We start from the raw sequence: 144,179 nt of genomic DNA, 5'->3' as shown, positions 1-144,179 counted from the left end.
ATCTGCAGCCATGGCCAATAGTGTCCATCTGCAGCCATGCCCAATAGTCTCCGTCTGCAGCCATAGCCAATAGTGTCCATCTGCAGCCATACCCAATAGTGTCCATCTGCAGCCATGGCCAATAGTGTCCATCTGCAGCCATACCCAATAGTGTCCATCTGCAGCCATACCCAATAATGTCCATCTGCAGCCATGGCCAATTGCAGCATGATTTGAGCATGAGTTTTTTAAATTGTGCCGCCGAGAGACAGAGCTAGATGTCCTGTGTCCTCGGCTCCTCTTGGCTCGTTTTGCAGTCCCATCCCTTGGCCCGGCTCCTATGACTGACACAACATTGGTCCAATGGCGGGATGTAAATGTTAAGAGGCGGGACTGGGCGTGACTGGGAGCGGAGCCGAGTACACAGTACACTCGGCTTGGTCTATGTCGGCGGCGCTCCTCTTCCCCACAGACAGCGGGGGGGATCGGCATATAACACGCACCCATGATTTTCCACTGATTTTAAGGGGGAAAAGTGTGTTATATGCCGATAAATACGGTACTCACTGACCAGATCACCAGGTGAAAATAAAAGAAAAAGCCTGAAAAAGCAAGCTAATTCAGCCATTACATCTGAATTGGTTGGCTGCAATATAAACTAGTTTGGGTTTTTAATACTGTGTAATACTAAGTTGGCCTGATTGTTCATAAATGTCTGTTTAATTTAAAGCTGAAGTCTAGGCAGATATAAAACACACAAATTAAAGTGGTTGTAAACCCTTATGCAGCGTACACACGACTGGACTTTCCGGTAGACTACGTCCGACGGTCTTCCCGACGGACTTTCGGCGGAGTTCCGATAGACTTTCCAAATGAACAGACTTGGCCACACACAATCACACCAAAGTCCGACGGATTTGAACGTGATGACGTACGACCGGATTAGAATAAGGAAGTTCATAGCCAGTAGCCAATAGCTGCCCTAGGGTTGTTTTTTGTCCGTCGGACTAGCATACAGACGAATGGATTTTTATCGATAGGAACTGAGTCCGGCGGCGTTCCGGCAAAAAAATTTGAAACATGTTCTATTTCTAAAGTCCGTCAGATTTTTGGACAGCAAAGGTCCAATGGAGCCCACACACGATCGAATTGTCCGACGGATTCGTTTCGTCTGACCTTTGCTGTCACATTCTGGTCGTTTGTATGCGGCATTACATATATCCAGTGAAGTGACTGGCCTCATGTGATACACAGATATGAAATAAATCCTCCTACATAAGTTGTACATGTTTATCTGTAGTCTCCTCTTCTATACATCCTTTCAAAGTGCAGAATTTATAAAGCTTGCCTGAGAGCTGAAATTACACTTTACAGAGCTCAGTGAGGAGAGCTCCGAGAGCTGATTGGAGGAAAGGGACGCACCCTCCTTCATACAGCACACAGGAACAGAATGGGCTGTCAATCAGCTGGCGCTCCCTCCCTTGCCACCATTTTTCTCTTGGTGTCAGGAAAACTTGTCAGAAGAGATTCATGTTAATAGCAGAGGAATAGGTAATAGTTAATAGCAGACAAAAGTGACACTTAATGGTCTTAATTGAGATAGAGGGATGCGCTTTGTTCATATTTCATGTCTGAGGTTTACAACCACTTTAATACAGCTCTGTATTCATTAACCCATTCCTGCCCTGCCCCAATATTCCTTGAATTGGATTGCGCCGGGGGTGGAATAGGAAGGTCTGCTGCCCGATCACGTGACCACTGTGGTTGTCTGTCACAGTGGTCATATGGTTCCGGAGCCAGACTCATCAGTTCCTGATCATTACTCAAAGCAGTTTTTTAACAGCGCATTCTCCATAATGAGAGCAAGCAGTGAGTGCATTTTCAGCACAGAAACCTCATTGGTGCATATGTGTGGCATGCAGGCATTAAAGCCCACCCTCTTTGCCGCTGCACATATGTATTAACCACTTCCATGCCGGGCCTATTCTGGCACTCCTCTCCTACATTTTTTTGCTAGAAAATTACTCATAACCCCCAAACATTGTATATATTTTTTTAGCAGACACCCTAGGAAATAAAATGGCGATTGTTGCAACTTTATCTCGCAAGGTATTTGCGCAACAATTTTTCAAACGCTTTTTTTGATTTCATGATTTAAAAAATAGCAAAACAGTAAAGTTAGACCAATTGTTTGAAAAAAAAACACACAATATAGTAATTTTTTTTTTGTATAAACAGATACCCAACATATCACGCTTTAAAATTGCGCACACTCATGAAAAGATGCCAAACCTTGGTACTTAAAAATCCCCATATGCTACGCTTTAAAATTGTTTACAGGTTACGTGTTTAGAGTTACAGAGGAGGTCTAGTGCTAGAATTCTTGCTTGCGCTCTAACGCACGCAGGCGATACCTCACATGTGTGAACAGCGTTTACATATGTGGGCGGGACTTACATGTGCATTTGCTTCTGAGCGCAAGCTACCAGGGACAGGTGCGTTTAAAAAAATATATATATTTTACTTTATTTCTTTATTTTTTTTTACACTTTCTTTTACATTTTTTTATGATCACTTTTGTTCCTATTACAAGGAATGTAAACATTCCCTGTAATAGGAATCATTTGTGACAGGTCCTTTATATGGATAGATGTGGGGTCCATAAGACCCCCCATCTCTCCTTCAGGCTGGAAAGCATGAGATTGGGAAAAAAAATCCACGATCTCATGCTTACCAGCTGTGATCGCGGCTTTGTTTACATCTGTGGCCCGGACGTGACGTCATAACATCGCGCCCAGTCCTCCAACGGTCATAGAGATGACTGATGACCATCTGGTCACTGGAAATCTCTATGGTCATCATCCGGCGGAGGGCGATGTCCCCTCCCATCGCCTGTAAGAATGATCAAGCGGCGGAACTGCCGCTGTGATTGTTCTTATGGTGCACAGAATCGCCAGCTGAAAACAAGGATATCTGAATGATGCCTGTAGCGGCAGGCATCATTCAGATATTCCTACTGAAATTCAAAGACGTCATATGACCTCTTTGGGTGGGAAGTGGTTAACCCCATCAGCCCCGGATGAATTTACCCCCTTCCTGACCAGAGCACTTTTTGCAATTCGGCACTGCGTCCCTTTAACTGACAATTGCGTGGTCGTGCAACGTTGTACCAAAACAAAATTGACGTCTTTTTTCCCCACAAACAGAGCTTTTTTTTGGTGGTATTTGATCGCCTCTGGGGTTTTTATTTTTTGCGCTATAATCAAAAAAAGAGCGACAATTTTGAAAAAAAAAGTGTTTTTACATTTTGCTATAAATATCCCCCAAAAATATATATAAAAAAAATTTTTTTCCTCAGTTTAGGCCGATATGTATTCTTCTACATATTTTTAGTAGAAAAAATAAAAAAAAATCACAATAAGTGTATAATGATTGGTTTGCGCAAATGTTATAGCGTCTACAAAATAGGGGATAGATTTATAGCATTTTTATTATTTTTTTTTTTTTACTAGTAATGGCGGCAATCTGCGTTTTTTATTGTGACTTAATGGAGGACACATCAGACAATTTTGACACATTTTTGGAACCATTGGCATTAATACAGCATTCAGCACGATTAAAAATGCATTGATTGCTGTAAAAATGTCACTGGCAGTGAAGGGGTTAACTGTGTGCCCTGGGAGGTGATTCTAACTGAAGGGGGAGGGACTAACTACAGGAAGCGACAGATCGTAGTTCCTAGCTAATAGGAACACACGATCTGTCACTCCTGTCAGAACAGAACAGGGAAGTTGCGTGTTTTACATACACTGGTCCCTGTTCTATGTCTCCAGCTCACAATCGCTCCTGGCTGGCGGTCATCGTGACCATCGGCCACGGGCATCGGCACCCCCGCTGTGCAGCGGGCGCACGCCTGCTATCCGCACCCCGTGAGCACATGTACAGTTACCTGGTTTCGTGCAGGGGAGCCAACCTACCGCAGTAAAACTGCAGCGGCTGGTCCGGAAGCAGTTAAAGTGGTATTAAACCCAAAAGCAAATATTTATTAGATTATATTGCAGATTACCAATTCTTTTTTTTTTTACAAGAAATAGCTTACCAATTCTTAGATTTGGCTGATAGGTGTCCCTCATTCCCTTCTCAAAAAGTTGGGAGGTATGTGTATGAGAGGTATCAGAGATCGGCAAGTAAGAGGCTGGTAGATGCATTAGAGGTTGGCAGGTAAGAGGCTGGTATTGGCAGAGCTCGGCTAAGAAGCGAGGATAATAGATGGAAAGGATCGCTGCTTTGCTTGGAGGGCAAGCTGTCACAATTGTCGAAAAAGAAAACTGATGCAGCCACCACATCTAAGGATTTGTAAGCTACAATCTGTTACATTCTTGGTTTTGGTTTGATACTGCTTGCAATGCTTGTAAAATGCAGGATTCAAAAAGCATCCCAAAGCAGCAAATTGATGAGGACCATTTCTATAAGAGATATTGAGCGGAGATACTTCATTTGAGCATACCTGAGGCGACAGGAATAAGCACTTAAGAACCAGGATGAGCACAACACAGGCAGTCTAGAGTTATTTGGTGAGAAGGTTAAGAATAAACCAAGGACAGAACCAGGACCAAGAAAAGGGAACTGTTGCTGGGCTGTTAACACCTACTTCAGTCTGATACTGAATATGGTGCTTGTAGTACTGAATAATGCCCAATAGATGGAGCAGGTGCACACTTAAAGTGACACTAAACATCTGAATAAAGAAGAAGAATGTATTCTTAATTTAGAAAATGATTGCTATTGCTCTCAGCCTCCTACAAATCTCTAAATTCCTTTTTTTTTGGGCTGCTGTCATCCGACTTACTGTTAGAGGGTGGCTACTAGGGATGTCCTGATACCTATACTATTATCGGACCCGATACTGAGCATTTGCGCAAGTACTTGTACAGAGTAAGCGGGTGGAGTCAGTCGACGGAGAGGGCAGGAGGAGTCAGCAGAGTGAAGAGCGAGTCCTCACCTGCAGAGGAACAAGCTAGGTAAGCTGGCAGGGTTGCAGGGCGCAGCCGCATAAGGATCGGTGACCAGAGCCATCAAATTCGGTCGGCGGCTGAACACCCTGACACCCATCTTGGTACACCCTGCACACTCGGCTATAGTAAGCCTTATTACAACCAGTCTATATAGTTCAAGGTGGGTGTAACAAGATGTCTGCTGCTGCTTACTGCGGCAGGGTGTCCCAAGATGGGCGTCACAGCAAACCATTTCAAAATAAATCCTTTCCTCACGTCATTTATTGCTGCATTTCAGTGCCAGCCATCAGTGCCAGCTACCTGTCAGTGCCCATAAGTGCCATCTATCAGTGCCAGCCACTTGTCTGTCCCATCTATAAGTGCCCATAAGTGCCATCTATCAGTGCTAGCCATCAGTGCCACCTATCAATGGCCATAACATCTGCCTATCAGTGCCAGCCACCTGTCAGTGCCACCTATCAATGCCCATAAGTGCCGCCTATCAGTGCCAGCCACCTGTCAGTGCCACCTATCAGTCCCCATCAATCAGTGTCAGCAAGCAGTCTCCATCAGTCAGTGCCAGCCAGCAGTCTCCATCAGTCAGTGCCAGCCAGCAGTCTTCATCAGTCAGTGCCAGCCAGCAGTCTTCATCAGTCAGTGCCCATCAGTCAAACTGTCAGATGACATTAAAAAAAGTATTGGTAATCTGTATCGGCGAGTACTTAAGAAAGTGGTATCGGGACAACCCTAGTGGCTACACACCCTCTCCACAGTCCCAATGTACATATGAACGTAGCCACCCTCTCTTGCTTCTGAGATGTACTGATGCATTGATTACTGTAAAAATAATTCCTGTATTATTACTAATAATATATATATTTTTTGGGGGGGTGTTTATTATTTTTTTATTATTAACCACTTCAATACCGGGCACTTAAACACCTTCCTGCCCAGACCAATTTTGAGCTTTCAGCGCTGTCGCACTTTGAATGACAATTGCGCGGTCGTGCTACACTGTACCCAAATAAAATTTTTATCATTTTTTTCCCACAAATGGAGCTTTCTTTTGGTGGTATTTGATCACCTCTACGGTTTTTATTTTTTGCGTTACAAATAAAAAAATACCGAAAATGTTGAAAAAATATATGTTTTTTTTTTGTTTCAGATTCAAAACTTTGTAAATAAGTACGTTTTCTCCTTCACTGATGGGCACTGATGGGGCTACACTGATGGGCACTGATAAGGCGACACTGATGGGCACCAATGATGTGGCACCAATGAAGTGGCACTGATGAGGTGGCATTGATGGACTCTGATATGTGGCACTGATAGGTGGCACTGATGGGCACTGATAGGCGGCACTGATGGGCGACACGGATGGGCACTGATAGGTGGCACAAATTGGCACTGATAGCTGGCACGGATTGTCATGGATGGGCGGCACAGATGGGCATGGATAGGCGACACAGATGGGCATGGGTGGGCACTGATAGGTGGCACGGATGGGCACTGATAGGTGGCACAGGTGGGCACTGACAAGCAGCACAGGTGGGCACTGATAGGCGGCATTGGTGTTATACTGTACTAATGGATGCCAATCAGTGCCAAACAATAATGCATGCCAATCAGTGATGCCCATTGTGGGCACTGATTGGCATCCATTATGGGCACTGATTGGCATCCATTGTGGCACTGACTGGCATCCCTGGTGGTCTATGGAGGATTACCTTTTGCTGGGCAGCCCTGGTGGTATGGTGGCGTCCCTGGTGGTCCAGTGTGGGCATCCTCGGGGGGGCTGTGCTGATAATTGATCAGCACAGACCCCCCTGTCAGAGGAGCAGCCGATCGGCTCTACTCGCGTCTGGCAGACGCGAGTGAGGAAAAGCCGATCCCCGGCTCTTCCTATTTACACTGTGATCAGCCGTGTCCATCGGAGACTCTTTACCGAGATCGTAGTTGCCGGGTGCCAGACTGACACCCCGCAACAATGATCGCCGCGATGCGTGCCCCTGGGGGTGCGCAGCGGCTCATAATCCTTATCACGTCATATGACGTCCGATCAGGATTATGCAACCACTTTGCCACCGTCAATTGCCTATAGGGCAGGCAGCAAGTGGTTAAAGCATTTATAGTGTGCATAGAGCAGCGTACATTACCAAAACTAACTTGCACTGCTCCTCCCAAACAAATGAAGTGAGGGGAAAAGGAAAGGTTTGGGAGCTCACAGAGGACAAAAAAACAAAAGACTAAAAAAAAAACTATTTAATGAAAAAGAGATAACAGGACTATTAAGTAGTGGATGTGTATAGAATAGTTTGGCAGTATAAGGATTTTGTTAAGGCTGCATTCACACCTAGCGTCTTTGAGCTTTTTTTTTTTCATGTTTTTATGTGCGATTTGTGCGTTTTTATACAGTGTTTTTGAGCTTTGGCATTTTTTTGTTAGCTAATAGAGAAAACTATTATCTGCTGCATAATTTTTTGCTAGGTTTTTCAGCTTTTTTAGCTTCTTCATCAGATTTAAATTTTTTTATTTTTTTTTTATTATTCTTTCCTATTTTTTTGTATGGTAAAGGGTTAGAGTTAAAGTGGTATTGCCACCAAAAAATAAAAAAGTGCTTAAAATTCTTTTAAAAAAATAAATAAAAATAATTGGAATTTTTTTTTTTTACTCACCTCTAAATACCTGTTGCTAGGGGGTCCCTCGTAGTCTGCCTTTTTCCTTGCCCGGGCTGGTGACATCACTTCCCCTCGCGCCGCACAGTCATCTGGGACCTGTGGCGTGTCCCAGATAACTGTGCGGCATATCACGGCGCCCTGCACCACTCGCGCATGCGCAGCGGGTGCCCACAGCACGAATGATGGCGTGCGGAACAAGAGGGGGCTTCGTTCCCCCGCATCGCTGGACCCTGGGACAGGTAAGTGTCCGATTATTAAAAGTCAGCAGCTGCAGTATTTGTAGCTGCTGACTTTTATTTTTTTATTTTTTTAGGGGCACCCCACTTTAAGGTTATATATTATTTATTTTATTAGGCTACTACTACTACTACTACTACTACTACTACTACATGAATGCAAAATAAATAGAGAAACTAGATTGTAAGCTCTAACGAGCAGGGCCCTCTGATTCCCCCTGTCTTGAAATGTATTGTATTGTAATGTCTGCCCTAATGTTGTAAAGCACTGTGTAAACTGTCAGCGCTATATAAATCCTGTATAATAATAATAATAATAATACAGAAACAAATAAAAATAATCATAAATAAATACGATAAATGATGGCCCCTTGGCAGGCTGATAGCTGTGAAACCTGGGTGCGATTAAAAATGCATTGATTACTGTAAAAATGATCCCTGTATTATTACTAATAATATATATATATTTTTTGGGGGGTGTTTATTTTTTTTTTTATTAATAATAATAATTTATTTAATTTGTTTTAGGGTTAGAAGTTAATTATTATATATTTAAGTATTATTACATATTATTAATTTATTTTTATTTTATGATTTTTTTTGTTATTTGTGTATTTATTTTACATATATTTATTGATATATTACTACTATTTTTATTTTTTTATTTTGAGCAGGAAATTGCACAAAAATGAGCATCAAAACACGCAACTGTGCACAAAATGCACAATTGGTGCGTTTCCATTCTTTTCTATGGTAAAAAAAAGTGCAAATCTGCACAATTTGAGCTACAAAAAAATATCTCCAGACCTTTTTTGAGCTTCAGGCCAATTGGAGTGGAGATGTAAACCAACTCCATAGAGAATAATTTATTTCTTTTTTTCTCCTCCGGGGTTTTGGATCTTCCAGGTGTGAATGGGGCCAGTCACTTTAAAAGGATAACCATCGCTTACACGTCAGTGGCTTTTTCTCCATATAAAGCCCCATACACACTATCAGATTTTCTGCTCGGTTTTTTCTTCAGATTTACCAAAACCATATAATATGAGGTCAAACCTTAGGAGTTTCAATTTGTATGCAATCAGGCAGGCCCTTGCACTACATGGTTTTGGTAAATCTGAAGACAAAAACCAGCAGAAAATCTGATAGTGTGTATGGGGCTTTATGGTACATTAGCTGAATCAAAACCAAATGAGACACATTTCATAGTCAGATGAGACCAGCTTGATAAAAGCCGATTTCTGAATTAGCTGCACTACGGCAGTGAAGGGCTTCAAATCAAGTCCAGCTTGGCTGGGTGGATGGGGAGTGAGCATTAAAGGGGTTGTAAAGGGTAACAGTTTTATATCTCAATGCATCCTATGTAATAAGGTAATAAAACCTTTAGGCTGGGATCACACTGATACAGCCACGGGTCCCAGCTTGGGGTCCGGTGCACCCCTGTACAGGTAGGAGTCGGGTCCGATTTTTTTTTTTTGCTTTCGCACCTGAAACCAAAGACACACAGGACCTTTTTCCAATGCGGACCTCAACCGCACCAGAGCAGTGTAAACTGGTTCCATTGAGAGCCAGTCACAGTCTCCAGTCATGGGAATTGGATGGCCCTTTACCATGTGATCAGTTGTGTACAATCACAGCTGATCACATTGTAAACAGACTTGCTGGGTATGGACAGTTCTTTCCCTGTGCGCTGCCACACCATAAGGAAAGGAGAGCCACTAACCACCAATTTTGACAGCCACATTTACACTGATAATCAGTGCAGCCTATTAGTGCCACCCAACAATTCCCCCTCATATGTGTCCATCAGTGCCACCCATCAGCTCCTCCTCTTCAGTTCCTCCTCATATGTCTCCATCAATGGCACCTATCAGCTCCTCCTCTTCAGTTCCTCCTCATCAGTGCCACCCATCAGTTCCTCCTGATCAGTGCCACCCATCAGTTCCTCCTCATCGGTGCCCATCAGTGCCTCCTCATCAGTACCATCTATCAGTACCACCCATCAGTTCCTCCTCATCGGTGCCCATCAGTTCCGCCCATTAGTTCCTCCTCATAAGTGCCGCCTGACAGTGCCGCCCATCAGTTCCTCTCCATCAGTGCCGCCCAGCAGTGCCCATCAGTTCCTCCTCATCAGTGCTGCCTGTCAGTGCCTCATCATCAGTACCGCCCATCAATGCAGCCCATCAGTTCCTCCTCATCAGTGCAGCCTATCAGTACACTATAGAGGGATATGCTTTGGTCATATTTCATGTCTGGAGGTTACAAGCACTTTAGTGCCTACTCGCTTCAGTCCTTCAGTGTCCTCACAATACTCCCAGTGGGGGGGGCAATCAATGCTCTGAAAGGTGGGAGAGGGGGAAAATAGGGCTCAGTGGGGTTAGGAGGGACATTATAGCTCAGTGAAATTAGAGGGGGGACAGTAGTGCTGAGGGGGGCATTGGTGCTAGGTGTGGGTAGAGGGGGGGCACTGGTGATCAGTGGAAGGGGGGCATTGGTGCTAGGTGTGGGCAGAGGAGGGGCACTGGTGATCAATGGGGGGGAATTGATGCTAATAAGGGGAAACTGGTCCTAGGTGTGGGCGGGGGGCACTGGTGATCAGTGGAAGGGGGGCATTGGTGCTAGAAGGGGGACACTGGTGCTAGGTGTGGGCGGGGGGGCACTGGTGATCAGTGGAAGGGGGGCATTGGTGCTAGAAGGGGGACACTGGTGATCAATGGAGGGGGGGCATTGTTGCTGGCAGGGGAGGAAGAGGGGGACATTGCTGATAGGTGGATAGAGGGGGGACATTGGTACTCAGGGGAGGAGGGATAGGGGTATGGGTGGACGGAGAGGGAGGTGTCTTGGGACACAACCAATAGGAGGCCAGTAAAGTTTGCTTGCCCCTCCTATGAGGAGAAGGGCCCGGCTCCCAGCCCTGTGTGTACATAGCACAGCACGTCACTCTGCTTTAGACAGTGTAGGGAAAGGTTCCTGTCTGCTGTTAGGGAAAGTATAACATAGGAGTCCTGATTCTGAAATCTATTGTAATTAGTCAGCGATTTTACACTGCACTGAGAGAAAAGATAGTATAGGGCAAGGTTCCTGTTGGTGCTTTTGAGGAAGAGAGAATTATCTAGCAGTCCAGATTCAGAAATCTATTCTAATAACTCAGCGATCTACACAGATTTACCTGGTTGGGTTGCAGTGCACGGTCTTTTTACACTGCCATGAGCCCAGTGCCAGAGAAAATCTAACTTTTATCTGCAAGCTCAGTGCACCAGCACTGCATATGTTACTGTGACATACACCCTGTACATACTGTGGGTGTATCCTGCTATTGCAAAAACACACCCCCAAAAAAGTGTAGTGCAGTGTTTTCTGCATATATGGAGGTGTGTGTTACACAAATTATATATTTTTCTTCTATTGTGCTATTCTAAAAAAAAAATTTAGGGCAAAAAACTTTTTTTTTCCATAGCATTTTCGCCATTTCTGCAGCTCTAAGATACACGTTTACATACTCTGGGTGTATTCTGCTATTGCAAAAACACCCATTTAGTGCAAAAAAAATAAAACTTTGCAGTGTTTTCTGCATATGTGGAGGTGCGTGTTACACAATTTATATATTTTTCTTCTATTGTGCTATTCCAAAAAAAAATTTAGGGCAAAAATCTTTTTTTGGAATAGCATTTTCGCCATTTCTGCAGCTCTAAGATACACATTTACATACTCTGGGTGTATTCTGCTATTGCAAAAACACCCATTTAGGGCAAGATCCTAAATTTGGAAAATATGAGGAGAATGTCAAAGAAGGGACGTGGCTCTGGTCGTGGTGCTGCTGGTGGAGCTGCTGTTGCAGGGAGAGGACCTGGTCGATCTGTGTCAGCTACACGCACAAGTGAAACACCTTCCTCAGGTGCGAGTAGACGACAGAGCCTGCAGCGGTATTTGGTCGGGTCTAATGCGGCTGTACGAATGTTGAGGCCAGGACAAGGCGATAGTAGATTGGGTTGCTGACAGTGCCTCCGGTTCCTTGACATTGTCTCCCACCCAGTCTCCTGATGAAAGATCAGAGTTGGCACCTGCAGCCGATGTCCATCAGTCTTTCACATCACCCCCTTGCAAATCAGCCAAGCAGTCTGAGCCCCAAATCACGCAGCAGTCTCTTCTGCATTCTGATGACTCTGTTAGCAGGGTTTCCCAGGGACATCCACTTAGCACTGACCCAGAAGTGGAAGAGATTGTGTGCACTGATGCCCAACCACTTATGTTTGAAGTTTAGTACATGGGAGGACCATCGCAGCATGTCTTTGATACTGAGGAAACACAGGTGCCAACTGCTGCAATTGTGCAGACTGACAAGGAGGGCAGGGGTGAAGACTGGGTGGAAGATGATGTGGAGGATGATGAGGTCCTGGACCCCACATGGAATCAATATCATGCAGGTGACCAGTGTAGTTCGGAGGAAGAGGCGGTGGTCGCACAGAGCCACCAACACAGCAGAAGAGGGAGCAGGGTGCAAAAACGGAGCGTCCGTCCCCTAAACAGTACGCCTGCTACTGCTCAACACAGCAAGGGACTGAGCACACCAAAGCCAGGTCCAAGGAGTTCTCTAGCATGGCAGTTCTTCAGACAATGTGCTGATGACAAGACACGAGGCAGCACGAGCTGCAGTGGAGTAGACACCTCAAAAACCAAGAAAGGTCTCTGACTCCTCCTGCTACCTCTTCTGCTGCAGTCTCGGCCTCTTCATCCACTTCTGTAACAATGGCACCTGCCAACCCACAAACAGAGGATCTGCCAGCAACACTACCACCTGGGTCACCAACCATCTCCACAATGTCCCATGGAAGCGTTCAGCTCTCTATCTCCCAAACACTGGAGCGGAAGAGAAAGTACCCCCCTAGCCACCCGCAATCCCTGGCCCTTAATGCCAGCATTTCAAAATTCCTCACCTTTGAAATGCTGTCATTTCGTCTGATGGAGACGCAGAGTTTTAAAAGCCTGATGGCATTGGCTGTCCCACAGTACGTCGTGCCTAGCCGCCACTTCTTTTCCAGGCGAGCCATCCCTTCCCTGCACAACCAAGTGGGGGACAAAATCAGGTGTGCACTGTGGCAAGGTCCACCTAACTACGGATGCGTGGACCAGTAAACACGGTCACGGACGTCATATCTCCCTAACAGCACACTGGGTAAATGCAGTGGCGGCTGGGCCTGAGGCGGATAAGAGTTTGGCGCATGTCCTTCCACCACCGAGGATTGCAGGGCGCTTCAGTTTGCTTCCTGTTGCTAACTCCTCATATTCCGCTTCCACATCCTCTACCGCCTCCTCATCCAGTCAGCGTAACACCTTCACCACCAACTTCAGCACAGCCAGGGGTAAACGACAGCAGGCAGTTTTAAAACTTTCCTGTTTGGGGGAAAAAACACACACCGCGCAGGAGTCATGGAGGGACATGGAACAACAGACCAATGAGTGGTTGGTGGCAGTGAGCCTCAAGCCCGGCCTGGTGGTGTGCAATAATGGCCGAAATCTCATAGCAGCTCTGGGCCTAGCTGGTTTGACACACGTCCCTTGCCTGGCGCATGTGCTGAACTTGCCCCCATATGCCAGAGCTGCTGCAGAAAGTGCGGGCCGTCTGTGCGCACTTTAGGCGTTCTCACCCTGCTGCTGCTCACCTGTCAGCGCTGCAGCGTAACTTTGGCCTTCCCACTCACCACCTCATATGTGACGTGCCCACAAGGTGGAACTCCACCTTGCACATGCTGGCCAGACTGTGCGAGCAGCAGCAGGCGATAGTGGAGTTTCAGCTGCAGCACGCACGCGTGAGTCACTCTGCGGAACAGCACCACTTTACCACCAATAACTGGGCCTCCATGCAAGACCTGTGTGCCTTGCTGTGCTGTTTTGAGTACTCCACCAACATGGCCAGTGCCGATGACGCCGCTCTCAGCATTACTATCCCAGTTCTATGCCTCCTTGAAAAACCGCTTTGGGCGATGATGGAAGAGGATGTGGCACGGTAGGAGGAGGAAGAGGGATCATTTGCAAGGCTTTCAGGGCAGACATTGACAAGTGGCTATGAGGGTGGGTTCCTGCACCAACAAACACCAGGTACACAATTGTCCGGCAGCAAGGGCACAGTTCTGGAGGACGACGAGGTGGAGGATGAGGAGGAGGAGATGGAGGAGGAGGATCCATGTTCACAGCAGGGTGGCACCCAGACCAGCTTATGGTGATCACTAATGCGTGGCTGGGGGGATACAGAGGACACAGACGATACACCTCCCACAGAGGACAGCTTTTCGTTGTCTCTGGGCAGCCTGGCACACATGAGCGATTACATGCTGCAGTGTCTCCGTTACATGCTGCAGCGCCGTTTGTCTTTGGAGATTTTCGAAATCCCCTTATCCTACATACTGAGAAAACGCAGTACAGGGCGGACACTATCCAACGGGGGACAGAATTCGACACATCACGGCCTTACCCAGCCATTGTTGTATTTTTGAAACAGTGTTGGCTACCTCGTCCTCCTCCACCGCCGCTTCCACCTACACTGCCACATCCACCGCCACCTCAACCTTCTACTCCATATGTTCCTCGACCTCCTAGGTCAAGATTATAATTTTTTATTTTTTTTATCTCAAAGTATTTTATTTTCCCACTAGCTTATCCATTAAATTGAATCATTTTTTCCAGAAAGGGCGTATTCTGGGTCATTTCCACCATATGTGTGGCATTGTGCCGTTGAGTTTCTGAGGTTTCCTAATCACTTACTGTACCTCTTCTTCTGAGAAGGGGGCCTCCAGCATATATACTTTATTTATTTATTTTTTTTTATGTTATTTTAAGTAATTTCCCTATCCACATTTGTTTGCAGAGCACTTGCCATGCTCTTAACAAGATTTTGTTGCCATTTTCAGCCCTCTAGCCCTTTCCATTACTTTCTTAGAGCCATTTTAGTCCTCAAAAGTTCGGGTCCCCATTGATTTCAATGGGGTTTGGGTTCGGGGTCAAGTTCGGGTCAAGTTCGGTCCCGAACCCAAACTTTTTTCTGAAGTTCGGCTGAACCCGTCGAACCCGAACATCCAGGTGTCCGCTCAACCCTAGCTGTTTCTTATATTCATAATAGTATCGTTTTAGGCAGGGGTCTTTCTAAACAAACGGGCAATTTACTGTCCATTGAACTTTAGGGGGGCCAGACTTCATTACCAAGAAATAATGCTCCATCGTTGATGTCAGTGGGAGGAATTGTGTCCCATTGTTGGTGTCAATGGGAGGAATTGTGTACCCTCATTGGTGTCAGTGGGGGGGAATTGTGCCCTATTGTTGGTATCTATGACAGGGGTGGATCCAGAGTCTAGCCTCAGGAGGGGCAGGGCCAAAAAATAAGGTGTTGCTTACAGAACTGTATTTAACCACTTACAGACCACCCCGCCACAGTTTTATGTTGGCTGTTTGAAGAGGAATATCGTTGTTATGGCAGTAGCTAGCTGCCATAACCCCCGGTATCCTCTTCTTCAGCATGCGGTCCGCTGCAAGATAAAAGTGGTCTCTGCGGCAGATTCCGCGAGATCACTTTTATCAGTGGAGAGGGGCCGCGTCTTGTCTCCTGTCTCCCCACCCATCTCCATACAAATGCTGGGCGGAAGCGACGTCAAAACGTCACTTATGTCCAAAGCTCTTAAAGGGCCATTTTTTAAATTTATTTTTTTAAATTACAAATTTTTTTTATTGCATTTTAGTGTAAATATGAGATCTGAGGTCTTTTTGACCCCAGATCTTATATGTAAGAGGTCCTGTCATGCAATGCATTACAAGGGATGTTTACATTCCTTGTATTAGGAATAAACGTGACAATTTTTATTTTTATTTTTTTAAAACAGTGTAAAAATATAATATAAAAGGTAAAAAAAAATTTTTTAAACACGCCCCGTCCAGACGAGCTCACGTGCAGACTCATACGTGAATCGTGACAAACTCATCCGTGAGTTCGGGACTAGGGAGATCCTGTCGGTGGAATTCACTCCACCTGACAGGGAAGTAAGTGCTTAGAAAGGCAGGAGTATGCTGGGCACACTCACATCGCTGTTCTGCTGCTCTGCCAGTAATACTAGTACACAGTTTGTAGCAGGGGCCCCGGTATCACCATGGTCTGTACCCCCAAAGCGACCATAAAGACATAGAAGAGCCAGTTTGGGGTGGAGGAACTTGAATGGACAGTCAACCCGATAAAACACATTTGGGATGAATTAGAGCAGAGACTGCAAGCCAGGCCTTCTCATCCAACACCAGTGCCTGACTCTCACAAATGCGTTTCTGGATTTTTTTTTTCAAAATTTTTTTTTACCTAATTTTTTTCCCATGGGGTGATCATAATATTTTGGCTATTAATGGGGGGTCATAATGTTTTGGCTGATCATGTTGTAGACATAATGTTTTTTTTTATTATTTTTTATAATGATTTTTTTTTAAATGTCTTTATTTTTTTATTTATTTTTTTTAATTTTCAAATCATTTTTTTATTTTTTTTAATTATTATTTTTTATCACTTTTTTATTTTTATTTTTAAATTTATTTTTTAAATGATTATTTTTTTTAATTATTATTTTTTTCCATGGGGTGGTCATAATGTTTTTGCTGATAATGGGGTGGTCATAATATTTTGTCTGATGATGTTGTAGACATAATGTTTTGGCTGATCATGGGGGACATAATGTTCTGGCTGGTCATGGGGTTGTCAGCTTTTGTCACTTCCCACTCTAGTTTTGAACATTTTGCCATTCATTCCTATGAGACCAATTTTGCCGCAAAAATTATGATTTTTCGTGGACCATTCGGTGAAACGTTCCACAAAGTAATATAGCACACCAATCGGGAACAATCCGCACGTTTCGGTATATTACTGTGTATGTAGTGTAAAAGCTGTGGGAGGAGTTAGGGTGGTAAATTTGGCTATAATAATAATAATATATATATGTGAGATAACAGTAAGTGGTCTTGCTATACAAGAACACTTAACAAGCAGAATATTGCAGCGTGTATCTGTCAGTAATGTTAAGTAATGGGTGCTTATGTTATGTATTGGTCTGTTTTCAATCATTTGACAGTTATTTTCAAAGCTCGGCTTTTCAATATTTTTATATTTTACCACTTATACCTAACATAAGCTCCCATTACAAAACATGATGTGTTGTTTAAATGTTTGTTACTGAACATACACTGCATAACGTTTTTTTGAAAAAAAAAAAAAAACGTTTTTTTTCTGTTGCCATGACGACACTTGTCGGGGCAACAGAAAAAAAAACGTTTTTTTTTTCTGTTGCCATGACGACACTTGTCAGTTGGTCAGTTGGTCAGGGACTATATAAGGCTGCTAAGGCCCCTGTTGGTGGTCATTTGTTGGTTGACTATCGAAGTGGTAAGATCATATAAAATTCTCTCCTGGATACTGGGGACAGATCTAACTGCCAGCACTTGTCCTGCTGGGTGTCATGTGACCAATATTTTCAAATCTCAGCTTCAAAATATAACATGCTATTTAAAAAAAAAATTCAAAACATATTTTTTAACCAAAAATTATTTTTAAAAAAAAATGGTTTTTTTCTCAACAAAATTTTTTTTTTTTCAAAATTTTTTTTTCTCCATATATAACATGCTATTTAAAAAAAAAATGCTGATTACATTTTTTTAAATGATAAAGCCTTTATTTAGAGTTCTGCAGTACAAAGACAATATGAGCCAATAAATTGCAGCCAGCCATATTGAATATGTACATAGAGAAGTCATTGTACTACATAGGGCAATGGGTATTAACAAGGACGTGGCTGTGCCATATATATGATTCTGATATCCATCTATTTACCAACCATTCAGCATTGCATAACATAAGCACCCATTACATAACAGACCACTTACAGACCACCCCGCCACAGTTTTATGTTGGCTGTTTGAAGAGGAATATCGTTGTTATGGCAGTAGCTAGCTGCCATAACCCCCGGTATCCTCTTCTTCAGCATGCGGTCCGCTACAAGATAAAAGTGGTCTCTGCGGCAGATTCCGCAAGATCACTTTTATCAGTGGAGAGGGGCCGCGTCTTGTCTCCTGTCTCCCCACCCATCTCCATAGAAAATGCTGGGCGGAAGCAACGTCAAAACGTCACTTATGTCCAAAGCTCTTAAAGGGCCATTTTTTAAAATTATTTTTTTAAATTACAATTTTTTTTTTGTTGCATTTTAGTGTAAATATGAGATCTGAGGCCTTTTTGACCCCAGATCTTATATTTAAGAGGTCCTGTCATGCAATGCATTACAAGGGATGTTTACATTCCTTGTATTAGGAATAAACGTGACAATTTTTATTTTTATTTTTTTAAAACAGTGTAAAAATATAATATAAAAGGTAAAAAAAATTTTTTTAAACACGCCCCGTCCCGACGAGCTCGCGTGCAGACTCATACGTGAATCGTGACAAACTCATCCGTGACCTCGGGACTAGGGAGATCCTGTCGGTGGAATTCACTCCACCTGACAGGGAAGTAAGTGCTTAGAAAGGCAGGAGTAGGCTGGGCACACTCACATCGCTGTTCTGCTGCTCTGCCAGTAATACTAGTACACAGTTTGTAGCAGGGGCCCCGGTATCACCATGGTCTGTACCCCCAAAGCGACGCCGCTACCTGGGCCCCTCTAAATAAGCTGATGGGACCCGTTGATTATATCTTAGGCCACCTGGGAGCAGTGAGTAGCGGGGGAAGCAAAAATAAAGTCCCTGCCTCTCCAAACTTAAATATGGTGAGGGCTTGGGTTTGGCCACTTAGTTCCAGTGAATGGAACTCTTAAGGCATCAGCATACTAAGATATTTTGAACAATTTCATGCTCCCAACTTTGTGGGAACAGTGTGAGGATGGCCTCATCCTGTTCCAACATGACTGTGAACCAGTGCACAGAGCAAGGTCCATAAAGACATAGAAGAGCCAGTTTGGGGTGGAGGAACTTGAATGGACAGTCAACCCGATAAAACACATTTGGGATGAATTAGAGCAGAGACTGCAAGCCAGGCCTTCTCATCCAACACCAGTGCCTGACAAATGCGTTTCTGGATTTTTTTTTCAAAATTTTTTTTTACCTAATATTTTTCCCATGGGGTGATCATAATATTTTGGCTGATAATGGGGTGGTCATAATGTTTTGGCTGATAATGGGGGGTCATAATGTTTTGGCTGATCATGTTGTAGACATAATGTTTTGGCTGATCATGATTTTTTTTATGTTTTTTTTTATTATTTTTTATAATGATTTTTTTTTAAATGTCTTTATTTTTTTATTTTTTTTTTAAATTTTCAAATAATTTTTTTATTTTTTTTAATTATTATTTTTATCACTTTTTTATTTTTATTTTTAAATTTATTTTTTAAATGATTATTTTTTTTAATTATTATTTTTTTCCATGGGGTGGTCATAATGTTTTTGCTGATAATGGGGTGGTCATAATATTTTGTCTGATGATGTTGTAGACATAATGTTTTGGCTGATCATGGGGGACATAATGTTCTGGCTGGTCATGGGGTTGTCAGCTTTTGTCACTCCCCACTCTAGTTTTGAACATTTCGCCATTCATTCCTATGAGACCAATTTTGCCGCAAAAATTATGATATTTCGTGGACCATTCGGTGAAACGTTCCACAAAGTAATATAGCACACCAATCGGGAACAATCCGCACGTTTCGGTATATTACTGTGTATGTAGTGTAAAAGCTGTGGGAGGAGTTAGGGTGGTAAATTTGGCTATAATAATAATAATATATATATGTGAGATAACAGTAAGTGGTCTTGCTATACAAGAACACTTAACAAGCAGAATATTGCAGCGTGTATCTGTCAGTAATGTTATGTAATGGGTGCTTATGTTATGTATTGGTCTGTTTTCAATCATTTGACAGTTATTTTCAAAGCTCGGCTTTTCAATATTTTTATATTTTACCACTAATACCTAACATAAGCTCCCATTACAAAACATGATGTGTTGTTTAAATGTTTGTTACTGAACATACACTGCATAACGTTTTTTTGAAAAAAAAAAAAAAAAACGTTTTTTTTTTCTGTTGCCATGACGACACTTGTCAGTTGGTCAGTTGGTCAGTTGGTCAGGGACTATATAAGGCTGCTCAGCCCGCTGTTGGTGGTCATTTGTTGGTTGACTGTCGAAGTGGTAAGACCATATAAAATTCTCTCCTGGATACTGGGGACAGATCTAACTGCCAGCACTTGTCCTGCTGGGTGTCATGTGACCAATATTTTCAAATCTCAGCTTCAAAATATAACATGCTATTTAAAAAAAAATTCAAAACATATTTTTTAACCAAAAATTATTTTAAAAAAAAATGTTTTTTTTTTTCAACAAAATTTTTTTTTTTTTCAAAATTTTTTTTTCTCCATATATAACATGCTATTTAAAAAAAAAATGCTGATTACATTTTTTTAAATGATAAAGCCTTTATTTAGAGTTCTGCAGTACAAAGACAATATGAGCCAATAAATTGCAGCCAGCCATATTGAATATGTACATAGAGAAGTCATTGTACTACATAGGGCAATGGGTATTAACAAGGACGTGGCTGTGCCATATATATGATTCTGATATCCATCTATTTACCAACCATTCAGCATTGCATAACATAAGCACCCATTACATAACATTACATGTTCATTACATAGCATACAGTATGTTGAATAAAGTTTAAAAAACAAAAATCAAGACATCACATGACCGTTGGCCAGAAGGGTTAGCAAAAAATGAATCCAGCAGAGGGCAGTATGAGGCAGTGCTGCCCTCCGCTGGATTTAATTTTTTGCTAACCCTCCTGAAGGTAGATTCCTCTCCAAAATTCTCTTTCATTTTCAATATGATTTATAAAGAATTTGTGTCTCCCCCCATGTCTTCCTCCATATTTATCATTATTTTTTCTCTCTTCTTTCCTGCAGATTGCTGATCTTTAGCGGTTTTAGCGAATACAGCGATTACATCGATTACGACAACAATTTTTTTCTTCCTGAAAGATGAGTAGTTACCCCATTTCGGTAACTGGAGAGACATTCCATCAGTCCTCCCAGGGACCCTGCTATTCCATCGCAGGTCTCCACTCAATTTCGGAAGAAGGAGTGGCTTACCATCAGCCCTCACAGGGATCTTGCTATACAATGGCAGGTCCCTATACTACTATTATAAACGGAGAGACGTTCTATCATTCCTCCGATGTGCTCTGCTATACCACCGCAGAGCCTTACACCAGTCCCATAAGCGGAGAGACCTTCTATCAGTCCTCCCAGGGACCCTGCCATACCACCGCAGGTCACTATACCAGTCCCATAAGCGGAGAGACTTTCTATCAGTCCTCCCAGGGACCCTGCCATACCAACGCAGGTCACTATACCAGTGTTGTAAACGGAGAGACTTTCTATCAGTCCTCCCAGGGACCCTGCAATACCATCGCAGGTCCCTACAACACTCCAATAACTGGAGAGACTTTCTATCAGTCCTCCCAGGGACCCTGCTATACCATCGCAGGTCCCGACACCACTCCAGTGACCAGAGGGACTTTTCATCATTCCTCTGAGGGACCCTGCCATACCATCGCAGGTCCTGACACTGCTTCAGTGCCTAGAGGGACTTTCCATCAGCCCTCTGAGGGACCCTGCCATACCATCGCAGGTCCCAACACCACTCAAATAACCGGAGGGCCTTTCCATCAGCCCTCCGAGGGACCCTGCCATACCATCGCAGGTCCTGACAGCACTCCAGTGACCAGAGGGACTTTCCATCATTCCTCTGAGGGACCCTGCCATACCATCGCAGGTCCTGACACTGCTTCAGTGCCTAGAGGGACTTTCCATCAGCCCTCTGAGGGACCCTGCCATACCATTGCAGGTCCCAACACCACTCAAATAACCGGAGGGCCTTTCCATCAGCCCTCCGAGGGACCCTGCCATACCATCGCAGGTCCTGACAGCACTCCAGTGACCAGAGGGACTTTCCATCATTCCTCTGAGGGACCCTGCCATACCATCGCAGGTCCTGACACTGCTTCAGTGCCTAGAGGGACTTTCCATCAGCCCTCTGAGGGACCCTGCCATACCATCGCAGGTCCCAACACCACTCAAATAACCGGAGGGCCTTTCCATCAGCCCTCCGAGGGACCCTGCCATACCATCGCAGGTCCTGACACCACTCCAGTGACCAGAGGGACTTTCCATCATTCCTCTGAGGGACCCTGCCATACCATCGCAGGTCCTGACACCACTCTAGAAACCGGAGGGACATACCATCACACCTCCGAGGGACCCTGCCATACCATCGCAGGTCCTGACACCACTCCAGTGACCAGAGGGACTCTCTATAAGAAACTGGCAGGACCCTGTCATACCACCGCAGATTATCAAGCAAGAGCAAGATCAAAATTGCTCTTCCAGAGAAGAGGTCTCATACCACGACAGGTCCTGGCACAGGTTGGGGATGCCACGCCAGTAGCCCAAGAGAAGATCTTTGGGACACCAATGCCATCTGAGGTAAGTACAAGCCAATTATAAATACAAGTTTCTTATATAAAAAGTATGTAGGTGATACATACACAGGAGAAAACATAGAGATCTCACCATCACACATATACAGGAGAACACGTAGAGATCTCACCATCACACATACACAGGAGAACACGTAGAGATCCCATCATCACACATACACAGGAGAACACGTAGAGATCTCACCATCACACATACACAGGAGAACATGTAGAGATCCCATCATCACACATACACAGAAAAACACGTAGAGATCTCACCATCACACATACACAGGAGAACACGTAGAGATCCCATCATCACACATACACAAGAGAACACGTAGAGATCTCACCATAACACATACACAGGAGAACACGTAGAGATCTCACCATCACACATACACAGGAGAACACGTAGAGATCTCACCATCACACATACACAGGAGAACACGTAGAGATCTCACCATCACGCATACACAGGAGAACATGTAGAGATCTCACCATCACACATACATAGGAGAACATGTAGAGATCTAAACGTCACACATACATAGGAAAACACCTAGAGGACTCCCTCGCTAATGTTATTTTTTCTTTGTTTCAGCCCTCTGAGGGAACCTGTCATAACACCGCAGGTCCTGACACCAAGCGCCAGCGTAAGATGATGAGATCGAGGACCACTCCATATGGTAAGTGTAAGCCCCCATACACATGATCGGACATTCCGACAACAAAATCCGTCTGATTTTTTCCAACGGATTTTATCCGAAACTGGTGTTGTATACACACAGTCGGACAAAGTTGTCGGAAAATCCGATCGTTCAGAACGTGATGACGTTTGTTCGTTGCGACTGGACTATGTTGCGGCTAGTAGCCAATAGCTTTGGTCTCGTAATTTGATCTGAGCATGCGTGTCACTTTGTACGATCGGAATTCTCTAGAAACGATCGGAAAAAGTCTGATCGGATTTTGTTGTCAGAAAATTTGAGGTCCTGCTCTCAAATTTTTTTCCGTCAGAAAATCCTATAGAGCCCACACACGATCGGATTTTCCAACAATATAATCTGATCGGACCTTTTCCGTCGGAATTTCCGACCGTGTGTACAGGGCATTAGTGTCTCAGCAGAAAAAAACTGTCAGGCATTGACTTTCTAAGAAATGTATGCACCCGCCATGTCTCGCTCTACATTTCTCCTTATTTTTTCTTTTCTGCAGATTATCAGTCAAGAGCCAGATCATATGTTCTCTTCCAGAGAAGAGGACTATTACCACGCCAGGTCCAGGCACAGGTGGGGGATGCTACGTCAGTAGCCCAAAGGAAGATCACACCAATATCATTTGAGGTAAGTACAAGCCAATTATAAATACAAGTTTCTTATATAAAAAGTATGTAGGTGATACATACACAGGAGAAAACATAGAGATCTCACCATCACACATATACAGGAGAACACGTAGAGATCTCACCATCACACATACACTGAAGAACACATAGATATCTCACCATCACACATACACAGGAGAACATGTAGAGATCTCACCATCACACATACACAGGAGAACACGTAGAGATCTCACCATCACACATACACAGGAGAACACGTAGAGATCTCACCATCACACATACATAGCAGAACACGTAGAGATCTCACCATCACACATACACTGAAGAACACATAGATATCTCACCATCACACATACACAGGAGAACATGTAGAGATCTCACCATCACACATACACAGGAGAACACGTAGAGATCTCACCATCACACATACACAGGAGAACACGTAGAGATCTCACCATCACACATATACAGGAGAACATGTAGAGATCTCACCATCACACATACACAGGAGAACACGTAGAGATCTCACCATCACACATATACAGGAGAACATGTAGAGATCTCACCATCACACATACACAGGAGAACACGTAGAGATCTCACCATCACACATATACAGGAGAACATGTAGAGATCTCACCATCACACATATACAGGAGAACATGTAGAGATCTCACCATCACACATATACAGGAGAACACGTAGAGAGCTCACCATCACACATACACAGGAGAACACGTAGAGATCTCACCATCACACATACACAGGAGAACACTTATATCTATGTATCTCCGCAATGCCCCAATAAGCCAGAAAGTCTTTGTAAGTTAGTTGTCTTTTATTCTATAAATTCATACAAGTATGGTCCATACCATAACACTGAAATTTATTATAAAAGCTATATGGAAAAAAGTAAATATGCTTACTCTACCTTTGACTTCCGCACTGCGGGGGATGACGTTACGCTCCTTCCGGCAATATTGCAGAGAATGCTGAGGATTCAAAATGTCACAAGAAGCTCCTCCAGCGCAGCGCAGGAGAGTTTTTTCATGAGATTTGGACACTCGGTATTCCCTAGGATCTCGCCAGGGGAACTGTACCTAGGCCCCACATGGAAGTCGGGAGTTTGACCCCATACACACTATTACATATTCTGCAGATCTTTGTCTTCAGATTTAGCAAAACCATATAATATGAGGTCAAACCTTAAGAGTTTCAATTTGTATGCAATCCGGCAGGCCCTTGCACTACATGGTTTTGGTAAATCTGAAAACGAAAATATGCAGAAAATCTAATAGTGTATGGGGTCTAAGGTAAGTATAGATAAATTCTTTGTAAAGTCTTCTTTTTAAAAAACAAAACAAAAAAAAAGCGTTATAATTACCTGTGCTGTGCAGTTGGTTTTGCATAGAGTGGCCCGGATCCTCCTCTTTACGGGTCTCTTTTCTGTGATCCTGGCCCCTCCCTCCTGTTGAGTACCCTCACAGCAAGCAGCCTGCTATGTGGCACCTGAGCCGAGTCACCGCTCTCTGTATCCATTCAGACACAGAGCCGTGACCCGGTCCCGCCCCTCTCTCTCTCCTGATTGGCTGACTGAATTTGATTGACAGCAATGAGAGCCAATCGCGCCATGCTGCTGTCTTAGCCAATGAGGAGGGGAGTCCTGAGCAGCTGAGAGAACACGTGCAGAATGAAAAAATTGGTTTCGCTTCGATTCGTTATTTACATAAATGTATTTAGTTCAACGAATTTCATTCGTTTTGTTTGTTTTTGGAATTTGTTTTGTTTATTCGTTTTCAAATCGATTTTCGAATTTGCAAAACCATTCAATTCGATTTCCAAAAGTAATAAAATAGAATAGAAATTAAGAAATAGAATCGAAAAAAATAATATTTCTATCCTATTCCTTTATTTTTTATTCTATTTTATTCTCTTTGGAAATTGGCAAACTATTTGCATTAAAAAAATATTCAAAAAGTTTTCGTTATTTCGGATTCGTTTAACTTCAGTACTTTTCTAATTCGGATATTTGAATAACGAAAATTTATCCGAATTTTATTTCGGAATGAAACGAATCGCACGTGTCTACAGCTGAGACACTCCTGCAACATTGCTGGATAAAGATGGGCTCAGCTAAGTATTGGGGGGCTGAGGGGGCTGCTACACACAGAAGGTTGTTTTATCTTAATGTATAGAATGCATCAAGATTAAAAAAAAAAAAGCCTTCTGACTTTACAACTCTTTTAATAACTTCTCCCCGGCATTTTTTTATATTGCAGTATTGTGGGGGAGGGGGAGCAAAATAGCGAAATGGACTTTGCATAATGCTGAAAATAACACCAATTTTAGTGATCATAATAAAATCACCTTTTAAGATATGTGGAAGGGAACTAATTTTTACCTCTTTTTATAGGATGTGAGATGTGAAGACATGATAGCAGCAAGCAGGAGACAAGTCCCGGAACCAGTGGTGGCTGCGAGCTCGTGTCCTGCACCAGTGGTAGCTGCGAGTTCTTTTCCCACACGCATATGTGTTCAGTCCACCCAGGGACGAGGGAAAAAGAGGCCCAACATCGCCGACCATCCATGTAGGAAAAGGATAAAGAGATCTCATGGAATGGTTAAAGTGAGTATAGTCCCTGACTTTCATTTTATCAATAGATGGACTAGAAGTATATTCCATAACATAACATAGCTCCCAACTGTCCCTGATTTCAAGGGACTGTCCCTGATTTGGAAGAAAGTCCTTCAGTCCCTCTTTCCTCTGTACTTTTCCAATTCAGAAATGTGGATACATCCAAATTTCTGAATAACAAAAGTTTTTCCAAATTTTATTTTGAAACAAATTGAACTGCACATGTGTCTACAGCTGAGACACTCCTGCAACATCGCTGGATAATGATGGGCTCAGGTAAGTATTGGGGGGGAGGGGCTGAGAGGGGGGGGCTACACACAAAAGGTTTTTTTTTATCCAAAAAAAACCTTCTGACTTTACAATTCCTTTAACAATGTCTCCCTTGCTTTTTTATATTGCAGTATTATGGGGGAGGGGGAGCAAAATAAAGAAATGGACCTTACGTTATGCTGAAAATAACAACAATTTTAGTGATCACAATACACACACCTTTTAAGATATGTGGAAGAGAACTAATTTTTACCTCTTTTTATAGGAACTGAGATGTGAAGACATCATAGCAGCAAGCAGGAGACAAGTCTCGGCACCAGTGGCGGCTGCGAGATCGTGTCCTGCACCAGTGTCGGCTGCGAGCTCGTGTCCTGCACCAGTGTCGGCTGCGAGCTCGTGTCCTGCACCAGTGTCGGCTGCGAGCTCGTGTCCTGCACCAGTGTCGGCTGCGAGCTCGTGTCCTGCACCAGTGTCGGCTGCGAGCTCGTGTCCTGCACCAGTGTGCAGGAACAGGATAAATCGATCTTATAGTATGGCTGAAGTGAGCAGCATCATAGCAGCAATCCGGAGACAAGTGTCGGCTGCGAGCTCGTGTCCTGCACCAGTGTCGGCTGCGAGCTCGTGTCCCGCACCAGAAGTAGACACGTCTGACCAGTCCTCCCAGGGACCAGGTGCGGCTGCAAGTCAGATGCCCGCACCAGTGGAGGCTGCCACCACAAGTCCCAGGTTTTACAGACTAAAGAGGAACAACGACGTCGCCAATCCATGCAGCAGTAGGAAAAAGCGTTCTTGGCGTGGAATGTCTTCTAAAGTGAGTATAGTCCCAGACTCTAATTTTTTGAATAGATGGACTACAAGTATATTCCGTAACATAACATAGCACCCAACTGTTCCTGATTTCAAGGGACTGTCCCTGATTTGGAAAAAAAGTCCCTCTGTCCCTCTTTCCTCCTCATATTGGTCCAATCTATATAGTTGTACATAAAATACACTATTTATCTTTCAAAAGGTATTCCCAGTGCTAAACCTTTCATCCACTTTATAATTTGCTGCGTTTGTAAATTCCAAAGGCCAATATAAGTATAGTAATGGTAAAAAAGCACTTGTGGGTTTAACCAATCATTTTTAGATTTTTAGATTACATTTAGGGCGTTTTTATTTTATTTTAATTTTTTTTTACTAGTAATATCTGCGATTTTTATCGGGACTGCAACATTATGGCAGACAAATCGGACACTTTTGACACATTTGACATATTTTTGAAACCATTGACAATTATACAGTGTAATGGAAATTTGTAGGTTCTGTATATAATTGTATTCTATTTTATATGTATTGCACAATGCCCTCACTGTGCACACGGCACTAACAATGTTTTCAGTACATGTTTTGCATTCTTTCGAGTTCTGATTAGAATAAGCCTGCCTATGTAACGCCCCTTGTTACCATAAACGTACAATTGTAATATTAATGTGATACCTACGTAATCATGTGTATAAAAACCTTCACATGCGCCATAATAAAGGAGAACGGTTATTTGGAAAGATGCTGAGCGTATCTTTTGTGTCTGTTCCCTACTGCAGTAGTTATTAATTTGGAACCACTAATCAATATGAGGATAGGAGTTGCCTATCATCAAAATATCCATTTCAGGTGGCGAAGCCAGCCCAGCAGGGGTTATCAGGTGACCCTGAGTATCCGAAACGAGGAGCTTGAGACGATCCGGGAATTTCTGATAATCAGCCGGCTGAGGTAAGCCTTTTGCTTACATTTGAGTTATCAGACTTCCTTGATCGGTAAGGCATTTTCGGAACAAAGGGTACCTATTTTACTCCCCTTAATCGAACTGTATTGATTAGTGGTTATATGTTATGTTGTCACTGTCTACTGTCCATCAGAGTGTTATAGAGAAAGGGAAGAATAGTGCTGTTCACAGAGTATAATGTAGTACATCTGCTAGTTAAAGTAGTTTAGAGGCAAGAGGGTATAGGCACACGTAGAGAAGACTGGCCAGTCATTATGGGCATTAAATTAAGTAAGGGAATGATGGGTAAGAGACCCTCAAAAATGCCCAGCGCAAGAGGAGCGCTATATATGAACCGAAGGTGCGGTTCCGCCTATACTGAGCCCCTAGATTAATGGTTAAAGTGGACAGGGATCCACAAAGGGTAACTGGGTTACCACCAAAGTCCACAGGGACAAAGAATCATGCAGAGTATACAGCTAGAGAAACAGCTATTTATGTGAGCAGGATGGATCAAGAGTGACATTAACACTAGACGGAAAGGGACTTTTTGATGTTAAGTTGTGGGATGAATTTGGGGTCAGGCACTACAACTAGTAAAGTCAAGAAACAGTAATGAGAGTTAAAACAGAATGCTTTATATGTTGTCAGAGAGGGAAGATGGGATGAGCACTATAGCTGCCCGTCTGATCATAGAAGGTACAGTATGTGAAGTATGGTATTACAATACATTGGATGCAAAGGATATCAGAACAAAATAAAGAAAGCAGAAATTTAAGCAAGAAAGTATTAAAAAGCGTTAAAAGAAAGTGAGAGAATGATAGGCATGTGTTGTGTACAAATGGGAATAATGTAAGCAATTTTAGAGATATATTTGAGTATGTTTGTGAATGCTGGAACCTTTAGTTCGCTCGCTTGTGTCATGTACGCAGATGTGACCCCCTCCTTTGTGCTCTCCTCAAAGAATGTAGCTGAAATTGGCATGGTGTCCTCCCAGCTTATCACCAACTCTCATCCCAGCTACATTCTTTGAGGAGAGCACAAAGGAGGGGGTCACATCTGCGTACATGACACAAGCAAGCGCCACCTGAAATGGATATTTTGATGATAGGCAACTCCTATCCTCATATTGATTAGTGGTTCCAAATTAATAACTACTGCAGTAGGGAACAGACACAAAAGATACGCTCAGCATCTTTCCAAATAACCGTTCTCCTTTATTATGGCGCATGTGAAGGTTTTTATACACATGATTACGTAGGTATCACATTAATATTACAATTGTATGTTTATGGTAACAAGGGGCGTTACATAGGCAGGCTTATTCTAATCAGAACTCGAAAGAATGCAAAACATGTACTGAAAACATTGTTAGTGCCGTGTGCACAGTGAGGGCATTGTGCAATACATATAAAATAGAATACAATTATATACAGAACCAGTGCTATCAGTGCTATAAAAATGCACTGATTACAGTGTAAATGTCACTGGCAGGGAAGGGGTTAACACTAGGGGACAATCAAGGAGTTAGCTGTGTTCCCTGTGTGTTCTAACTGTAGGGAGGGGGGGACTGACTATAGGAGATGACAGATCGTGGTTCCTAGTTATTAGGAACTCACAATCTGTCTCTCCTTGCCTCACAGAACCGGGATTTCAAGTGATCGTGCAGACCTGCCGCTGTATAATGACAGCAGCTGGTTGGCAAGCGGTTAAGGTAAAAAAATTTTTTTTTTTTAAGATAAGTGGATCAGAACTAATTTTCTCTTCTTTTTTTATAGGACATGAAATGCTGAACTACTCTGCATTTTTAACCACCATCTGGTTGGTGAGCACTTGAATGGTACACCAGCGCTTCCTCTATTGTGCTCACCTAAAAGGCATCTCTACTTCTGCAGAACTGTGCAGGGAAGCTGCTCTCACAGATCTCACCTATTGGTACTTCACCTGCTGCCCAGCCAGATTCCACTGATCCTTCACCCGCTGACCAGCCTGACTTCATGGATACGCCACCAGCTATCAAATCTGATGCCACTGATCTTCTACCTACTGTTCAGGCTGATACTACTAATCTTTTGCCCTCTATCTAGTTTTACTCCATTGGTACTTCACCTGCTGCCCAGAAAGATTCCACTGATTCTTTATCCACTGACCAGTCTGATACGCCACCAGCTATCCAGTCTGATGCCACTGATTCTCTACCTACTGTCCACTCTGACTACTAATCCTTTACTTGCTATCCAGCTTGAATCCATTGGTATTTCACCTGTTGCCCAGCCATATGCCACTAAACCTTTATTTGCTGACAAGCCTGATGTTGCTTATATACCACCTACTGCCCAGCCTGCTTCTGTTAGTTTTGTGCCTGCTGCCCAGTCAGTCTCTTTTACTAGGGTCAAAATATCACCAGCTCCATAGTTCTAATACCTCTGCATCTCCATGCTTGTTGCATGCCTGGCATGGGTTACCCGTTTGGTCTAAGGTTCCTGTAGACAAATTTCATGAGCCATTTGCTTAGGTTGTGTCAAAGCCTGGTGGTCCAGATCTCTGCTTTTTATTTACAGCTCCAGTAGTAGAGGTGTTCTGAGTGAGGGCAGATTTCCATCTGAATTTTGTCCTGATCCAGTTGTAATGTGTGCCTCTGCGATTCCAAGGGTGTTAGGGGACCTTTGCTTGGGAACCAATGTCTTGGTAAGACCAGGGTGACTGTTAAAATACAGTTACACTTACAGCTCCAGTAGTAGAGGTGTTCTGGGTGAGGGCAGATTTCCATCTGACGTTTGTCCTGATCCAGTTGTAATGTGTGCCTCTGCGATTCCAAGGGCGTTAGGGGACCTTTTCCGGGGAACCAATGTCTTGGTAAGACCAGGGTGACTGTTAAAATACAGTTACACTTACAGCTCCAGTAGTAGAGGTGTTCTGGGTGAGGGCAGATTTCCATCTGACGTTTGTGCAGATTCCAAGGGCGTTAGGGGACCTTTGCTGGGGAACCAATTCCTTGGTAAGACCTTGGAGACTGGTAAAATGAAAAGCAGTATGGGTTAAGGGACTCTATGTTAAGCCTGCAGATAGTCCATGGGATCCCAGCATTGGGATATTTTCTCCCTTGTGGAGCTGCAAGTTCCAAGTCTTCTTCTTCTTAAAGGATCTGATCTGCGGGTAACTCAGCCAGCTTCCAGGCCCCAGCAGCAGGGCACTCAGCGAGCTTCCAGACCCAGGTGGCAAGGCACCTAGCCAGTTGACAGAACCTGGTGGCAGGGTATCTAACAGACTGAAGGACTATCATTTTTCAAATGTACATTTTTTAATATTATAGGGTACTTTTAAAGCAGAACATGTTGTTTTCAACCAAACTATAAACACATCATATGGCTGGTGTCATGACTTAGCACCTATACAACACCATGAGAACTGCAGATCAAACATGAAATTAAGATGGAAGCTTCCTTGCTTGTAAAGGATAAGAGGTCAGTGGATAAGAGGTCAGTGGACGCAATAATAACCACTGACAATGGTTTCAGTGGGTGCAAAAATCCCTAGCATTGGTGTCTGTAGAAGCAATATTAACACCCAAGCATTGATGTCAGTGGACACTATAATGCCTGAAACCTAGGTAATATTAAGCCTATTTGGATGTACTGTGCCCGCACGGGTGTGCTAGAGATCCACAACCTGGGAGCTGCCTTGCAGTGCAACATCCGCACCTCCAGTGGCTCTGGTGAAGTCCAGGTGGCTCCTTAGACTCTGGGACTCTGGCACACCTCCATTTGCATATGGTCACACTGCTCCAACAAATAGCCACAAAAATAGCTGAATTAAAAGAAAGATGGCGTCCATTCAAAGACACATTAGCATACAAAGAAATATCTGCTCAAATACAAAAGTTTTTAGCTAAAGCTGATGAAGACATCAAACCAGGGCCGTCTTTAAGGCAGGGCAAAAGGGGCAGCTGCCCAGGGCCCTGTCATTGTTGTGGGGCCCAAAGTAGCTGCCTCATACTTGCCAACTATCCCAGTTTACATTCCCTTGTCCCTTGAAGTTTTAGTCCTGTGCTGCTACGAATGCTGCCCAGCTCTGCCCTATTGTTGTGTACAGATGACTCACCTGCAGACCTGTGTTTACATGTAAATACTGGCATTCATATGTAAATAGCAGTCACATGCATATGTAAATAGCTGAGGCCAACGGCATTGATATGTAAATAAAGGCAGCATTCATAGGTATATCATGCCCCCCCTGCAGTGAGGAGAAGATGTGCTGTAACCTATCGCAACCAGTGAGCAGTATTACTGTACAGTAATCTCTAGCAGCCAATCAACAAGCAGAAATGTGCTGTAACCTCTAGCAGCTAATCAGTGAGCCTTAAGGAGTGCTGTAACCTCTAGCAACCAGTCAGTAAGCAGTAATGATATACTGTAACCTCTGGCAACCAATCGCAATTGCTGCCTGATCTGATACAGTAAACTGATTTTAAGTCTAGCTGCTATTTATTGTATGTCTCAGAGAAAGTGGAGAGCGAAATTGCATGGGGGGGGGGGGTGGCTAAGAAAATTTTTGCTCAGGGTCCAATCAATATTAAAGACGGCCCTGCATCAAACATAAAAAAACTAAAAATACCAAAGGAATTGGAACAACTATAGAGAAAACAAAGTATATAAGTGGCAGGAATTAAACATCAATGAGGTTATTGACTCCAGGGAGCCATCACCAAATAGAGAGGCTCGGTCAGAGGCCATAGGAGGGGATGTGGTGGAAACACCTACCCACCCTTGTGATCTAGTTCCTTTCAAGAGAAGATATTGTGATTCTATGGCGAGGAAGTGGCGACACGCTGGCATTTTTTTTGGAGTTGGAATACATAAACAACAATGAGTTGGTGTTCACTGGTAATTGGGATAAGCTATCTATCAATTTTTAGGATCTGGTTTCTCTTCAAACAGGATGGCTGTGTAAACACGAAAACCTTCTTAAAGCGGTGGTATAGGTTTAGGGCGGCACAGTGGTGTAGTGGTTAGCACTTTCACCTGGCAGTAAAAAGGGTCGATAGTTCAAATCCCCACCACGACACTACCTGCCTGGAGTTTGCATGTTCTCCCTGTGCCTGCGTGGGTTTCCTCCGGGTACTCCGGTTTCCTCCCACACTCCAAAGACATGTAGGTAGGTTAATTGGCTCAATTTTGTAACTTTGCATTTAATTATATCTCATAATATCCCCAATCTATTGCAGTTATTTATTTTTTGCTTAGCTGCATACATATTCCAATGTAATGGAAAGTTTATTAATTTGTGTACAATGTAAATGTTTTTTTCATATCATTTTATTAATAAATCTTTATTTTTAGAATTTTGTATTCCTTGTGTCAATTATTTAATTATTTAAAAATAACAAAGTTAATATATTAAATTCAAAATGATCACTGGATCTATACATCTATTCTGACTCTGATTGTTGTGAAGACCTCTATGCCTGGCTATAAGATATAATCACTGAAGACTATCCTCATCAGATAGCTTGAACTCACCAATATCGATTCTACCCACAGAGGTGCTTTTATTCTAAACAGCAGGATACAGCAGATGACAGGATACAGATGAATAGGTTATGGTATTGTGCGGTTAAAAGATGATATTGTCTGCAGCTTACAATGCAGAATACATGTGCCCTGCTACATGAGGCTTGATAGTTGCATTGATGACATAGGAAGTACAAAAGCACAGGAAGAAGGGTGGAACGTTACATACAAAGGAAGTTTGTCATACATAAGGGAAAATAAACTTGAGAACACAAGTGCATTACCACAAAGGGTCACTAGATGGCAGCATGTGAACTAAATATAAACGCCCATAGAAAATGCCCGTTGGGGCAGCACACTCCCCGCCTGGCATGGTAAATGCCACTATATACATCAGAATGGTAGTGATGCAACTGCAAATAACAATACAATGTAATTTTCTGGATGTCTTGAAGACCTGAAAAACATAAAAGAACATGCATATAATGCAATAACAATAACTCTTAGTTTAAGGCTTCAAGACATGTCAACTAAAGTTCACGGTTGCTGACATAGAATTAGAAACGTTTAGTCTGGTTGTAGATGTAGCGCAGAACAACTTTGCTGTCTGTGTAGAATGTGACGTCATCTATCTGAATGTCTAGCTCACGCAGTATGAAATCTGCTATTTCTACAGCTAGCACAGTTCCACAAAGTTCAAGCCTGGGAATCGTGTGTTCAGGCTTAGGTGCTAACTTAGCTTTCCCAAACAGAAACCCTATGTGGGCTTGTTTAGAAGAAACTCTTAGCTTGAGGTAAGAGACAGCTGTGATGGCCTCAGTGGATGCATCTGAGAAGATGTGAAGCTCTTTCCTCTGACTTGTGGCAAGGGAGGCAGAAGTGTAGCAGTGTGGTATACGGATTCCATCTAAAGCCGCGTACACACGGGCGGACTGTCTGGCCAACTTAGTCCGTCAGACAATCCGCCGTACTATCCGCCCCTACTTTTGAAATGAACGGACTCGCCCACACACGCGGAGGAAAGTCCGCTCATTTTGAGCGCGTCTCCAGGTAGGCGGAGCCCGCGAGGGAGACGTCGCTGGCTCCGCCGCCTGGTATGGACTTAAAAGGGAACCCCAACGCCGAAAAAAATCGGCGTGGGGGTCCCCCCCAAAGTCCACAACAGACCCCTGTCCGAGCACGCTACCCGGCCGGCCAGGAAAGGGGGGCGAGTGAGCGCCCCCCCTCCTGAGCCGTACCAGGCTGCGTGCCCTCAACATGGGGGGGTGCCTTGGGGAAGGGGGGGCCACACGGCCCCCCCACCCCAAAGCACCTTGTCCCCATGTTGATGAGGACAAGGGCCTCTTCCCGACAACCCTGGCCGTTGGTTGTCGGGGTCTGCGGGCGGGGGGCTTATCGGAATCCGGGAGCCCCCTTTAATAAGGGGGCCCCCGGATACCGGCCCCCCATCCTATGTGAATGAGTATGGGGTACAATGTACCCCTACCCATTCACCTGTAAAATAAAAGTACAAAAAAAAGACAACACACACGAGATAAAATACTTTATTGCACAGCTCCGGGGGTCTTCCGTCTTCGGGGGTCTTCTCGCCGGACTCCTCCGCTATCTTCTTGTAGCTCTTTTGCTAGCGGAGGAGTCCGGCTTTCTTCCTCGCTGCCGGCCTCTTCTCCCGACTTCGGGGGTCTTGTCCCCCTCTTCGGTTCTTCTGCCGGGCCACCGCGCCTTCTTCTAGCTCTTTTACAGGCGGTGGCCCGGTCTTCTGTCGCCGCCGCCGCCGCCGCCCGTTCTTCTTCTGCTTCTCCTGGAGATGTTGCCTCGACGATCTCTCCGGCCGGAATGCCAGGGACGTGCTCCGCTGCCACTTATATAGGGACAAGGGGCGGTGTCACATGGCTTTATGTCACATGGGTTGGTGTCACATGGTGACCCCGCCCCCTTACGATGTCATAGTCCCCATGTGACATCAACCCATGTGACCAACCCATGTGACATAAAGCCATGTGACACCGCCCCTTGTCCCTATATAAGTGGCCGCGCAGCGCGTCCCTGGCATTGTGGCCGGAGAGAGCGTCGTGTCAACATCTCCTGGAGAAGAAGAAGGAGAAGAAGAAGAAAAACGGGCGGTGGCGGCGGCGACAGAAGACCGGGCCACCGCCTGTAAAAGAGCTAGAAGAAGGCGCGGTGGCCCAGCAGAAGAACCGAAGAGGGGGACAAGACCCCCGAAGTCGGGAGAAGAGGCCGGCGGCGAGGAAGAAAGCCGGACTCCTCCGCTAGCAAAAGAGCTACAAGAAGATAGCGGAGGAGTCCGGCGAGAAGACCCCCGAAGACAGAAGACCCCCGGAGCTGTGCAATAAAGTATTTTATCTCGTGTGTTGTGTTTTTTTTTGTACTTTTATTTTACAGGTGAATGGGTAGGGGTACATTGTACCCCATACTCATTCACATAGGGTGGGGGGCCGGTATCTGGGGGCCCCCTTATTAAAGGGGGCTCCCGGATTCCGATAAGCCCCCCGCCCGCAGACCCCGACAACCAACGGCCAGGGTTGTCGGGAAGAGGCCCTTGTCCTCATCAACATGGGGACAAAGTGCTTTGGGGTGGGGGGGCCGCGCAGCCCCCCCTTTCCCCAAGCCACCCCCCCATGTTGAGGGCACGCGGCCTGGTACGGCTCAGGAGGGGGGCGCTCGCTCGCCCCCCCTTTCCTGGCCGGCCGAGTAGCGTGCTCGGACAAGGGTCTGTTGTGGACTTGGGGGGGACCCCCACACCGATTTTTTTCGGCGTTGGGGTTCCCCTTTAAGTCCATACCATGCGGCGGGGCCAGCGACGTCTCCTTCGCGGGCCCCGCCTACCTGGAGACCCGCTCGAAATGAGCGGACTTTTCTCCGGGCGGGAAAAGTCCGCTCATTTCAAAAGTACGGCGGACTGGCATACACACGGGCGGATTGTCCGCCAAAATGTGAGTCCAGCGGACAGTATTTCGAACATTCCGAAATACTTAGTCCGCCAGACTGCACGCTGAAAAAGTCAGCTGAAGCCAATCTTTAATAGTCTCTGAGAACTGTCTAAGTAAGGATTTACCTTGTATGGTGATGGGAGCTACGAATCTCAATGGATCGTATAGGCTGTTCACTGACAGAACACCACTTTTCGTAAATGGCTTGTCTGCAGAGCTGACTTGAAAGCTGAAGGTGTCTTTTAATAAGTGTCTTTTAATTTAGTGTTAGGACCACAGATACCAGGGTGCCATGACGTGGCTCTGTGGCTCAGGCATGCCTTTGCAAATGCGTACAGTCTAAACTCCTGTTTTTAACACATACTGTTAGACAGGTTTATTTGGTTGTCTGCGAGCTGGTGGTAAGCAGGCTTTTTTTTTCCTGTGCATTCCCCAGGCTTTTGTTGTTGTCTATTAATAAATCCCACCATAGGTCCAGACTTCTCTGTACAGGTGGTATGTCCATTCCCATATTCAAGTCTTTAAACCCTGTGGCTTGATCGCCAGGTTGAAAGGCTTTCATAACAGCAACACTATTTGAAGCAATCTTGTGTAGTCTGAGGTTAGCCTCAGAAAGCATACCTTGTGTCCTTTGGAGCAGGTTTATGGCTTCTTCGCCTGTAGGTAAAAATTTAAGTCCATCGTCCACATAGAAGTCTCTCTCAATGAAGTGTCGAGCATCCATGCCATACTCCTTTTCACCATCAAGGGCAGTCCTTCATAAACCGTATGTTGCAACAGCGGGTGAGGGACTATTTCTGAAAAACATGTACCTTCATGCGGTATTCAATCATCTCATTGTCCATGTTGTTGTCATGGTGCCACAGAAAACTTAGGCAGTTCTTATGGTCTTAACATACAATGGAGCAATGAAACATTTGTTCAATGTCAGCAGTTATGGCAACTGGCTCTCTTCTAAACCTCATATGTACACCTACAAGGTTGTTGGTTAGGTTTGGACAAGTGAGATGAACGTCGTTCAGGGATACGCCTTGATGCTTGGCACCGGAGTCAAATACTACCCTGATTTGCTTTGGCTTACGTGGATAATACACTCCGAAGAAAGGCAGGTACCAGCACTCATTGTGTCATTGAAGTGGTGGGGCTGGTTTGGCGTGATCATTGTCAAAGATCCTTTTCATAAAAGAGATGAAATGGTCCTTCATTTCAGGCCTGTTCTTTAGTGTTTGTTGAAGTGAGTTGAATCTGGATAGAGCCTGTTCATGATTGGTTGGGAGTTTAACCCTTGCAGCACGAAGCAGTAATGGTGCAACCCAGCTGTTAGACTCATCCTGGAAGAATTCGTTGTCCATTATTTTGATGAACTCTCTGTCTTCGACTGACAAGGCTATTTTGTTGTCATCGTTTGTAGTAGAAAACACTGTGGTACCTAGGTTGTCACCACAAAGGTCAGGCGTGACATCAGGCACTTGGATGATGTCAAGAGATTTCTGTTTAACTTCATAATGGCAAGGGCACTGTTTGAAGTTCTGTTTCCTAACATGTAAGTTTGTGTAAACAAGGCCAGGACAAGAAAATATACATTTAAAACAAGCCGAGATGTTAAAAGGCCAATATAAGTTACAGGTAATAGATCTCTACATGTTTCGCCAAAACATTTGCTTCTTCAGGGGAAATTATGTTATTAACCTGTGCAAAAATGTGGATTCTGAATAAAAAACAGAAAAAGCACACAAAAAATTGCTTATTAATAATTGATATATATAGAGAAACAAACATATTTTATAAATGCTGGAAGCATGGCATGGCCATAAATGGCTCGCCATGGCTGGTAAACCCACACATCCCAATACCTACCCTGATATCCCCAAACGCGAATATGGCACTGTGACTTTAATATCATGTAATTGTGAGTAATGAGGCTATGTTAGCCCTTTTGTCTGGTATACAATTTATCCCGATGGTGTTCATGTGTTATACTGATACAAGTTTTTATTTTTACATGCTAGGTCTCTGTTAGCCCCCTGCAGCCACATTAAGTTGGGGTGCATTTCTGTTGATTCCCCTGGGAGGGTCTCAATGCCATCTTTGCCTTTGGGGATAACAGGGTAGGTATTGGGATGTGTGGGTTTACCAGCCATGGAGAGCCATTTATAGCCATGCCATGCTTCCAGCATTTATAAAATATGTTTATTTCTCTTTGTAGCACTGACCCCCGGAGGAGCTGCTGGTTTTTATTGGGCTTACCGTTACCTCACCTGCTCGCTTCACCATCTCAGGGGTCCCGTTGTAAAGTGAATCAAAGAATGTCAGCTCCAACACTTAGTCCTTTTTCCAAGATTTATTTGAGATAAACCAACCGATTTGCAATAGAGGGATAGAGGGTTAAGGGGAGTTCAGGTACTTGGTAATTGTGGGTTAGAGGTATTTCCTTGATCCAGAGGACAAACAGCTTCCACAAGCTGGATCCAGCAATCACCGGATAGGCCTCTCACTGACCTAGCAGCTGGATCGATTGCGCAAACAAAGTCTCTGCCACAGGCTTTTAATTTAAATGAACGTCATTAAATTCATTAAAGAACTGTCACACAGTACCAGTTTCCTTCGGCCGATCCGGCGATACTGTGTGGTTAGTGACCCGGGTTGGGTCCTCCAACTGAATCTCCAGGCTCCTCCAGAGATACCAGCCTTGTTGCTCAGTCCTCTCATGGAAAAGTCCTCCCCTGGATCCTCCAGTTGCTTGGCTTCTCCCCGCAGGCAAGACAGCACAGGACCACCCCTGGATCAGTAGGCCCCAAGACTTTTGGGACTACCCTTTCAGTTGCAAAGCCTCGGGCCAGCCGGCCCTCAGACATAGGAACAGGCAGCACACACCCCAGGTCAGGAGGGCCATGAAGTCGGGATAGCAAACCCCACAAAAGAGACCTTTCAAAATGGCATCAGTACCTTAAATACCCCCACCCAGAATGCACAGCGGGTGAACCACTCCCACTGGGCTATTTCCAAGTAAAAGGGGTATTCAGTACATTCAGCCTGTTGCATTTCCAACACTTACCGGTGGCGACAGCGACACCTACGGCCAAGTGGAACTAGCACAACCCAGCTGAACTGGTACAGAAACCAGAACTTTGAAATAATTAGCCTGAGCCAAACTGCAGCTTCAGACAACTTCATTTTGGAAAAACAATAGCGTCTGCTCATTAGGAACAGGGCGCTACATCTTTATATATCAATGATTAATATGCAATTTTTTATTATTATTATTATTATATTGGCCTTTTAGCTAGACGGTCATATGCCCCCCATCGAATAGTGCCTGGGCTGGAGGGCGCATGCACAATGCATGCGCTGTACGTAATATCACAACAGCTGATTTTACCATCAGCTGTTCAGATCTGCCCCACGCTCCCCACTGCAAATTCATGTCCATGATGGGGGGATATATGGCCACTTGGAGGAATTAGATGGCCAGTGCAGCACAAAAAATAAAACTTTGTGATGGGCGGATTTTTATATTTCTTGTCGGTGGATTTATGGGTGGAATATCACAAAGTTTTATTTTTTTGCAGCACGGGCCATCTAATTCCGCCCCAAAGTGCTTAAATTTCTTGGCTCTGTGTACTGTTGGCCATTTTAGAGCCTTCCACATGGTGAACACATTCTCAGTCTCCATCCTGAAGACACAGCCACCGTAGGAGTTCTTCTGCCTCCAACTACACAGGATTCATCCGTGGGTAAACCCTGAACCTCGTCCTAAAAAAAGAAGATTGGTGTGGATTTCCTGATTTGCTGCAGTAGCTGGAGAAGCCAGTGAGAGGGGCTACCGGTGTGTGGCTGGATAAGTCACCAGGAAAAATCATCCACGGCTATCTATATACGCCTACAACCCCTGCAGGGGTAATAGGAGCTGGTGAGTGGGGACCCTTGAGGGGAAGCACAAGCGTCACCTGATCTGCTGAGCACAAGCGTCACCTTATCTTACTTTGTGAACACAACTTTTGGTCACATTTTTTGCAACACTTAGTTATTTTGGATCTTCAATATAATTTTTTATATATATTTCTATACAGACTTTAATGTTTACTGGTTTTTGGACTTTTTTGTGGACTCAATTAGTGTCACTTAACCTCTTGTCCTTTTGTAGAAGACATATTGCTCGGCAGGTGGTTCATTTATCACTTAATTTTTCACATACTTTCATTAATTTGGTTGGATATTTAAGTGGTATCACATACTGGTTTGGAATTTTTAATTCTATGGTATTTACACTTTAACCCAGTTTTGGTATATGTGGTGACTAGGGATGAGCCGAACACCCCCCGGTTCAGTTCGCATCAGAACTTTCGAATGGACCGCAAATTCGTACGAACTTTAGAACCCCATTGAAGTCTATGGGACTCGAAGGTTCGAAATAAAAAGTGCTAATTTTAATGGCTAGTATGCAAGATACTGTCCTAAAAAGGGTTTGGGGACCTGGCTCTTGCCCCAGGGGACATGGTTCAATGCCTAAAATGTTTTTAAAAATGGCCGTTTTGGCGGGAGCACTGATTTTAATGACGATTAAAGTAAAAAAAAAAGTGAAATATTCCTTTAAATATCATGCCTGGGGTGTCTATAGTATGCCTGTGAAGTGCCACATGTTTCCCATGTTTAGAACAGTCCCTGCACAAAATGACATTTAACGGAAAAAAAGTCATTTAAAACTGCTTGCGTTTTTAATGTAATATCTGGTTCTGGCAATATGGATGAAAATCATTGAGAAAAATGGCATGGGTAGCCCATTACCAGCCCCTTTGGGTCTTGTACGGATATTAAGGGGAGCCCCTTACCCATATTAAAAAAAGGAAAGACGTGGGGCCCCCAAGCCCTATATACTCAGAACAGCAGTATACAGGTGGTGCAAACAAGACAGGGACTGTGTAGATTTGTTGTGTTAAGTAGAATCTGTTTGTAATTTTGAACTGGTACATTTTTAAAGTGTAGCTCCAGTCAAAAAATCTATTTTTAAGCTTTTTGGAAAACATAGGGGAGGATTATCACCCCTGTATAATTTGTTTTGCCGTCTGTCTTTTTTCATCTCACTCCCCGTTGTCTCCTTCCATTTGCAAGTAGGAGACATTTGTAAGTTGGATGTTTGAAAGTAGGGGCCTGTCCTATATGCTCTGCAGAAATGGCGGAACAAGGTGTTGGTGTTGCCACAACATTGTAAGCCCTCAAAGTGACTCTTGGTGGGCGCTGGAGCGCCCTGCTGTGAACGATTATATCAAGAATTGTAATTACATGCCATTGTTGAACAGTGGTAGAAAAATTGGGCCTTTGGTGGTTGTGGTGCTGGTGCTGGTGCCACAACACTATAAGTCCTCAAAGTTATTCTCGGTGGGCAAAGGAACGGGCCCTGCTGTGAAATATTATATCAAGAATTGTAATTGCCTGCCCCGTTAAACAGGGGCTGAAAAATTGGGCCTTAGGCACTAGTGCTGGTACCACGACACTGCAACCTCTCCCATATACTCTAGTTGTAGTGCAGGAATGAGCCCTGCTGCAAAACATTGCATCAAAAATTGTAATTAAATGCCCCTGTTAAACAGGGGCTGAAAATTGGGCTGGTGGCACTGGTGCTGGTGCCACTACACTGCAACCTCTCCAATATACTCTAGTTGTAGTGCAGGAATGAGCCCTGCTGCAAAGCATTGCATCAAAAATTGTAATTAAATGCCCCTGGCTGAAAACTTGGGCTGGTGGCACTGGTGCTGGTGCCACGACACTGCAACCTCTCCCATATACTCTAGTTGTACTAAAAAGGGGGAAATTTGGGACTTTAAATGAGGCACATATATGATGTGCCTCCATCCCTGTTACAAAAAGTAGAAAAGGGAATTTTGGGACTTTGAGTGAGGTTGTAGACATAGTGAAGGTAAACTGGATGGAAATACATATTTATTAGTCATAAAAAATGCACAATACATCTCAAAAATAGAACCACATATAAGGAATAACATTATAGTGAATGTGATCCTAAAAATATCCATATTTACATAAGTATGCGCACATGCGATACAGGCATCAAGGGTACGACAGTGCATAACAACCAAGCGCCACATAGTGGTCTAAAATGATAAGTAATTACATTTGATGAATTAATCTATGTACATAAGTCATCTGAACAACATTGCGAAAGAAATATAAATTTATAAAACCATTGAGACCATGATGGTTAAAATTGGATGTTTGAAAATTGATGTTGGAATCGGTGCTTATATCTGCATCCCTATTGCCCGACGCGTTTCGTGTATGGAACACTCATCAGGGGCGGATGCTCTAGGATATCTACAAGATATAAGGAGGTGTAATTAGTCTGGTTATATTGAAGTGTATAGGGGATGAGACAATGAAGCTCACCTCGAGTACTTACATAGAATCCATGCGATGAAGTGTGGCAAGTGTGGAACCAGGGCCAAAAATTAGTCCGTCATGGGAGCTGAGGTAGCGTACAGCTGCACGCCAGCGGGGCGCAAAACACACAGCCCCCCCAGAACACCAGAGACACATGATACCAATTGTTGATGTTCTAAATGGAACCAGATACTGGACCAATGGGGACAGCCAGAGGAATTCTAAAAAAGACAATATCATAGTGTCATGTATGTTGTTTCCCATAAAGAAATGAGGGCAAAGAACTGGTAATCAAATTAATGGATATAATAACCTAAGGTGGCATCCTGGAGTCCCATAGTGGTGTGATGTGAAATCTACAGATTGGAGCGTCAAAACTGGGTCAGGGGAGGCCAGATATAGCCGCCCAGCACACGTGCAAGCAATCCACCACCAGCGTCACGCAGGTCTGGCACAGACGGGGAGGCGTTCCGACGCGGACGGTCTGTGCCGCCCACAGAGGACACCCATATTCCCCAGCTGTACCAACCAGATGGAACGACTCACGCTCCACGTCAGGACGCCAACGTGTGACGTCACACGTGAAGCGGGAAGCGTGGCGCCGATGCGCTGTGTGCACCAAACCCCCCCACCCACATCCGTCTGCCCAAAAAGGGGCGGAGACAGGGGCAGTAGGGAGGGGGCACGCAGAGCGCATCGCAGCTCCCAGAGACAGACAGATAAAGGCCCCGGGTCACACAGCAAAACACCACACAAATACATCACAGGACTATGTCATAACGCATATATGTTGGACAGTCTCCTGGACCTAAAATAATTAAGTCCAGGATGGACAGAGACCGGACCTGGTGCATGGCCAACCAGGGCTCTAACAACCTAACACATGGGTGGCAGGGGAACACTGCTCACCCTGTCAAAACAAACCTCCATCCCTATTGCGAATACTAAAAAGGGGGAAATTTTGGACTTTAAAGCGGAGGTCCACCCTAAAATGGACCTTCCGCTCATCGGATTCCTCCCCCCCCTCCGGCGCCACAATTGGCACCTTTCAGGGGGGAGGGGGGTGCAGTTACCTGGATAATCCAGGTAACTGCACCCACTTCCGGGCTAGCTCTCTGCGGAAAGGGGCGTACATTACGCCCCTTTCCGCAAGTGTCCCCGCCCCCTTCCGCAAGTGCCCCGCTGCCTGCTGGGAAACACACAGATCCCAGAGGCAGCGGGGACCGTCCTCATTGCGCAGCGCAGCTCGCGCATGCGCAGTAGGGAACCGGGAAATGAAGCCGAAAGGCTCCATTTCCTGATTCCCATACCCAAGATGGCGGCGGCAGCACTCGAGTGTCGATCTAGAGATCGGCTTCGGGTGCCGACATCGCGGGCGCGCTGGACAGGTAAGTGTCACTATTTTAAAAGTCAGCAGCTGCAGTATTTGTAGCTGCTGACTTTTAAAACAAAAAAAAACGCGGAGTCCCGGCGGACTCCCGCTTTAAATGAGGCACATATATGATGTGCCTCCATCCCTGTTACAAAAAGTAGAAAAGGGAATTTGGGGACTTTGAGTGAGGTTGTAGACATAGTGAAGGTAAACTGGATGGAAATACATATTTATTAGTCATAAAAAATGCACAATACATCTCAAAAATAGAACCACATATAAGGAATAACATTATAGTGAATGTGATCCTAAAAATATCCATATGCACATAAGTATGCGCACATGCGATACAGGCCTCAAGGGTACGACAGTGCATAATAACCAAGCGCCACATAGTGGTCTAAAATGATAAGTAATTACATTTGATGAATTAATCTATGTACATAAGTCATCTGAACAACATTGCGAAAGAAATATAAATTTATAAAACCATTGAGACCATGATGGTTAAAATTGGATGTTTGAAAATTGATGTTGGAATCGGTGCTTATATCTGCATCCCTATTGCCCGACGCGTTTCGTGTATGGAACACTCATCAGGGGCGGATGCTCTAGGATATCTACAAGATATAAGGAGGTGTAATTAGTCTGGTTATATTGAAGTGTATAGGGGATGAGACAATGAAGCTCACCCCGAGTACTTACATAGAATCCATGAGATGAAGTGTGGCAAGTGTGGAACCAGGGCCAAAAATTAGTCCGTCATGGGAGCTGAGGTAGCGTACAGCTGCACGCCAGCGGGGCGCAAAACACACAGCCCCCCCAGAACACCAGAGACACATGATACCAATTGTTGATGTTCTAAATGGAACCAGATACTGGACCAATGGGGACAGCCAGAGGAATTCTAAAAAAGACAATATCATAGTGTCATGTATGTTGTTTCCCATAAAGAAATGAGGGCAAAGAACTGGTAATCAAATTAATGGATATAATAACCTAAGGTGGCATCCTGGAGTCCCATAGTGGTGTGATGTGAAATCTACAGATTGGAGCGTCAAAACTGGGTCAGGGGAGGCCAGATATAGCCGCCCAGCACACGTGCAAGGAATCCACCACCAGCGTCACGCAGGTCTGGCACAGACGGGGAGGCGTTCCGACGCGGACGGTCTGTGCCGCCCACAGAGGACGCCCATATTCCCCAGCTGTACCAACCAGATGGAACGACTCACGCTCCACGTCACGACGCCAAAGTGTGACGTCACACGTGAAGCGGGAAGCGTGGCGCCGATGCGCTGTGTGCACCAAACCCCCCCACCCACATCCGTCCGCCCAAAAAGGGGCGGAGAGAGGGGCGGTAGGGAGGGGGCACGCAGAGCGCATCGCAGCTCCCAGAGACAGACAGATTAAGGCCCCGGGTCACACAGCAAAACACCACACAAATACATCACAGGACTATGTCATAACGCATATATGTTGGACAGTCTCCTGGACCTAAAATAATTAAGTCCAGGATGGACAGAGCCCGGACCTGGTGCATGGCCAACCAGGGCTCTAACAACCTAACACATGGGTGGCAGGGGAACACGGACTAATTTTTGGCCCTGGTTCCACACTTGCCACACTTCATCGCATGGATTCTATGTAAGTACTCGGGGTGAGCTTCATTGTCTCATCCCCTATACACTTCAATATAACCAGACTAATTACACCTCCTTATATCTTGTAGATATCCTAGAGCATCCGCCCCTGATGAGTGTTCCATACACGAAACACGTCGGGCAATAGGGATGCAGATATAAGCACCGATTCCAACATCAATTTTCAAACATCCAATTTTAACCATCATGGTCTCAATGGTTTTATAAATTTATATTTCTTTCGCAATGTTGTTCAGATGACTTATGTACATAGATTAATTCATCAAATGTAATTACTTATCATTTTAGACCACTATGTGGCACTTGGTTGTTATGCACTGTCGTACCCTTGATGCCTGTATCGCATGTGCGCATACTTATGTGCATATGGATATTTTTAGGATCACATTCACTATAATGTTATTCCTTATATGTGGTTCTATTTTTGAGATGTATTGTGCATTTTTTATGACTAATAAATATGTATTTCCATCCAGTTTACCTTCACTATGTCTACAACCTCACTCAAAGTCCCAAAATTCCCTTTTCTACTCTTTATATACTCTAGTTGTGGTGCAGGAATGAGCCCTGCTGCAAAGCATTGCATCAAAAATTGTAATTAAACGCCCCTGTTAAACAGGGGCTGAAAAATTGGGCTGGTGGCATCACCCAGAACCAAAAATGTTCTTCCAACATATCAGCGGAGGAGGAAGAGGATAAACAATCAACATAACAGGACAGTCACTCAGCATCAGCATAGGCAATCTTGAAGGGATGTGATATTTAAAAAAAAAATTATTCGGTTACATCAGCTTCAGGTGCTTGGTAGCTGTGGGTGATCCAAGACTGATTCATCTTTATGAAGGTCAGTCGATCACCGAGTCGGTGGACAGGCACACCCTGTGATCAGTAACAAAGCCACCAGCAGCACTGAAGGTGCGTTCCGAAAGAACGCTGGATGCAGGACAGGCCAGTAGCTCAATTGCATACTGTGCAAGCTCTGGCCAGTGATCCATCCTCAAGACCCAGTAAGCCAGAGGATTTTGGTGGGAAAGGTGTCCAAGTCTGACCTTGCCCCTAGGTATTACTGCACCATGTAAATCAGACGCTGGCGATGGTTGCTGGAACCGATCATACCTTGGGGCTGCGGACTAAAAAATTGTCTGAACGCATTGGTCAGACGGCCACCTTCTCCACCACTCCTTCTGACCAATGCCTTAGTAACACGTTGTCCAGGACCAGGAGTTTGTAACCTCCCAGTCTCTGGGAACGCGTTGCACAGACCTTTCTGCAAGGCCTCCCAGAGATGTCTCATCCTCTGCTCCCTCTGCGATGGGCAGTTAAGGTCGGCAACCTTACCCTTGTACCGTGGATCAAGGAGAGTGGCCAGCCAGTAATGGTCCCTCTCCTTGATCCGAAGAATACGAGGATCCTTCCGTAGGCTTTGCAGGATCAGGGAGGATCAGGGAGGCCATGCAGCGTAGGTTAGCTGAGGCATTCAGTCCAGAGTCCTCTGGGTCACAAAGGACAACATGATCCGCTGCTACCTCATCCCAGCCACGTACAAGTCCACGGGTTTCTTGGGACTGTAAATCATCCCTACAAGACTGCTGCTGCTGCTGAGTGCCAGCCTCCACCTCCATGCTGACACAATCATCCTCCTCCTCCTCCTCGTCCTCTTCCTGTGTGATGGGTGGGACAGCAGGAACACTGTCTGGATAAAGGGGGCCCTGTCCATTATTCCACGCAGCGTGTGCTCCAACAGGTGGACAAGAGGTACAGTGTCACTGATGCATGCACTGTCACTGCTCACCATCCTTGTGGCCTCCTCAAACAGTGACAGGACAGTGCATGCATCCCTGATCATGCCCCACTGGAGTGGTGAAAAAAAAACGAGCTCCCCTAACCCTGTCCTAGTGCCGTAGTCACACAGGTACTCATTGATGGCCCTCTGCTGTGTGTGCAGCCGCTGCAGCATGGCCAACGTTGAGTTCCACCTGGTGGACATGTCACATATAAGGCGGTTCTTGGGCAGGTTCAACTCCTTTTGGAGCTCAGCCAGCCAAGCACAGGCATTAAATGATCGGCGGAAATGCACACAGACTTTCCTGGCCTGCTTCAGGACATCCTGTAAGCCCGGGTACCTGCCCAAGAACCGCTGCACCACCAGGTTAAGGACGTGAGCCACACAGGGCACATGGGTCAGTTGTCCCTGTCGGAGGGCGGAGAGGAGGTTGGTGCCATTGTCGCAAACCACCATTCCTGGCTTAAGCTGGCGTGGTGTCAACCACCTCTCGGCCTGCCCCTGCAGAGCTGACAAAATATCTGCCCCAGTGTGGCTGATGTTTTGGCCACGCGAGATACGCTTGAGACATATGTTGCAAATAGCAGCGGTGCGATCTGATGCGCTCGTCTCAAAAAAGGCCCACACCAAAGAACTTTTAGAATAACGCGCAGAGGCAGCGCCCTGCACAGGCGGAGCTCTGCGGTGTGATTCAGTCGGTGTGCTGCCCCCTAAGCTGGCCCCCAGAGGGCATCCTGCCTCGTTGGACATGTGCCTCCTCCTCCTCTCTCCTACCAGGCACCCATGTGGAATCAGTGCCCTCATCATCCCCTCCCTCTTCATCGCTGGAGTAAACCTGGCAGTATGCTGCAGCTTGTGGACTATGACTGCCAGATTGCTGTCCTTCTTGAGCATCCCCTCTCTCTGCGTTTACGCTACTGCCTTCCTCTAGCTGAGTATCATCATCAGAGCCTACAAAACACTGGGCATCCTCCTGGAGCATATACCCAACACTGTGCTCAAAGAGTTCAGGGGACTTGAGACGAGGGAAGACAATGCATTGACAGCTGCTTTGCTAGTACCCTGAGCCTGGGTGACAGAGGATGAGGAGGATGAAGAGGGCTTGGTCATCCACTCTACCAAGTCTTCGGCATGATGCGGCTCAACACGTCCAGCTGCCGAAAATAAGGACAAGCGTGTCCCATGGCCAGGTGCTGATGATGACGATGCACCGCGTCCATGACCAGCACTGTTGTCTCTAGACACAGAGCCTGCTTTCCCTCTTTTATCGGCTCGTGCCTGTCTGCCTCTCCTTGTTGGCCTTTCAGACATGGTAATGGCCTGAAGGGAGATGGGAAAACCAGCAATTGGGTAGTGTATATTGTGCTGGATGCACAAAACATCCACTAACTCCTGCAGATGCCTTTATTATAGAACAGGAATTAAAGGGGAGATGCTGGTGTATAGTGGACGAACTTCCGACGGGAAGTTTCGCGAACGCGGACCACGAACGCGGCCGATAGTTTGCGAACCGGAACATTCGCGGTGGGCCCCATTGACTTCAATGGGAGGCGAACTTCTCAAATCTACAGGTCAAATTTGCAGCCACAAAATAATTAATAGCTGTGCAAACATAGTCCCACCACATGGCCAATGACATAACACATGTATGAGGTGAATCTGGGATCGACAACTACAAGCATTCTTTTTTTATATGGGAAATTGTTGTGACAATTCAGGACTGTGGAGCGCATGAAGGCAATGGAGGAGAGGGAAGGTCAGGGACCAGGGTAGACAAAGAAGAGGGTGCAGGAGATGATCACCAGCAGCGTGACATACAGCAATGACACCTGCACCGTGATAGAGTCATCTGACACCAGCACCGTGATAGAGAGCACTGACATCAGCAGCGTGACATACAGCAATGACACCTGCACCGTGATAGAGTCATCTGACAACAGCACCGTGATAGAGAGCACTGACATCAGCAGCGTGACATAAAGCACTCACACCAGCAGCGTGATATACAGCACTGACAGCAGCACCGTGATAGAGAGCACTGACATCAGCAGCGTGACATAAAGCACTCACACCAGCACCGTGATATACAGTACTGACAGCAGCACTGTGATAGAGAGCACTGACATCAGCAGTGTGACATAAAGCACTCACACCAGCACCGTGATATACAGCACTGACAGCAGCACCGTGATAGAGAGCACTGACATCAGCACCATGATATACAGCACTGACATCTGCACCGTAAGCAGCCCCAGGAGGAAGTCAGCATAGCACAGGGATGGTGGGAGCCCCTCATAATGAGCATAGCACAGGGATGGTGGGAGCCCCTCATAATAAGCAGCCCCAGGAGGATGTCAGCATAGCACAGGGATGGTGGGAGCCCCTCATAATAAGCAGCCCTAGGGGTAAGTCAGCACAGCACAGGGATGGTGGGAGCCCCTCATAATGAGCATAGCACAGGGATGGTGGGAGCACCTCAAAATATGCACAGCAGAGGTACAGCCAAAGGAGGTAGTTAGCACAGCACAGGGAGGGTGGGAGCCAATCATAATATGCACAGCAGAGGTACAGCCCCAGGAGGATGTCAGCACAGCACAGGGATGGTGGGAGCCCCTCATAATAAGCAGCCCCAGTAGAAATATGACACCACTCAACCTCTTCAAAGAGGAGAGTACGGGCATATAGTACGGTGTGCTTTTTTTGGACAAGGAAGTGAGCCATATGAAAAAAGAAGGTCTCTGTGCTCGATTAAAAAAATTGTTTATAGACATATACATGGTCTATTGGTCACATGTGTTGAATTCCTCCGAGATCCATGCCTCATTCATTTTTTGAAATGTAAGGTAGTTAACACTGTCGTGAGCTAGGCGAGTACGCTTATCGGTCACGATCCCCCCTGCTGTGCTGAACGTCCTTTCGGACATGACACTAGATGAGGGGCAAGCCAACAGTTCGATTGCAAACTGGGCAAGCTCTGGCCAGAGGTCAAGCCTGCCCACCCAGTAGTCCAGGGGTTCATCACTCCTCAGAGCGTCCAAATCGGCCGTTAACCCGATGTAGTCGGACACCTGGCGGTCTAGGCGTTCCCTGATGCTGGATCTGGATGACACCTGTCGATGGGTCGGCTGAAAGAATGACCTCATATCCGAAGTCACCAACACATCTTCAAACCGGCCTCTTCTTGCAGGCGCTGTTGGATTGGTACCCGCTCCTTCTTTGGGAGTGGGAATTGCTCCTCTGCCAGCGCACGCAAAAGCAGAATGCAGCATTTCTCGAAGCAAGGCCTGGAAGTGCTGCATTTTGACAGCCCTCTGTGACGGCGGTAACATTTCTGCCATTTTGTGTTTGTAAGTACGTTGCCACCCAGTACTGGTCCTTGACCCTTATGCTTTTTATACGGGGGTCCCTATGAAAACACTGGAGCATGAAGGCCCCCATTTGCACTAAAGTGGAAGCGGTGTGGTGGCCTGGCTCCTGCTCATCATCCAGGATAATGTCGTCCTCTTCATTCTCCTCTCCCCATCCACGCACAACAGGGATCCCAGAAAGGTTTAAAGCATGCTCTTCTTGCTCCTCCTCATCCGCCCCGGCACCATCCTCCTCTGACTCCTCTTCAGACTCCTGTTGTTGACTTGTCTCAGATAGAGTAGCCCCCCCCTGGGAATTCATCCAGCATTGCGACTTCCTCATCTTCCCGCTCCTGCTCCTCCACAGCTTGATCAATGACACGACACAATGCACACTCCATAAAGAAGGCATAAGGTACCATGTCACTGATGGCGCCATGGCTGCGACTGACCAGTTTGGTGATCTCCTCAAATGGGCGCAGAAGTCTGCATGCGTCGCGTATGAGCAGCCACTGGCGCGGTGAAAGAACCCCCAGCTCCCCAGAATCGGTTCTGCCGCTCAGTTCATACAGGTAGACGTTAACTGCACGTTTCTGCTGGAGCAGCCTATCAAGCATATAGAAGGTGGAGTTCCATCGCGTCGGGCAATCGCAAATAAGACGTCTGACCGGCAGATTGTGTCGCCACTGAATGTCAGCAAGGCGAGCCATGGCCATGTGAGATCTTCTGAAATGGGCCGAGATTTTCCTTGCCTGCCGCAAGATGTCCTGGACCCCAGGGTATTTGACAAGGAATCGCTGCACGACCAAGTTTAAGACGTGTGCCATGCATGGCACGTGCGTGATTTTGCCCTGTTTCAATGCGCTAAGCAGATTGGCACCGTTGTCACACACCACTTTACCAACTGTCAAATTGAGCGGTGTTAGCCACTGATCTGCCTGTGAACGCAAAGCTGAAAGGAGTGCCGGGCCAGTGTGGCTCTTGGCTTCCAGGCACAACAGACGCAGCACGGCATGGCAACGTCTCACCTGGCATGTGGAATAGGTTCTGGGGAGCTTGGGCGGCGCAGCGGAAGAGACGCTAGCAGCGGAAAAGGAGGAGTCAGCTGAAGAGGAGAGGGAGGAGGATGGAGTAGGAGGAGGAGGAGAAGAAAAGTCAGGCCTGCATGCAATCCATGGCGGTAAAACCAAATCTACACGGGTGCCACGGGTTACATGCTTGACGGCCGTCAGAAGGTTCACCCAGTGGGCAGTAAAAGTGATATACCTTCCCTGCCCATGCGCAGTACACAGCAACACAGATTCCGAAAATCACAGAGGATGAACGGCGCCTGCGCCGTGAGTCCAGGTTCTACCCCCACCATCCAAGTGGACGTAGAGTAGGAATATAAAAGAGCCGAGCGAACCGGTGTTCTGGCAGATAGTGTCCTGCCATCATATAGCATCCGCCCCGTACTGCGCATGAGCAGACGAAGCTTCGGAAAATCTCTGAAGATGAACGGCGCCTGCGCCCTGAGTGGAGGCGGTAGCCCCACCATCCAAGCGGACAGGGTTGTGAATATTAGAGGGCCCCTCGCGGGCGCGCTTCGCTCGCCACGCTTCGGGCTCGGCCTTGCTGCGCTCGGCTCTTTTATATTGCTACTCTATGTCCACTTGGATGGTGGGGATAGAACCTGGACTCACAGCGCAGGCGCCGTTCATCATTGGCAATTTTCGGAATCTGTGTTGCTGTGTACAGCGGACACTATCCGATGGGGGACCTTATATGATAGGACACCGGTGTTCTGCCGTATAGTGTCCGGCCATTAAATAGTGTCCGCTCCGTACTGCGCATGCGCAGTACGGAGCAGACGCAGCTTCGGAAAATCTCCGAAGCTGAACGGCGCCTGCGCCATGAGTGGAGGTGGTAGCCCCACCATCCAAGCGAACATAGGGTTGTGAATTTTAGCGGGCCCCTCGCGGGCGAGCTTTGCTCGCCACACTTCGGGCTCGGCCTCGCTGCGCTCGGCTCTTTTTTATTCCTACTCTATGTCCACTTGGATAGTGGGGCCAGAACCTGGACTCACGGCGCAGGCGCCGTTCGTCCTCGGCAATTTTCGGAATCTGTGTTGCTGTGTACAGCGGACACTATCCGATGGGGGACCTTATATGATAGGACACCGGTGTTCTGCCATATAGTGTCCGGCCATCAAATAGTGTCCGTGAGTGGAGGTGGTAGCCCCACCATCCAAGCGGACATAGGGTTGTGAATTTTAGCAGGCCCCTCGCGGGTGAGCTTTGCTGCGCTCGGCTCTTTTTTATCCTACTCTATGTCCACTTGGATAGTGGGGCCAGAACCTGGACTCAGGGCGCAGGCGCCGTTCATCCTTGGCAATTTTCGGAATCTGTGTTGCTGTGTACTGCGCATGTGCAGTACGCAGCGGACACTATCCGATGCAGTACGTTATTTGACAAGACACCGGCACGCCTCATGTTGTGAGAACATATAATGAGGACACATCTCTGCGGGTTGTTTAGTCAGCCGTCTCCTAGCAGCAGATTGTATGGTGCCCAGCGCCACCTAGCGAACAAGTGTTGAAGTGCAGGAAGGCGGAGCGCTGTCTGTGTCGGGGAACATGCAGCCTGCTAGCCCTCCGCTGAGGGGCCCCTCATCATCCGGGCACTGCACCACAGGACTGGGCGATCCATACCACCTGGACAGCTCAATACATTTAACCCCTTAAACGCCCCCAAGTGTTAACCACTTGACTGCCTGTGACATTTATACAGTAATCAGTTGCTATTTTTAGCATTGATCGCTGTATAAATGTCACTGGTCTCAAAAAAGTGTCAAAAGTGTCCGATCTATCTACTGCAATGTCGCAGTCCTGCTAATAATTGCTGATCACCACATTACTAGTAAAAAAAAATTAAAATAATAATAAAAATGCCATAAATCTATCCCCTATTTTGTGCAAACCAATCAATATACACTTATTGCGATTGTTTTTTTTTTTTGTTTTTTTTACCAAAGATATGTAGAAGAATACATATTGACCTAAACTGAGGAAGAATTTTTTCTTTTTTGGGGGGGATATTTATTATAGCAAAAAGTAACAAATTAGGGCTGTTACTGATTAAAATTTCAATTAATTATAAACACACATACAGATCCAACTACTTTTAGTTGATCTCCTTGCATTGCAACTCTGCATTAGTCAGTGGTAAATGTATATTGTGTATACCACAATCACACGACACTAGTTAGTTTCCACAATCCATGACTTAACTTCACAGTTCACACAAATAAGTTTTAAATTCAAACTGTAGCACTGACATAAGTAGTTTTTTTTCCCCAGTAGCGTGACAATCCCTCCACCTCCGGTCTAACTAATCACTTTCACCTTATGGCATGGACCCCTGTGCATCATCAGGTGGTCATGCAAGTGGGTATCAAAAGGTTTAAGATCCGTGACGTCACCGGATCTCCGACGGAACTCCCTGAAGACCTGGAAGCCGGCGGAGAGGTGAGAATTTTGATTGATCAAAAAAATTAATGTGATTAATCAAGGAATTTAATTTTCACAGCCCTATAAAAAATATTGTTTTTTTTTCAAAATTAACGCTCTTTTCTTGTTTATAGCGCAAAAAATCAAAACCGCAGAGGTGATCAAATACCACCAAAAGAAAGCTCTATTTGTGGGGGGAAAAAGATGTCAATTTTGTTTGGATACAACGTCACACAACCAAGCAATTGTCAGTTAAAGCGACACAGTGCCGTATCGCAAAAAAATCACCTGGACATAAAGGGGGAAAATCTTCCCGGTGCTGAATCGGTTAAACAATATTTCCTGCAACACCTGTGGCTAGGTGTAATACACAAAGCAAATGAAGTTATTAACCGAGCGTGCATACCATTAGAGTAGCTGTTATAACATCATTCCTTATGGAATAATTACTTACCTGTAATCTGGATGAAGAATGTAGCAGTGTATGCATAAGGCAAGGTGCAATAACAGAAGGTAAATGGATCTGGCCATCGTGCTGGGAGATAAAAGTAAAAAAAAAAAAAAAAAGTAACAGTTATCCCGCCAACAATGCAGAATCCTAATTATATATATTTATACCTCCAGTGACCAGAGAAATGAATAGACAATTCCTGACAAAGAAGTACAAAGTCCTGACAAAGAAGTACTTGTGCATAGCTGAGGGATTGACTCTGCAAATCTGGGTCACCTTGGATCTCTGTCCCAATGATGCTGTGTCCTGGGATCACCCATAACGGTTACTGTGCAGCCAAGGAGCAGGATTGGTGTTGGTAAGTATGCTTATGATAGATGATATATATCAATGGCATTTGAAAAGGTAAACTAGAATTGATTAAAAAAAACGAACTTTCTACAATCCAATAAAACTCTGTAAACTGAATAATTCCAATCATTTTTTAATTTATCGTTATTGTCACATAACCTATTGTTTAGCATAGCAGGCTCAGGCCAGTATTCTGAAATGAGGACTACTTCCCTTGTTTTCTGGATCTGTGATGGAAGTGAGACATACAAATACACTATATTATCAAAAGCATTGGGACGCCTGCTTTTACACGCCCATGAACTTTAGCGGCATCCCAGTCTTATTTTGTAGGGTTCCGTATTGAGTTAGGCCACCCTTTATAACAGCTTCAACTCCTCTGGGAAGGCTGTCCACAAGGTTTAGGAGTGTGTCTATGGGAATGTTTCACCATTCTTCCAGAAGCGCATTTTAGTATAAACTATAGGATTGTAAAAGACCTGTGATACCTTTGGGCACTCCAAAGAGAATAGTAATGCGGGGCACATAGTGCCCCCTCACCCTCCCGTCAGGCCCCGTTCCGAATCCCATTCCTGTCTGAATAATATGATTCAAAACCCGGACTGTCTAGGTGAATCCCTACTTCAAAGACATGCTGGTAAATTATTGGCTTCTGTCTAAATTTGTCCTGGTATGTGTATATGTGAATGCGAGTTGGGAAATTTAGATTGTAAATGCCTCAAGGGCAGGAAACTGATGTGAATGTACAATATACAGTATATGTAAAGCGCTGCGTAAATTGACGGTGCTATATAAGTACTTGTAATAAATAAATTTAAAACATTAACTAAAGCACAAAAGAGCAAATCTGCTTGGGAGTTGTCCCATTGCAACAGAACCAGCAAAATAAAGCTGTGGACTTCCATGTACAAGGATCCCAACCAGTACTTTCTGCTCTGTAGCAAGTATGCATCAAATCAGAATTCCTGATCTGCACCCATGTGCCAGATCAGGAACTCAGAAAAGAAGATGACATTAGATCAGCATGACAGCCAGGCAAGAAATATTTTTCTGAAGAATTTTTCTGAGAGCCTGCGTAATTCTGACATAAAAGCTCTTCTCCGATTCTTGCCCTGGTACAGCACTAGTTTCTGCCTAGGAGGTCCGAGCTAGAAATGGACAGGATGTCAGACAAATGAAGAGTGACTTTTGTCAGGTTGAAGAACCTCACTAGAAATGGAGAAGATGTCAGACAAACGAAGAGTGACTGAAGAACCAGGTTGAAGAACCACCCACGGATCCTAAAAGAATTGAACTCTGTAATTCCAAAGCCATTGTATCTAATTTTTAGGGACTCATTAATGACAGGAATAGTACCACTGGATTGGCGCAGGGCCAATGTGGTGCCAATATTTAAAAAGGGAACAAAGTCTTTACCAAGTAACTATAGACCTGTTAGTTTAACTTCTATAGTTGAGAAGATACTGGAGGGATTAATAAAAGATCACATAGATGAGTTCTTGCAGGAAAAAAATATTTTAAGCAACAGACAACATGGATTCATGAAAGACAGAAGTTGTCAGACAAACCTGATTTCTTTTTATGAGGAGGTAAGTAATACCTTGGACAGAGGGGTGGCGGTGGACGTGATATACTTGGATTTTGCAAAAGCGTTCGATACAGTTCCCCACACACGGCTCATGTGTAAGGTAAAGTCTACAGGTTTGGGAATATCAGTTTGTAAATGAATAGAAAACTGGCTAAAAGACAGAATTCAGAGAGTAGTGGTCAATGATTCTTACTCTGAATGGTCTAAGGTAGGTCCAGTGTTGGGACCCTTACTTTTTTTTTTTCAAGTAACGTTTTATTCACCATCAGTGAAAACAGAGGCATAGAAACAGTACAGTAGTGCAATAAGAGACAATCACATATAGGGCTATACAGAAGTAAATATAGGTATGTGACAGGCAGCAGCGGAGCACAAACATGTGCCATAGAGTCCAGTGTTTCGGGCGATGGAGTGTCACGGGGCGGGGGGCACCAAAAATCAGCCATCCGCCCCATAGCCCCCATGACCCAGTACGTGCTGCCCAGTGGCCTAAACCAAACATAAAATGCATAGCAAGTGAGAATCGCTATAAAAACTATAGAGATGAGAAAGAAAAACAGAGAAAGGGGAAAGAAAAGAAAGAAAAGAAAGAGGAGAAAGTGCCAGAAATCCAGGTCGTCATGCCTCACCCATTTCGCCCCTAGTCTTCCCGCAGTCGCCATCTCTCCCATATTCGGTCGAATTCCTCCAGCCTGTCCCTCAATCTGGCCGTCATCTTCTCCATTAATTCTACGTCCTTAATCCTGGAGTAGAGGGCCTCCATAGATGGGGCCAGTCTACTCTTCCAGTTAAGGGCTATTAGACAACGAGCTGCAGTAAGGATATGCCGCAGAAGCTGCCGAGACGGCTTAGCCATCCGCGGTTGGGACAGGCCAAAAAGATAGAACTTGGGCGTAAACGGGATAGGCACCTCAAATACCCGGCCAAGGAGCTGTTGGGTTGATGTCCAGAATGGGGCTATCAAAGGGCAGGCCCAATATATGTGAAGTAGGGTGCCTCTGTCCTGAAGGCAGCGCCAGCATCGATCAGAGGCAGAGGGGTCGATTTTGTGGAGCACGGCTGGGGTCTGGTACCAGTGATAGAGAATTTTGTAAAAATTTTCCTTGTAAAGTGTGCACAAGGAGGATTTGGCCGCTTGCCTCCACACCCCCTGCCAAGCTTCGAGGGGGAGTTCCTCACCCAGCTCTCTTTCCCATCTCAGCATATACTTGTGCTTGCCCTTTGTGGGAAAGTGGTGCGCGTTAAGGATGCGGTATATGTCTGATATCATGCCCCGACGGTTCCGCCCCTCAAGTATGAGTAGTTCAAAGGGGGTGGGCGGGGAAAATTGGAGTCTCGGAGCTATTGTTTGCGCAAAATGTCTGATCTGTAGGTAACTGTAGAACGTCCGTTGGGGGAGGTCGTGTTTAGTCTGTAGGTCCGAGAAAGACAGCAGTTTTCTCGATCTGGGGTCCACTAGGTGTCCCAGATGAAATAGCCCCCGGGACGCCCAGGGCCAAGACATCTGGTGAGTAAGGCCGTCCGGGAGTTTAGGGTTACAAAGAAACGAGGTTAGCAAGGATGCCTCCGAGTGGAGCCTGTGTTCCCGGGAGATTTTCCTCCAGAGCTGATTAAGCTGGACCATCGGCCCCAGTAGGCGATTCGTATCAACCTGTGTGTCCGTGCCCCAGAGGAGGCTATTCGGGTGCATCGGGGCTAACCATAGCTTCTCTATCTCCGACCATTTGTTGTATGACCACTGCGTGTACCATGAAACTATAGCCCGTAATTGCGTTGCTTGGTAGTACCTAACCAGGTCGGGGAACGCCAGACCCCCAGGGACCCTTACTTTTTAATATCTTTATAAATGATATTGGGTCTGGGATCAAAAGTAACATCTTTGCAGATGACACCAAGCTATGCAGTGGAATAACGTCCTTACAGGATGTCTCCAATTTACAAGCCGTCCTCAATGCTCTGTCTAATTGGGCGACTATGTGGCAGATGAGGTTTAATGTTGAGAAATGTAAAGTTATGCACTTGGGGGCGAAGAATATGCATATCATACATACTAGGGGGAGTACAACTGGGGGGATCCATGGTGGAGAAGGATCTGGGGGTTTTGGTAGATCATAAGCTCAATAACAACATGCAATGCCAAGCTGCGGTTTCCAAAGCGAGCAAAGTCCTTTCCAGTATTAATAGAGGTATGGACTCCAGAGAGAGAGATATAATTTTGCCCCTGTACAAATCATTAGTAAGACCTCATCTGGAATATGCCGTTCAGTTTTGGGCACCAGTTCTCAAAAAGGATATCGGGGAACTGGAGAAAGTGCAGAGAAGGGCAACCAAACTGATAAGAGGCATGGAGGAGCTCAGCTATGAGGAAAGATTAGAGGAACTGAATTTATTCACTCTTGATAAGAGGAGATTAAGGGGGGATATGATCACCATGTACAAATATATAAGGGGTCCATATAGGGAACTTGGTGTCGAGTTATTCACTTTACAGTCAACAAAGAGGACAAGGGGGCACTCTTTACGTCTAGAGGAAAAGAGATTTCATCTCCAAATACGGAAAGGATTCTTCACAGTAAGAGCTGTAAAATTGTGGAATAGACTCCCTGCAGAGGTGGTTCTGGCCAGCTCAGTGGATTGCTTAAAGAAGGGCCTGGATTCTTTCCTAAATGTACATAATATAACTGGGTACTGACATTTATAGGTAAAGTTGATCTGGGGAAAATCCGATTGCCTCTCGGGGGATCAGGAAGGAATTTTTTCCCCTGCTTTAGCAAATTGGATCATGCTCTGCTGTTTTTTTTTTGCCTTCCTCTGGATCAACTGTGGGTATAGAATTGGGCATATGGGATTGTATGATATTATTTTTTTTTATTTTCTTATTATTTTTTTTGTGGTTGAACTGGATGGACTTGGGTCTTTTTTCCACCTGACTAACTATGTAACTATGTAACCTCACCTGAAATGGACAGGGTGTCAGACAAATGAAGAGTGACTTTTGTCAGATTGAAGAACCTCACCAGAAATGGATTGGATGTCAGACAAATGAAGAGTGAGGCCGCGTACACACGGGCGGACTGTTCGCTCAACTTTGTCCGCTGAACAGTGTTTCAGCAGACAGTCCGCTCGTGTGTGGGGCTTCAGCGGACAGTTTCAGCGGACAGTTTGACGAACAAAGTTTTTCGGAAATTCCGAAAAACTGTCCGCTGAAACTTGGTTTGAGCGGACAGTCCGCCCGTGTGTAGGCCACTTTCGAAATGAGCAAACTGTTCCCGCTCGGAGGACAGTCCGCTCATTTCGAGCGCGAGGTAGGCGGGGCCCGCGAAGGAGACGTCGCGGGCCCCGCCGCCTGGTATGGACTTAAAGGGGAACCCCAACGCCGAAAAAAATCGGCGTGGGGGTCCCCCCAAAGTCCACAACAGACCCTTGTCCGAGCACGCTACCCGGTCGGCCAGGAAAGGGGGGCGAGCGAGCGCGCCCCCCCTCCCGAGCCGTTCCAGGCCGCGTGCCCTCAACATGGGGGGTGCCTTGGGGAAGGGGGGCCGCGCTGCCCCCCCACCCCAAAGCACCTTGTCCCCATGTTGATGAGGACAAGGGCCTCTTCCCGACAACCCTGGCCGTTGGTTGTCGGGGTCTGCGGGCGGGGGGCTTATCGGAATCCGGGAGCCCCCTTTAATAAGGGGGCCCCCGGATACCGGCAACCCACCCTATGTGAATGAGTATGGGGTACAATGTACCCCTACCCATTCACCTGTAAAATAAAAGTACCCAAAAAAAAAACACAACACACGAGATAAAATATTTTATTGCACAGCTCCGGGGGTCTTCCGTCTTCGGGGGTCTTCTCGCCGGACTCCTCCGCTATCTTCTTGTAGCTCTTTTGCTAGCGGAGGAGTCCGGCTTTCTTCCTCCCCGCCGCCGGCCTCTTCTCCCAACTTCGGGGGTCTTGTCCCCCTCTTTGGTTCTTCTGCCGGGCCACCGCGCCTTCTTATAGCTCTTTTAGAGGCGGTGGCCCGGTCTTCTGTCGCAAAAGAGCTAGCAAAAGAGCTACAAGAAGATAGCGGAGGAGTCCGGCGAGAAGACCCCCGAAGACGGAAGACCCCCGGAGCTGTGCAATAAAATATTTTATCTCGTGTGTTGTGGTTTTTTTTTGGGTACTTTTATTTTACAGGTGAATGGGTAGGGGTACATTGTACCCCATACTCATTCACATAGGGTGGGGGGCCGGTATCCGGGGGCCCCCTTATTAAAGGGGGCTCCCGGATTCCGATAAGCCCCCCGCCCGCAGACCCCGACAACCAACGGCCAGGGTTGTCGGGAAGAGGCCCTTGTCCTCATCAACATGGGGACAAGGTGCTTTGGGGTGGGGGGGGCCGCGTTGCCCCCCCTTCCCCAAGGCACCCCCCATGTTGAGGGCACGCGGCCTGGTACGGCTCGGGAGGGGGGGGCGCTCGCTCGCCCCCCTTTCCTGGCCGGCCGGGTAGCGTGCTCGGACAAGGGTCTGTTGTGGACTTTGGGGGGACCCCCAAGCCGATTTTTTTCGGCGTTGGGGTTCCCCTTTAAGTACATTCCAGGCGGCGGAGCCCGCGACGGAGACGCCTACCTGCACACGCGCTCGAAATGAGCGGACTGTTGCCTCGTGTGTGGGCGAGTCCGTTCATTTCAAAAGTTGCGCGGACTTAGTACGACGAACAAAGTTTGCCGTATTTGTCCGCTCAAAAAGTGCCGTGTGTGGGCGTGTTCGTTCATTCAAAAGTTTGAGCGGACTGTTTGACGAACTTAGTTTCGGCAGACAGTCCCCGCGTGTGTACGCGGCCTCACTTTTGTCAGGTTGAAAAATCTCACCTAGCAGTGGCCCAATTAGAATTCCCCAGAAGCAGCAGTAATGTAAATGTCAAAATGACCACCCATGACAGCGAGTCATACAGTACATAGAAATCATATAGAAAAGTGCCTATGACCCTCGTAGCAGTGCAAAGCTGTATAAAGTGTTGCATTAACTTACATCCTCTGCAGCTCCAGTCTTCTCTCTTCCTCTCCTTAGATTTCTGATGCTCAGTAATTCCCCGCACTGGGACTGTGAGATGGTAGTTGTGTCGGGAAGTTGAAGCCCACATTCTTATATACCTGAACTCCCTGAGTGGGAGGAGAACGGGGTGCTGGGGAGACACAGATCAAACAGAAAGGGTGACGTCTGCATGGCTATTATCCACTTGCACATACATCTCTGTCCAACCTGATGTGACAATGAAGAGCTCAGCCTGCTCAATAAGACTCCAGCACATACTCTTATTTAGTGATGGCCGAACGGTTCGCCCGGCGGTCGTTTCGCGGCGAATTTCCGACATTCGCGGTCCGCACGTTCGAACGCCTTTTTCCGTCGTTCGCCGCGGCGGACTTACGTGTTTAATGTATACAAGAACTTTAACCTTTGGTGACACGTTTATCATGTGATACAGGACAGCCAATTGAGACATGACAGCACATGGACACTTGGACATTCCCCCTAACCTATAAATACACCCGATCCGGTGGCCATTTTACATTCTTTCTTCTGTTACGATAGGGACAGGTTCCTGTGTGGAGTAGGGAGAGATAAACCACTAGCTATTTGGTACACAAAAGTTCTTTTCAGGACTGGTATAGGTGTTAGGTGTTGATAGGTTTGCTGTGCTGCTGATTCTTGCAGCAGCCTGAGTGTCTTTTGTTAGTTTAGAGAAAGGGAAAGGACGGTGTATGCTACAGGGACAGCCAGATTAGTCTTTCATCATCATCATCATCATCATTAGCTGTTACTATCAAGGTCCACAAAAGAGCTGTTCCAGTAACCACTAATCGTTCTCTTTTTTTGCCAATTTGTATAGGGACAGGAAGGAAGCAGTGTTGTCAGGCAGTGAGGGTAATTTTAAAGACTTGCTGTTATTATTAGTTCCACAAAGGTTCTTTTCAGGACTGGTATCAGTGGTACAGTAATAGGCTTGTACATGTATAATATTCTTTCTTCCAAATATAGAAAGGATATTATACTTGACTGCTGCCCTTCTGCTGCAGTCTGCTAAACATTCACAACTCACTTGTTCCACAAAAGTTCTTATAAGGACTGGTAACTTGGTATAGGGTGCTACGGTACATAGGCTTGAGTGCGGTACAGTCTGCTGTTCTGTAAGGACCGCTATCGGTCCACAATAGATAGGGTTGACGTGCACCACTGCTGACCGCTGCCCTATACTGCAGCAGTCCTTCAGCGGTATAGGGACTGACGTACAGTCTGCTAAACACTAATACACAACCTGCTTGGTCCACAAAAGTTCTTATAAGGACTGGTAACTTGGTATAGGGTGCTACGGTACATAGGCTTGAGTGCGGTACAGTCTGCTGTTCTGTAAGGACCGCTATCGGTCCACAATAGATAGGGTTGACGTGCACCACTGCTGACCGCTCACCTATACTGCAGCAGTCCTTCAGCGGTATAGGGACTGACGTACAGTCTGCTAATCACTAACACACAACCTGCTTGTTCCACAAAAGTTCTTATAAGGACTGGTAACTTGGTATAGGGTGCTACGGTACATAGGCTTGAGTGCGGTACAGTCTGCTGTTCTGTAAGGACCGCTATCGGTCCACAATAGATAGGGTTGACGTGCACCACTGCTGACCGCTGCCCTATACTGCAGCAGTCCTTCAGCGGTATAGGGACTGACGTACAGTCTGCTAAACACTAATACACAACCTGCTTGGTCCACAAAAGTTCTTATAAGGACTGGTAACTTGGTATAGGGTGCTACGGTACATAGGCTTGAGTGCGGTACAGTCTGCTGTTCTGTAAGGACCGCTATCGGTCCACAATAGATAGGGTTGACGTGCACCACTGCTGACCGCTCACCTATACTGCAGCAGTCCTTCAGCGGTATAGGGACTGACGTACAGTCTGCTAATCACTAACACACAACCTGCTTGTTCCACAAAAGTTCTTATAAGGACTGGTAACTTGGTATAGGGTGCTACGGTACATAGGCTTGAGTGCGGTACAGTCTGCTGTTCTGTAAGGACCGCTATCGGTCCACAATAGATAGGGTTGACGTGCACCACTGCTGACCGCTGCCCTATACTGCAGCAGTCCTTCAGCGGTATAGGGACTGACGTACAGTCTGCTAAACACTAATACACAACCTGCTTGGTCCACAAAAGTTCTTATAAGGACTGGTAACTTGGTATAGGGTGCTACGGTACATAGGCTTGAGTGCGGTACAGTCTGCTGTTCTGTAAGGACCGCTATCGGTCCACAATAGATAGGGTTGACGTGCACCACTGCTGACCGCTCACCTATACTGCAGCAGTCCTTCAGCGGTATAGGGACTGACGTACAGTCTGCTAATCACTAACACACAACCTGCTTGTTCCACAAAAGTTCTTATAAGGACTGGTAACTTGGTATAGGGTGCTACGGTACATAGGCTTGAGTGCGGTACAGTCTGCTGTTCTGTAAGGACCGCTATCGGTCCACAATAGATAGGGTTGACGTGCACCACTGCTGACCGCTGCCCTATACTGCAGCAGTCCTTCAGCGGTATAGGGACTGACGTACAGTCTGCTAAACACTAATACACAACCTGCTTGGTCCACAAAAGTTCTTATAAGGACTGGTAACTTGGTATAGGGTGCTACGGTACATAGGCTTGAGTGCGGTACAGTCTGCTGTTCTGTAAGGACCGCTATCGGTCCACAATAGATAGGGTTGACGTGCACCACTGCTGACCGCTGCCCTATACTGCAGCAGTCCTTCAGCGGTATAGGGACTGACGTACAGTCTGCTAAACACTAATACACAACCTGCTTGGTCCACAAAAGTTCTTATAAGGACTGGTAACTTGGTATAGGGTGCTACGGTACATAGGCTTGAGTGCGGTACAGTCTGCTGTTCTGTAAGGACCGCTATCGGTCCACAATAGATAGGGTTGACGTGCACCACTGCTGACCGCTCACCTATACTGCAGCAGTCCTTCAGCGGTATAGGGACTGACGTACAGTCTGCTAATCACTAACACACAACCTGCTTGTTCCACAAAAGTTCTTATAAGGACTGGTAACTTGGTATAGGGTGCTACGGTACATAGGCTTGAGTGCGGTACAGTCTGCTGTTCTGTAAGGACCGCTATCGGTCCACAATAGATAGGGTTGACGTGCACCACTGCTGACCGCTGCCCTATACTGCAGCAGTCCTTCAGCGGTATAGGGACTGACGTACAGTCTGCTAAACACTAATACACAACCTGCTTGGTCCACAAAAGTTCTTATAAGGACTGGTAACTTGGTATAGGGTGCTACGGTACATAGGCTTGAGTGCGGTACAGTCTGCTGTTCTGTAAGGACCGCTATCGGTCCACAATAGATAGGGTTGACGTGCACCACTGCTGACCGCTCACCTATACTGCAGCAGTCCTTCAGCGGTATAGGGACTGACGTACAGTCTGCTAATCACTAACACACAACCTGCTTGTTCCACAAAAGTTCTTATAAGGACTGGTAACTTGGTATAGGGTGCTACGGTACATAGGCTTGAGTGCGGTACAGTCTGCTGTTCTGTAAGGACCGCTATCGGTCCACAATAGATAGGGTTGACGTGCACCACTGCTGACCGCTGCCCTATACTGCAGCAGTCCTTCAGCGGTATAGGGACTGACGTACAGTCTGCTAAACACTAATACACAACCTGCTTGGTCCACAAAAGTTCTTATAAGGACTGGTAACTTGGTATAGGGTGCTACGGTACATAGGCTTGAGTGCGGTACAGTCTGCTGTTCTGTAAGGACCGCTATCGGTCCACAATAGATAGGGTTGACGTGCACCACTGCTGACCGCTCACCTATACTGCAGCAGTCCTTCAGCGGTATAGGGACTGACGTACAGTCTGCTAAACACTAATACACAACCTGCTTGGTCCACAAAAGTTCTTATAAGGACTGGTAACTTGGTATAGGGTGCTACGGTACATAGGCTTGAGTGCGGTACAGTCTGCTGTTCTGTAAGGACCGCTATCGGTCCACAATAGATAGGGTTGACGTGCACCACTGCTGACCGCTGCCCTATACTGCAGCAGTCCTTCATCGGTATAGGGACTAAGAGTTTTGTCACAGGGTCATTTAAAAAATGACAGGCAGAGGAAGAGGCAGGCCCTTCCGCAGGGGTGGTAGGGGTAGGGCAGGAGCAACAGGCTTGAGCCAAAGTGGGAAGTTGCAGAAGGTGCGTTCAATTACTTTAAAGGATGCACCAGACTTGGTTGAGTGGCTCGCTCAGCCTTACTCTTCTGCACCCTCCTCATCCTCTCGATCTGCACCCTCTTCTTCACTCTCTGCTATGTGCACCCCCAAAGACACTACCACCAACAACACGACCACCACCACCACCACCACATACCTTCCGCTTGAGTCACTGGAATTATTTTCCGATCCATATCAAGAGGACATTTCTGATGCGCAGCCACTCTTGGTATTGGATCAGGAAGAGGAGGTAGCAACAAGCGCTACTCAGCAGTCTGACGCCAGTACCCAGATCAGCCCAAGGAGGAGGTTGGTCCCCGGTGTTGCTGCCTACTCCGAGATCTCTACTTATAGCGGTGGGGAAGGTGACGTTGATGATGACGTGTCTAGTGATGTCACGTGGGTGCCCACAAGAGAGGAAGAGGAGGGGAGTTCAGAGGGAGATATGGACCAGCAGATAGGGAGGAGAAGCAGCAATGACTTACATTGCACAGCAGGGACAAAGCAGACTGCAAATGTATCAGGAGCGAGTCATCGACCATGTACGGTCACATCTGGCGCTCCCAGGACACCGGCACATGGCTCCGCAGTGTGGGCTTTTTTTAACGTGTCCGCTGCTGACAATAGCGTTGCCATCTGCAATCTTTGCAGTCAACGCGTTAGTCGCGGTAAGCCCAATACTCACCTAGGGACGACCGCCTTAAGAAGGCACATGAGCAGCCATCACCGAGCCCAGTGGGAGCAACGGAACACACAAAGCCACACTGCAGGCTCTCACCGTCCAGCCTCGTCTTCTACTTCTCCTTCTCCTCTCTCCTCACAATTGTCCTCCACTCCACCTTCCATCACGCCAAGCTCACATTTTTCTGCAAAAAGGCAGGCTTCCGTGGGCCTAATGTTTGAGCGTAAAAAAATGATGACGCCGGATAACCCTCTTGCCCAACGGTTGGCGGCTGGCTTGTCAGAACTCATAGCCCGCCAACTACTGCCATATAAACTGGTGGACTCGGAGGCCTTTCGCAAATTTGTGGCCATTGGAACACCACAATGGAAGGTCCCAGGAAGGAAGTATTTCTCAGAGAAGGGCATCCCAGAGCTATATGGCCATGTTCAGCGGCAAGTGAATGTATCTCTGGCACACAGTGTCGGTGCCAAGATACATCTGACCACAGACACGTGGTCTAGCAAACACGGGCAGGGAAGGTATATCAGTTTTACTGCCCACTGGGTGAACCTTCTGACGGCCGTCAAGCATGTAACCCGTGGCACCCGTGTAGATTTGGTTTTACCGCCACGGATTGCATGCAGGCCTGACTCTTCTTCTCCTCCTCCTACTCCATCCTCCTCCCTCTCCTCCTCAGCTGCCTCCTCCTTTTCCGCTGCTAGCGTCTCTTCCACTGCACCGCCCAAGCTCCCCAGAACCTATTCCACATGCCAGGTGAGACGTTGCCATGCCGTGCTGCGTCTGTTGTGCCTGGAAGCAAAGAGCCACACTGGCCCGGCACTCCTTTCAGCTTTGCGTTCACAGGCAGATGAGTGGCTAACACCGCTCAATTTGACAGTTGGTAAAGTGGTGTGTGACAACGGTGCCAATCTGCTTAGCGCATTGAAACAGGGCAAAATCACGCACGTGCCGTGCATGGCACACGTCTTAAACTTGGTCGTGCAGCGATTCCTTGTCAAATACCCTGGGGTCCAGGACATCTTGCGGCAGGCAAGGAAAATCTCGGCCCATTTCAGAAGATCTTACACGGCCATGGCTCGCCTTGCTGACATTCAGCGGCGACACCATCTGCCGGTCAGACGTCTTATTTGCGATTGCCCGACGCGATGGAACTCAACCTTCTATATGCTTGATAGGCTGCTCCAGCAGAAACGTGCAGTTAACGTCTACCTGTATGAACTCTGCGAAAGAAACGGTTCTGGGGAGCTGGGTTTTTTTTCACCGCGCCAGTGGCTGCTCATGCGCGACACATGCAGACTTCTGCGGCCATTTGAGGAGATCACCAAACTGGTCAGTCGCAGCCATGGCGCCATCAGTGACATGGTACCTTATGCCTTCTTTCTGGAGCGTGCATTGCGTCGTGTCATTGATCAGGCTGTGGAGGAGCAGGAGCGGGAAGATGAGGAAGTCGCAATGCTGGATGAATTCCCAGGGGGGGCTACTCTATCTGAGACAAGTCAACAACAGGAGTCTGATGAGGAGTCAGAGGAGGATGGTGCCGGGGCGGATGAGCAGGAGCAAGAAGAGCATGCTTTAAACCTTTCTGGGATCCCTGTTGTGCGAGGATGGGGAGAGGAGAATGAAGAGGACGACATTATCCTGGATGATGAGCAGGAGCCAGGCCACCACACCGCTTCCACTTTAGTGCAAATGGGGGCCTTCATGCTCCAGTGTTTTAATAGGGACCCCCGTATAAAAAGCATGAGGGTCAAGGACCAGTACTGGGTGGCAACGTACTTAGACCCCCCGGTACAAACACAAAATGGCGGAAATGTTACCGCCGTCGCAGAGGGCTGTCAGAATGCAGCACTTCCAGGCCTTGCTTCGAGAAATGCTGCATTCTGCTTTTGCGTGCGCTGGCAGAGGAGCAATTCCCACTCCCAGAGAAGGATTTGCGGGTACCAATCCAACAGCGCCTGCAAGAAGAGGCCGGTTTGAAGATGTGTTGGTGACTTCGGATATGAGGTCATTCTTTCAGCCGACCCATCGACAGGTGTCATCCGGATCCAGCATCAGGGAACGCCTAGACCGTCAGGTGTCCGACTACATTGGGTTAACGGCCGATGTGGACGCTCTGAGGAGTGATGAACCCCTAGACTACTGGGTGGGCAGGCTTGACCTCTGGCCAGAGCTTGCCCAATTTGCAATCGAACTGTTGGCTTGCCCCTCATCCAGTGTCCTGTCCGAAAGGACGTTCAGCGCAGCAGGGGGGATTGTGACCGATAAGCGTACTCGCCTAGCTCACCACAGTGTTAACTACCTCACATTTCTAAAAATGAATGAGGCATGGATCTCGGAGGAATTCAACACATGTGACCAGTAGACCATGTATATGTCTATAAACTATTTTTTTAATCAAGCACACAGACCTTCTTAATTCATTTGGCTCACTTCCTTGACCCAAAAAAGCACACCGTACTATATGCCCCTACCCTCCTCTTTGAAGAGGTTGAGCGGTGTCATATTTCTACTGGGGCTGCTTATGATATCCCTGTGCTGTGCTGACTTCCTCCTGGGGGTTCTTATTATGAAGGGATCACACTATCCCTGTGCTGTGCTGACTTCCTCCTGGGGGTTCTTATTATGAGGGGATCACACCATCCCTGTGCTGTGCTGACTTCCTCCTGGGGCTGCTTACGGTGCTGCTGTCAGTGCTGTATGTCACGGTGCTGCTGTCAGCGCTGTATGTCACGGTGCTGCTGTCAGCGCTGTATGTCACGGTGCTGCTGTCAGCGCTGTATGTCACGGTGCTGCTGTCAGCGCTGTATGTCACGGTGCTGCTGTCAGCGCTGTATGTCACGGTGCTGCTGTCAGCGCTGTATGTCACGGTGCTGCTGTCAGCGCTGTATGTCACGGTGCTGCTGTCAGCGCTGTATGTCACGGTGCTGCTGTCAGCGCTGTATGTCACGGTGCTGCTGTCAGTGCTCTGTATTACGGTGCTGCTGTCAGATGCCTCTATCACGGTGCATGTGTCATTCCGGTATGTCACGCTGCTGGTGATCATCTCCTGCACCCTCTTCTTTGCCTACCCTGGTCCCTGACCTTCCCTCTCCTCCATTGCCTTCATTAGCTCCATAGTCCTGAATTGTTAGAACAATTTCCCAAATAAAATAAAAATGCTTGTAGTTATCGATCCCAAATTCACCTCATACATGTATTATGTCATTGTCCAGATGGTGGGACTACGTTTTACCCCCTAATAATTACCACGTGGCCGCAAATTCGACATGAAGGTTTGCAAAGTTCGCCTCCCATTGAAGTCAATGGGGCCCGCGGCGAACGTTCGGTTTCGCGAACGTTTGGGTCCGTTCGCATTTCGCGTTCGCGAAACGTCCCGTCGGAAGTTCGTCCATCACTACTCTTATTATACTATACAGAGTATTCATGACCAAAGGAAAAAATACTCATTAACACTTTATACTACATGGTGCACAATAGAATACATTGTGACTTCAGCATGCTGAGAGTTCTATGTCTGATCTCAGTTTATTCAGTGCATATAATACTAACAACAATAAATAATAATAATAATAGAACTAATAATAATAGAGATAATAATAGAGATAATAATAATAATTCATAATATACCTAATAATATTAATAATAAAATTATTAATAATAATAATAATAATAATAATAGAGATGATGGTAATAATAAAAATAAAACTAATAATAATAGAACTAATAATAATAGTATTAATAATAATAGAGATAATAATACTTATTAATAGACCTAATAATAGTAATAATAATAAAACTAATAATAATAATATAACTAATAATAATAATAATAGGGATAATAATAATAATTAATAATAGACGTAATAATAAAACTAATAATAATAATAGAGATAATAATAATTAATAACATACCTAATAATATTAATAATAAAACGAATAATAATAATAATAATAATAATAATAGAGATGATGATAATAATAATACTAATAATAATAGAACTAATAATAATATTAATAATAATAGAGATAATAATACTTATTAATAGACCTAATAATAATAATAATAATAATAAAACTAATAATAATAATAATAGGGATAATAATAATTAATAATAGACCTAATAATAGTAATAATAAAACTAATAATAATAATAATAATAGAGATAATAATAATAAAACTAATAATAATAATAGAACTAATATTACTAATAGTAATAATATAAATAATAATAATTATAGAACTAATAGTCATTATTATTATTAGTTCTATTATTATTATCATCATGTTAAAGTGGTATTAAACCCCAAAACAAAAATGTAATATTTTACAATTATACCAATCATTAGAAGTTTTCTTTTTTAGACTTTTTCCCTCTGTTTACTCCGAATGATCTGTAACACAGCTCCTGTTCTAGAGTGTCCCCCCTCCTCCCTCTGGATGAAAGAGCACAGGGAGCACATTTGAACAGCAACATTGTCAATCTGAGGAGAGGAGAGTGTTAAATGTACTAGCCGATTTAGACAAATGAAAGCCGAACTCCAGCTAATGCTTAAAGAGGAACTGCAGTCTGCTCACATGATTTGTAATACAAAAAATAATCTTTGCCATTCTGAAGCTTCCCTCCAACCACTTTGCATATTATTTTATATATACTGTGATGTTGTACTTGCCAAATATGCTGCAGAAATCTCCCTCCGCTGAGTCTGGCTGCATCCATTTTAACTGTGAGAAGCTGAAGCTGCTGCCTGTTCACTTCTTGGATTTACACAGAGGCACACCTCCAGCTCTCATTGGCTCTCTTTTGACTCATCCCCTCTCCCTTCCTGGCAAACACTCAGAGAGAGAGAGAGAGAGAGGAAGAGATGGATGGATGTGAATGATGTCATAAGCCTTGGCGTTTCACCAGACAAGAAACAGGAAGTGGGCTGTATAAGGTATTTACTGGCAGAAAAAAAATGTTTTACTATCCAAGTTAAAACAACAAGGGCAGAAGATATAATAGATGGAAAGATGAAAAAAATGACTGAAGGTCCACTTTAATAAGCCGTTACCACAAACTTTTTTTTTTCTTTTGGTTTTACATGAATAAATAAAAGCTCATCATTGTAAGCACCCCTGTCAGTAGTAAATGGTTTGTCTCAACATTCTTGTTGTTACATCTGTAGGACAGCTGTTCTGTAGAAAAACAAAATACAGTATTTATCTACGTTTAATGGGCGCCCCAAGTTTAGGAGGGAAGTTTAAGGAAAAAACTTTTAGGAGGGAAGTTTATGGAAAACTTACATTTAAATGCCCATCAATGCAGCCTTATAATTGTCCATCTGCTGCATTGCCCATCATTGCAGAATGATCAGTGTCCATCTGCAGCCATGCTCAATAGTGTCCATCTGCAGCCATTCCCAATAGTGTCCATCTGCAGCCATGGCCAATAGTCTCCATCTGCAGCCATACCCAATAGTCTCCATCTGCAGCCATACCCAATAGTGTCCACTGCAGCCATACCCAATAGTGTCCATCTGCAGCCATGGCCAATAGTGTCCATCTGCAGCCATGCCCAATAGTCTCCGTCTGCAGCCATAGCCAATAGTGTCCATCTGCAGCCATACCCAATAGTGTCCATCTGCAGCCATGGCCAATAGTGTCCACCTGCAGCCATACCCAATAGTGTCCATCTGCAGCCATACCCAATAATGTCCATCTGCAGCCATGGCCAATTGCAGCATGATTTGAGCATGAGTTTTTTAAATTGTGCCGCCGAGAGACAGAGCTGGATGTCCTGTGTCCTCGGCTCCTCTTGGCTCGTTTTGCAGTCCCATCCCTTGGCCCGGCTCCTATGACTGACACAACATTGGTCCAATGGCGGGATGTAAATGTTAAGAGGCGGGACTGGGCGTGACTGGGAGCGGAGCCGAGTACACAGTACACTCGGCTTGGTCTATGTCGGCGGCGCTCCTCTTCCCCACAGACAGCGGGGGGGATCGGCATATAACACGCACCCATGATTTTCCACTGATTTTAAGGGGGAAAAGTGTGTTATATGCCGATAAATACGGTACTCACTGACCAGATCACCAGGTGAAAATAAAGGAAAAAGCCTGAAAAAGCAAGCTAATTCAGCCATTACATCTGAATTGGTTGGCTGCAATATAAACTAGTTTGGGTTTTTAATACTGCGTAATACTAAGTTGGCCTGATTGTTCATAAATGTCTGTTTAATTTAAAGCTGAAATCTAGGCAGATATAAAACACACAAATTAAAGTGGTTGTAAACCCTTATGCAGCGTACACACGACTGGACTTTCCGGTAGACTACGTCCGACGGACTTTCGGCGGAGTTCCGATAGACTTTCCAAATGAACAGACTTGGCCACACACAATCACACCAAAGTCCGACGGATTTGAACGTGATGACGTACGACCAGACTAGAATAAGGAAGTTCATAGCCAGTAGCCAATAGCTGCCCTAGGGTTGTTTTTTGTCCGTCAGACTAGCATACAGACGAATGGATATCTCGATAGGAACCGAGTCCGGCAGCGTTCCGGCAAAAAAATTTGAAACATGTTCTATTTCTAAAGTCCGTCAGATTTTTGGACAGCAAAGGTCCGATGGAGCCTACACATGATCGAACTGTCCGACGGATTCGTTTCGTCTGACCTTTGCTGTCACATTCTGGTCGTTTGTGTGCGGCATTACATATATCCAGTGAAGTGACTGGCCTCATGTGATACACAGATATCAAATAAATCCTCCTACATAAGTTGTACATGTTTATCTGTAGTCTCCTCTTCTATACATCCTTTCAAAGTGCAGAATTTATAAAGCTTGCCTGAGAGCTGAAATTATACTTTACAGAGCTCAGTGAGGAGAGCTCCGAGAGCTGATTGGCGGAAAGGGACGCACCCTCCTTCATACAGCACACAGGAACAGAATGGGCTGTCAATCAGCTGGCGCTCCCTCCCTTGCCACCATTTTTCTCTTGGTGTCAGGAAAACTTCTGAAGAGATTCATGTTAATAGCAGAGGAATAGGTAATAGTTAATAGGAGACAAAAGTGACACTTAATGGTCTTAATTGAGATAGAGGGATGCGCTTTGTTCAAATTTCATGTCAGAGGTTTACAACCACTTTAATACAGCTCTGTATTCATTAACCCATTCCTGCCCTGCACCAATATTCCTTGAATTGGATTGCACCGGGGGTGGAATAGGAAAGTCTGCTGCCCGATCACGTGACCACTGTGGTTGTCTGTCACAGTGGTCATATGGTTCCGGAGCCAGACTCATCAGTTCCTGATCATTACTCAAAGCAGTTTTTTAACAGCGCATTCTCCATACTGAGAGCAAGCAGTGAGTGCATTTTCAGCACAGAAACCTCATTGGTGCATATGTGTGGCATGCAGGCATTAAAGCCCACCTTCTTTGCCGCTACACATATGTATTTTTTTTTTTTTTTTTTAATCTTTATTTAAATTTTTTCCATACAAAAAGTATAAAACATAGTATACATATACATATGCATCCTACTACCCCCCCCCCCCCCTATAGCCCTACTACCTCTTCATATTTCTTCGTTGATTTAAACAGTTTCCATTGCTTCCATTTCTTTCGAAATTTCTTTTCCCCGCTCTCCTCATCCTCTTCCCATCCCTCCATTCTATACATGTCCTCTACTTTACCTATCCATTCCCTCAATTTTGGGGCTTCCGCCTGTCTCCAGTTTTTTGGTATCAAGCTCTTTGTTACGTTTATTAGGTTTCCTATGAGGCCTTCTTTGTACTTTTGAGTTGGGGTGTCTGTACCATGGAAAAGACATGTCCATGGGTTTTCTAGTACCTGAGTTCCTGTTATTATTTTTATTAAAGTTAATGTTTCTCTCCAGTAATTTCTAATTTTTGGGCATTCCCACCAGATATGTGCCGCAGTCCCTTGCTGTCCACACCCTCTCCAGCACATCCCGAGTTGCTCTTCCTGATATCTCCTCATCTTGTCTGGTGTCCTATACCATCTAGCAAGGCTTTTATAATTCATTTCTATTGTATTGAGATTTTTCGATGTCCCGTGTGTTAAGTGTAAGATTTTTTCTAAATTCTGTTTCTCCCCTCGTGGCCCTATTTCTTCTTCCCACTTTTTTATATATATAGGTACCTCCGTCTCGTCCACTTCTCCCAGCATCTTGTATATCTGTGAGATATTTACTCTTATTATTTTCCCCTCACATATCCGCTCTAAGGCGTTAAGGTCTGTTCCACTTCTCAGTGGTTGTGGCAATGATGAGACAAAATGTCTGAGCTGGAGGTACCTCCATCCATCTATATCCATGTACTCCTGTAGTGTTTCTAACGTGTTTATTTTACCCGCATTTATTATGTGTCTCAATTGAATATCTTCTCTTCTAATCCAGTGTCCTCCCATAGTGCTCTTCCCCGGTGAGAATAAATTATTTTCTTTTAATGCCATTAGTGGAGAGTTGTATTTCCACTTATTATGCTTGTGAATTCCATCCCATATTCTAAAAACGTTTTTTGTGAGTGCAAGTGTTGTTGGTCCGAGTGATCTGTGTTTTGGGGGTATCCAAATTTCCTTTCCTAATCGTGTCTCTGCAGCGCTGTGTTCTATTGCCACCCATCTTTTTTCATTATCTAATTTTGTCCACTCCACCACCCGTGTTAATACTATAGATTCGTAATATTTCTTAAAATCCGGTACTTTTAGACCTCCCCTCTCTTTTCCCAGTTGTAATACCTTTAAGGCTATTCTAGGCTTCTTATTTTTCCAGATGAGCTTGGTTATTAGACGTTTAATAGTATTAAAGTAGACTGGGGGAATATATATCGGTAACATCTGTAACTTATATAATATTTTTGGTTGTATGATCATCTTAAGGGCATTTATCCGGCCAAACCAGGACAATGGTTTCATCATTATTTTTTTTGTATCTTCTCTTACTTCGTCCAGTAGGGGGATATAGTTTATCTCATAGATTTCCTTTAATGAGGCTGCCAGCTTTATACCTAAATATTTAATTTCCTTTTTCCATAGGAAGGGAAATTTGCCCTTGATATCCTGTTCTTCCCCACTGCTCGTGCTGACACTTAAAACCTCTGTTTTTTTTAAATTTATTTTAAAATTTGATAGATCTCCATATTGCTCGATACTCTTTACCAAATTTGGCATGGAGATTCTAGGTTTTGTCACATAAAATAGGACATCGTCCGCAAATGCGGCTACTTTATGAACCTCTTCCCCCAGCTCAATTCCTCCTATATCGGGATTTTTCCTCACTGTCTCCAGCAGTGGTTCCAAAGTCAACACGAACAGTATGGGTGACAGTGGGCAACCCTGTCTAGTCCCATTGTACATTCTAAAGGGGTCAGACAAGTTGCCGTTTACCCTTACCACTGCCATTGGGCACTCATAGAGTGTCTTTATCCAACTCAGGATTCGGATACCAAATCCCATTTCTTTCAACGTGCCCAGCATAAATCCCCAGTCTACTCGGTCAAATGCTTTTTCTGCATCTATTGACAAGAGAAGACTGGGGATTTTGCTCTCTTGGGCTTTCTGGAGAAGCAATAGGGTCCTCACTCCATTATCCCTTCCCTCTCGGCCCCCCACGAACCCCACTTGATCTGGGTGGACCAAGTTCGGAACTATTTTTTTCATTCTAGTAGCTAGTATTTTTGCGAATAATTTTATGTCGGTATTTAATAATGAGATTGGTCTATAGTTTGAACATATCATACCTTCCTTCCCTTCTTTCAATATTGTGGAGATAATTGCTAGAGAGGCTTCCTTACCCAGTCCGTATTTTATATCTAGGCCGTTAAAATATGCACATAACCTTGGTGACAAAATTTCCCCAAATTTTTTATAATATTCTATTATATAGCCGTCCGGGCCCGGGCTTTTCCCTCCTGTTGTTTCTTTTATTGCTTGGTTTACTTCGGATGTTGTTATAGGAGAATCCAATTCCTGTACTATTTCCTGTGATAGTGTAGGGACCTTAGCGTTTATTATATATTCTTTGATTTTCCTCTTTCTAATATTCTCTTGCTGCTCTGTCTCCTTTTTTCTCACCCAATATAATTGCTCGTAGTATTCTCTAAATACCTCCGCTATATCTTCAGTCTTATATTTGATCTCGTTTTTTTTATCTATTATTTTCTCAATATAATTTTTTGCTTTCTTTTTCCTCAATATCCTAGCTAAACTCTTGCCATTCTTGTTTCCCAAGAAATATCGCTCTTTCGTTATTTTATGATATTCTCTCCTTACTTCTTGCTCTATTGTTTCCTCCAGCTCTAGTTTTTTTATAGCTAGATTCCGTTGTAGCCCCTGTATCTGTCCCTTTCCATTTTGTTTCTCTATTTTGTGTTTTAATTCTAATCTCCTAATTTCTTCTCTTAATTCCTTTACCTTTTTATTCCTTTCTTTTTTTCTTTTTGCCCCAAGTGAGATATATATTCCTCTTATGTAAGCCTTATGGGCCTCCCATAGTATGTTCTCCGCCATCTCGTCCTTCCCATTTGAGGCAAAAAAAAATTGCAGCTCCTTTCTTATTGTTTCCTCTCCTTCTACGTCTAATAGATCTTTATTTAGTTTCCAGGTAAACGGGGGTTTCTTTACCTCTGGGATTTTAATTCTCATGGTTACAGGCGCGTGGTCCGACAGAGTCCTAGTTCCGATGTCCGTATCTACCACTTCCTCCAATAGCTGATGTTCCACCAGCCAATAATCTATCCTGGTGTACGTCCCATGCACGGGGGAGTAGAACGAATAATCTCGTTTCTTCGGATGTTGTATTCTCCACACATCTATCAGCTGTAATTCGGTCATCCATTGTTTAATTACATTTCGCTGCATGTTCGCCGTCTCCCGTGCATGGGACGAACTATCCAGTCTCGGATTTATCGGAAAATTCAGGTCTCCTGCCACAATCACCCTCCCCTCCTTAAATTCCCAAAGTTTTCCCAGTATCTTTCTCAGATAAGTTATTGGATTCTTATTCGGGCTATATATATTTGCCAAGGTATATTTTATTCCCCATAGTTTTCCTTTTAGAAACAGGAACCTCCCTTCCGGGTCTCCCATCCTGCCCTCTACTATAAATTGGATATCCCGGCCTATCCCCACTGCTACCCCCCTTGTTCTACTTGAGACTGAGTCTCCATAGAACCAGGTCGGGTATCTTGGGGAGTACAGTCTAATTTTACTTTCATGGGTTAAGTGCGTTTCCTGTAAGAACACGATCTCTGCATTAAGTTGCTCCAATTCTCTTAGTATCTTAAACCGTTTGTTAGCTACATTTAGACCTCTCACATTATACGACACACAGTTTACCATTGTCATGTTGGAATCTAGGCAGATATAAAACACACAAATTAAAGTGGTTGTAAACCCTTATGCAGCGTACACACGACTGGACTTTCCGGTAGACTACGTCCGACGGTCTTCCCGACGAACTTTCGGCGGAGTTCCGATAGACTTTCCAAATGAACAGACTTGGCCACACACAATCACACCAAAGTCCGACGGATTTGAACGTGATGACGTACGACCAGACTAGAATAAGGAAGTTCATAGCCAGTAGCCAATAGCTGCCCTAGGGTTGTTTTTTGTCCGTCAGACTAGCATACAGACGAATGGATATCTCGATAGGAACCGAGTCCGGCAGCGTTCCGGCAAAAAAATTTGAAACATGTTCTATTTCTAAAGTCCGTCAGATTTTTGGACAGCAAAGGTCCGATGGAGCCTACACATGATCGAATTGTCCGACGGATTCGTTTCGTCGGACCTTTGCTGTCACATTCCGGTCGTTTGTGTGCGGCATTACATATATCCAGTGAAGTGACTGGCCTCATGTGATACACAGATATCAAATAAATCCTCCTACATAAGTTGTACATGTTTATCTGTAGTCTCCTCTTCTATACATCCTTTCAAAGTGCAGAATTTATAAAGCTTGCCTGAGAGCTGAAATTATACTTTACAGAGCTCAGTGAGGAGAGCTCCGAGAGCTGATTGGCGGAAAGGGACGCACCCTCCTTCATACAGCACACAGGAACAGAATGGGCTGTCAATCAGCTGGCGCTCCCTCCCTTGCCACCATTTTTCTCTTGGTGTCAGGAAAACTTGTCAGAAGAGATTCATGTTAATAGCAGAGGAATAGGTAATAGTTAATAGGAGACAAAAGTGACACTTAATGGTCTTAATTGAGATAGAGGGATGCGCTTTGTTCAAATTTCATGTCAGAGGTTTACAACCACTTTAATACAGCTCTGTATTCATTAACCCATTCCTGCCCTGCACCAATATTCCTTGAATTGGATTGCACCGGGGGTGGAATAGGAAAGTCTGCTGCCCGATCACGTGACCACTGTGGTTGTCTGTCACAGTGGTCATATGGTTCCGGAGCCAGACTCATCAGTTCCTGATCATTACTCAAAGCAGTTTTTTAACAGCGCATTCTCCATAATGAGAGCAAGCAGTGAGTGCATTTTCAGCACAGAAACCTCATTGGTGCATATGTGTGGCATGCAGGCATTAAAGCCCACCTTCTTTGCCGCTACACATATGTATTAACCACTTCCATGCCGGGCCTATTCTGGCACTCCTCTCCTACATTTTTTTGCTAGAAAATTACTCATAAACCCCAAACATTGTATATATTTTTTTAGCAGACACCCTAGGAAATAAAATGGCGATTGTTGCAACTTTATCTCGCAAGGTATTTGCACAACAATTTTTCAAGCGCTTTTTTTGATTTCATGATTTAAAAAATAGCAAAACAGTAAAGTTAGACCAATTGTTTGAAAAAAAACACACGATATAGTCATTTTTTTTGTATAATGTGAAGCATGATGTTACTCCGAGTAAACAGATTCCCAACATGTCACGCTTTAAAATTGTGCACACTCATGAAAAGATGCCAAACTTCGGTACTTAAAAATCCCTATATGCCCATATTTTTTTTTTTACTAGTAATGGCGGCAATCTGCGATTTTTATTGTGACTTAATGGAGGACACATCAGATAATTTTGACACATTTTTGGAACCATTGACATTAATACAGCGTTCAGCACGATTAAAAATGCATTGATTGCTGTAAAAATGTCACTGGCGGTGAAGGGGTTAACTGTGTGCCCTGGGAGGTGATTCTAACTGAAGGGGGAGGGACTAACTACAGGAAGCGACAGATCGTGGTTCCTAGCTAATAGGAACACACGATCTGTCACTCCTGTCAGAACAGAACAGGGAAGTTGCGTGTTTGCATACACTGGTCCCTGTTCTATGTCTCCAGCTCACAATCGCTCCTGGCTGGCGGTCATCGTGACCGTCGGCCACGGGCATCGGCACCCCCGCTGTGCAGCGGGCGCACGCCTGCTATCCGCACCCCGTGAGCACATGTACAGTTACCTGGTTTCGTGCAGGGGAGCCAACCTACCGCAGTAAAACTGCGGCGGTTGGTCCGGAAGCAGTTAAAGTGGTATTAAGCCCAAAAGCAAATATTTATTAGATTATATTGCAGCTTACCAATTCTTTTTTTTTTTACAAGAAACAGCTTACCAATTCTTAGATTTGGCTGATAGGTGTCCCTCATTCCCTTCTCAAAAAGTTGGGAGGTATGTGTATGAGAGGTATCAGAGATCGGCAAGTAAGAGGCTGGTAGATGCATTAGAGGTTGGCAGGTAAGAGGCTGGTATTGGCAGAGCTCGGCTAAGAAGCGAGGATAATAGATGGAAAGGATCGCTGCTTTGTTTGGAGGGCAAGCTGTCACAATTGTCGAAAAAGAAAACTGATGCAGCCGCCACATCTAAGGATTTGTAAGCTACAATCTGTTACATTCTTGGTTTTGGTTTGATACTGCTTGCAATGCTTGTAAAATGCAGGATTCAAAAAGCATCCCAAAGCAGCAAATTGATGAGGACCATTTCTATAAGAGATATTGAGCGGAGATACTTCATTTGAGCATACCTGAGGCGACAGGAATAAGCACTTAAGAACCAGGATGAGCACAACACAGGCAGTCTAGAGTTATTTGGTGAGAAGGTTAAGAATAAACCAAGGACAGAACCAGGACCAAGAAAAGGGAACTGTTGCTGGGCTGTTAACACCTACTTCAGTCTGATACTGAATATGGTGCTTGTAGTACTGAATAATGCCCAATAGATGAAGCAGGTGCACACTTAAAGTGACACTAAACATCTGAATAAAGAAGAAGAATGTATTCTTAATTTAGAAAATGATTGCTATTGCTCTCAGCCTCCTACAAATCTCAAAATTCCTTTTTTTTTGGGCTGCTGTCATCCGACTTACTGTTAGAGGGTGGCTACTAGGGATGTCCTGATACCTATACTATTATCGGACCCGATACTGAGCATTTGCGCAAGTACTTGTACAGAGTAAGCGGGTGGAGTCAGTCGACGGAGAGGGCAGGAGGAGTCAGCAGAATGAAGAGCGAGTCCTCACCTGCAGAGGAACAAGCTAGGTAAGCTGGCAGGGTTGCAGGGCGCAGCCGCATAAGGATCGGTGACCAGAGCCATCAAATTCGGTCGGCGGCTGAACACCCTGACACCCATCTTGGTACACCCTGCACACTCGGCTATAGTAAGCCTTATTACAACCAGTCTATATAGTTCAAGGTGGGTGTAACAAGATGTCTGCTGCTGCTTACTGCGGCAGGGTGTCCCAAGATGGGCGTCACAGCAAACCATTTCAAAATAAATCCTTTCCTCACGTCATTTATTGCTGCATTTCAGTGCCAGCCATCAGTGCCAGCTACCTGTCAGTGCCCATAAGTGCCATCTATCAGTGCCAGCCACTTGTCTGTCCCATCTATAAGTGCCCATAAGTGCCATCTATCAGTGCTAGCCATCAGTGCCACCTATCAATGGCCATAACATCTGCCTATCAGTGCCAGCCACCTGTCAGTGCCACCTATCAATGCCCATAAGTGCCGCCTATCAGTGCCAGCCACCTGTCAGTGCCACCTATCAGTCCCCATCAATCAGTGTCAGCAAGCAGTCTCCATCAGTCAGTGCCAGCCAGCAGTCTCCATCAGTCAGTGCCAGCCAGCAGTCTTCATCAGTCAGTGCCAGCCAGCAGTCTTCATCAGTCAGTGCCCATCAGTCAAACTGTCAGATGACATTAAAAAAAGTATTGGTAATCTGTATTGGCGAGTACTTAAGAAAGTGGTATCGGGACAACCCTAGTGGCTACACACCCTCTCCACAGTCCCAATGTACATATGAACGTAGCCACCCTCTCTTGCTTCTGAGATGTACTGATGCATTGATTACTGTAAAAATAATTCCTGTATTATTACTAATAATATATATATATTTTTTGGGGGGGTGTTTATTATTTTTTTATTATTAACCACTTCAATACCGGGCACTTAAACACCTTCCTGCCCAGACCAATTTTGAGCTTTCAGCGCTGTTGCACTTTGAATGACAATTGCGCGGTCGTGCTACACTGTACCCAAATAAAATTTTTATCATTTTTTTCCCACAAATGGAGCTTTCTTTTGGTGGTATTTGATCACCTCTACGGTTTTTATTTTTTGCGTTACAAATAAAAAAATACCGAAAATGTTGAAAAAATATATGTTTTTTTTTGTTTCAGATTCAAAACTTTGTAAATAAGTACGTTTTCTCCTTCACTGATGGGCACTGATGGGGCTACACTGATGGGCACTGATAAGGCGACACTGATGGGCACCAATGATGTGGTACCAATGAAGTGGCACTGATGAGGTGGCATTGATGGACTCTGATATGTGGCACTGATGGGCACTGATAGGCGGCACTGATGGGCGACACGGATGGGCACTGATAGGTGGCACAAATTGGCACTGATAGCTGGCACGGATTGTCATGGATGGGCGGCACAGATGGGCATGGATAGGCGACACAGATGGGCATGGGTGGGCACTGATAGGTGGCACGGATGGGCACTGATAGGTGGCACAGGTGGGCACTGACAGGCAGCACAGGTGGGCACTGATAGGCGGCATTGGTGTTATACTGTACTAATGGATGCCAATCAGTGCCAAACAATAATGCATGCCAATCAGTGATGCCCATTGTGGGCACTGATTGGCATCCATTATGGGCACTGATTGGCATCCATTGTGGCACTGACTGGCATCCCTGGTGGTCTATGGAGGATTACCTTTTGCTGGGCAGCCCTGGTGGTATGGTGGCGTCCCTGGTGGTCCAGTGTGGGCATCCTCGGGGGGGCTGTGCTGATAATCGATCAGCACAGACCCCCCTGTCAGAGGAGCAGCCGATCGGCTCTACTCACGTCTGACAGACGCGAGTGAGGAAAAGCCGATCCCCGGCTCTTCCTATTTACACTGTGATCAGCCGTGTCCATCGGAGACTCTTTACCGAGATCGTAGTTGCCGGGTGCCAGACTGACACCCCGCAACAATGATCGCCGCGATGCGTGCCCCTGGGGGCGCGCAGCGGCTCATAATCCTGATCACGTCATATGACGTCCGATCAGGATTATGCAACCACTTTGCCACCGTCAATTGCCTATAGGGCAGGCAGCAAGTGGTTAAAGCATTTATAGTGTGCATAGAGCAGCGTACATTACCAAAACTAAGGTGCACTGCTCCTCCCAAACAAATGAAGTGAGGGGAAAAGGAAAGGTTTGGGAGCTCACAGAGGACAAAAAAACAAAAAACTAAAAAAAAAACTATTTAATGAAAAAGAGATAACAGGACTATTAAGTAGTGGATGTGTATAGAATAGTTTGGCAGTATAAGGATTTTGTTAAGGCTGCATTCACACCTAGCGTCTTTGAGCTTTTTTTTTTTCATGTTTTTATGTGCGATTTGTGCGTTTTTATACAGTGTTTTTGAGCTTTGGCATTTTTTTGTTAGCTAATAGAGAAAACTATTATCTGCTGCATAATTTTTTGCTAGGTTTTTCAGCTTTTTTAGCTTCTTCATCAGATTTAAATTTTTTATTTTTTTTTTATTATTCTTTCCTATTTTTTTGTATGGTAAAGGGTTAGAGTTAAAGTGGTATTGCCACCAAAAATGAAAAAGTGCTTAAAATTCTTTTAAAAAAATAAATAAAAATAATTGGAATTTTTTTTTTTTTACTCACCTCTAAATACCTGTTGCTAGGGGGTCCCTCGTAGTCTGCCTTTTTCCTTGCCCGGGCTGGTGACATCACTTCCCCTCGCGCCGCACAGTCATCTGGGACCTGTGGCGTGTCCCAGATAACTGTGCGGCATATCACGGCGCCCTGCACCACTCGCGCATGCGCAGCGGGTGCCCACAGCACGAATGATGGCGTGCGGAACAAGAGGGGGCTTCGTTCCCCCGCATCGCTGGACCCTGGGACAGGTAAGTGTCCGATTATTAAAAGTCAGCAGCTGCAGTATTTGTAGCTGCTGACTTTTATTTTTTTATTTTTTTAGGGGCACCCCACTTTAAGGATATATATTATTTATTTTATTAGGCTACTACTACTACTACTACTACTACTACTACTACTACATGAATGCAAAATAAATAGAGAAACTAGATTGTAAGCTCTAACGAGCAGGGCCCTCTGATTCCCCCTGTCTTGAAATGTATTGTATTGTAATGTCTGCCCTAATGTTGTAAAGCACTGTGTAAACTGTCAGCGCTATATAAATCCTGTATAATAATAATAATAATAATAATACAGAAACAAATAAAAATAATCATAAATAAATACGATAAATGATGGCCCCTTGGCAGGCTGATAGCAGTGAAACCTGGGTGCGATTAAAAATGCATTGATTACTGTAAAAATGATCCCTGTATTATTACTAATAATATATATATATATTTTGGGGGGTGTTTATTATTTTTTTTATTAATAATAATAATTTATTTAATTTGTTTTAGGGTTAGAAGTTAATTATTATATATTTAAGTATTATTACATATTATTAATTTATTTTTATTTTATGATGATTTTTTTGTTATTTGTGTATTTATTTTACATATATTTATTGATATATTACTACTATTTTTATTTTTTTTATTTTGAGCAGGAAATTGCACAAAAATGAGCATCAAAACACGCAACTGTGCACAAAATGCACAATTGGTGCGTTTCCATTCTTTTCTATGGTAAAAAAAAGTGCAAATCTGCACAATTTGAGCTACAAAAAAATATCTCCAGACCTTTTTTGAGCTTCAGGCCAATTGGAGTGGAGATGTAAACCAACTCCATAGAGAATAATTTATTTCTTTTTTTCTCCTCCGGGGTTTTGGATCTTCCAGGTGTGAATGGGGCCTGAGAGTCACTTTAAAAGGATAACCATCGCTTACACGTCAGTGGCTTTTTCTCCATATAAAGCCCCATACACACTATCAGATTTTCTGCTCGGTTTTTTCTTCAGATTTACCAAAACCATATAATATGAGGTCAAACCTTAGGAGATTAAATTTGTATGCAATCAGGCAGGCCCTTGCACTACATGGTTTTGGTAAATCTGAAGACAAAAACCAGCAGAAAATCTGATAGTGTGTATGGGGCTTTATGGTACATTAGCTGAACCAAAACCAAATGAGACACATTTCATAGTCAGATGAGACCAGCTTGATAAAAGCCGATTTCTGAATTAGCTGCACTACGGCAGTGAAGGGCTTCAAATCAAGTCCAGCTTGGCTGGGTGGATGGGGAGTGAGCATTAAAGGGGTTGTAAAGGGTAACAGTTTTATATCTCAATGCATCCTATGTAATAAGGTAATAAAACCTTTAGGCTGGGATCACACTGATACAGCCACGGGTCCCAGCTTGGGGTCCGGTGCACCCCTGTACACCGATCCAGGTACGAGTCGGGTCCGATTTTTTTTTTTTTTGCTTTCGCACCTGAAACCAAAGACACACAGGACCTTTTTCCAATGCGGACCTCAACCGCACCAGAGCTGTGTAAACTGGTTCCATTGAGAGCCAGTCACAGTCTCCTGTCATGGGAATTGGATGGCCCTTTACCATGTGATCAGTTGTGTACAATCACAGCTGATCACATTGTAAACAGACTTGCTGGGTATGGACAGTTCTTTCCCTGTGCGCTGCCACACCATAAGGAAAGGAGAGCCACTAACCACCAATTTTGACAGCCACATTTACACTGATAATCAGTGCAGCCTATTAGTGCCACCCAACAATTCCCTCTCATATGTGTCCATCAGTGCCACCCATCAGCTCCTCCTCTTCAGTTCCTCCTCATATGTCTCCATCAGTGCCACCTATCAGCTCCTCCTCTTCAGTTCCTCCTCATCAGTGCCACCCATCAGTTCCTCTTGATCAGTGCCACCCATCAGTTCCTCCTCATCGGTGCCCATCAGTGCCTCCTCATCAGTACCATCTATCAGTACCACCCATCAATTCCTCCTCATCGGTGCCCATCAGTTCCGCCCAATAGTTCCTCCTCATAAGTGCCGCCTAAAGGTGCCGCCCATCAGTTCCTCTCCATCAGTGCCGCCCAGCAGTGCCCATCAGTTCCTCCTCATCAGTGCTGCCTGTCAGTGCCTCATCATCAGTACCGCCCATCAATGCAGCCCATCAGTTCCTCCTCATCAGTGCAGCCTATCAGTACACTATAGAGGGATATGCTTTGTTCATATTTCATGTCTGGAGGTTACAAGCACTTTATTGCCTACTCGCTGTACACAAGACAAACGTACAACAGTCCTTCAGTGTCCTCACAATACTCCCAGTGGGGGGGGGGGGGGGGGCAATCAATGCTCTGAAAGGTGGGAGAGGGGGAAAATAGGGCTCAGTGGGGTTAGGAGGGACATTATAGCTCAGTGAAATTAGAGGGGGGACAGTAGTGCTGAGGGGGGCATTGGTGCTAGGTGTGGGCAGGGGGGGCACTGGTGATCAATGGAAATGGGGGCATTGGTGCCATGTGTGGGTAGAGGGGGGGCACTGGTGATCAGTGGAAGGGGGGGGCATTGGTGCTAGGTGTGGGCAGAGGAGGGGCACTGGTGATCAATGGGGGGCATTGGTGCTAAGTGTAGGCAGAGGGGGGGCACTGGTGATCAATGGGGGGGAATTGATGCTAGAAGGGGGAAACTGGTGCTAGGTGTGGGCGGGGGGCACTGGTGATCAGTGGAAGGGGGGGCATTGGTGCTAGAAGGGGGACACTGGTGCTAGGTGTGGGCGGGGGGGGCACTGGTGATCAGTGGAAGGAGGGGCATTGGTGCTAGAAGGGGGACACTGGTGATCAATGGTGATCAATGGAGGGGGGGGCATTGTTGCTGGCAGGGGAGGAAGAGGGGGACATTGCTGATAGGTGGATAGAGGGGGGGCATTGGTACTCAGGGGAGGAGGGATAGGGGTATGGGTGGACGGAGAGGGAGGTGTCTTGGGACACAACCAATAGGAGGCCAGTAAAGTTTGCTTGCCCCTCCTATGAGGAGAAGGGCCCGGCTCCCAGCCCTGTGTGTACATAGCACAGCACGTCACTCTGCTTTAGACAGTGTAGGGAAAGGTTCCTGTCTGCTGTTAGGGAAAGTATAACATAGGAGTCCTGATTCTGAAATCTATTGTAATTAGTCAGTGATTTTACACTGCACTGAGAGAAAAGATAGTGTAGGGCAAGGTTCCTGTTTACACTGCCATGAGCCCAGTGCCAGAGAAAATCTAACTTTTATCTGCAAGCTCAGTGCACCAGCACTGCATATGTTACTGTGACATACACCCTGTACATACTGTGGGTGTATCCTGCTATTGCAAAAACACACCCCCAAAAAAGTGTAGTGCAGTGTTTTCTGCATATGTGGAGGTGTGTGTTACACAAATTATATATTTTTCTTCTATTGTGCTATTCTAAAAAAAATTTTTAGGGCAAAAAAATTTTTTTTTTCCATAGCATTTTCGCCATTTCTGCAGCTCTAAGATACATGTTTACATACTCTGGGTGTATTCTGCTATTGCAAAAACACCCATTTAGTGCCAAAAAATAAAACTTTGCAGTGTTTTCTGCATATGTGGAGGTGCGTGTTACACAATTTATATATTTTTCTTCTATTGTGCTATTCCAAAAATTTTTTTAGGGCAAAAACATTTTTTTGGAATAGCATTTTTGCCATTTCTGCAGCTCGAAGATACACATTTACATACTCCGGGTGTATTCTGCTATTGCAAAAACACCCATTTAGGGCAAGATCCTAAATTTGGAAAATATGAGGAGAATGTCAAAGAAGGGATGTGGCTCCGGTCGTGGTGCTGCTGGTAGAGCTCCTGTTGCAGGGAAAGGACCTGGTCGATCTGTGCCAGCTACACGCACAAGTGAAACACCTTCCTCAGGTGCGAGTAGACGACAGAGCCTGCAGCGGTATTTGGTCGGGTCTAATGCGGCTGTACGAATGTTGAGGCCAGGACAAGTACAGGCGATAGTAGATTGGGTTGCTGACAGTGCCTCCGGTTCCTTGACATTGTCTCCCACCCAGTCTCCTGATGAAAGATCAGAGTTGGCACCTGCAGCCGATGTCCATCAGTCTTTCACATCACCCCCTTGCAAATCAGCCAAGCAGTCTGAGCCCCAAATCACGCAGCAGTCTCTTCTGCATTCTGATGACTCTGTTAGCAGGGTTTCCCAGGGACATCCACTTAGCACTGACCCAGAAGTGGAAGAGATTGTGTGCACTGATGCCCAACCACTTATGTTTGAAGTTTAGTACATGGGAGGACCATCGCAGCATGTCTCTGATACTGAGGAAACACAGGTGCCAACTGCTGCTGCTTTCGCAATTGTGCAGACTGACAAGGAGGGCAGGGGTGAAGACTGGGTGGAAGATGATGTGGAGGATGATGAGGTCCTGGACCCCACATGGAATCAATATCATGCAGGTGACCAGTGTAGTTCGGAGGAAGAGGCGGTGGTCGCACAGAGCCACCAACACAGCAGAAGAGGGAGCAGGGTGCAAAAACGGAGCGTCCGTCCCCCAAAACAGTACGCCTGCTACTGCTCAACACAGCAAGGGACTGAGCACACCAAAGCCAGGTCCAAGGAGTTCTCTAGCATGGCAGTTCTTCAGACAATGTGCTGATGACAAGACACGAGGCAGCACGAGCTGCAGTGGAGTAGACACCTCAAAAACCAAGAAAGGTCTCTGACTCCTCCTGCTACCTCTTCTGCTGCAGTCTCGGCCTCTTCATCCACTTCTGTGACAATGGCACCTGCCAACCCACAAACAGAGGATCTGCCAGCAACACTACCACCTGGGTCACCAACCATCTCCACAATGTCCCATGGAAGCGTTCAGCTCTCTATCTCCCAAACACTGGAGCGGAAGAGAAAGTACCCCCCTAGCCACCCGCAATCCCTGGCCCTTAATGCCAGCATTTCAAAATTCCTCACCTTTGAAATGCTGTCATTCCGTCTGATGGAGACGCAGAGTTTTAAAAGCCTGATGGCATTGGCCGTCCCACAGTACGTCGTGCCTAGCCGCCACTTCTTTTCCAGGCGAGCCATCCCTTCCCTGCACAACCAAGTGGGGGACAAAATCAGGTGTGCACTGTGGCAAGGTCCACCTAACTACGGATGCGTGGACCAGTAAACACGGTCACGGACGTCATATCTCCCTAACAGCACACTGGGTAAATGCAGTGGCGGCTGGGCCTGAGGCGGATAAGAGTTTGGCGCATGTCCTTCCACCACCGAGGATTGTAGGGCGCTTCAGTTTGCCTCCTGTTGCTAACTCCTCCTATTCCGCTTCCACATCCTCTACCGCCTCCTCATCCAGTCAGCGTAACACCTTCACCACCAACTTCAGCACAGCCAGGGGTAAACGACAGCAGGCAGTTTTAAAACTTTCCTGTTTGGGGAAAAAACACACACCACGCAGGAGTCATGGAGGGACATGGAACAACAGACCGATGAGTGGTTGGTGGCAGTGAGCCTCAAGCCCGGCCTGGTGGTGTGCAATAATGGCCGAAATCTCATAGCAGCTCTGGGCCTAGCTGGTTTGACACACATCCCTTGCCTGGCGCATGTGCTGAACTTGGTGGTCCAGAGGTTCCTTAAAAATTACCCCCATATGCCAGAGCTGCTGCAGAAAGTGCGGGCCGTCTGTGCGCACTTTAGGCGTTCTCACCCTGCTGCTGCTCACCTGTCAGCGCTGCAGCGTAACTTTGGCCTTCCCACTCACCACCTCATATGTGACGTGCCCACAAGGTGGAACTCCACCTTGCACATGCTGGCCAGACTGTGCGAGCAGCAGCAGGCGATAGTGGAGTTTCAGCTGCAGCACGCACGCGTGAGTCACTCTGCGGAACAGCACCACTTTACCACCAATAACTGGGCCTCCATGCAAGACCTGTGTGCCTTGCTGTGCTGTTTTGAGTACTCCACCAACATGGCCAGTGCCGATGACGCCGCTCTCAGCGTTACTATCCCAGTTCTATGCCTCCTTGAAAAACCGCTTTGGGCGATGATGGAAGAGGATGTGGCACGGTAGGAGGAGGAAGAGGGATCATTTGCAAGGCTTTCAGGGCAGACATTGACAAGTGGCTATGAGGGTGGGTTCCTGCACCAACAAACACCAGGTACACAATTGTCCGGCAGCAAGGGCACAGTTCTGGAGGACGACGAGGTGGAGGATGAGGAGGAGGAGATGGAGGAGGAGGATCCATGTTCACAGCAGGGTGGCACCCAGACCAGCTTATGGCGATCACTAATGCATGGCTGGGGGGATACAGAGGACACAGACGATACACCTCCCACAGAGGACAGCTTTTCGTTGTCTCTGGGCAGCCTGGCACACATGAGCGATTACATGCTGCAGTGTCTCCGTTACATGCTGCAGCGCCGTTCGTCTTTGGAGATTTTTTAAATCCCCTTATCCTACATACTGAGAAAACGCAGTACAGGGCGGACACTATCCAACGGGGGACAGAATTCGACACATCACGGCCTTACCCAGCCATTGTTGTATTTTTGAAACAGTGTTGGCTACCTCGTCCTCCTCCACCGCCGCTTCCACCTACACTGCCACATCCACCGCCACCTCAACCTTCTACTCCATATGATCCTCGACCTCCTAGGTCAAGATTATAATTTTTTATTTTTTTTATTTCAAAGTATTTTATTTTCCCACTAGCTTATCCATTAAATTGAATAATTTTTTCCACAAAGGGCGTACTCTGGGTCATTTCCACCATATGTGTGGCATTGTGCCGTTGAGTTTCTGAGGTTCTTAATCACTTCCTGTACCTCTTCTTCTGAGAAAGGGGACTCCAGCATATATACTTTATTTTTTATTTTTTTTTATGTTATTTTAAGTAATTTCCCTATCCACATTTGTTTGCAGAGCACTTGCCATGCTCTTAACAAGATTTTGTTGCCATTTTCAGCCCTCTAGCCCTTTCCAATACTTTCTTAGAGCCATTTTAGTCCTCAAAAGTTCGGGTCCCCATTGATTTCAATGGGGTTTGGGTTCGGGGTCAAGTTCGGGTCAAGTTCGGTCCCGAACCCACACTTTTTTCTGAAGTTCGTATGAACCTGTCGAACCCGAACATCCAGGTGTCCGCTCAACCCTAGCTGTTTCTTATATTCATAATAGTATCGTTTTAGGCAGGGGTCTTTCTAAACAAACGGGCAATTTACTGTCCATTGAACTTTAGGGGGGCCAGACTTCATTACCAAGAAATAATGCTCCATCGTTGATGTCAGTGGGAGGAATTGTGTCCCATTGTTGGTGTCAATGGGAGGAATTGTGTACCCTCATTGGTGTCAGTGGGGGGGAATTGTGCCCTATTGTTGGTATCTATGACAGGGGTGGATCCAGAGTCTAGCCTCAGGAGGGGCAGGGCCAAAAAATAAGGTGTTGCTTACAGAACTGTATTTAACCACTTACAGACCACCCCGCCACAGTTTTATGTTGGCTGTTTGAAGAGGAATATCGTTGTTATGGCAGTAGCTAGCTGCCATAACCCCCGATATCCTCTTCTTCAGCATGCGGTCCGCTACAAGATAAAAGTGGTCTCTGCGGCAGATTCCGCGAGATCACTTTTATCAGTGGAGAGGGGCCGCGTCTTGTCTCCTGTCTCCCCACCCATCTCCATAGAAAATGCTGGGCGGAAGCAACGTCAAAACGTCACTTATGTCCAAAGCTCTTAAAGGGCCATTTTTTAAAATTATTTTTTTAAATTACAATTTTTTTTTTATTGCATTTTAGTGTAAATATGAGATCTGAGGCCTTTTTGACCCCAGATCTTATATTTAAGAGGTCCTGTCATGCAATGCATTACAAGGGATGTTTACATTCCTTGTATTAGGAATAAACGTGACAATTTTTATTTTTATTTTTTTAAAACAGTGTAAAAATATAATATAAAAGGTAAAAAAAAATTTTTTAAACATGCCCCGTCCCGACGAGCTCACGTGCAGACTCATACATGAATCGTGACAAACTCATCCGTGACTTCGGGACTAGGGAGATCCTGTCGGTGGAATTCACTCCACCTGACAGGGAAGTAAGTGCTTAGAAAGGCAGGAGTACGCTGGGTACACTCACATCGCTGTTCTGCTGCTCTGCCAGTAATACTAGTACACAGTTTGTAGCAGGGGCCCCGGTATCACCATGGTCTGTACCCCCAAAGCGACGCCGCTACCTGGGCCCCTCTAAATAAGCTGATGGGACCCGTTGATTATATCTTAGGCCACCTGGGAGCAGTGAGTAGCGGGGGAAGCAAAAATAAAGTCCCTGCCTCTCCAAACTTAAATATGGTGAGGGCTTGGGTTTGGCCACTTAGTTCCAGTGAATGGAACTCTTAAGGCATCAGCATACTAAGACATTTTGAACAATTTCATGCTCCCAACTTTGTGGGAACAGTGTGAGGATGGCCTCATCCTGTTCCAACATGACTGTGAACCAGTGCACAGAGCAAGGTCCATAAAGACATAGAAGAGCCAGTTTGGGGTGGAGGAACTTGAATGGACAGTCAACCCGATAAAACACATTTGGGATGAATTAGAGCAGAGACTGCAAGCCAGGCCTTCTCATCCAACACCAGTGCCTGACTCTCACAAATGCGTTTCTGGATTTTTTTTTCAAAATTTTTTTTTACCTAATATTTTTCCCATGGGGTGATCATAATATTTTGGCTGATAATGGGGTGGTCATAATGTTTTGGCTGATAATGGGGGGTCATAATGTTTTGGCTGATCATGTTGTAGACATAATGTTTTGGCTGATCATGATTTTTTTTATGTTTTTTTTTATTATTTTTTATAATGATTTTTTTTTAAATGTCTTTATTTTTTTATTTATTTTTTTAAATTTTCAAATAATTTTTTTATTTTTTTTAATTATTATTTTTATCACTTTTTTATTTTTATTTTTAAATTTATTTTTTAAATGATTATTTTTTTTAATTATTATTTTTTTCCATGGGGTGGTCATAATTTTTTTGCTGATAATGGGGTGGTCATAATATTTTGTCTGATGATGTTGTAGGCATAATGTTTTGGCTGATCATGGGGGACATAATGTTCTGGCTGGTCATGGGGTTGTCAGCTTTTGTCACTCCCCACTCTAGTTTTGAACATTTCGCCATTCATTCCTATGAGACCAATTTTGCCGCAAAAATTATGATATTTCATGGACCATTCGGTGAAACGTTCCACAAAGTAATATAGCACACCAATCGGGAACAATCCGCACGTTTCGGTATATTACTGTGTATGTAGTGTAAAAGCTGTGGGAGGAGTTAGGGTGGTAAATTTGGCTATAATAATAATAATATATATATGTGAGATAACAGTAAGTGGTCTTGCTATACAAGAACACTTAACAAGCAGAATATTGCAGCGTGTATCTGTCAGTAATGTTATGTAATGGGTGCTTATGTTATGTATTGGTCTGTTTTCAATCATTTGACAGTTATTTTCAAAGCTCGGCTTTTCAATATTTTTATATTTTACCACTAATACCTAACATAAGCTCCCATTACAAAACATGATGTGTTGTTTAAATGTTTGTTACTGAACATACACTGCATAACGTTTTTTGAAAAAAAAAAAAAAAACGTTTTTTTTTTCTGTTGCCATGACGACACTTGTCAGTTGGTCAGTTGGTCAGTTGGTCAGGGACTATATAAGGCTGCTCAGCCCGCTGTTGGTGGTCATTTGTTGGTTGACTGTCGAAGTGGTAAGACCATATAAAATTCTCTCCTGGATACTGGGGACAGATCTAACTGCCAGCACTTGTCCTGCTGGGTGTCATGTGACCAATATTTTCAAATCTCAGCTTCAAAATATAACATGCTATTTAAAAAAAAATTCAAAACATATTTTTTAACCAAAAATTATTTAAAAAAAAATTTTTTTGCCAGAAGGGTTAGCAAAAAATGAATCCAGCAGAGGGCAGTATGAGGCAGTGCTGCCCTCCGCTGGATTTAATTTTTTGCTAACCCTCCTGAAGGTAGATTCCTCTCCAAAATTCTCTTTCATTTTCAATATGATTTATAAAGAATTTGTGTCTCCCCCCATGTCTTCCTCCATATTTATCATTATTTTTTCTCTCTTCTTTCCTGCAGATTGCTGATCTTTAGCGGTTTTAGCGAATACAGCGATTACATCGATTACGACAACAATTTTTTTCTTCCTGAAAGATGAGTAGTTACCCCATTTCGGTAACTGGAGAGACATTCCATCAGTCCTCCCAGGGACCCTGCTATTCCACCGCAGGTCTCCACTCAATTTCGGAAGAAGGAGTGGCTTACCATCAGCCCTCACAGGGATCTTGCTATACAATGGCAGGTCCCTATACTACTATTATAAACGGAGAGACGTTCTATCATTCCTCCGATGTGCTCTGCTATACCACCGCAGAGCCTTACACCAGTCCCATAAGCGGAGAGACTTTCTATCAGTCCTCCCAGGGACCCTGCCATACCAACGCAGGTCACTATACCAGTGTTGTAAACGGAGAGACTTTCTATCAGTCCTCCCAGGGACCCTGCAATACCATCGCAGGTCCCTACAACACTCCAATAACTGGAGAGACTTTCTATCAGTCCTCCCAGGGACCCTGCTATACCATCGCAGGTCCCGACACCACTCCAGTGACCAGAGGGACTTTTCATCATTCCTCTGAGGGACCCTGCCATACCATCGCAGGTCCTGACACTGCTTCAGTGCCTAGAGGGACTTTCCATCAGCCCTCTGAGGGACCCTGCCATACCATCGCAGGTCCCAACACCACTCAAATAACCGGAGGGCCTTTCCATCAGCCCTCCGAGGGACCCTGCCATACCATCGCAGGTCCTGACACCACTCCAGTGACCAGAGGGACTTTCCATCATTCCTCTGAGGGACCCTGCCATACCATCGCAGGTCCTGACACTGCTTCAGTGCCTAGAGGGACTTTCCATCAGCCCTCTGAGGGACCCTGCCATACCATCGCAGGTCCCAACACCACTCAAATAACCGGAGGGCCTTTCCATCAGCCCTCCGAGGGACCCTGCCATACCATCGCAGGTCCTGACACCACTCCAGTGACCAGAGGGACTTTCCATCATTCCTCTGAGGGACCCTGCCATACCATCGCAGGTCCTGACACCACTCTAGAAACCGGAGGGACATACCATCACACCTCCGAGGGACCCTGCCATACCATCGCAGGTCCTGACACCACTCCAGTGACCAGAGGGACTCTCTATAAGAAACTGGCAGGACCCTGTCATACCACCGCAGATTATCAAGCAAGAGCAAGATCAAAATTGCTCTTCCAGAGAAGAGGTCTCATACCACGACAGGTCCTGGCACAGGTTGGGGATGCCACGCCAGTAGCCCAAGAGAAGATCTTTGGGACACCAATGCCATCTGAGGTAAGTACAAGCCAATTATAAATACAAGTTTCTTATATAAAAAGTATGTAGGTGATACATACACAGGAGAAAACATAGAGATCTCACCATCACACATATACAGGAGAACACGTAGAGATCTCACCATCACACATACACAGGAGAACACGTAGAGATCTTACCATCACACATACACAGGAGAACACGTAGAGATCCCATCATCACACATACACAGGAGAACACGTAGAGATCTCACCATCACACATACACAGGAGAACATGTAGAGATCCCATCATCACACATACACAGGAAAACACGTAGAGATCTCACCATCACACATACACAGGAGAACACGTAGAGATCCCATCATCACACATACACAAGAGAACACGTAGAGATCTCACCATCACACATACACAGGAGAACACGTAGAGATCTCACCATAACACATACACAGGAGAACACGTAGAGATCTCACCATCACGCATACACAGGAGAACATGTAGAGATCTCACCATCACACATACATAGGAGAACATGTAGAGATCTAAACATCACACATACATAGGAAAACACCTAGAGGACTCCCTCGCTAATGTTATTTTTTCTTTGTTTCAGCCCTCTGAGGGAACCTGTCATAACACCGCAGGTCCTGACACCAAGCGCCAGCGTAAGATGATGAGATCGAGGACCACTCCATATGGTAAGTGTAAGCCCCCATACACATGATCGGACATTCCGACAACAAAATCCGTCTGATTTTTTCCAACGGATTTTATCCGAAACTGGTGTTGTATACACACAGTCGGACAAAGTTGTCGGAAAATCCGATCGTTCAGAACGTGATGACGTTTGTTCGTTGCGACTGGACTATGTTGCGGCTAGTAGCCAATAGCTTTGGTCTCGTAATTTGATCTGAGCATGCGTGTCACTTTGTACGATCGGAATTCTCTAGAAACGATCGGAAAAAGTCTGATCGGATTTTGTTGTCGGACAATTTGAGGTCCTGCTCTCAAATTTTTTCCGTCAGAAAATCCTATAGAGCCCACACACGATCGGATTTTCCAACAATATAATCTGATCGGACCTTTTCCGTCGGAATTTCCGACCGTGTGTACAGGGCATTAGTGTCTCAGCAGAAAAAAACTGTCAGGCATTGACTTTCTAAGAAATGTATGCACCCGCCATGTCTCGCTCTACATTTCTCCTTATTTTTTCTTTTCTGCAGATTATCAGTCAAGAGCCAGATCATATGTTCTCTTCCAGAGAAGAGGACTATTACCACGCCAGGTCCAGGCACAGGTGGGGGATGCTACGTCAGTAGCCCAAAGGAAGATCACACCAATATCATTTGAGGTAAGTACAAGCCAATTATAAATACAAGTTTCTTATATAAAAAGTATGTAGGTGATACATACACAGGAGAAAACATAGAGATCTCACCATCACACATATACAGGAGAACACGTAGAGATCTCACCATCACACATACACAGGAGAACACGTAGAGATCCCATCATCACACATACACAGGAGAACACGTAGAGAGCTCACCATCACACATACATAGCAGAACACGTAGAGATCTCACCATCACACATACACTGAAGAACACATAGATATCTCACCATCACACATACACAGGAGAACACGTAGAGATCTCACCATCACACATACACAGGAGAACATGTAGAGATCTCACCATCACACATACACAGGAGAACACGTAGAGATCTCACCATCACACATACACAGGAGAACATGTAGATATCTCACCATCACACATACACAGGAGAACACGTAGAGATCTCACCATCACACATATACAGGAGAACATGTAGAGATCTCACCATCACACATATACAGGAGAACACGTACAGAGCTCACCATCACACATACACAGGAGAACACGTAGAGATCTCACCATCACACATACACAGGAGAACACGTAGAGATCTCACCATCACACATACACAGGAGAACACGTAGAGATCTCACCATCACACATATACAGGAGAACACGTAGAGAGCTCACCATCACACATACACAGGAGAACACGTAGAGAGCTCACCATCACACATACACAGGAGAACACGTAGAGATCTCACCATCACACATACACAGGAGAACACTTATATCTATGTATCTCCGCAATGCCCCAATAAGCCAGAAAGTCTTTGTAAGTTAGTTGTCTTTTATTCTATAAATTCATACAAGTATGGTCCATACCATAACACTGAAATTTATTATAAAAGCTATATGGAAAAAAGTAAATATGCTTACTCTACCTTTGACTTCCGCACTGCGGGGGGTGACGTTACGCTCCTTCCGGCAATATTGCAGAGAATGCTGAGGATTCAAAATGTCACAAGAAGCTCCTCCAGCGCAGCGCAGGAGAGTTTTTTCATGAGATTTGGACACTCGGTATTCCCTAGGATCTCGCCAGGGGAACTGTACCTAGGCCCCATATGGAAGTCGGGAGTTTGACCCCATACACACTATTACATATTCTGCAGATCTTTGTCTTCAGATTTAGCAAAACCATATAATATGAGGTCGAACCTTAAGAGTTTCAATTTGTATGCAATCCGGCAGGCCCTTGCACTACATGGTTTTGGTAAATCTGAAAACGAAAATATGCAGAAAATCTAATAGTGTATGGGGTCTAAGGTAAGTATAGATAAATTCTTTGTAAAGTCTTCTTTTTAAAAAAAAAACAAAAAAAAAGCGTTATAATTACCTGTGCTGTGCAGTTGGTTTTGCATAGAGTGGCCCGGATCCTCCTCTTCACGGGTCTCTTTTCTGTGATCCTGGCCCCTCCCTCCTGTTGAGTACCCTCACAGCAAGCAGCCTGCTATGTGGCACCTGAGCCGAGTCACCGCTCTCTGTATCCATTCAGACACAGAGCCGTGACCCGGTCCCGCCCCTCTCTCTCTCCTGATTGGCTGACTGAATTTGATTGACAGCAATGAGAGCCAATCGCGCCATGCTGCTGTCTTAGCCAATGAGGAGGGGAGTCCTGAGCAGCTGAGAGAACACGTGCAGAATGAAAAAATTGGTTTCGCTTCGATTCGTTATTTACATAAATGTATTTAGTTCAACGAATTTCATTCGTTTTGTTTGTTTTTGGAATTTGTTTTGTTTATTCGTTTTCAAATCGATTTTCGAATTTGCAAAACCATTCAATTCGATTTCCAAAAGTAATAAAATAGAATAGAAATTAAGAAATAGAATCGAAAAAAATAATATTTCTATCCTATTCCTTTATTTTTTATTCTATTTTATTCTCTTTGGAAATTGGCAAACTATTTGCATTAAAAAAATATTCAAAAAGTTTTCGTTATTTCGGATTCGTTTAACTTCAGTACTTTTCTAATTCGGATATTTGAATAACGAAAATGTATCCGAATTTTATTTCGGAATGAAACGAATCGCACGTGTCTACAGCTGAGACACTCCTGCAACATTGCTGGATAAAGATGGGCTCAGCTAAGTATTGGGGGGCTGAGGGGGCTGCTACACACAGAAGGTTGTTTTATCTTAATGTATAGAATGCATCAAGATTAAAAAAAAAAAGCCTTCTGACTTTACAACTCTTTTAATAACTTCTCCCCGGCATTTTTTTATATTGCAGTATTGTGGGGGAGGGGGAGCAAAATAGCGAAATGGACTTTGCATAATGCTGAAAATAACACCAATTTTAGTGATCATAATAAAATCACCTTTTAAGATATGTGGAAGGGAACTAATTTTTACCTCTTTTTATAGGATGTGAGATGTGAAGACATGATAGCAGCAAGCAGGAGACAAGTCCCGGAACCAGTGGTGGCTGCGAGCTCGTGTCCTGCACCAGTGGTAGCTGCGAGTTCTTTTCCCACACGCATATGTGTTCAGTCCACCCAGGGACGAGGGAAAAAGAGGCCCAACATCGCCGACCATCCATGTAGGAAAAGGATAAAGAGATCTCATGGAATGGTTAAAGTGAGTATAGTCCCTGACTTTCATTTTATCAATAGATGGACTAGAAGTATATTCCATAACATAACATAGCTCCCAACTGTCCCTGATTTCAAGGGACTGTCCCTGATTTGGAAGAAAGTCCTTCAGTCCCTCTTTCCTCTGTACTTTTCCAATTCAGAAATGTGGATACATCCAAATTTCTGAATAACAAAAGTTTTTCCAAATTTTATTTTGAAACAAATTGAACTGCACATGTGTCTACAGCTGAGACACTCCTGCAACATCGCTGGATAATTATGGGCTCAGGTAAGTATTGGGGGGGAGGGGCTGAGAGGGGGGGGCTACACACAAAAGGTTTTTTTTTATCCAAAAAAAACCTTCTGACTTTACAATTCCTTTAACAATGTCTCCCTTGCTTTTTTATATTGCAGTATTATGGGGGAGGGGGAGCAAAATAAAGAAATGGACCTTGCGTTATGCTGAAAATAACAACAATTTTAGTGATCACAATACACACACCTTTTAAGATATGTGGAAGAGAACTAATTTTTACCTCTTTTTATAGGAACTGAGATGTGAAGACATCATAGCAGCAAGCAGGAGACAAGTCTCGGCACCAGTGGCGGCTGCGAGATCGTGTCCTGCACCAGTGTCGGCTGCGAGCTCGTGTCCTGCACCAGTGTCGGCTGCGAGCTCGTGTCCTGCACCAGTGTCGGCTGCGAGCTCGTGTCCTGCACCAGTGTCGGCTGCGAGCTCGTGTCCTGCACCAGTGTGCAGGAACAGGATAAATCGATCTTATAGTATGGCTGAAGTGAGCAGCATCATAGCAGCAATCCGGAGACAAGTGTCGGCTGCGAGCTCGTGTCCTGCACCAGTGTCGGCTGCGAGCTCGTGTCCCGCACCAGAAGTAGACACGTCTGACCAGTCCTCCCAGGGACCAGGTGCGGCTGCAAGTCAGATGCCCGCACCAGTGGAGGCTGCCACCACAAGTCCCAGGTTTTACAGACTAAAGAGGAACAACGACGTCGCCAATCCATGCAGCAGTAGGAAAAAGCGTTCTTGGCGTGGAATGTCTTCTAAAGTGAGTATAGTCCCAGACTCTAATTTTTTGAATAGATGGACTACAAGTATATTCCGTAACATAACATAGCACCCAACTGTTCCTGATTTCAAGGGACTGTCCCTGATTTGGAAAAAAAGTCCCTCTGTCCCTCTTTCCTCCTCATATTGGTCCAATCTATATAGTTGTACATAAAATACACTATTTATCTTTCAAAAGGTATTCCCAGTGCTAAACCTTTCATCCACTTTATAATTTGCTGCGTTTGTAAATTCCAAAGGTATAGTAATGGTAAAAAAGCACTTGTGGGTTTAACCAATCATTTTTAGATTTTTAGATTACATTTAGGGCGTTTTTATTTTATTTTAATTTTTTTTTACTAGTAATATCTGCGATTTTTATCGGGACTGCAACATTATGGCAGACAAATCGGACACTTTTGACACATTTGACACATTTTTGAAACCATTGACAATTATACAGTGTAATGGAAATTTGTAGGTTCTGTATATAATTGTATTCTATTTTATATGTATTGCACAATGCCCTCACTGTGCACACGGCACTAACAATGTTTTCAGTACATGTTTTGCATTCTTTCGAGTTCTGATTAGAATAAGCCTGCCTATGTAACGCCCCTTGTTACCATAAACGTACAATTGTAATATTAATGTGATACCTACGTAATCATGTGTATAAAAACCTTCACATGCGCCATAATAAAGGAGAACGGTTATTTGGAAAGATGCTGAGCGTATCTTTTGTGTCTGTTCCCTACTGCAGTAGTTATTAATTTGGAACCACTAATCAATATGAGGATAGGAGTTGCCTATCATCAAAATATCCATTTCAGGTGGCGAAGCCAGCCCAGCAGGGGTTATCAGGTGACCCTGAGTATCCGAAACGAGGAGCTTGAGACGATCCGGGAATTTCTGATAATCAGCCGGCTGAGGTAAGCCTTTTGCTTACATTTGAGTTATCAGACTTCCTTGATCGGTAAGGCATTTTCGGAACAAAGGGTACCTATTTTACTCCCCTTAATCGAACTGTATTGATTAGTGGTTATATGTTATGTTGTCACTGTCTACTGTCCATCAGAGTGTTATAGAGAAAGGGAAGAATAGTGCTGTTCACAGAGTATAATGTAGTACATCTGCTAGTTAAAGTAGTTTAGAGGCAAGAGGGTATAGGCACACGTAGAGAAGACTGGCCAGTCATTATGGGCATTAAATTAAGTAAGGGAATGATGGGTAAGAGACCCTCAAAAATGCCCAGCGCAAGAGGAGCGCTATATATGAACCGAAGGTGCGGTTCCGCCTATACTGAGCCCCTAGATTAATGGTTAAAGTGGACAGGGATCCACAAAGGGTAACTGGGTTACCACCAAAGTCCACAGGGACAAAGAATCATGCAGAGTATACAGCTAGAGAAACAGCTATTTATGTGAGCAGGATGGATCAAGAGTGACATTAACACTAGACGGAAAGGGACTTTTTGATGTTAAGTTGTGGGATGAATTTGGGGTCAGGCACTACAACTAGTAAAGTCAAGAAACAGTAATGAGAGTTAAAACAGAATGCTTTATATGTTGTCAGAGAGGGAAGATGGGATGAGCACTATAGCTGCCCGTCTGATCATAGAAGGTACAGTATGTGAAGTATGGTATTACAATACATTGGATGCAAAGGATATCAGAACAAAATAAAGAAAGCAGAAATTTAAGCAAGAAAGTATTAAAAAGCGTTAAAAGAAAGTGAGAGAATGATAGGCATGTGTTGTGTACAAATGGGAATAATGTAAGCAATTTTAGAGATATATTTGAGTATGTTTGTGAATGCTGGAACCTTTAGTTCGCTCGCTTGTGTCATGTACGCAGATGTGACCCCCTCCTTTGTGCTCTCCTCAAAGAATGTAGCTGAAATTGGCATGGTGTCCTCCCAGCTTATCACCAACTCTCATCCCAGCTACATTCTTTGAGGAGAGCACAAAGGAGGGGGTCACATCTGCGTACATGACACAAGCGAGCGAACTAAAGGTTCCAGCATTCACAAACATACTCAAATATATCTCTAAAATTGCTTACATTATTCCCATTTGTACACAACACATGCCTATCATTCTCTCACTTTCTTTTAACGCTTTTTAATACTTTCTTGCTTAAATTTCTGCTTTCTTTATTTTGTTCTGATATCCTTTGCATCCAATGTATTGTAATACCATACTTCACATACTGTACCTTCTATGATCAGACGGGCAGCTATAGTGCTCATCCCATCTTCCCTCTCTGACAACATATAAAGCATTCTGTTTTAACTCTCATTACTGTTTCTTGACTTTACTAGTTGTAGTGCCTGACCCCAAATTCATCCCACAACTTAACATCAAAAAGTCCCTTTCCGTCTAGTGTTAATGTCACTCTTGATCCATCCTGCTCACATAAATAGCTGTTTCTCTAGCTGTATACTCTGCATGATTCTTTGTCCCTGTGGACTTTGGTGGTAACCCAGTTACCCTTTGTGGATCCCTGTCCACTTTAACCATTAATCTAGGGGCTCAGTATAGGCGGAACCGCACCTTCGGTTCATATATAGCGCTCCTCTTGCGCTGGGCATTTTTGAGGGTCTCTTACCCATCATTCCCTTACTTAATTTAATGCCCATAATGACTGGCCAGTCTTCTCTACGTGTGCCTATACCCTCTTGCCTCTAAACTACTTTAACTAGCAGATGTACTACATTATACTCTGTGAACAGCACTATTCTTCCCTTTCTCTATAACACTCTGATGGACAGTAGACAGTGACAACATAACATATAACCACTAATCAATACAGTTCGATTAAGGGGAGTAAAATAGGTACCCTTTGTCCCGAAAATGCCTTACCGTTTAAGGAAGTCTGATAACTCAAATGTAAGCAAAAGGCTTACCTCAGCCGGCTGATTATCAGAAATTCCCGGATCGTCTCAAGCTCCTCGTTTCGGATACTCAGGGTCACCTGATAACCCCTCCTGGCTGGCTCGCCACCTGAAATGGATATTTTGATGATAGGCAACTCCTATCCTCATATTGATTAGTGGTTCCAAATTAATAACTACTGCAGTAGGGAACAGACACAAAAGATACGCTCAGCATCTTTCCAAATAACCGTTCTCCTTTATTATGGCGCATGTGAAGGTTTTTATACACATGATTACGTAGGTATCACATTAATATTACAATTGTACGTTTATGGTAACAAGGGGCGTTACATAGGCAGGCTTATTCTAATCAGAACTCGAAAGAATGCAAAACATGTACTGAAAACATTGTTAGTGCCGTGTGCACAGTGAGGGCATTGTGCAATACATATAAAATAGAATACAATTATATACAGAACCAGTGCTATCAGTGCTATAAAAATGCACTGATTACAGTGTAAATGTCACTGGCAGGGAAGGGGTTAACACTAGGGGACAATCAAGGAGTTAGCTGTGTTCCCTGTGTGTTCTAACTGTAGGGGGGGGGGACTGACTATAGGAGATGACAGATCGTGGTTCCTAGTTATTAGGAACTCACAATCTGTCTCTCCTTGCCTCACAGAACCGGGATTTCAAGTGATCGTGCAGACCTGCCGCTGTATAATGACAGCAGCTGGTTGGCAAGCGGTTAAGGTAAAAAAAATTTTTTTTTTAAGATAAGTGGATCAGAACTAATTTTCTCTTCTTTTTTTATAGGACATGAAATGCTGAACTACTCTGCATTTTTAACCACCATCTGGTTGGTGAGCACTTGAATGGTACACCAGCGCTTCCTCTATTGTGCTCACCTAAAAGGCATCTCTACTTCTGCAGAACTGTGCAGGGAAGCTGCTCTCACAGATCTCACCTATTGGTACTTCACCTGCTGCCCAGCCAGATTCCACTGATCCTTCACCCGCTGACCAGCCTGACTTCATGGATACGCCACCAGCTATCAAATCTGATGCCACTGATCTTCTACCTACTGTTCAGGCTGATACTACTAATCTTTTGCCCTCTATCTAGTTTTACTCCATTGGTACTTCACCTGCTGCCCAGAAAGATTCCACTGATTCTTTATCCACTGACCAGTCTGATACGCCACCAGCTATCCAGTCTGATGCCACTGATTCTCTACCTACTGTCCACTCTGACTACTAATCCTTTACTTGCTATCCAGCTTGAATCCATTGGTATTTCACCTGTTGCCCAGCCATATGCCACTAAACCTTTATTTGCTGACAAGCCTGATGTTGCTTATATACCACCTACTGCCCAGCCTGCTTCTGTTAGTTTTGTGCCTGCTGCCCAGTCAGTCTCTTTTACTAGGGTCAAAATATCACCAGCTCCATAGTTCTAATACCTCTGCATCTCCATGCTTGTTGCATGCCTGGCATGGGTTACCCGTTTGGTCTAAGGTTCCTGTAGACAAATTTCATGAGCCATTTGCTTAGGTTGTGTCAAAGCCTGGTGGTCCAGATCTCTGCTTTTTATTTACAGCTCCAGTAGTAGAGGTGTTCTGAGTGAGGGCAGATTTCCATCTGAATTTTGTCCTGATCCAGTTGTAATGTGTGCCTCTGCGATTCCAAGGGTGTTAGGGGACCTTTGCTTGGGAACCAATGTCTTGGTAAGACCAGGGTGACTGTTAAAATACAGTTACACTTACAGCTCCAGTAGTAGAGGTGTTCTGGGTGAGGGCAGATTTCCATCTGACGTTTGTCCTGATCCAGTTGTAATGTGTGCCTCTGCGATTCCAAGGGCGTTAGGGGACCTTTTCCGGGGAACCAATGTCTTGGTAAGACCAGGGTGACTGTTAAAATACAGTTACACTTACAGCTCCAGTAGTAGAGGTGTTCTGGGTGAGGGCAGATTTCCATCTGACGTTTGTGCAGATTCCAAGGGCGTTAGGGGACCTTTGCTGGGGAACCAATTCCTTGGTAAGACCTTGGAGACTGGTAAAATGAAAAGCAGTATGGGTTAAGGGACTCTATGTTAAGCCTGCAGATAGTCCATGGGATCCCAGCATTGGGATATTTTCTCCCTTGTGGAGCTGCAAGTTCCAAGTCTTCTTCTTCTTCTTAAAGGATCTGATCTGCGGGTAACTCAGCCAGCTTCCAGGCCCCAGCAGCAGGGCACTCAGCGAGCTTCCAGACCCAGGTGGCAAGGCACCTAGCCAGTTGACAGAACCTGGTGGCAGGGTATCTAACAGACTTAAGGACTATCATTTTTCAAATGTACATTTTTTAATATTATAGGGTACTTTTAAAGCAGAACATGTTGTTTTCAACCAAACTATAAACACATCATATGGCTGGTGTCATGACTTAGCACCTATACAACACCATGAGAACTGCAGATCAAACATGAAATTAAGATGGAAGCTTGCTTGCTTGTAAAGGATAAGAGGTCAGTGGATAAGAGGTCAGTGGACGCAATAATAACCACTGACAATGGTTTCAGTGGGTGCAAAAATCCCTAGCATTGGTGTCTGTAGAAGCAATATTAACACCCAAGCATTGATGTCAGTGGACACTATAATGCCTGAAACCTAGGTAATATTAAGCCTATTTGGATGTACTGTGCCCGCACGGGTGTGCTAGAGATCCACAACCTGGGAGCTGCCTTGCAGTGCAACATCCGCACCTCCAGTGGCTCTGGTGAAGTCCAGGTGGCTCCTTAGACTCTGGGACTCTGGCACACCTCCATTTGCATATGGTCACACTGCTCCAACAAATAGCCACAAAAATAGCTGAATTAAAAGAAAGATGGCGTCCATTCAAAGACACATCAGCATACAAAGAAATATCTGCTCAAATACAAAAGTTTTTAGCTAAAGCTGATGAAGACATCAAACCAGGGCCGTCTTTAAGGCAGGGCAAAAGGGGCAGCTGCCCAGGGCCATGTCATTGTTGTGGGGCCCAAAGTAGCTGCCTCATACTTGCCAACTATCCCAGTTTACATTCCCTTGTCCCTTGAAGTTTTAGTCCTGTGCTGCTACGAATGCTGCCCAGCTCTGCCCTATTGTTGTGTACAGATGACTCACCTGCAGACCTGTGTTTACATGTAAATACTGGCATTCATATGTAAATAGCAGTCACATGCATATGTAAATAGCTGAGGCCAACGGCATTGATATGTAAATAAAGGCAGCATTCATAGGTATATCATGCCCCCCCTGCAGTGAGGAGAAGATGTGCTGTAACCTATCGCAACCAGTGAGCAGTATTACTGTACAGTAATCTCTAGCAGCCAATCAACAAGCAGAAATGTGCTGTAACCTCTAGCAGCTAATCAGTGAGCCTTAAGGAGTGCTGTAACCTCTAGCAACCAGTCAGTAAGCAGTAATGATATACTGTAACCTCTGGCAACCAATCGCAATTGCTGCCTGATCTGATACAGTAAACTGATTTTAAGTCTAGCTGCTATTTATTGTATGTCTCAGAGAAAGTGGAGAGCGAAATTGCATGGGGGGGGGGGGGGTGGCTAAGAAATTTTTTGCTCAGGGTCCAATCAATATTAAAGACGGCCCTGCATCAAACATAAAAAAACTAAAAATACCAAAGGAATTGGAACAACTATAGAGAAAACAAAGTATATAAGTGGCAGGAATTAAACATCAATGAGGTTATTGACTCCAGGGAGCCATCACCAAATAGAGAGGCTCGGTCAGAGGCCATAGGAGGGGATGTGGTGGAAACACCTACCCACCCTTGTGATCTAGTTCCTTTCAAGAGAAGATATTGTGATTCTATGGCGAGGAAGTGGCGACACGCTGGCATTTTTTTTGGAGTTGGAATACATAAACAACAATGAGTTGGTGTTCACTGGTAATTGGGATAAGCTTTCTATCAATTTTTAGGATCTGGTTTCTCTTCAAACAGGATGGCTGTGTAAACACGAAAACCTTCTTAAAGCGGTGGTATAGGTTTAGGGCGGCACAGTGGTGTAGTGGTTAGCACTTTCACCTGGCAGTAAAAAGGGTCGATAGTTCAAATCCCCACCACGACACTACCTGCCTGGAGTTTGCATGTTCTCCCTGTGCCTGCGTGGGTTTCCTCCGGGTACTCCGGTTTCCTCCCACACTCCAAAGACATGTAGGTAGGTTAATTGGCTCAAATTTGTAACTTTGCATTTAATTATATCTCATAATATCCCCAATCTATTGCAGTTATTTATTTTTTGCTTAGCTGCATACATATTCCAATGTAATGGAAAGTTTATTAATTTGTGTACAATGTAAATGTTTTTTTCATATCATTTTATTAATAAATCTTTATTTTTAGAATTTTGTATTCCTTGTGTCAATTATTTAATTATTTAAAAATAACAAAGTTAATATATTAAATTCAAAATGATCACTGGATCTATACATCTATTCTGACTCTGATTGTTGTGAAGACCTCTATGCCTGGCTATAAGATATAATCACTGAAGACTATCCTCATCAGATAGCTTGAACTCACCAATATCGATTCTACCCACAGAGGTGCTTTTATTCTAAACAGCAGGATACAGCAGATGACAGGATACAGATGAATAGGTTATGGTATTGTGCGGTTAAAAGATGATATTGTCTGCAGCTTACAATGCAGAATACATGTGCCCTGCTACATGAGGCTTGATAGTTGCATTGATGACATAGGAAGTACAAAAGCACAGGAAGAAGGGTGGAACGTTACATACAAAGGAAGTTTGTCATACATAAGGGAAAATAAACTTGAGAACACAAGTGCATTACCACAAAGGGTCACTAGATGGCAGCATGTGAACTAAATATAAACGCCCATAGAAAATGCCCGTTGGGGCAGCACACTCCCCGCCTGGCATGGTAAATGCCACTATATACATCAGAATGGTAGTGATGCAACTGCAAATAACAATACAATGTAATTTTCTGGATGTCTTGAAGACCTGAAAAACATAAAAGAACATGCATATAATGCAATAACAATAACTCTTAGTTTAAGGCTTCAAGACATGTCAACTAAAGTTCACGGTTGCTGACATAGACATAGAAACGTTTAGTCTGGTTGTAGATGTAGCGCAGAACAACTTTGCTGTCTGTGTAGAATGTGACGTCATCTATCTGAATGTCTAGCTCACGCAGTATGAAATCTGCTATTTCTACAGCTAGCACAGTTCCACAAAGTTCAAGCCTGGGAATCGTGTGTTCAGGCTTAGGTGCTAACTTAGCTTTCCCAAACAGAAACCCTATGTGGGCTTGTTTAGAAGAAACTCTTAGCTTGAGGTAAGAGACAGCTGTGATGGCCTCAGTGGATGCATCTGAGAAGATGTGAAGCTCTTTCCTCTGACTTGTGGCAAGGGAGGCAGAAGTGTAGCAGTGTGGTATACGGATTCCATCTAAAGCCGCGTACACACGGGCGGACTGTCTGGCCAACTTAGTCCGTCAGACAATCCGCCGTACTATCCGCCCCTACTTTTGAAATGAACGGACTCGCCCACACACGCGGAGGAAAGTCCGCTCATTTTGAGCGTGTCTCCAGGTAGGCGGAGCCCGCGAGGGAGACGTCGCTGGCTCCGCCGCCTGGTATGGACTTAAAAGGGAACCCCAACGCCGAAAAAAATCGGCGTGGGGGTCCCCCCCAAAGTCCACAACAGACCCCTGTCCGAGCACGCTACCCGGCCGGCCAGGAAAGGGGGGCGAGTGAGCGCCCCCCCTTCTGAGCCGTACCAGGCTGCGTGCCCTCAACATGGGGGGGTGCCTTGGGGAAGGGGGGGCCGCACGGCCCCCCCACCCCAAAGCACCTTGTCCCCATGTTGATGAGGACAAGGGCCTCTTCCCGACAACCCTGGCCGTTGGTTGTCGGGGTCTGCGGGCGGGGGGCTTATCGGAATCCGGGAGCCCCCTTTAATAAGGGGGCCCCCGGATACCGGCCCCCCATCCTATGTGAATGAGTATGGGGTACAATGTACCCCTACCCATTCACCTGTAAAATAAAAGTACAAAAAAAAAACAACACACACGAGATAAAATACTTTATTGCACAGCTCCGGGGGTCTTCCGTCTTCGGGGGTCTTCTCGCCGGACTCCTCCGCTATCTTCTTGTAGCTCTTTTGCTAGCGGAGGAGTCCGGCTTTCTTCCTCGCTGCCGGCCTCTTCTCCCGACTTCGGGGGTCTTGTCCCCCTCTTCGGTTCTTCTGCCGGGCCACCGCGCCTTCTTCTAGCTCTTTTACAGGCGGTGGCCCGGTCTTCTGTCGCCGCCGCCGCCGCCGCCCGTTCTTCTTCTGCTTCTCCTGGAGATGTTGCCTCGACGATCTCTCCGGCCGGAATGCCAGGGACGTGCTCCGCTGCCACTTATATAGGGACAAGGGGCGGTGTCACATGGCTTTATGTCACATGGGTTGGTGTCACATGGTGACCCCGCCCCCTTACGATGTCATAGTCCCCATGTGACATCAACCCATGTGACCAACCCATGTGACATAAAGCCATGTGACACCGCCCCTTGTCCCTATATAAGTGGCCGCGCAGCGCGTCCCTGGCATTGTGGCCGGAGAGAGCGTCGTGTCAACATCTCCTGGAGAAGAAGAAGGAGAAGAAGAAGAAGAAGAAAAACGGGCGGCGGCGGCGGCGACAGAAGACCGGGCCACCGCCTGTAAAAGAGCTAGAAGAAGGCGCGGTGGCCCAGCAGAAGAACCGAAGAGGGGGACAAGACCCCCGAAGTCGGGAGAAGAGGCCGGCGGCGAGGAAGAAAGCCGGACTTCTCCGCTAGCAAAAGAGCTACAAGAAGATAGCGGAGGAGTCCGGCGAGAAGACCCCCGAAGACAGAAGACCCCCGGAGCTGTGCAATAAAGTATTTTATCTCGTGTGTTGTGTTTTTTTTTTGTACTTTTATTTTACAGGTGAATGGGTAGGGGTACATTGTACCCCATACTCATTCACATAGGGTGGGGGGCCGGTATCTGGGGGTCCCCTTATTAAAGGGGGCTCCCGGATTCCGATAAGCCCCCCGCCCGCAGACCCCGACAACCAACGGCCAGGGTTGTCGGGAAGAGGCCCTTGTCCTCATCAACATGGGGACAAAGTGCTTTGGGGTGGGGGGGCCGCGCAGCCCCCCCTTTCCCCAAGCCACCCCCCCATGTTGAGGGCACGCGGCCTGGTACGGCTCAGGAGGGGGGCGCTCGCTCGCCCCCCCTTTCCTGGCCGGCCGAGTAGCGTGCTCGGACAAGGGTCTGTTGTGGACTTGGGGGGGACCCCCACACCGATTTTTTTCGGCGTTGGGGTTCCCCTTTAAGTCCATACCATGCGGCGGGGCCAGCGACGTCTCCTTCGCGGGCCCCGCCTACCTGGAGACCCGCTCGAAATGAGCGGACTTTTCTCCGGGCGGAAAAAGTCCGCTCATTTCAAAAGTACGGCGGACTGGCATACACACGGGCGGATTGTCCGCCAAAATGTGAGTCCAGCGGACAGTATTTCGAACATTCCGAAATACTTAGTCCGCCAGACTGCACGCTGAAAAAGTCAGCTGAAGCCAATCTTTAATAGTCTCTGAGAACTGTCTAAGTAAGGATTTACCTTGTATGGTGATGGGAGCTACGAATCTCAATGGATCGTGTAGGCTGTTCACTGACAGAACACCACTTTTCGTAAATGGCTTGTCTGCAGAGCTGACTTGAAAGCTGAAGGTGTCTTTTAATAAGTGTCTTTTAATTTAGTGTTAGGACCACAGATACCAGGGTGCCATGACGTGGCTCTGTGGCTCAGGCATGCCTTTGCAAATGCGTACAGTCTAAACTCCTGTTTTTAACACATACTGTTAGACAGGTTTATTTGGTTGTCTGCGAGCTGGTGGTAAGCAGGCTTTTTTTTTCCTGTGCATTCCCCAGGCTTTTGTTGTTGTCTATTAATAAATCCCACCATAGGTCCAGACTTCTCTGTACAGGTGGTATGTCCATTCCCATATTCAAGTCTTTAAACCCTGTGGCTTGATCGCCAGGTTGAAAGGCTTTCATAACAGCAACACTATTTGAAGCAATCTTGTGTAGTCTGAGGTTAGCCTCAGAAAGCATACCTTGTGTCCTTTGGAGCAGGTTTATGGCTTCTTCGCCTGTAGGTAAAAATTTAAGTCCATCGTCCACATAGAAGTCTCTCTCAATGAAGTGTCGAGCATCCATGCCATACTCCTTTTCACCATCAAGGGCAGTCCTTCATAAACCGTATGTTGCAACAGCGGGTGAGGGACTATTTCTGAAAAACATGTACCTTCATGCGGTATTCAATCATCTCATTGTCCATGTTGTTGTCATGGTGCCACAGAAAACTTAGGCAGTTCTTATGGTCTTAACATACAATGGAGCAATGAAACATTTGTTCAATGTCAGCAGTTATGGCAACTGGCTCTCTTCTAAACCTCATATGTACACCTACAAGGTTGTTGGTTAGGTTTGGACAAGTGAGATGAACGTCGTTCAGGGATACGCCTTGATGCTTGGCACCGGAGTCAAATACTACCCTGATTTGCTTTGGCTTACGTGGATAATACACTCCGAAGAAAGGCAGGTACCAGCACTCATTGTGTCATTGAAGTGGTGGGGCTGGTTTGGCGTGATCATTGTCAAAGATCCTTTTCATAAAAGAGATGAAATGGTCCTTCATTTCAGGCCTGTTCTTTAGTGTTTGTTGAAGTGAGTTGAATCTGGATAGAGCCTGTTCATGATTGGTTGGGAGTTTAACCCTTGCAGCACGAAGCAGTAATGGTGCAACCCAGCTGTTAGACTCATCCTGGAAGAATTCGTTGTCCATTATTTTGATGAACTCTCTGTCTTCGACTGACAAGGCTATTTTGTTGTCATCGTTTGTAGTAGAAAACACTGTGGTACCTAGGTTGTCACCACAAAGGTCAGGCGTGACATCAGGCACTTGGATGATGTCAAGAGATTTCTGTTTAACTTCATAATGGCAAGGGCACTGTTTGAAGTTCTGTTTCCTAACATGTAAGTTTGTGTAAACAAGGCCAGGACAAGAAAATATACATTTAAAACAAGCCGAGATGTTAAAAGGCCAATATAAGTTACAGGTAATAGATCTCTACATGTTTCGCCAAAACATTTGCTTCTTCAGGGGAAATTATGTTATTAACCTGTGCAAAAATGTGGATTCTGAATAAAAAACAGAAAAAGCACACAAAAAATTGCTTATTAATAATTGATATATATAGAGAAACAAACATATTTTATAAATGCTGGAAGCATGGCATGGCCATAAATGGCTCGCCATGGCTGGTAAACCCACACATCCCAATACCTACCCTGATATCCCCAAACGCGAATATGGCACTGTGACTTTAATATCATGTAATTGTGAGTAATGAGGCTATGTTAGCCCTTTTGTCTGGTATACAATTTATCCCGATGGTGTTCATGTGTTATACTGATACAAGTTTTTATTTTTACATGCTAGGTCTCTGTTAGCCCCCTGCAGCCACATTAAGTTGGGGTGCATTTCTGTTGATTCCCCTGGGAGGGTCTCAATGCCATCTTTGCCTTTGGGGATAACAGGGTAGGTATTGGGATGTGTGGGTTTACCAGCCATGGAGAGCCATTTATAGCCATGCCATGCTTCCAGCATTTATAAAATATGTTTATTTCTCTTTGTAGCACTGACCCCCGGAGGAGCTGCTGGTTTTTATTGGGCTTACCGTTACCTCACCTGCTCGCTTCACCATCTCAGGGGTCCCGTTGTAAAGTGAATCAAAGAATGTCAGCTCCAACACTTAGTCCTTTTTCCAAGATTTATTTGAGATAAACCAACCGATTTGCAATAGAGGGATAGAGGGTTAAGGGGAGTTCAGGTACTTGGTAATTGTGGGTTAGAGGTATTTCCTTGATCCAGAGGACAAACAGCTTCCACAAGCTGGATCCAGCAATCACCGGATAGGCCTCTCACTGACCTAGCAGCTGGATCGATTGCGCAAACAAAGTCTCTGCCACAGGCTTTTAATTTAAATGAACGTCATTAAATTCATTAAAGAACTGTCACACAGTACCAGTTTCCTTCGGCCGATCCGGCGATACTGTGTGGTTAGTGACCCGGGTTGGGTCCTCCAACTGAATCTCCAGGCTCCTCCAGAGATACCAGCCTTGTTGCTCAGTCCTCTCATGGAAAAGTCCTCCCCTGGATCCTCCAGTTGCTTGGCTTCTCCCCGCAGGCAAGACAGCACAGGACCACCCCTGGATCAGTAGGCCCCAAGACTTTTGGGACTACCCTTTCAGTTGCAAAGCCTCGGGCCAGCCGGCCCTCAGACATAGGAACAGGCAGCACACACCCCAGGTCAGGAGGGCCATGAAGTCGGGATAGCAAACCCCACAAAAGAGACCTTTCAAAATGGCATCAGTACCTTAAATACCCCCACCCAGAATGCACAGCGGGTGAACCACTCCCACTGGGCTATTTCCGAGTAAAAGGGGTATTCAGTACATTCAGCCTGTTGCATTTCCAACACTTACCGGTGGCGACAGCGACACCTACGGCCAAGTGGAACTAGCACAACCCAGCTGAACTGGTACAGAAACCAGAACTTTGAAATAATTAGCCTGAGCCAAACTGCAGCTTCAGACAACTTCATTTTGGAAAAACAATAGCGTCTGCTCATTAGGAACAGGGCGCTACATCTTTATATATCAATGATTAATATGCAATTTTTTATTATTATTATTATTATATTGGCCTTTTAGCTAGACGGTCATATGCCCCCCATCGAATAGTGCCTGGGCTGGAGGGCGCATGCACAATGCATGCGCTGTACGTAATATCACAACAGCTGATTTTACCATCAGCTGTTCAGATCTGCCCCACGCTCCCCACTGCAAATTCATGTCCATGATGGGGGGGATATATGGCCACTTGGAGGAATTAGATGGCCAGTGCAGCACAAAAAATAAAACTTTGTGATGGGCGGATTTTTATATTTCTTGTCGGTGGATTTATGGGTGGAATATCACAAAGTTTTATTTTTTTGCAGCACGGGCCATCTAATTCCGCCCCAAAGTGCTTAAATTTCTTGGCTCTGTGTACTGTTGGCCATTTTAGAGCCTTCCACATGGTGAACACATTCTCAGTCTCCATCCTGAAGACACAGCCACCGTAGGAGTTCTTCTGCCTCCAACTACACAGGATTCATCCGTGGGTAAACCCTGAACCTCGTCCTAAAAAAAGAAGATTGGTGTGGATTTCCTGATTTGCTGCAGTAGCTGGAGAAGCCAGTGAGAGGGGCTACCGGTGTGTGGCTGGATAAGTCACCAGGAAAAATCATCCACGGCTATCTATATACGCCTACAACCCCTGCAGGGGTAATAGGAGCTGGTGAGTGGGGACCCTTGAGGGGAAGCACAAGCGTCACCTGATCTGCTGAGCACAAGCGTCACCTTATCTTACTTTGTGAACACAACTTTTGGTCACATTTTTTGCAACACTTAGTTATTTTGGATCTTCAATATAATTTTTTATATATATTTCTATACAGACTTTAATGTTTACTGGTTTTTGGACTTTTTTGTGGACTCAATTAGTGTCACTTAACCTCTTGTCCTTTTGTAGAAGACATATTGCTCGGCAGGTGGTTCATTTATCACTTAATTTTTCACATACTTTCATTAATTTGGTTGGATATTTAAGTGGTATCACATACTGGTTTGGAATTTTTAATTCTATGGTATTTACACTTTAACCCAGTTTTGGTATATGTGGTGACTAGGGATGAGCCGAACACCCCCCGGTTCAGTTCGCATCAGAACTTTCGAATGGACCGCAAATTCGTACGAACTTTAGAACCCCATTGAAGTCTATGGGACTTGAAGGTTCGAAATAAAAAGTGCTAATTTTAATGGCTAGTATGCAAGATACTGTCCTAAAAAGGGTTTGGGGACCTGGCTCTTGCCCCAGGGGACATGGATCAATGCCTAAAATGTTTTTAAAAATGGCCGTTTTGGCGGGAGCACTGATTTTAATGACGATTAAAGTAAAAAAAAAAGTGAAATATTCCTTTAAATATCATGCCTGGGGTGTCTATAGTATGCCTGTGAAGTGCCACATGTTTCCCATGTTTAGAACAGTCCCTGCACAAAATGACATTTAACGGAAAAAAAGTCATTTAAAACTGCTTGCGTTTTTAATGTAATATCTGGTTCTGGCAATATGGATGAAAATCATTGAGAAAAATGGCATGGGTAGCCCATTACCAGCCCCTTTGGGTCTTGTACGGATATTAAGGGGAGCCCCTTACCCATATTAAAAAAAGGAAAGACGTGGGGCCCCCAAGCCCTATATACTCAGAACAGCAGTATACAGGTGGTGCAAACAAGACAGGGACTGTGTAGATTTGTTGTGTTAAGTAGAATCTGTTTGTAATTTTGAACTGGTACATTTTTAAAGTGTAGCTCCAGTCAAAAAATCTATTTTTAAGCTTTTTGGAAAACATAGGGGAGGATTATCACCCCTGTATAATTTGTTTTGCCGTCTGTCTTTTTTCATCTCACTCCCCGTTGTCTCCTTCCATTTGCAAGTAGGAGACATTTGTAAGTTGGATGTTTGAAAGTAGGGGCCTGTCCTATATGCTCTGCAGAAATGGCGGAACAAGGTGTTGGTGTTGCCACAACATTGTAAGCCCTCAAAGTGACTCTTGGTGGGCGCTGGAGCGCCCTGCTGTGAACGATTATATCAAGAATTGTAATTACATGCCATTGTTGAACAGTGGTAGAAAAATTGGGCCTTTGGTGGTTGTGGTGCTGGTGCTGGTGCCACAACACTATAAGTCCTCAAAGTTATTCTCGGTGGGCAAAGGAACGGGCCCTGCTGTGAAATATTATATCAAGAATTGTAATTGCCTGCCCCGTTAAACAGGGGCTGAAAAATTGGGCCTTAGGCACTAGTGCTGGTACCACGACACTGCAACCTCTCCCATATACTCTAGTTGTAGTGCAGGAATGAGCCCTGCTGCAAAACATTGCATCAAAAATTGTAATTAAATGCCCCTGTTAAACAGGGGCTGAAAATTGGGCTGGTGGCACTGGTGCTGGTGCCACTACACTGCAACCTCTCCAATATACTCTAGTTGTAGTGCAGGAATGAGCCCTGCTGCAAAGCATTGCATCAAAAATTGTAATTAAATGCCCCTGGCTGAAAACTTGGGCTGGTGGCACTGGTGCTGGTGCCACGACACTGCAACCTCTCCCATATACTCTAGTTGTACTAAAAAGGGGGAAATTTGGGACTTTAAATGAGGCACATATATGATGTGCCTCCATCCCTGTTACAAAAAGTAGAAAAGGGAATTTTGGGACTTTGAGTGAGGTTGTAGACATAGTGAAGGTAAACTGGATGGAAATACATATTTATTAGTCATAAAAAATGCACAATACATCTCAAAAATAGAACCACATATAAGGAATAACATTATAGTGAATGTGATCCTAAAAATATCCATATTTACATAAGTATGCGCACATGCGATACAGGCATCAAGGGTACGACAGTGCATAACAACCAAGCGCCACATAGTGGTCTAAAATGATAAGTAATTACATTTGATGAATTAATCTATGTACATAAGTCATCTGAACAACATTGCGAAAGAAATATAAATTTATAAAACCATTGAGACCATGATGGTTAAAATTGGATGTTTGAAAATTGATGTTGGAATCGGTGCTTATATCTGCATCCCTATTGCCCGACGCGTTTCGTGTATGGAACACTCATCAGGGGCGGATGCTCTAGGATATCTACAAGATATAAGGAGGTGTAATTAGTCTGGTTATATTGAAGTGTATAGGGGATGAGACAATGAAGCTCACCTCGAGTACTTACATAGAATCCATGCGATGAAGTGTGGCAAGTGTGGAACCAGGGCCAAAAATTAGTCCGTCATGGGAGCTGAGGTAGCGTACAGCTGCACGCCAGCGGGGCGCAAAACACACAGCCTCCCCAGAACACCAGAGACACATGATACCAATTGTTGATGTTCTAAATGGAACCAGATACTGGACCAATGGGGACAGCCAGAGGAATTCTAAAAAAGACAATATCATAGTGTCATGTATGTTGTTTCCCATAAAGAAATGAGGGCAAAGAACTGGTAATCAAATTAATGGATATAATAACCTAAGGTGGCATCCTGGAGTCCCATAGTGGTGTGATGTGAAATCTACAGATTGGAGCGTCAAAACTGGGTCAGGGGAGGCCAGATATAGCCGCCCAGCACACGTGCAAGCAATCCACCACCAGCGTCACGCAGGTCTGGCACAGACGGGGAGGCGTTCCGACGCGGACGGTCTGTGCCGCCCACAGAGGACACCCATATTCCCCAGCTGTACCAACCAGATGGAACGACTCACGCTCCACGTCACGACGCCAACGTGTGACGTCACACGTGAAGCGGGAAGCGTGGCGCCGATGCGCTGTGTGCACCAAACCCCCCCACCCACATCCGTCTGCCCAAAAAGGGGCGGAGAGAGGGGCGGTAGGGAGGGGGCACGCAGAGCGCATCGCAGCTCCCAGAGACAGACAGATAAAGGCCCCGGGTCACACAGCAAAACACCACACAAATACATCACAGGACTATGTCATAACGCATATATGTTGGACAGTCTCCTGGACCTAAAATAATTAAGTCCAGGATGGACAGAGACCGGACCTGGTGCATGGCCAACCAGGGCTCTAACAACCTAACACATGGGTGGCAGGGGAACACTGCTCACCCTGTCAAAACAAACCTCCATCCCTATTGCGAATACTAAAAAGGGGGAAATTTTGGACTTTAAAGCGGAGGTCCACCCTAAAATGGACCTTCCGCTCATCGGATTCCTCCCCCCCCTCCGGCGCCACAATTGGCACCTTTCTGGGGGGAGGGGGGTGCAGTTACCTGGATAATCCAGGTAACTGCACCCACTTCCGGGCTAGCTCTCTGCGGAAAGGGGCGTACATTACGCCCCTTTCCGCAAGTGTCCCCGCCCCCTTCCGCAAGTGCCCCGCTGCCTGCTGGGAAACACACAGATCCCAGAGGCAGCGGGGACCGTCCTCATTGCGCAGCGCAGCTCGCGCATGCGCAGTAGGGAACCGGGAAATGAAGCCGAAAGGCTCCATTTCCTGATTCCCATACCCAAGATGGCGGCGGCAGCACTCGAGTGTCGATCTAGAGATCGGCTTCGGGTGCCGACATCGCGGGCGCGCTGGACAGGTAAGTGTCACTATTTTAAAAGTCAGCAGCTGCAGTATTTGTAGCTGCTGACTTTTAAAACAAAAAAAAACGCGGAGTCCCGGCGGACTCCCGCTTTAAATGAGGCACATATATGATGTGCCTCCATCCTTGTTACAAAAAGTAGAAAAGGGAATTTGGGGACTTTGAGTGAGGTTGTAGACATAGTGAAGGTAAACTGGATGGAAATACATATTTATTAGTCATAAAAAATGCACAATACATCTTAAAAATAGAACCACATATAAGGAATAACATTATAGTGAATGTGATCCTAAAAATATCCATATGCACATAAGTATGCGCACATGCGATACAGGCATCAAGGGTACGACAGTGCATAATAACCAAGCGCCACATAGTGGTCTAAAATGATAAGTAATTACATTTGATGAATTAATCTATGTACATAAGTCATCTGAACAACATTGCGAAAGAAATATAAATTTATAAAACCATTGAGACCATGATGGTTAAAATTGGATGTTTGAAAATTGATGTTGGAATCGGTGCTTATATCTGCATCCCTATTGCCCGACGCGTTTCGTGTATGGAACACTCATCAGGGGCGGATGCTCTAGGATATCTACAAGATATAAGGAGGTGTAATTAGTCTGGTTATATTGAAGTGTATAGGGGATGAGACAATGAAGCTCACCCCGAGTACTTACATAGAATCCATGAGATGAAGTGTGGCAAGTGTGGAACCAGGGCCAAAAATTAGTCCGTCATGGGAGCTGAGGTAGCGTACAGCTGCACGCCAGCGGGGCGCAAAACACACAGCCCCCCCAGAACACCAGAGACACATGATACCAATTGTTGATGTTCTAAATGGAACCAGATACTGGACCAATGGGGACAGCCAGAGGAATTCTAAAAAAGACAATATCATAGTGTCATGTATGTTGTTTCCCATAAAGAAATGAGGGCAAAGAACTGGTAATCAAATTAATGGATATAATAACCTAAGGTGGCATCCTGGAGTCCCATAGTGGTGTGATGTGAAATCTACAGATTGGAGCGTCAAAACTGGGTCAGGGGAGGCCAGATATAGCCGCCCAGCACACGTGCAAGGAATCCACCACCAGCGTCACGCAGGTCTGGCACAGACGGGGAGGCGTTCCGACGCGGATGGTCTGTGCCGCCCACAGAGGACGCCCATATTCCCCAGCTGTACCAACCAGATGGAACGACTCACGCTCCACGTCACGACGCCAAAGTGTGACGTCACACGTGAAGCGTGGCGCCGATGCGCTGTGTGCACCAAACCCCCCCACCCACATCCGTCCGCCCAAAAAGGGGCGGAGAGAGGGGCGGTAGGGAGGGGGCACGCAGAGCGCATCGCAGCTCCCAGAGACAGACAGATTAAGGCCCCGGGTCACACAGCAAAACACCACACAAATACATCACAGGACTATGTCATAACGCATATATGTTGGACAGTCTCCTGGACCTAAAATAATTAAGTCCAGGATGGACAGAGCCCGGACCTGGTGCATGGCCAACCAGGGCTCTAACAACCTAACACATGGGTGGCAGGGGAACACGGACTAATTTTTGGCCCTGGTTCCACACTTGCCACACTTCATCGCATGGATTCTATGTAAGTACTCGGGGTGAGCTTCATTGTCTCATCCCCTATACACTTCAATATAACCAGACTAATTACACCTCCTTATATCTTGTAGATATCCTAGAGCATCCGCCCCTGATGAGTGTTCCATACACGAAACACGTCGGGCAATAGGGATGCAGATATAAGCACCGATTCCAACATCAATTTTCAAACATCCAATTTTAACCATCATGGTCTCAATGGTTTTATAAATTTATATTTCTTTCGCAATGTTGTTCAGATGACTTATGTACATAGATTAATTCATCAAATGTAATTACTTATCATTTTAGACCACTATGTGGCACTTGGTTGTTATGCACTGTCGTACCCTTGATGCCTGTATCGCATGTGCGCATACTTATGTGCATATGGATATTTTTAGGATCACATTCACTATAATGTTATTCCTTATATGTGGTTCTATTTTTGAGATGTATTGTGCATTTTTTATGACTAATAAATATGTATTTCCATCCAGTTTACCTTCACTATGTCTACAACCTCACTCAAAGTCCCAAAATTCCCTTTTCTACTCTTTATATACTCTAGTTGTGGTGCAGGAATGAGCCCTGCTGCAAAGCATTGCATCAAAAATTGTAATTAAACGCCCCTGTTAAACAGGGGCTGAAAAATTGGGCTGGTGGCATCACCCAGAACCAAAAATGTTCTTCCAACATATCAGCGGAGGAGGAAGAGGATAAACAATCAACATAACAGGACAGTCACTCAGCATCAGCATAGGCAATCTTGAAGGGATGTGATATTTTAAAAAAAAATTATTCGGTTACATCAGCTTCAGGTGCTTGGTAGCTGTGGGTGATCCAAGACTGATTCATCTTTATGAAGGTCAGTCGATCACCGAGTCGGTGGACAGGCACACCCTGTGATCAGTAACAAAGCCACCAGCAGCACTGAAGGTGCGTTCCGAAAGAACGCTGGATGCAGGACAGGCCAGTAGCTCAATTGCATACTGTGCAAGCTCTGGCCAGTGATCCATCCTCAAGACCCAGTAAGCCAGAGGATTTTGGTGGGAAAGGTGTCCAAGTCTGACCTTGCCCCTAGGTATTACTGCACCATGTAAATCAGACGCTGGCGATGGTTGCTGGAACCGATCATACCTTGGGGCTGCGGACTAAAAAATTGTCTGAACGCATTGGTCAGACGGCCACCTTCTCCACCACTCCTTCTGACCAATGCCTTAGTAACACGTTGTCCAGGACCAGGAGTTTGTAACCTCCCAGTCTCTGGGAACGCGTTGCACAGACCTTTCTGCAAGGCCTCCCAGAGATGTCTCATCCTCTGCTCCCTCTGCGATGGGCAGTTAAGGTCGGCAACCTTACCCTTGTACCGTGGATCAAGGAGAGTGGCCAGCCAGTAATGGTCCCTCTCCTTGATCCGAAGAATACGAGGATCCTTCCGTAGGCTTTGCAGGATCAGGGAGGATCAGGGAGGCCATGCAGCGTAGGTTAGCTGAGGCATTCAGTCCAGAGTCCTCTGGGTCACAAAGGACAACATGATCCGCTGCTACCTCATCCCAGCCACGTACAAGTCCACGGGTTTCTTGGGACTGTAAATCATCCCTACAAGACTGCTGCTGCTGCTGAGTGCCAGCCTCCACCTCCATGCTGACACAATCATCCTCCTCCTCCTCCTCGTCCTCTTCCTGTGTGATGGGTGGGACAGCAGGAACACTGTCTGGATAAAGGGGGCCCTGTCCATTATTCCACGCAGCGTGTGCTCCAACAGGTGGACAAGAGGTACAGTGTCACTGATGCATGCACTGTCACTGCTCACCATCCTTGTGGCCTCCTCAAACAGTGACAGGACAGTGCATGCATCCCTGATCATGCCCCACTGGAGTGGTGAAAAAAAAACGAGCTCCCCTAACCCTGTCCTAGTGCCGTAGTCACACAGGTACTCATTGATGGCCCTCTGCTGTGTGTGCAGCCGCTGCAGCATGGCCAACGTTGAGTTCCACCTGGTGGACATGTCACATATAAGGCGGTTCTTGGGCAGGTTCAACTCCTTTTGGAGCTCAGCCAGCCAAGCACAGGCATTAAATGATCGGCGGAAATGCACACAGACTTTCCTGGCCTGCTTCAGGACATCCTGTAAGCCCGGGTACCTGCCCAAGAACCGCTGCACCACCAGGTTAAGGACGTGAGCCACACAGGGCACATGGGTCAGTTGTCCCTGTCGGAGGGCGGAGAGGAGGTTGGTGCCATTGTCGCAAACCACCATTCCTGGCTTAAGCTGGCGTGGTGTCAACCACCTCTCGGCCTGCCCCTGCAGAGCTGACAAAATATCTGCCCCAGTGTGGCTGATGTTTTGGCCACGCGAGATACGCTTGAGACATATGTTGCAAATAGCAGCGGTGCGATCTGATGCGCTCGTCTCAAAAAAGGCCCACACCAAAGAACTTTTAGAATAACGCGCAGAGGCAGCGCCCTGCACAGGCGGAGCTCTGCGGTGTGATTCAGTCGGTGTGCTGCCCCCTAAGCTGGCCCCCAGAGGGCATCCTGCCTCGTTGGACATGTGCCTCCTCCTCCTCTCTCCTACCAGGCACCCATGTGGAATCAGTGCCCTCATCATCCCCTCCCTCTTCATCGCTGGAGTAAACCTGGCAGTATGCTGCAGCTTGTGGACTATGACTGCCAGATTGCTGTCCTTCTTGAGCATCCCCTCTCTCTGCGTTCACGCTACTGCCTTCCTCTAGCTGAGTATCATCATCAGAGCCTACAAAACACTGGGCATCCTCCTGGAGCATATACCCAACACTGTGCTCAAAGAGTTCAGGGGACTTGAGACAAGGGAAGACAATGCATTGACAGCTGCTTTGCTAGTACCCTGAGCCTGGGTGACAGAGGATGAGGAGGATGAAGAGGGCTTGGTCATCCACTCTACCAAGTCTTCGGCATGATGCGGCTCAACACGTCCAGCTGCCGAAAATAAGGACAAGCGTGTCCCATGGCCAGGTGCTGATGATGACGATGCACCGCGTCCATGACCAGCACTGTTGTCTCTAGACACAGAGCCTGCTTTCCCTCTTTTATCGGCTCGTGCCTGTCTGCCTCTCCTTGTTGGCCTTTCAGACATGGTAATGGCCTGAAGGGAGATGGGAAAACCAGCAATTGGGTAGTGTATATTGTGCTGGATGCACAAAACATCCACTAACTCCTGCAGATGCCTTTATTATAGAACAGGAATTAAAGGGGAGATGCTGGTGTATAGTGGACGAACTTCCGACGGGACGTTTCGCGAACGCGGACCACGAACGCGGCCGATAGTTTGCGAACCGGAACATTCGCGGTGGGCCCCATTGACTTCAATGGGAGGCGAACTTCTCAAATCTACAGGTCAAATTTGCAGCCACAAAATAATTAATAGCTGTGCAAACATAGTCCCACCACATGGCCAATGACATAACACATGTATGAGGTGAATCTGGGATCGACAACTACAAGCATTCTTTTTTTATATGGTAAATTGTTGTGACAATTCAGGACTGTGGAGCGCATGAAGGCAATGGAGGAGAGGGAAGGTCAGGGACCAGGGTAGACAAAGAAGAGGGTGCAGGAGATGATCACCAGCAGCGTGACATACAGCAATGACACCTGCACCGTGATAGAGTCATCTGACACCAGCACCGTGATAGAGAGCACTGACATCAGCAGCGTGACATACAGCAATGACACCTGCACCGTGATAGAGTCATCTGACAACAGCACCGTGATAGAGAGCACTGACATCAGCAGCGTGACATAAAGCACTCACACCAGCAGCGTGATATACAGCACTGACAGCAGCACCGTGATAGAGAGCACTGACATCAGCAGCGTGACATAAAGCACTCACACCAGCACCGTGATATACAGTACTGACAGCAGCACTGTGATAGAGAGCACTGACATCAGCAGTGTGACATAAAGCACTCACACCAGCACCGTGATATACAGCACTGACAGCAGCACCGTGATAGAGAGCACTGACATCAGCACCATGATATACAGCACTGACATCTGCACCGTAAGCAGCCCCAGGAGGAAGTCAGCATAGCACAGGGATGGTGGGAGCCCCTCATAATGAGCATAGCACAGGGATGGTGGGAGCCCCTCATAATAAGCAGCCCCAGGAGGATGTCAGCATAGCACAGGGATGGTGGGAGCCCCTCATAATAAGCAGCCCTAGGGGTAAGTCAGCACAGCACAGGGATGGTGGGAGCCCCTCATAATGAGCATAGCACAGGGATGGTGGGAGCACCTCAAAATATGCACAGCAGAGGTACAGCCAAAGGAGGTAGTTAGCACAGCACAGGGAGGGTGGGAGCCAATCATAATATGCACAGCAGAGGTACAGCCCCAGGAGGATGTCAGCACAGCACAGGGATGGTGGGAGCCCCTCATAATAAGCAGCCCCAGTAGAAATATGACACCACTCAACCTCTTCAAAGAGGAGAGTACGGGCATATAGTACGGTGTGCTTTTTTTGGACAAGGAAGTGAGCCATATGAAAAAAGAAGGTCTCTGTGCTCGATTAAAAAAATTGTTTATAGACATATACATGGTCTATTGGTCACATGTGTTGAATTCCTCCGAGATCCATGCCTCATTCATTTTTTGAAATGTAAGGTAGTTAACACTGTCGTGAGCTAGGCGAGTACGCTTATCGGTCACGATCCCCCCTGCTGTGCTGAACGTCCTTTCGGACATGACACTGGATGAGGGGCAAGCCAACAGTTCGATTGCAAACTGGGCAAGCTCTGGCCAGAGGTCAAGCCTGCCCACCCAGTAGTCCAGGGGTTCATCACTCCTCAGAGCGTCCAAATCGGCCGTTAACCCGATGTAGTCGGACACCTGGCGGTCTAGGCGTTCCCTGATGCTGGATCTGGATGACACCTGTCGATGGGTCGGCTGAAAGAATGACCTCATATCCGAAGTCACCAACACATCTTCAAACCGGCCTCTTCTTGCAGGCGCTGTTGGATTGGTACCCGCTCCTTCTTTGGGAGTGGGAATTGCTCCTCTGCCAGCGCACGCAAAAGCAGAATGCAGCATTTCTCGAAGCAAGGCCTGGAAGTGCTGCATTTTGACAGCCCTCTGTGACGGCGGTAACATTTCTGCCATTTTGTGTTTGTAAGTACGTTGCCACCCAGTACTGGTCCTTGACCCTTATGCTTTTTATACGGGGGTCCCTATGAAAACACTGGAGCATGAAGGCCCCCATTTGCACTAAAGTGGAAGCGGTGTGGTGGCCTGGCTCCTGCTCATCATCCAGGATAATGTCGTCCTCTTCATTCTCCTCTCCCCATCCACGCACAACAGGGATCCCAGAAAGGTTTAAAGCATGCTCTTCTTGCTCCTCCTCATCCGCCCCGGCACCATCCTCCTCTGACTCCTCTTCAGACTCCTGTTGTTGACTTGTCTCAGATAGAGTAGCCCCCCCCTGGGAATTCATCCAGCATTGCGACTTCCTCATCTTCCCGCTCCTGCTCCTCCACAGCTTGATCAATGACACGACACAATGCACACTCCATAAAGAAGGCATAAGGTACCATGTCACTGATGGCGCCATGGCTGCGACTGACCAGTTTGGTGATCTCCTCAAATGGGCGCAGAAGTCTGCATGCGTCGCGTATGAGCAGCCACTGGCGCGGTGAAAGAACCCCCAGCTCCCCAGAATCGGTTCTGCCGCTCAGTTCATACAGGTAGACGTTAACTGCACGTTTCTGCTGGAGCAGCCTATCAAGCATATAGAAGGTGGAGTTCCATCGCGTCGGGTAATCGCAAATAAGACGTCTGACCGGCAGATTGTGTCGCCACTGAATGTCAGCAAGGCGAGCCATGGCCATGTGAGATCTTCTGAAATGGGCCGAGATTTTCCTTGCCTGCCGCAAGATGTCCTGGACCCCAGGGTATTTGACAAGGAATCGCTGCACGACCAAGTTTAAGACGTGTGCCATGCATGGCACGTGCGTGATTTTGCCCTGTTTCAATGCGCTAAGCAGATTGGCACCGTTGTCACACACCACTTTACCAACTGTCAAATTGAGCGGTGTTAGCCACTGATCTGCCTGTGAACGCAAAGCTGAAAGGAGTGCCGGGCCAGTGTGGCTCTTGGCTTACAGGCACAACAGACGCAGCACGGCATGGCAACGTCTCACCTGGCATGTGGAATAGGTTCTGGGGAGCTTGGGCGGCGCAGCGGAAGAGACGCTAGCAGCGGAAAAGGAGGAGTCAGCTGAAGAGGAGAGGGAGGAGGATGGAGTAGGAGGAGGAGGAGAAGAAAAGTCAGGCCTGCATGCAATCCATGGCGGTAAAACCAAATCTACACGGGTGCCACGGGTTACATGCTTGACGGCCGTCAGAAGGTTCACCCAGTGGGCAGTAAAAGTGATATACCTTCCCTGCAGTACACAGCAACACAGATTCCGAAAATCACAGAGGATGAACGGCGCCTGCGCCGTGAGTCCAGGTTCTACCCCCACCATCCAAGTGGACGTAGAGTAGGAATATAAAAGAGCCGAGCGAACCGGTGTTCTGGCAGATAGTGTCCTGCCATCATATAGCATCCGCCCCGTACTGCGCATGAGCAGACGAAGCTTCGGAAAATCTCTGAAGATGAACGGCGCCTGCGCCCTGAGTGGAGGCGGTAGCCCCACCATCCAAGCGGACAGGGTTGTGAATATTAGAGGGCCCCTCGCGGGCGCGCTTTGCTCGCCACGCTTCGGGCTCGGCCTCGCTGCGCTCGGCTCTTTTATATTGCTACTCTATGTCCACTTGGATGGTGGGGATAGAACCTGGACTCACAGCGCAGGCGCCGTTCATCATTGGCAATTTTCGGAATCTGTGTTGCTGTGTACAGCGGACACTATCCGATGGGGGACCTTATATGATAGGACACCGGTGTTCTGCCGTATAGTGTCCGGCCATCAAATAGTGTCCGCTCCGTACTGCGCATGCGCAGTACGGAGCAGACGCAGCTTCGGAAAATCTCCGAAGCTGAACGGCGCCTGCGCCATGAGTGGAGGTGGTAGCCCCACCATCCAAGCGAACATAGGGTTGTGAATTTTAGCGGGCCCCTCGCGGGCGAGCTTTGCTCGCCACACTTCGGGCTCGGCCTCGCTGCGCTCGGCTCTTTTTTATTCCTACTCTATGTCCACTTGGATAGTGGGGCCAGAACCTGGACTCACGGCGCAGGCGCCGTTCGTCCTCGGCAATTTTCGGAATCTGTGTTGCTGTGTACAGCGGACACTATCCGATGGGGGACCTTATATGATAGGACACCGGTGTTCTGCCATATAGTGTCCGGCCATCAAATAGTGTCCGTGAGTGGAGGTGGTAGCCCCACCATCCAAGCGGACATAGGGTTGTGAATTTTAGCAGGCCCCTCGCGGGTGAGCTTTGCTGCGCTCGGCTCTTTTTTATCCTACTCTATGTCCACTTGGATAGTGGGGCCAGAACCTGGACTCAGGGCGCAGGCGCCGTTCATCCTTGACAATTTTCGGAATCTGTGTTGCTGTGTACTGCGCATGTGCAGTACGCAGCGGACACTATCCGATGGAGTACGTTATTTGACAAGACACCGGCACGCCTCATGTTGTGAGAACATATAATGAGGACACATCTCTGCGGGTTGTTTAGTCAGCCGTCTCCTAGCAGCAGATTGTATGGTGCCCAGCGCCACCTAGCGAACAAGTGTTGAAGTGCAGGAAGGCGGAGCGCTGTCTGTGTCGGGGAACATGCAGCCTGCTAGCCCTCCGCTGAGGGGCCCCTCATCATCCGGGCACTGCACCACAGGACTGGGCGATCCATACCACCTGGACAGCTCAACACATTTAACCCCTTAAACGCCCCCAAGTGTTAACCACTTGCCTGCCTGTGACATTTATACAGTAATCAGTTGCTATTTTTAGCATTGATCGCTGTATAAATGTCACTGGTCTCAAAAAAGTGTCAAAAGTGTCCGATCTATCTACTGCAATGTCGCAGTCCTGCTAATAATTGCTGATCACCACATTACTAGTAAAAAAAAATTAAAATAATAATAAAAATGCCATAAATCTATCCCCTATTTTGTGCAAACCAATCAATATACACTTATTGCGATTGTTTTTTTTTTTTGTTTTTTTTACCAAAGATATGTAGAAGAATACATATTGACCTAAACTGAGGAAGAATTTTTTCTTTTTTGGGGGGGGATATTTATTATAGCAAAAAGTAACAAATTAGGGCTGTTACTGATTAAAATTTCAATTAATTATAAACACACATACAGATCCAACTACTTTTAGTTGATCTCCTTGCATTGCAACTCTGCATTAGTCAGTGGTAAATGTATATTGTGTATACCACAATCACACGACACTAGTTAGTTTCCACAATCCATGACTTAACTTCACAGTTCACACAAATAAGTTTTAAATTCAAACTGTAGCACTGACATAAGTAGTTTTTTTTCCCCAGTAGCGTGACAATCCCTCCACCTCCGGTCTAACTAATCACTTTCACCTTATGGCATGGACCCCTGTGCATCATCAGGTGGTCATGCAAGTGGGTATCAAAAGGTTTAAGATCCGTGACGTCACCGGATCTCCGACGGAACTCCCTGAAGACCTGGAAGCCGGCGGAGAGGTGAGAATTTTGATTGATCAAAAAAATTAATGTGATTAATCAAGGAATTTAATTTTCACAGCCCTATAAAAAAATATTGTTTTTTTTTCAAAATTAACGCTCTTTTCTTGTTTATAGCGCAAAAAATCAAAACCGCAGAGGTGATCAAATACCACCAAAAGAAAGCTCTATTTGTGGGGGGAAAAAGATGTCAATTTTGTTTGGATACAACGTCACACAACCAAGCAATTGTCAGTTAAAGCGACACAGTGCCGTATCGCAAAAAAATCACCTGGACATAAAGGGGGAAAATCTTCCCGGTGCTGAATCGGTTAAACAATATTTCCTGCAACACCTGTGGCTAGGTGTAATACACAAAGCAAATGAAGTTATTAACCGAGCGTGCATACCATTAGAGTAGCTGTTATAACATCATTCCTTATGGAATAATTACTTACCTGTAATCTGGATGAAGAATGTAGCAGTGTATGCATAAGGCAAGGTGCAATAACAGAAGGTAAATGGATCTGGCCATCGTGCTGGGAGATAAAAGTAAAAAAAAAAAAAAAAAGTAACAGTTATCCCGCCAACAATGCAGAATCCTAATTATATATATTTATACCTCCAGTGACCAGAGAAATGAATAGACAATTCCTGACAAAGAAGTACAAAGTCCTGACAAAGAAGTACTTGTGCATAGCTGAGGGATTGACTCGGCAAATCTGGGTCACCTTGGATCTCTGTCCCAATGATGCTGTGTCCTGGGATCACCCATAACGGTTACTGTGCAGCCAAGGAGCAGGATTGGTGTTGGTAAGTATGCTTATGATAGATGATATATATCAATGGCATTTGAAAAGGTAAACTAGAATTGATTAAAAAAAACGAACTTTCTACAATCCAATAAAACTCTGTAAACTGAATAATTCCAATCATTTTTTAATTTATCGTTATTGTCACATAACCTATTGTTTAGCATAGCAGGCTCAGGCCAATATTCTGAAATGAGGACTACTTCCCTTGTTTTCTGGATCTGTGATGGAAGTGAGACATACAAATACACTATATTATCAAAAGCATTGGGACGCCTGCTTTTACACGCCCATGAACTTTAGCGGCATCCCAGTCTTATTTTGTAGGGTTCCGTATTGAGTTAGGTCACCCTTTATAACAGCTTCAACTCCTCTGGGAAGGCTGTCCACAAGGTTTAGGAGTGTGTCTATGGGAATGTTTCACCATTCTTCCAGAAGCGCATTTTAGTATAAACTATAGGATTGTAACAGACCTGTGATACCTTTGGGCACTCCAAAGAGAATAGTAATGCGGGGCACATAGTGCCCCCTCACCCTCCCGTCAGGCCCCGTTCCGAGTCCCATTCCTGTCTGAATAATATGATTCAAAACCCGGACTGTCTAGGTGAATCCCTACTTCAAAGACATGCTGGTAAATTATTGGCTTCTGTCTAAATTTGTCCTGGTATGTGTATATGTGAATGCGAGTTGGGAACTTTAGATTGTAAATGCCTCAAGGGCAGGAAACTGATGTGAATGTACAATATACAGTATATGTAAAGCGCTGCGTAAATTGATGGTGCTATATAAGTACTTGTAATAAATAAATTTAAAACATTAACTAAAGCACAAAAGAGCAAATCTGCTTGGGAGTTGTCCCATTGCAACAGAACCAGCAAAATAAAGCTGTGGACTTCCATGTACAAGGATCCCAACCAGTACTTTCTGCTCTGTAGCAAGTATGCATCAAATCAGAATTCCTGATCTGCACCCATGTGCCAGATCAGGAACTCAGAAAAGAAGATGACATTAGATCAGCATGACAGCCAGGCAAGAAATATTTTTCTGAAGAATTTTTCTGAGAGCCTGCGTAATTCTGACATAAAAGCTCTTCTCCGATTCTTGCCCTGGTACAGCACTAGTTTCTGCCTAGGAGGTCCGAGCTAGAAATGGACAGGATGTCACACAAATGAAGAGTGACTTTTGTCAGGTTGAAGAACCTCACTAGAAATGGAGAAGATGTCAGACAAACGAAGAGTGACTGAAGAACCAGGTTGAAGAACCACCCACGGATCCTAAAAGAATTGAACTCTGTAATTCCAAAGCCATTGTATCTAATTTTTAGGGACTCATTAATGACAGGAATAGTACCACTGGATTGGCGCAGGGCCAATGTGGTGCCAATATTTAAAAAGGGAACAAAGTCTTTACCAAGTAACTATAGACCTGTTAGTTTAACTTCTATAGTTGAGAAGATACTGGAGGGATTAATAAAAGATCACATAGATGAGTTCTTGCAGGAAAAAAATATTTTAAGCAACAGACAACATGGATTCATGAAAGACAGAAGTTGTCAGACAAACCTGATTTCTTTTTATGAGGAGGTAAGTAATACCTTGGACAGAGGGGTGGCGGTGGACGTGATATACTTGGATTTTGCAAAAGCGTTCGATACAGTTCCCCACACACGGCTCATGTGTAAGGTAAAGTCTACAGGTTTGGGAATATCAGTTTGTAAATGAATAGAAAACTGGCTAAAAGACAGAATTCAGAGAGTAGTGGTCAATGATTCTTACTCTGAATGGTCTAAGGTAGGTCCAGTGTTGGGACCCTTACTTTTTAATATCTTTATAAATGATATTGGGTCTGGGATCAAAAGTAACATCTTTGCAGATGACACCAAGATATGCAGTGGAATAACGTCCTTACAGGATGTCTCCAATTTACAAGCCGTCCTCAATGCTCTGTCTAATTGGGCGACTATGTGGCAGATGAGGTTTAATGTTGAGAAATGTAAAGTTATGCACTTGGGGGCGAAGAATATGCATATCATACATACTAGGGGGAGTACAACTGGGGGGATCCATGGTGGAGAAGGATCTGGGGGTTTTGGTAGATCATAAGCTCAATAACAACATGCAATGCCAAGCTGCGGTTTCCAAAGCGAGCAAAGTCCTTTCCAGTATTAAGAGAGGTATGGACTCCAGAGAGAGAGATATAATTTCGCCCCTGTACAAATCATTAGTAAGACCTCATCTGGAATATGCCGTTCAGTTTTGGGCACCAGTTCTCAAAAAGGATATCGGGGAACTGGAGAAAGTGCAGAGAAGGGCAACCAAACTGATAAGAGGCATGGAGGAGCTCAGCTATGAGGAAAGATTAGAGGAACTGAATTTATTCACTCTTGATAAGAGGAGATTAAGGGGGGATATGATCACCATGTACAAATATATAAGGGGTCCATATAGGGAACTTGGTGTCGAGTTATTCACTTTACAGTCAACAAAGAGGACAAGGGGGCACTCTTTACGTCTAGAGGAAAAGAGATTTCATCTCCAAATACGGAAAGGATTCTTCACAGTAAGAGCTGTAAAATTGTGGAATAGACTCCCTGCAGAGGTGGTTCTGGCCAGCTCAGTGGATTGCTTAAAGAAGGGCCTGGATTCTTTCCTAAATGTACATAATATAACTGGGTACTGACATTTATAGGTAAAGTTGATCTGGGGAAAATCCGATTGCCTCTCGGGGGATCAGGAAGGAATTTTTTCCCCTGCTTTAGCAAATTGGATCATGCTCTGCTGTTTTTTTTTTGCCTTCCTCTGGATCAACTGTGGGTATAGAATTGGGCATATGGGATTGTATGATATTATTTTTTTTTATTTTCTTATTATTTTTTTTGTGGTTGAACTGGATGGACTTGGGTCTTTTTTTCACCTGACTAACTATGTAACTATGTAACCTCACCTGAAATGGACAGGGTGTCAGACAAATGAAGAGTGACTTTTGTCAGATTGAAGAACCTCACCAGAAATGGATTGGATGTCAGACAAATGAAGAGTGAGGCCGCGTACACACGGGCGGACTGTTCGCTCAACTTTGTCCGCTGAACAGTGTTTCAGCAGACAGTCCGCTCGTGTGTGGGGCTTCAGCGGACAGTTTCAGCGGACAGTTTGACGAACAAAGTTTTTCGGAAATTCCGAAAAACTGTCCGCTGAAACTTGGTTTGAGCGGACAGTCCGCCCGTGTGTAGGCCACTTTCGAAATGAGCAAACTGTTCCCGCTCGGAGGACAGTCCGCTCATTTCGAGCGCGAGGTAGGCGGGGCCCGCGAAGGAGACGTCGCGGGCCCCGCCGCCTGGTATGGACTTAAAGGGGAACCCCAACGCCGAAAAAAATCGGCGTGGGGGTCCCCCCAAAGTCCACAACAGACCCTTGTCCGAGCACGCTACCCGGTCGGCCAGGAAAGGGGGGCGAGCGAGCACGCCCCCCCTCCCGAGCCGTTCCAGGCCGCGTGCCCTCAACATGGGGGGTGCCTTGGGGAAGGGGGGCCGCGCGGCCCCCCCACCCCAAAGCACCTTGTCCCCATGTTGATGAGGACAAGGGCCTCTTCCCGACAACCCTGGCCGTTGGTTGTCGGGGTCTGCGGGCGGGGGGCTTATCGGAATCCGGGAGCCCCCTTTAATAAGGGGGCCCCCGGATACCGGCCCCCCACCCTATGTGAATGAGTATGGGGTACAATGTACCCCTACCCATTCACCTGTAAAATAAAAGTACCCAAAAAAAAAACACAACACACGAGATAAAATATTTTATTGCACAGCTCCGGGGGTCTTCCGTCTTCGGGGGTCTTCTCGCCGGACTCCTCCGCTATCTTCTTGTAGCTCTTTTGCTAGCGGAGGAGTCCGGCTTTCTTCCTCCCCGCCGCCGGCCTCTTCTCCCGACTTCGGGGGTCTTGTCCCCCTCTTCGGTTCTTCTGCCGGGCCACCGCGCCTTCTTATAGCTCTTTTAGAGGCGGTGGCCCGGTCTTCTGTCGCCGCTGTCGCCTTCCGGTCGCCTTCCGTTCTTCTTCTTGTTCTTCTTCTTCTTCTCCAGGAGATGTTGACACGTCGCTCTCTCCGGCCGAAATGCCAGAGCCGCGCTGCGCGGCCACTTATATAGTGACAATGGGGCGGTGTCACATGGTATATGTCACATGGGTTGGTCACATGGGTTGATGTCACATGGGGACTATGACATCGTAAGGGGGCGGGGTCACCATGTGACCAACCCATGTGACATATACCATTTGACACCGCCCCATTGTCACTATATAAGTGGCCGCACAGCGCGGCTCTGGCATTCCGGCCGGAGAGAGCGACGTGTCAACATCTCCTGGAGAAGAAGAAGAAGAAGAAGAAGAACAAGAAGAAGAACGGAAGGCGACAGCGGCGACAGAAGACCGGGCCACCGCCTCTAAAAGAGCTATAAGAAGGCGTGGTGGCCCGGCAGAAGAACGGAAGGCGGCGGCGACAGAAGACCGGGCCACCGCCTGCAAAAGAGCTATAAGAAGGCGCGGTGGCCCGGCAGAAGAACCGAAGAGGGGGACAAGACCCCCGAAGTCGGGAGAAGAGGCCGGCGGCGGGGAGGAAGAAAGCCGGACTCCTCCGCTAGCAAAAGAGCTACAAGAAGATAGCGGAGGAGTCCGGCGAGAAGACCCCCGAAGACGGAAGACCCCCGAAGCTGTGCAATAAAATATTTTATCTCGTGTGTTGTGTTTTTTTTTTGGGTACTTTTATTTTACAGGTGAATGGGTAGGGGTACATTGTACCCCATACTCATTCACATAGGGTGGGGGGCCGGTATCCAGGGGCCCCCTTATTAAAGGGGGCTCCCGGATTCCGATAAGCCCCCCGCCCGCAGACCCCGACAACCAACGGCCAGGGTTGTCGGGAAGAGGCCCTTGTCCTCATCAACATGGGGACAAGGTGCTTTGGGGTGGGGGGGGCCGCGTGGCCCCCCCTTCCCCAAGGCACCCCCCATGTTGAGGGCACGCGGCCTGGTACGGCTCGGGAGGGGGGGGGCGCTCGCTCGCCCCCCTTTCCTGGCCGGCCGGGTAGCGTGCTCGGACAAGGGTCTGTTGTGGACTTTGGGGGGACCCCCAAGCCGATTTTTTTCGGCGTTGGGGTTCCCCTTTAAGTACATTCCAGGCGGCGGAGCCCGCGACGTCTCCGTCGCGGGCCCCGCCTACCTGCACACGCGCTCGAAATGAGCGGACTGTTGCCTCGTGTGTGGGCGAGTCCGTTCATTTCAAAAGTTGCGCGGACTTAGTACGACGAACAAAGTTTGCCGTATTTGTCCGCTCAAAAAGTGCCGTGTGTGGGCGTGTTCGTTCATTCAAAAGTTTGAGCGGACTGTTTGACGAACTTAGTTTCGGCAGACAGTCCCCGCGTGTGTACGCGGCCTCCCTTTTGTCAGGTTGAAAAATCTCACCTAGCAGTGGCCCAATTAGAATTCCCCAGAAGCAGCAGTAATGTAAATGTCAAAATGACCACCCATGACAGCGAGTCATACAGTACATAGAAATCATATAGAAAAGTGCCTATGACCCTCGTAGCAGTGCAAAGCTGTATAAAGTGTTGCATTTACTTACATCCTCTGCAGCTCCAGTCTTCTCTCTTCCTCTCCTTAGATTTCTGATGCTCAGTAATTCCCCGCACTGGGACTGTGAGATGGTAGTTGTGTCGGGAAGTTGAAGCCCACATTCTTATATACCTGAACTCCCTGAGTGGGAGGAGAACGGGGTCCTGGGGAGACACAGATCAAACAGAAAGGGTGACGTCTGCATGGCTATTATCCACTTGCACATACATCTCTGTCCAACCTGATGTGACAATGAAGAGCTCAGCCTGCTCAATAAGACTCCAGCACATACTCTTATTATACTATACAGAGTATTCATGACCAAAGGAAAAAATACTCATTAACACTTTATACTACATGGTGCACAATAGAATACATTGTGACTTCAGCATGCTGAGAGTTATATGTCTGATCTCAGTTTATTCAGTGCATATAATACTAACAACAATATATAATAATAATAATAGAACTAATAATAATAGAGATAATAATAGAGATAATAATAATAATTCATAATATACCTAATAATATTAATAATAAAATTATTAATAATAATAATAATAATAATAGAGATGATGGTAATAATAAAAATAAAACTAATAATAATAGAACTAATAATAATAGTATTAATAATAATAGAGATAATAATACTTATTAATAGACCTAATAATAGTAATAATAATAAAACTAATAATAATAATATAACTAATAATAATAATAATAGGGATAATAATAATAATTAATAATAGACGTAATAATAAAACTAATAATAATAATAGAGATAATAATAATTAATAACATACCTAATAATATTAATAATAAAACGAATAATAATAATAATAATAATAGAGATGATGATAATAATAATACTAATAATAATAGAACTAATAATAATATTAATAATAATAGAGATAATAATACTTATTAATAGACCTAATAATAATAATAATAATAATAGGGATAATAATAATAATAATAGGGATAATAATAATTAATAATAGACCTAATAATAGTAATAATAAAACTAATAATAATAATAATAATAGAGATAATAATAATAAAACTAATAATAATAATAGAACTAATATTACTAATAATAGAACTAATATTACTAATAGTAATAATATAAATAATAATAATTATAGAACTAATAGTCATTATTATTATTAGTTCTATTATTATTATCATCATGTTAAAGTGGTATTAAACCCCAAAACAAAAATGTAATATTTTACAATTATACCAATCATTAGAAGTTTTCGTTTTTAGACTTTTTCCCTCTGTTTACTCCGAATGATCTGTAACACAGCTCCTGTTCTAGAGTGTCCCCCCTCCTCCCTCTGGATGAAAGAGCACAGGGAGCACATTTGAACAGCAACATTGTCAATCTGAGGAGAGGAGAGTGTTAAATGTACTAGCCGATTTAGACCAATTAAAGCCGAACTCCAGCTAATGCTTAAAGAGGAACTGCAGTCTGCTCACATGATTTGTAATACAAAAAATAATCTTTGCCATTCTGAAGCTTCCCTCCAACCACTTTGCATATTATTTTATATATACTGTGATGTTGTACTTGCCAAATATGCTGCAGAAATCTCCCTCCGCTGAGTCTGGCTGCATCCATTTTAACTGTGAGAAGCTGAAGCTGCTGCCTGTTCACTTCTTGGATTTACACAGAGGCACACCTCCAGCTCTCATTGGCTCTCTTTTGACTCATCCCCTCTCCCTTCCTGGCAAACACTCAGAGAGAGAGAGAGAGAGAGGAAGAGATGGATGGATGTGAATGATGTCATAAGCCTTGGCGTTTCACCAGACAAGAAACAGGAAGTGGGCTGTATAAGGTATTTACTGGCAGAAAAAAAATGTTTTACTATCCAAGTTAAAACAACAAGGGCAGAAGATATAATAGATGGAAAGATGAAAAAAATGACTGAAGGTCCACTTTAATAAGCCGTTACCACAAACTTTTTTTTTTCTTTTGGTTTTACATGAATAAATAAAAGCTCATCATTGTAAGCACCCCTGTCAGTAGTAAATGGTTTGTCTCAACATTCTTGTTGTTACATCTGTAGGACAGCTGTTCTGTAGAAAAACAAAATACAGTATTTATCTACGTTTAATGGGCGCCCCAAGTTTAGGAGGGAAGTTTAAGGAAAAAACTTTTAGGAGGGAAGTTTATGGAAAACTTACATTTAAATGCCCATCAATGCAGCCTTATAATTGTCCATCTGCTGCATTGCCCATCATTGCAGAATGATCAGTGTCCATCTGCAGCCATGCTCAATAGTGTCCATCTGCAGCCATTCCCAATAGTGTCCATCTGCAGCCATGGCCAATAGTCTCCATCTGCAGCCATACCCAATAGTCTCCATCTGCAGCCATACCCAATAGTGTCCACTGCAGCCATACCCAATAGTGTCCATCTGCAGCCATGGCCAATAGTGTCCATCTGCAGCCATGCCCAATAGTCTCCGTCTGCAGCCATAGCCAATAGTGTCCATCTGCAGCCATACCCAATAGTGTCCATCTGCAGCCATGGCCAATAGTGTCCATCTGCAGCCATACCCAATAGTGTCCATCTGCAGCCATACCCAATAATGTCCATCTGCAGCCATGGCCAATTGCAGCATGATTTGAGCATGAGTTTTTTAAATTGTGCCGCCGAGAGACAGAGCTGGATGTCCTGTGTCCTCGGCTCCTCTTGGCTCGTTTTGCAGTCCCATCCCTTGGCCCGGCTCCTATGACTGACACAACATTGGTCCAATGGCGGGATGTAAATGTTAAGAGGCGGGACTGGGCGTGACTGGGAGCGGAGCCGAGTACACAGTACACTCGGCTCGGTCTATGACGGCGGCGCTCCTCTTCCCCACAGACAGCGGGGGGGATCGGCATATAACACGCACCCATGATTTTCCACTGATTTTAAGGGGGAAAAGTGTGTTATATGCCGATAAATACGGTACTCACTGACCAGATCACCAGGTGAAAATAAAGGAAAAAGCCTGAAAAAGCAAGCTAATTCAGCCATTACATCTGAATTGGTTGGCTGCAATATAAACTAGTTTGGGTTTTTAATACTGTGTAATACTAAGTTGGCCTGATTGTTCATAAATGTCTGTTTAATTTAAAGCTGAAATCTAGGCAGATATAAAACACACAAATTAACCACTTGCTTACTGGGCACTTAAACCCCCCTCAGTCCCAGACCAATTTTCAGCTTTCAGCGCTGATGCACTTTGAGTGACAATTGCGCGGTCATACAACACTGTACCCAAATGAAATTTTTATCATTTTTTTCCCACAAATAGAGCTTTCTTTTGGTGGTATTTAGTTACAGCTCGGAGTTTTATTTTTTGCTAAACAAACAAAAAAAGATGCAAAAAAAAAAAAAAATAAAATCATGTTTTAATAGTTTGTTATAAAATTTTGCAAACGGGTCATTTTTCTCCTTCATTGAAGTGCGCTGATTAGGCGGCACTGATAGGCTGCATTGGTGGGCACTGATGGGCTGCATTGGTGGGCACTGATGGGCTGCATTGGTGGGCACTGATGGGCTGCACTGGTGGGCACTGATAGGCATAGTTAAGGCGGCACTAATAGGCACAGATAAGGCGGCACCGATGGGCACAGATAAGGCGGCACTGATGGGCAAAGATGGGCACAGATAAGATGGCACGGATGGGTGGCACGGATAAGTGGCACGGATGGGTGGCACGGATGGGCACTGATAGGTACCACAGATAGATGGGACTGATGGGCACTGATAGGTGGCACTGATAGGTGGCTCTGATAGGTGGCACTGCTGGGCACTGATGGGCGGCACTGCTGGGCACTGATGGGCGGCACTGCTGGGCACTGATGGGCGGCACTGGGGTGCAGCACCTTTGAGGCAGATTGGGTGGCACTGTGGGTGGCACTGTGGGGTGGCACTGTGGGTGGCACTGTGGGTGGCACTGTGGGTGGCACTGTGGGCACTATGGGCACTGACAGGGGGCACTGACGGGGGGCACTTACTTTTTCTTTTATTTTTTTTCAGGGTGGCACTGCGGGAGGCAGGTGGGCACAGGCAGGTGGCAGGTGGTCCCTTGGATTGATGGCCGTGATCGGGACTGATGTCCCGATCACGGCCGTCGGTGATCGGCTTTTTTTTTCTCTCCTCGCGCTGTCAGCGCGAGGAGGAATAATAGCCGATTACCGGCTCCGTTCTATCACATGATCAGCTGTCATTGGCTGACAGCTGATCACGTGATAAGGGGTCGGGATCGACCCCTTACACGGATCGGTGATCAGGCGAGTCTCACGGACTCGCCGATCACAGAGCGCGCCGCGCGCGCCCCTCAGGGGGCGCGCAGGCCGCTCGTAACCAGGACGACGTCAATAGACGTAGTCCTGAAAATGTAGGTCCGCGCTAATGCCGTCATTTGGCAATAGCGCGGATCTGAAGTGGTTAAAGTGGTTGTAAACCCTTATGCAGCGTACACACGACTGGACTTTCCGGTAGACTACGTCCGACGGTCTTCCCGACGGACTTTCGGCGGAGTTCCGATAGACTTTCCAAATGAACAGACTTGGCCACACACAATCACACCAAAGTCCGACGGATTTGAACGTGATGACGTACGACCGGACTAGAATAAGGAAGTTCATAGCCAGTAGCCAATAGCTGCCCTAGGGTTGTTTTTTGTCCGTCGGACTAGCATACAGACGAATGGATTTTTATCGATAGGAACTGAGTCCGGCGGCGTTCCGGCAAAAAAATTTGAAACATGTTCTATTTCTAAAGTCCGTCAGATTTTTGGACAGCAAAGGTCCGATGGAGCCCACACACGATCGAATTGTCCGACGGATTCGTTTCGTCTGACCTTTGCTGTCACATTCTGGTCGTTTGTATGCAGCATTACATATATCCAGTGAAGTGACTGGCCTCATGTGATACACAGATATGAAATAAATCCTCCTACATAAGTTGTACATGTTTATCTGTAGTCTCCTCTTCTATACATCCTTTCAAAGTGCAGAATTTATAAAGCTTGCCTGAGAGCTGAAATTACACTTTACAGAGCTCAGTGAGGAGAGATCTAAGAGCTGATTGGAGGAAAGGGACGCACCCTCCTTCATACAGCACACAGGAACAGAATGGGCTGTCAATCAGCTGGCGCTCCCTCCCTTGCCACCATTTTTCTCTTGGTGTCAGGAAAACTTGTCAGAAGAGATTCATGTTAATAGCAGAGGAATAGGTAATAGTTAATAGCAGACAAAAGTGACACTTAATGGTCTTAATTGAGATAGAGGGATGCGCTTTGTTCATATTTCATGTCTGAGGTTTACAACCACTTTAATACAGCTCTGTATTCATTAACCCATTCCTGCCCTGCCCCAATATTCCTTGAATTGGATTGCACCGGGGGTGGAATAGGAAGGTCTGCTGCCCGATCACGTGACCACTGTGGTTGTCTGTCACAGTGGTCATATGGTTCTGGAGCCAGACTCATCAGTTCCTGATCATTACTCAAAGCAGTTTTTTAACAGCGCATTCTCCATAATGAGAGCAAGCAGTGAGTGCATTTTCAGCACAGAAACCTCATTGGTGCATATGTGTGGCATGCAGGCATTAAAGCCCACCCTCTTTGCCGCTGCACATATGTATTAACCACTTCCATGCCGGGCCTATTCTGGCACTCCTCTCCTACATTTTTTTGCTAGAAAATTACTCATAACCCCCAAACATTGTATATATTTTTTTAGCAGACACCCTAGGGAATAAAATGGCGATGGTTGCAACTTTATCTCGCAAGGTATTTGCGCAACAATTTTTCAAACGCTTTTTTTGATTTCATGATTTAAAAAATAGCAAAACAGTAAAGTTAGACCAATTGTTTGAAAAAAAAACACACAATATAGTAATTTTTTTTTTGTATAAACAGATACCCAACATGTCACGCTTTAAAATTGCGCACACTCATGAAAAGATGCCAAACCTTGGTACTTAAAAATCCCCATATGCTACGCTTTAAAATTGTTTACAGGTTACGTGTTTAGAGTTACAGAGGAGGTCTAGTGCTAGAATTCTTGCTTGCGCTCTAACGCACGCAGGCGATACCTCACATGTGTGAACAGCGTTTACATATGTGGGCGGGACTTACATGTGCATTTGCTTCTGAGCGCAAGCTACCAGGGACAGGTGCGTTTAAAAAAAAATATATATTTTACTTTATTTCTTTATTTTTTTTTACACTTTCTTTTACATTTTTTTATGATCACTTTTGTTCCTATTACAAGGAATGTAAACATTCCCTGTAATAGGAATCATTTGTGACAGGTCCTTTATATGGATAGATGTGGGGTCCATAAGACCCCCCATCTCTCCTTCAGGCTGGAAAGCATGAGATTGGGAAAAAAAATCCACGATCTCATGCTTACCAGCTGTGATCGCGGCTTTGTTTACATCTGTGGCCCGGACGTGACGTCATAACATCGCGCCCAGTCCTCCAACGGTCATAGAGATGACTGATGACCATCTGGTCACTGGAAATCTCTATGGTCATCATCCGGCGGAGGGCGATGTCCCCTCCAATCGCCTGTAAGAATGATCAAGCGGCGGAACTGCCGCTGTGATTGTTCTTATGGTGCACAGAATCGCCAGCTGAAAACAAGGATATCTGAATGATGCCTGTAGCGGCAGGCATCATTCAGATATTCCTACTGAAATTCAAAGACGTCATATGACCTCTTTGGGTGGGAAGTGGTTAACCCCATCAGCCCCGGATGAATTTACCCTCTTCCTGACCAGAGCACTTTTTGCAATTCGGCACTGCGTCCCTTTAACTGACAATTGCGTGGTCGTGCAACGTTGTACCAAAACAAAATTGACGTCTTTTTTCCCCACAAACAGAGCTTTTTTTTGGTGGTATTTGATCGCCTCTGGGGTTTTTATTTTTTGCGCTATAATCAAAAAAAGAGCGACAATTTTGAAAAAAAAAGTGCTTTTACATTTTGCTATAAATATCCCCCAAAAATATATAAAAAAAACATTTTTTTCCTCAGTTTAGGCCGATATGTATTCTTCTACATATTTTTAGTAGAAAAAATAAAAAAAAATCACAATAAGTGTATAATGATTGGTTTGCGCAAATGTTATAGCGTCTACAAAATAGGGGATAGATTTATAGCATTTTTATTATTTTTTTTTTTTTACTAGTAATGGCGGCAATCTGCGTTTTTTATTCTGACTTAATGGAGGACACATCAGACAATTTTGACACATTTTTGGAACCATTGGCATTAATACAGCATTCAGCACGATTAAAAATGCATTGATTGCTGTAAAAATGTCACTGGCAGTGAAGGGGTTAACTGTGTGCCCTGGGAGGTGATTCTAACTGAAGGGGGAGGGACTAACTACAGGAAGCGACAGATCGTAGTTCCTAGCTAATAGGAACACACGATCTGTCACTCCTGTCAGAACAGAACAGGGAAGTTGCGTGTTTTACATACACTGGTCCCTGTTCTATGTCTCCAGCTCACAATCGCTCCTGGCTGGCGGTCATCGTGACCATCGGCCACGGGCATCGGCACCCCCGCTGTGCAGCGGGCGCACGCCTGCTATCCGCACCCCGTGAGCACATGTACAGTTACCTGGTTTCGTGCAGGGGAGCCAACCTACCGCAGTAAAACTGCGGCGGCTGGTCCGGAAGCAGTTAAAGTGGTATTAAACCCAAAAGCAAATATTTATTAGATTATATTGCAGATTACCAATTCTTTTTTTTTTTACAAGAAACAGCTTACCAATTCTTAGATTTGGCTGATAGGTGTCCCTCATTCCCTTCTCAAAAAGTTGGGAGGTATGTGTATGAGAGGTATCAGAGATCGGCAAGTAAGAGGCTGGTAGATGCATTAGAGGTTGGCAGGTAAGAGGCTGGTATTGGCAGAGCTCGGCTAAGAAGCGAGGATAATAGATGGAAAGGATCGCTGCTTTGTTTGGAGGGCAAGCTGTCACAATTGTCGAAAAAGAAAACTGATGCAGCCACCACATCTAAGGATTTGTAAGCTACAATCTGTTACATTCTTGGTTTTGGTTTGATACTGCTTGCAATGCTTGTAAAATGCAGGATTCAAAAAGCATCCCAAAGCAGCAAATTGATGAGGACCATTTCTATAAGAGATATTGAGCGGAGATACTTCATTTGAGCATACCTGAGGCGACAGGAATAAGCACTTAAGAACCAGGATGAGCACAACACAGGCA

This window comes from Lithobates pipiens, unplaced genomic scaffold (assembly GCF_037356315.1).
Source record: "Lithobates pipiens isolate NorthernLeopardFrog02 unplaced genomic scaffold, aLitPip1_a1.2 Scaffold_28, whole genome shotgun sequence".
Taxonomy (NCBI): Eukaryota; Metazoa; Chordata; class Amphibia; order Anura; family Ranidae; genus Lithobates; species Lithobates pipiens.
This window is presented reverse-complemented; position numbering follows the sequence as displayed.